At 43.8% G+C, this 125,505-nt stretch overlaps 2 protein-coding genes, 4 long non-coding RNA genes and 2 pseudogenes across 7 annotated transcripts; 5 read left to right on the top strand and 3 right to left on the bottom strand.

Moving 5' to 3' along the window:
* The first annotated feature begins 4,287 nt into the window (after positions 1-4,287).
* LOC137849015 (ubiquitin carboxyl-terminal hydrolase 42-like) lies at positions 4,288-15,848 on the top strand. Its single transcript, XM_068668500.1, is given in 19 exon segments — positions 4,288-4,516; positions 5,260-5,418; positions 5,421-5,459; positions 6,052-6,162; positions 6,322-6,424; positions 6,629-6,696; positions 6,853-6,923; positions 7,458-7,540; positions 8,458-8,569; positions 8,947-9,087; positions 9,282-9,382; positions 9,846-9,987; positions 10,668-10,949; positions 11,749-11,837; positions 12,372-13,401; positions 13,403-13,473; positions 14,027-14,337; positions 15,484-15,638; positions 15,720-15,848. Coding segments are annotated over 19 exon segments (3,387 nt in total). The 3' UTR covers positions 15,810-15,848.
* A 244-nt stretch (positions 15,849-16,092) lies between these two features.
* On the top strand, positions 16,093-18,353 carry LOC137849017 (uncharacterized). Its single transcript, XR_011091635.1, has 3 exons — positions 16,093-16,225; positions 17,097-17,187; positions 17,615-18,353. It is a non-coding gene; the product is annotated as an uncharacterized lncRNA (long non-coding RNA).
* A 13,864-nt stretch (positions 18,354-32,217) lies between these two features.
* On the top strand, positions 32,218-34,005 carry LOC137849014 (uncharacterized). The gene is made up of 3 exons (XR_011091634.1): positions 32,218-32,300; positions 33,369-33,644; positions 33,917-34,005. It is a non-coding gene; the product is annotated as an uncharacterized lncRNA (long non-coding RNA).
* Positions 34,006-37,233: 3,228 nt separating this feature from the next.
* Positions 37,234-61,587, top strand: LOC137849013 (uncharacterized). Of its 2 annotated transcripts, XR_011091633.1 has the most exons (5): positions 37,234-37,476; positions 58,889-58,968; positions 60,037-60,312; positions 60,585-60,705; positions 61,408-61,587. It is a non-coding gene; the product is annotated as an uncharacterized lncRNA (long non-coding RNA). The 2 variants fall into 2 exon arrangements; XR_011091632.1 differs by lacking the exon at positions 61,408-61,587 and having other exon boundaries at positions 37,236-37,476; positions 60,585-60,757.
* LOC137849011 (cysteine protease ATG4A-like) lies at positions 40,420-49,343 on the bottom strand. Its single transcript, XM_068668499.1, has 10 exons — positions 49,236-49,343; positions 48,341-48,442; positions 47,713-47,785; positions 46,299-46,378; positions 45,573-45,760; positions 45,385-45,463; positions 44,359-44,504; positions 43,237-43,293; positions 41,976-42,087; positions 40,420-41,703 (listed from the first exon to the last, which is right to left on the bottom strand). The coding sequence occupies exons 1-10, from the start codon at positions 49,294-49,296 to the stop codon at positions 41,639-41,641; spliced, it is 963 nt and encodes a 320-aa protein (XP_068524600.1). The 5' UTR covers positions 49,297-49,343; the 3' UTR covers positions 40,420-41,638.
* Positions 61,588-67,456: 5,869 nt separating the features above from the next.
* On the bottom strand, positions 67,457-93,610 carry LOC137849010 (ubiquitin carboxyl-terminal hydrolase 42-like; annotated as a pseudogene).
* Positions 93,611-97,824: 4,214 nt separating this feature from the next.
* Positions 97,825-100,424, bottom strand: LOC137849009 (uncharacterized). Its single transcript, XR_011091631.1, has 2 exons — positions 100,083-100,424; positions 97,825-99,353 (listed from the first exon to the last, which is right to left on the bottom strand). It is a non-coding gene; the product is annotated as an uncharacterized lncRNA (long non-coding RNA).
* A 118-nt stretch (positions 100,425-100,542) lies between these two features.
* Positions 100,543-106,537, top strand: LOC137849016 (zinc finger CCCH domain-containing protein 11A-like; annotated as a pseudogene).
* Positions 106,538-125,505: the final 18,968 nt, after the last annotated feature.

Below are 125,505 nucleotides of genomic sequence, written 5' to 3'. Positions count from 1 at the left end.
TCCGGCGGCGCTGGTGAAGTGAAAGATGCCAAAAGTGAAGTTTGACAGTGAGCTCGGGGGCTTGTGCTGGCCCGGTGGCTCTCTAAGCCCCCGTGTCTGAGCAGCGGGAGCATCCGAGCAGCACAGGACGGAGCTCAGCAAGAGGCTGGGGTCAGGGCACTGCTGCAAATAGCAATGCTTTGCTGGCTGCAGAAGTTAACCAGGTACACAGCGCTGTTTTACTACATGGTGGAGACCTACAGAGAGTGTTTCTGCCCTCCTTTTTAGCTGAAACATCCCCAGATTCTAAGGGGAAAAGGAATAGAAGGGACTTGCGGAGTAATGTTCTAGTGAAACCCAGCCTTCCTAAAGAAGCCTGCCTGAATAATTCCTGTGAATAACAGACTGTTCAGCTATTTCCTAACATAGAAACGGTGCTGACTTCTTCTTCAGAGTAACATAAGTTAGTGATGCTACTGAAATAGTTGTGGTTCAGACGTAGATCTGATTTCTCCTAAGCACGCTCAATTCACAGCTGTTGATCCTCCAGCGGAGGCTTTGCAATTGAACACCTGTGGATAGGTAAGTTTCCCGCTGTTCTCCTTTCCTCTTGTTTTTTTTTTTTTTTTTGTTTTTGTTTTTTTTTGTTTTTTTTTGTTTTTTTCTTAGTAGCATAGGCTTAAGACTCTGAAGAAACGGGCTGCTTTTTTTCATTTCCAACACTGGCTGTTCCTTTTGAGCCCCGCCTTCTATTTTTGCAGTCACAGGATACGTGAATGTAAATTCCTGGGAGAGAGGTAGAAAACTCTGTTTCAACTGGTGTCTTTTTCGGCTATGTGGGGAGACCAAATAGGGTGGTTTTGAATCTTCTGGCTCTTATTCAGAGCAGCAGCATGTGGAGGGAGACAGATGCGTGTGCTTTTTTAGTGCAATGGCTTCAGAAGCAAGAGGGGAAAAAACACTTTCTCTGGGAGCTGGAGAAGGTGTCCTAATCACAGGAGAGGTTTCTAAATGGCATATCTTTGCGAGTGTTCCTGTAGTCCGGAGGTTTTTGTTTGTTTGTTTGCCTTTGGAAGGTTTTACTCTTAATCTTCACGTCCTTCAGCAGAAGTGAGAAATGTGATTTTATTTTGTGCAGTGTCGCGGACCCTCCGAAATCTACTGGGAAGGATGAATACCTCGCACAGTACCAATGTGATGACGGTGGAGACAAGGAGAAACCAAGAAGATCAAAAGAACGTGACCTCATTTCAAAAGAAAACGTTTTGTACGGCAAAGAGACTTCTGAGCCTGGTGAGAAATTGCGGCAAACTTCCTCTCGCAAGTGTGGCACTGAATGTAGCTCTAAAGAGCTTTCCTCCTCAGCTATTGCAGAGAGAGTCCAAGGTAGAAAGGACAAGACTAAAAACACTGAGAAAGAGCATTACCAAAGCAAGAGGGAACATGCTCCTAGTGAAGAGAAGGAGAGTCAAAAAGCAGGTCCTTCCAGCGGCCAGGTTCACAAGGCGTCACGCTGGAGCTCCGAGTTCGGCAGCATTCCGAGTCCGTTTTGGCGGTTGTGGAGACGGCCCTGGCTGAGGTGGCTGCTGCTGTTGCTGCTGTCCCCTCTGTCCTCGCTGTTGCCGCTGTTGCCACTGTTCCCGGACCTTGGAGACCTCCGGCGGCTCCCTGTGACAGGCCCTGTGGCCCCGGGGAGCTGCCCGCCGACTCGTCGGCCAGCCCGGCAGCAATCCTGCCAGCACAGAATAGCTTACTGCGTTTCAGGGTAAAGTGACGATTAATTTCTATTTCCTGGCCTGGGTGCTGCTTCCTTCTTTAAGGTAGCTTCAAGGTTAAAGGTTAAGCTCAGTTATGTCAGGGCCCAAGTCCGTTTCGTGAAGGGGCTCTTGTACGAAAGCTTAAGCTGGGATTGACTCTCTGCTAAGCGGAGGCCAAACGTGTACCTACTGAGAAGCAGGTCCTAAGTGATAACGTTTTCTAAAGAGACTGCTAAACACATCTGAACAGTGCTGCTGCAGAACTCTGAATGGGGGGATAGCAACTGTCTTAACTGATCTGGAATCTTGAGTTTACTTTTCAGTGGACAAGAGGTGTGTCTCTCAAGGCAAACAAAGAGAGGAGTAACACCCGATACTCATGTCAACATAAATTTATGCTCAGAGCGTAGGTGTAGGAACAGCATCGGTATGTATATGGAACATCGGGAGAGGAAGCTCTGTCGGTATTTACAGTTTTTCTACTACCTTGTCAGAGAGACGTTATCTCCACATTAGAAATGGATGTATTTTGAAACAGTGGTGGTGGATCGGATTTCTTCTTTCCAGTGTTAATATTTGCTCTTGAATCGTACTTAATACCTGGTAGCGCCTCAATCAGTTGTCAAAAATAAACTTAAAAATGTGTAAGGCTTATCTCGTTGGTCAGTATAAAGATCAAGGCTTTTTTCCTTTTTCCTTTTTCCTTTTTCCTTTACCTTTTCCTTTCTTCCCCAGTATTGTTTTTCTTTTCTCCTTCTCACTACAGTCTTAATTTTGTTTCTTGTCCCTTAAGTGTGTTTTCAGTGTGTTGCTGAAACATTTTCTCTTTCAATCCGAAAAAAGGAGCTGTCACTGGTGAAGATCGGAGCTTATCTGAAAATCCCTGAGCCCAGGAGCTGTCACCTTAGTCTTCCAGTCGGACAAGGACGACTTCATTTCTCGTGTAAATGCATTTTTCAGGTTTGCGTATTGTTTTTTCAGGAACGGAAAGTGTGTATAGAATGGATTTAAAATCAATCTTAAATGTAAAATGTCAAGGGAAAAAAGTTCTAGTTACAACCTCTGCACATAATTTGCCAGCTGTGGGACTAGGAGTTTTCTTATTTACTGTGTTTTGTTTAACGTGTCTGAAGTTTAATGGATAGCAATCAAGGCGTGCTAGAAATCTGAAAGCACTTTATGCTTTGTTCTCTCAGTCATTTTGGTATAACAAACTAGCTTATGTTTTAAACGCTCCATTAGGTTAGTGGTTTCCCTATAGGTAACAAGTCCCTGTGTGCTACAGTAAGACAGTAACAAAACATGAAGTATAGAAGTTCATCCTGTCATGGATGCTTCTGCCTACGGACACACAATTATGCTTATTTAAAGCAGTATCACCTTGAAACCTAATCAGCATTTTAAAAAGGACTTTGTAGCAGTTATTGGCTTTTGTCCTGGAGGGCTGAGGTTTGTTTTGTTTTGTTTTACATTCAGCATTTCCGTTTCTAGCTTACATTGCCCTGTTGTTTTGCATGAGGAAAACGTGCAACTTTACAAAGCAGAATGGAAAGAGCTGCTTTTTAGTCTAACGTTTCAGTTTTTTGTAGGGGTTTTAAATGTGGTAGGAGTAAAACACCAGAAGTACTGCTGCCAAAGTTCTATTCAAACTCGTATTTCTTGGAGAAGCAGAAGAAGCCCAGGGAGAAATAAATTTGCAAACGTGCTCTTCATGCTCTCCTTTCCCAAGATTTCTCTGAGATATAGGCCATCCTCTGTGGGTTTTGAGGTATATGGTTCCCAGGAGTGAGAAGGAGGGCCAAACATCTCTCTTCTTGGATCTCAACATGCCAGGGCTTTAGTGTACTGCCACTTATGGCTCCGCTTTTTCACCTGGAAAAAGCGACCACATGATGTAGACTGAGGAGCCCTCACAAATTAACTTGCTATCACAAAGTGACGCCCAGAAAAGGTGTATTTAAAAGCTAGGCTCATTATAGAATAACAACAACCCCCTCATGATTGGTGCAGTAGACAGTGAGGTAGAGGGCGATCCCTGGAAAGACAGAAGAAAAGGAGCAGTGAGTTCTGGGTACCTTTGTGCACACGAAACAGAAAAACGCAGGCAGTGAAGTAATAGTGTTCCATTACTAACGCCAGCAATAGATAATTGCAACAATTATCTATTAGATCATAGGTAATAATTAACAGATAATTGTGCAACTCTGGAAATCAATAAATAACTGATTCCCCTCAGAGAATGTCTTCTACATTTTTATATTAAAAAGACTCCGGAGTTGTAATGGATTAAAATCCTACGGAAGTGAAAGAAATGGCATCAGCCACTAGTTCTGCAGAAGCTAAAAGTAATACCGATAGAGTTTAGATGGAAATTTTCACTTTGTGTGTTTAGTTTGGGGATTCTTTTTAAATCATTCATACCAGCGATTTAGTTCTTAAGGCTGTTTCTTTGAGATTAAGTGACAGGACTTCTGCTATTCTTTTCTTCTTGGAATGCTTCTTGATATTCTTACATCAACCAGAACTTCTGTCTCTGTCGCAGATGTCAACGATGACCGTAGTTAAGAAGCCCAAATCTTCAAAGTCTAAAAAGCCCTCTTCAAGGCGGTCTGGCAAATCCAAGAAACCAAGTACTAAAATACTGATGTCACGCACCGCAAACTGGGGCCAGATACCGCCTGCAGAAGATTCAAGCCAAGTCTCTGTGGCCCAAGGACGTGGAGGTGCTATTTACTGTAGATCATCTGAAAAATCTAAGGCTTTTGCCCCAAGAGATCTAAGTAAGTGTGAGCTTTATCCCGACTCCATTTTCTTCAAAGCAAAAGTAGAAAATGCAGTTCTTACTTGTTGCACTGATAGAGAAGGGGACTAGTGTGAACAAAGACTTCAAAAGCGAATCCCCTAAGGCAACTGAAGTGACTGATGTTACAGAAATTAATTTTGATATATTTACAGTCAACAGAGAAATATGGGGAGCTTTTTGTAATGCACAGATTTATCCATGTCTTTTCCGTTTTGCAAAGAAAAGTGTTTGATTGTTGCTATTCACAGCTTCCATTTTTCACACGTTTTTTGAATGATAACATTGCTCAGGAAAAGATCTGGTATCTGTAGGGGTACCGTCATTCCTAGTTACTAGTTTTTACCTTTTTTCCGTATAATTTCAAGTCTAAGCTTGTGGTTTAAGTTATAATAAGGAAAAAAACGGTAGTTGAGTTAATCAGGTTAAAGATTATAGATGGAGAGGAACTTGGCATTAGGTACTACAAACAGAATGGCAGTTAGCCTTGCCTTAGAAAAATTAAAATGGTTGACGAAAGCTGTTTTTTGTTTTTTTTTTCCCCGAAACATTGTGTTGACCAGCCAATTTGAATTTGGCGGTATTAAAGCTGTCTGCAATAATTTTTTTCTGGCTTGGATTGTAGCTAGCTCCTCTAGGTGCTCCTGCAGAATAGTATTTTTTTAAATACCTTCCTTAGAAACAAACAAACAAAATCTCTTTTTAAATTTAACTTTCTTGCAGTCGTTAATGATGGAATTGCTCCGCCACAGAGCATTCTTTTTCCACCTGAGAAGATTTGTATGGATTGGCGAGAAACACAAAGTGTTGGAGTTGGCCTGTACAATCTTGGCAACACATGTTTTCTTAATGCTGCTCTACAGTGTTTGACCTACACACCCCCACTGCCAATTACATGCTTTCTCTCGAGCACGGCCAGTCATGTGAGTACTTTCTAAGAGTATTTCGAATCTGTTGGACAGCTCTGAAGGTGAAAGAACAGCAGTGATTCTGAGACAAGCTTATTTGCCTGATTTTACCTGTAGAAGCTGGCTTTGAGCACTGTATTAGCAGTGGGCTCCGAATAGCATATGGAGTGCAATTAATGCACTGTTTGTTTAATGAATGAATTTATTTATTTATTTATTTATTTATTTATTAAAGGATCATTTATTGCTTCGTGGGAATAATGAAGTGCATTGGACAGTAATGCATTTAGTAGTAATTTTAGAGAGTAATACGTTTTTCAGCCTGTGGAGTTCATATTCCTGTCAGCCTTTACAAATGTGACTTTGCAGTAGTCTTTTAGATTTCTCATCACAAAATGCATTTGAATACAGGCTTAGTGGATATTTTTATTCTGTAAAGTTGTGTGAAATGAAATGTTACAAGACTGTTGGGACATTGGCATCTTGGGAGAATAGAATGTAGCAAGGAGAGTGGATATCGTATCTACAGTTTAAATTTTACTTAGATGTTTGTTTGTAGTTATGGATATTTTGCTGGACTGGGATGCTTTCTTCTTTCACTCTTCAGGTCGTGAACAAGATTTTTGCATGATGTGCACAATGGAGACTCACATTAACCAGGCCCTGTGTTGCACTGTTGATGCCATCGAGCCTACGCATGTTATCAGTAATCTCAGTCGTAAGTGGCTTCAGATGTGTTTCTTTTCGATAGCTTGTAATCTTCAAATACTTATTTGATGTGTATAAGTGGTTTTAACACTAGAAAGAAGAGAGATTTTAGAAATAGAAGAATGATTTCATTTTTAAATGAGGTGAATACTATCATCTTCTTCTTTAGGAATAGGACAACATTTCCGTTTTGGCAGTCAAGAAGACGCACACGAGTTCTTGCGCTATACTGTTGATGCTATGCAGGAAGCGTGCTTGAATGGAAGCACCGAGTAAGCATAAACAAGTTCACTTTCATACATTCTCTAGCACCTTCTAGTCCTTTATTTACTATCAAAAATGATCTCTAGCACCTTTTAGTGCCTTATTTACAATCAGCAACGAAAGTCTACATCATCCTTAGTTTTCATAAAACTCTTTGAAGAGTTAACTGTGCGCCTTAAATCTTCTGAGGTCTGATTATAATTTATTTCCAGATTGGACAGATCTTCTCAAGCTACCACCATCATTCATCAAATATTTGGAGGATTTCTAAGATCGAGAGGTACTTTAAAAAATATTCCTGTCCTTAGAACTGATCTGTGTCTTTTGTCGGTAGTAAAGCAGTCTGTAGTTTGTCTAAAGTAGTATCTGGCAACAACTTGAATTTGGACAGTTAGTCTCCTTCACATAAGGTTAAGCATTTATATTTTGCTTCCAGTGAAGTGCTTGAATTGCAAAGCAGTTTCGGATACGTATGAGGCATTTCTTGATATCACTTTGGATATAAAGGTAAGATGTTTTCTAAATATAATTCATGATGTTTAAGTACATGCATAACTTTCTAAATTAAACTTGTTTACCTTAAAAAACCAAACCACATATAATGTTAAAACGTAAGAGCTTGGTGGTGCTAAGGAAGTGGATTGGACTTTGTCCTTCTGTGGAACCCATGTAAATAGTCTCCACGTTTGCATTGGGTTTAAGGGGAAAGGATTCTCTTTCTGCAAAAATTATAATGCTGTCATACTTCTCTGTTGTTCTACCCCAATGTACATCTAATTGTTAGACCGATGAATTTGTCCCCAGTATTGATGACAAAGCACACTATAGATGCTGTCTAGGCTACTGGAAAAGTATTTGTTCCGAAGTCAAATGACTTCCAGGTGAGGTCAATGCTGAGCATGCTCTTTCTGCCTCCTTCTTCACAGTGCTCATAGTAGATCGCTTGAGTATGTTAGTAAGATTCTCTTATAAACCACTAGTACGTCTCTGTGGAATTTTGAATTTACGGTGACTTTACGCTCTTCTTTCTCGCTCCTCTAGGCGGTTTCATCTGTTACCAGAGCTCTGGAACTCTTTGTGAAACCTGAAGAGCTGGGTGGAGAGAATTGCTATAAATGTAGCGAGTAAGATTTTGACGAATTAGGTCTTAATCCTAGATGTCAGTTTTATATGTTGCATGACTCTGTTGGACTACCTCTAAACTTTGGATCTACTTACGAGTTTTGTGAAAGTTTATAAAACACTTGGATTTTTGTTTCTTTGGAGGGGGGAAGTCTTGTTCAGAGGCATTCCCTATGGGTTTGCAATTCTCTGGCTCGTATTTTGCCATCAGAATTCAAAAAGAGATACTTTTGTTCTTTCTATTTATTAGCTCTCGACAGTACTTTTCTTGATGTAAACTGCCCAGTTTCCGTTGTTCTCTGGGCTAGCGGCTAATTTTCACTGCTTACGCTGTAGGTCCTACCTTGGAGCGGGCAATGTATCAAACTGAACTATTGTGTTTCAAAGGATGGCAGACAGTTTCAGTGTCTTTCCAGACAAGCTCAGTACATGAAGACTTCCTACTGTTAAATGTCTCCCTCCTGTAGAATGACCATGTGCTTCTGTTGTATTTTTGATGTTGATAGACGACCTATGTTGGAGATTATTTGCAATTTCTAGTCCTGGGGACCAAGGCTCTCTCGTTCCACTTTCATTATTTGTATTTCTCTTGAAAGCTGAAAGAATGTATCCAGGATTGGAGTTCAAATAGCCACTTTTGTAGACCAAGAAATGGTACCTTGCCATCCAACCTGGTAATACCCTTTCGTGAGAGATTCCTGTTCCTGCTATGCCCGGGGTTTTGGGAGAATTTACCTTCTTCACTGTATTAACAAACCTGACACGCAGTGCATGGGTTTATGAAAAGAAAAAAGACCAACCTATTATGCAAGTAAATGTCATTCAAATAGCATAGGCATGCGTGAGACATTAAAACGAGTTTGTTTTGGGGGCGAAAAAAGAAGATGCCTTCAAACACTTATCTCTGCTTGTTTTTAAGGTGTAAAAAGATGGTTCCTGCATCCAAGAGATTTACCATACACCGTTCTTCCAAGGTTCTCACAATATCACTGAAAAGATTTGCAGATTTCACAGGTGGAAAGATCAACAAGGTATATTTACCACTGTAATGCAACTATATCATCGTGTAATGGGACATCCCCCAAAGCTGAAAGTTGTTTATATTTTCAGACAATAATTGTAGACTAACGACTATGGCTTATTCTTTCTCTTACTATCAATAAAGTTCCCGCTTGACAAGAAGCATATGCTTTCCTCTGAGAAGGCTGATTCATCAGGAAACAGTTCTCTGCAACTTCTAGTCTTAAACATTGTTTATGGGAAGACTTATTTGTAGTGAATCAAGAAATATCTTCTAGAAATATATTCTAGAAATAAATTCTAGTCTGTGTTTTTTGGAAGTGTTTTTCTCTGGCTAGTCCACGAAGTACTCTGGGATAATTTTTCTATCTTCTTGGTCTCTCTTTAGGAGGTGAAATATCCGGAGTATTTGGACCTGAGAGCCTACATGTCACAGTCAATGGGAGAACCAGTGCTCTATGCCTTATACGCGGTGCTGGTACATCACGGTGTCAGCTGTCACTCAGGACACTATATATGCTATGTAAAGGTAGAAGTCAACAGCATTTCTAACAGGGTAAAGGTTGTGCTGGCAAACCAGTGAAAGCGTGACTAGCAGCTACTGTTTCTAGGGAAAAAGATTTCATTATATTTTTATTTGACACGTGTGTATTTTGTTCCTATCCGTGATTTCATTTGGAACACGTGCAATTCACCTAAAGAAATGGTTGTCTTTATTTGCAGGCTGGTAATGGACTTTGGTATCAGATGAATGATGCTAAAGTAGTCCGTACTGACATTAAGAGAGTTCTTGGTCAGCAAGCTTACATACTTTTTTATATCAGGTAATAACAAATCTTAACATGTGTTCAGAAGAGATTTACTTTCCTGTTATTGATATTTTTCTGTTTTGCAAGTGTTTTTCTTGCTATCCCAGGGAAAGATTATTATTTGTCTAATTCAGTTCTGTCTAACCTGAAATTCTCTGTGTCATTTATTATCTTTTGTTGCTTGGCCTGAAACTGCAGCACTTGTGTAAATTGCTATCTATGTGTTACCTGTAGCTGGCTAATTTAGAGAAGGAGAGAAATGAAGGTCATCTGTCGTGTAAGAATAAATTATTGTTCTGAAAGTGATAGTCTTAGTAGCAAGACTGTTCTCTCCTTTTCAGTTTGTAGTCTTGGCGAAGCCTTCTGTAGAGAAGGCTTCCATATCGTATGAACTGTTCCTCTAAAATTATAGGATGGGATTTAATCCAAGAGTAGGCTGAAAGAAAAACTAAACTACGATCACTGCTCTTTTCTGAAGGCGCTATGATTTGACACTTGGAGAACGTGCGTTTTACTTGCCAGCACCATCTTATCCCTGTTCATTCCCTCCTGGTCAGCAGGGGGCTAATAGTAAGCAGGCTGGATTTATGGGACCACGACTTCTTCCTCATATGATTAAGGTAATTCAGGGAAGTGGGAGGGCAGGTAACGGCACCAAACTGCTAGTGGGTTTGGGGTTTGGTGTGGGGTTTTTTGTTTGGTTTTCAGCATCTTAGTTTTGTTTTCCTTCCCATGCTGCAGCTTTCTTCACAGCCTTCATGCGACAGCCAGAGTCATTCAAACAGTGGTTACTGCTAAATTGTGCAGCCATGCGACTCCATTTCTTTATACCTCCAAGACAGCTTTCTAAAGCACAGAGAGCTACGCTCTTTGACAATTTAAGCAGAGTGTACTAATCCTCGAATCATTTAAAAGAGGACTTGTTTTTCCTATCGTCGTCACTTTAGCTAAGACAGGGAAAACTAAGTGTCTTATTCCTGAGCACCAGAACAATTACTTCAGGCTTTTCAGGGTATGTTTAAAGGGGAAAATAAATATATTTGGGAATAGCAGCAGGTAATGTTAAGTTGTTTGGCTGGTTTTCAAAGATGATGTTAATTTGATTCCAATCGGCTGTAAACCAAAAGCAGGAATTGAATACGCTTATTGGACTTGCATTTATCTTTAAAGGGCAGTGTGTTTTTCTTTGTAGGTGTTAAGACCATTTGTAGAAATACTCAGTAGGAGAGTTTTGTGTTTCAAAATGTTAAATGCAGTGTTTGCGTTAATCCATCTTGCCATTTCTTCTTTTTAAATACAGAATTCAAGCCGTTTAAATGGAAATGGATCCATAAAAGAGGACGCAAAGACCACTGGTGTCACCCTAAAAAGGCCATCTTCAGCACCACCGATGGCCTGTGTTCAAAACCAGACAATTACCAGGCCTTCAATTACTGATCCGTCAAGAAAACAGAAGATCACCACCAGTATTCACAATAAATTGCCTGCTCGTCGGACTGTGTCACAGCCTGACTGTCTTAGCAGTGCTGCGGAGGATGAAGATCTCTACCAGGCTGTTCCTTCATCCACAATTACAAATTCGGTAATGCAAATGAAGCAAATGCAAACAAGCAAAAAAGTTTCTGATGAGATTTTTGTGGAGCCAACAGTGAATGAAAATCCTAAACTCAGCTCTGATAACACAGTCCCTTACGGTGCAGAATCTTCAGGAAAATCTGAGGAGGAGTCAAAGGGCTTATTTAAAAGGAATTGCAATGCAATGTCCTCTAATGGAATTTTGGTTGGAAAGGTAGTCCGTACATTGCAGCATTCCGGTTCTTCCTGTCAGAATGCTGACGAAGGAAGATCCCAGCATGAGCTGCCAAAAACCGATTCACTAAATGGTGCTATTAGGTTAGTTAATGAATCGAAAGAAAACGCACTGAAACTTGATGATTCCACTTGCCGAGTTGAACCTGTTAAACCTTCTGAGATGTTCTTTTCTAAAACAAATGGATTGCTTGAAACATAGATTTGCTCCATCGAGAATTTCTCACCTATGATGTATTCGGGAGTGTTTATTGTGTTCCTAATTCAGGTGAAATACTGAGAAAACACAGCACAAATGTGATTGTAAGACTTTGTGGTATTATCCCATTAGAATTTGCAGACCTGAGCTTACATTAGAACTTGTCAACTTAAGCTCAGCTGAGATAAAAATTCCTAAGTTTCATAAAGTAGATTTTGGGAGGTGAGTTGGGGTTATCTTTGAAGTGTAGATAATGCATACAACTCAAAACGGTCTTGCTTACCATTTAATGGAGAAATTCTGACAAGACTAGTCCTCAGTACTACTACAAATAGTATTGTTTTGTCTGCTGACTTGTGCGTTTTGATTGCAGATGCCTGGAGCTATGCCTTCAGTCAATCGAGAAGTCATCACGGAGTCCCTCACAGCCAGCCAGCTGAACAGCTTGTCAGAGGAAACGAGGTAAAATGAGCACAGTCTGATTAAGACAAGACCTTATGGAAGTTCGTTATGGCTTTATCTTTCTGCTAATAGTATTTAATGGAAGGATTTAAATTAGTACAATTCCATGCTGTATGTCCAGCATTACGAACAGAACTAATGATCAGCACTGAGCATATCACTCTGATGCAGGTTGGTGCCTCAAGGAGAACTTGTGTTCCTTCATAGAATGTTTTTCCATTTTTCTCCACTGTCTGGAGAAACACTGGCTGTTCCCCGCTCGCCCCTATGCCTTTTTTCTCAGAGCAGCAGGTGGAAGGAGACGGATGCATTTGCTTTTTTAGTGCAATGGCTTCAGAAGCAAGAGGGGAGAAAGCACTTTCTCAGGGAGCTGAAGAAGGTGTCCTAATCACAGGAGAGGTTTCTAAATGGCATATCTCTGCGAGTGTTCCTGTAGTCTGGAGGTTTTTGTTTGTTTGTTTGCCTTTGGAAGGTTTTACTGTTAATCTTCACGTCCTTCAGCAGAAGTGAGAAATGTGATTTTATTTTGTGCAGTGTCGCGGACCCTGCGAAATCTACTGGGAAGGATGAATACCTCGCACAGTACCAATGTGATGACGGTGGAGACAAGGAGAAACCAAGAAGATCAAAAGAACGTGACCTCATTTCTAATGAAAATGTTTTGTACAGCAAAGAGACTTCTGAGCCTGGTGAGAAATTGCGGCAAACTTCCTCTCTCAAGTGTGGCACTGAATGTAGCTCTAAAAAGCTTTCCTCCTCAGCTATTGCAGAGAGATGCCAAGGTAGAAAGGACAAGACTAAAAACACTGAGAAAGAGCATTACCAAAGCAAGAGGGAACATGCTCCTAGTGAAGAGAAGGAGAGTCAAAAAGCAGGTCCTTCCAGCAAGAGGAGGTGTTCTCAGAGCGTGGAAGTTGTTGAGCAAAAGCGTCACAAGCAGGAGCACTGGGAGGGAAGCAGGTGCAGATCTTTCCCTGGTGAAAGAAGCAGCCCTGAGAATGGCAGAAGAGCAGTCAAATATTCAAAGTACAGATCTGGCAGCGGAGGAAGATCAGAACAAGGTAGCAATAGATATTACCGATCCAAAGGGGAAAGAAGTTGGAGCAGAGAAAGATACTATCGAGATGAAGCACGGAGGTGGGAAAGATGTAGCTATTACAATGATTACTATTCACCTCATGCGACAGGAGACAGTAGAGAGAGAAAGTTCTCTCACGGCGATGCAGCCTTTGACAAATGGACTGCAACTTACTACGGCAGGTCACATAAGCATTATCATTACAAAAGTGGATGGCCTCACGGTTCCCTCTTGAGAGATGAAGATGGACGTCGCTTTAGCACACCCGGAGCAGACTTGCATCGTTGCTCGGTATCTCAGCAACATTCTGGAAGACATTCTCGTGAAAGACATGCGCTTCCACCTGTGTCAGCTCATTTGGAGAACTGTCGCCAGAAAAATGAAACAGAAGGAAACAGAAAAAGAAAATCTACCCGTGCAGAAGGTAGTGAAAGTGAAATAGAAAGGAAAGACAGAAAGATAGAAAAGGAGCTTTTAGGTGGTGAAAAAAATGCAAAAATATCACAAGTTCTAGAAGAAAAAGAAGTCTAAGGATAAACATGGAGAGAAGGATTCCAAGTAAGCAAGGATTCCAGCATACTCCGCATTTTTTATCCTAATTCTTTTCTGGGTGCTTCTCATGTATTCCTTCTTTTTTTTTTTTTTCTCCTTTTTTTTTTTATTCTCTTTTTTTCTTCTTCTTTTTTTTTTTTTTTTTTTTTTTCTGGTAGTTTCTAAGTTACTTAGATAGCATCAGCTGGCTGGGGATCATGTTGTTAGGTTGATCAGTGAAGACAGGAAAGCTATTGCTGAATTGTGTCAGAGCACTAGCTTTGGACCACATAGTTGGAAACACATCCGTACACCATTCTGGATTAGGTTAAAAGTTTTTTTCTGCTTGCACGTATTCCAGAGCTAGCCATTGTTAATGATCTGTGTACAAACCAGGACCTATGGTCCTCCAATCTGAGGGCTTAAGTTTGCTACATCTAAAGTAAGTTGCGTGTGCACAAAGCACCACAAAATAGCTGACATGCTGCAAATCATCACCTGTGGTAAAATAAATAAAGTTTCATATAGGCAACAAGTGCCACATCTTTTTTTCTCTTTTAAACTTGCATGTTTCTTTCAGACTTCACGATTTGTGTTTCTGTGTGCTCCACTTTGACAATGCCAATCGCAAGCGTAAAACAAGAAGAAAAAGGAGAAGAAAAAGAAGAAAAAAGAGAAACAGCAGGAAAGTGAAAGGCTCCTTGGAACACTTAGATCCTCGTTTCCAGAAGATAACGCGGGAGAAGAAGGAAGAATCCCATCCTCCAGATGGCTCTTCATGTGAGCAATGCAGAAGTGAGAGCAGTAAACAACCTTACAAGGAAGGGAAGCCTTCCAGTGCAGGCGAAAGCAAGAAATACAGCTCCGTCTCATCCAACGAGTGTATTAAAGGTAAGCGGCCGCAGTGTGTCTGAGGAATTCCTTTTCTATTAATGTAGAGATTATTTCAAACAGTCTTGAAGTGCTTGATGACTTAAGAGTCTGCTGGATATTAAAAAAAAAAGCGTATGGACTTTTTCTTTCCGTTTTTAAATGACCACTAGGAAAGAATGCCTGAAATAAAGAGGTGAAAGGCAAATAGTTTTCATTTGGTGTGATGATTAAGTGGCAAACAAGAGGAAGAGTTGCAAGATCCCTTCTTAAATTCAGTCCAGCCAAGTAGGAAAAGTAAACGTGGACAGCTGTATCTTGGCAAAGAAGATAGTAGGGAGCAAGGAGGTTTAGCAGTCAAGATGGAAGGTGATGCCATGAGGCTTACAGGCTAGTAATGTTCTAGTGAAACCCAGCCTTCCTAAAGAAGCCTGCCTGAATAATTCCTGTGAATAACAGACTCTGTTCAGCTATTTCCTAACATAGAAAGGGTGCTGACTGCTTCTTCAGAGTAACATAAGTTAGTGATACTACTGAAATAGTTGTGGTTCAGACGTAGATCTGATTTCTCCTAAGCACGCTCAATTCACAGCTGTTGATCCTCCAGCGGAGGCTTTGCAATTGAACACCTGGAGAATAGGTAAATTTCCCTCTGTTGTTCTCCTCTCCTCTTGTTTTGTTTTGTTTTGTTTTCCTAGTAGAATAGGCTTAAGACTCTGAAGAAAGAGGCTGCTTTTTTTCATTTCCAACACTGGCTGTTCCTCCTGAGCCCCGCCTTCTATTTTTGCAGTCACAGGATACGTGAATGTAAATTCTTGGGAGAGAGGTAGAAAACTCTGTTTCAACTGGTGTTTTTTTCGGCTATGTGGGGAGACCAAATAGGGTGGTTTTGAATCTTCTGGCTCTTATTCAGAGCAGCAGCATGTGGAGGGAGACAGATGCGTGTGCTTTTTTAGTGCAATGGCTTCAGAAGCAAGAGGGGAAAAAACACTTTCTCTGGGAGCTGAAGAAGGTGTCCTTATCGCAGGAGAGGTTTCTAAATGGCATATCTTTGCGAGTGTTCCTGTAGTCTGGAGGTTTTTGTTTGTTTGTTTGCCTTTGGAAGGTTTTACTCTTAATCTTCACGTCCTTCAGCAGAAGTGAGAAATGTGATTTTATTTTGTGCAGTGTCGCGGACCCTGCGAAATCTACTGGGAAGGATGAATACCTCGCACAGTACCAATGTGATGACGGTGGAGACAAGGAGAAACCAAGAAGATCAAAAGAACGTGACCTCATTTCTAATGAAAATGTTTTGTACGGCAAAGAGACTTCTGAGCCTGGTGAGAAATTGCGGCAAACTTCCTCTCTCAAGTGTGGCACTGAATGGAGCTCTAAAAAGCTTTCCTCCTCAGCTATTGCAGAGAGATGCCAAGGTAGAAAGGACAAGACTAAAAACACTGAGAAAGAGCATTACCAAAGCAAGAGGGAACATCACGGAACATTTTCCGTGATTTTCTTCCTGAGCAGAAGTGTGCAGTACTCCTTTTCCATTAATGTAGAGATTATTTCAAACAGTCTTGAAGTGCTTGATGACTTACCAGTCTGCAGATGTATTATCAAACCAAAAAAAAACCCCGACTTGGTAGACTATTTTTTTCCCACTTTTGAATGACTACTAGGAAGAAGGTTGTTCCGGCATCAAGAAAGTCATGTGGAATGTAACAAAATTTACTGAACCAGTAAATAAAAACTATATTTTTCTATTAGTTCCATTGTTTCAACTCTTCTGATGCTTATGGATGGCACAGATATCAGAGGGGAGATCGTGGTAATCGGAGCTACCAACAGACTGGATTCTACAGATCCTGCTTTACGAAGACCAGGACGCTTTGGCAGAGAGTTCCTCTTCAACTTGCCAAATAAAGAGGTGAGAACTTAAATTCAACGTTAGTTCTACCATGGCAAAGTCCAACTTTATAGGAAAAAAAAATAATTGACAACTTGAAAAAAGAGTGATATGTGGAGACACTGCGTTGTTCCATGGAGGGCAAATCTGGTACTGGATATATATGGTCAGGATGATACCACCAAGTAGTTAGTTCTATAATCAAACCTTTCATTCCCAAAGTTGTACCTGTTTGCTTAATTATTTAGTCCACTTGGGCGTTTTCATCATGAAGTTGTGTTTTTGGTCTCAATCCTTCACTTCTGAATGAATAGGGGACGTGTTTGCATTTGATTGTGCCCCGGATCGGTGGTAGTAGTTTGAGTCATAATTATTTTCTTCTTTATAGTAATTGTAGCAATTTGAAGCATTGTGCCGGAAGTGCTTTCTGTGAATTTACTGCCTGAAAAGCAAATGTGATGAAGTAATGAGACTGTCACAATGAAAGCTTGCTAAGTTTTAGAGAAGTTTTTTGGACAACAAAGAAATGTTTCTGGATAAATTTTTCATTACAGTATTTTCCTCTGGGTCATTAGGTCTCGTAGTTTGGAAACTTGTTATTGAAACTATAAATGCCTTTTCTTTCATTGTAGGTTCCTAGAAAAAGTTCAGTATAACAAATAAGAAATATTCAATTTCCTGGTTGAAAATGCAGAGTGTATAGTAAATAACTGTAAAATACTTGAAAGTTGAGCAAGTAAGAAAAGCGTATTAATAGATGAGGGGTTTTGAGGGAGGACTGGGTTTTTTTTGTTTGTTTGTTTGTTTGCTTGCTTTTTGTTTTTTTTTGTTTCTTGTTGGTATTTTTAAGGAAAACTTGGGACAAGCTAAAATGCAATGATTTTGCTTCCAGGCTAGAAAAGAAATTTTCAAGATTCATACTCGTGACTGGACCCCTAAGCCACCGGACATGTTGCTTGATGAACTAGCTGAGAAATGCATTGGTAAGACTGAAACCAAAATGGATTCTTGCTTGTGAGCAAGTTGTAAAGAACCTTAGCTTGTACCAGGCAGTACCCAAGCTCTTGTGCCTTGCTGCACAACTAGTCAACGAGGCAGCTGGCACGCCTTCATAGCAATCAGAGTTAGATGCTTTCATCTATTTACTCTTTGTTGTCGTTCTTTTTGTTGTCTGAAAACGTTAAATGGTTCTGGGGCATCTTCCTCAAGAGTATAGTTTTTGATGAGGAGTCTGCTTCAGCTGCATAAGCGCAGGATATCAGACAGTGCACAACATGAAACTTCCCTGCAGAGCGGTAGCACTTTGAATTCCCTGTTAACCTGTTTGGTTTTGGCATTACAAATTCTTTAAATGTTGCATGTTGTAAACCTGGGCCTTGACTGATATAATGTTTGATTTTTGTTTGTTAGGATACTGTGGTGCAGATATCAAATCTTTATGTACTGAAGCTGCGCTGTGCTCTCTACGCCGATGCTATCCTCAGATTTATGCAAGTAGGGAGAGGTTGCTACTATTAAAATAAAAGCAAAAAAAAAGCATTATAAAAAAAAAAAAAAAAAGCATTGTATTATGCAAGTAGGGAGAGGTTGCTTCTATTAAAATAAAAGCAAAGGACTTTTTCATGGCTCTGAAGAAGGTTGTTCTGGCATCAAACAGGATCGTGGCTTCACCCGGACAAGCACTATCACCCATTTTCAAGCCACTTTTTAAAAGATCAGGAGCGAATATTTTACAAGTTGTGCAGAAGATCTTCCCGCATGCACAGCTCGCACTAAAGGAGGACCGACAGCAAGGTATAACCACAGCATCCACTTCTTTATAATTCTGCTAAAGCAAAAACTTGTGGTTTGTGCAATCAACTTAAACCTTTCAGACACAATGATGGTAGAATTTTATTATTTGCATGTGCATGTCTTTCTTTTGGGCATGTCTGGAAGATAACGCATAGGTTTTATTCTGGATTCGAAACTGAAATGCCAAATGGAAGCCCTGAATGACTCAATACACAGTAAAGGACGATGCATTCTCTACTGAAGCATCCTGCTTCTGACGGCAGCTAAGATAATTAGCATTTGTAGAGGTTGACTTGAGGTTTGAAGTATAAGGCACCTATTTTTCTTTAAAAAATCAAAACTCAGATATTTGGAGGGGAAGCATTTCTAGGTCAATGTTTCTAATTCCTTTCTGAAGAATGTCGGGACCAGGATACAAGTATAACTGGTCTAAGCTAAATACTGTTTTAGCTATCATCATTTTTAACCAGTCTCCTAATTTAAATGTTTGTGGATCGTACTATACATGTGCACGTGAGATCAATTAGCGCTGATATTTACTAGATGAATGGAATTCTGTGGCCATCACATCCTTAATCCCCGTGCTTTCATTGTGGGAACCTCCTCCAGAAAGAAATGGTCTTGTTTTTTTTTTTGTTTGTTTGTTTGTTTGTTTGTTTGTTTTAGCTATTTAGCAACTGCGGAAATTGTTTGTAATCTCCTTTATTCTAAGGGGGAGAAAAAAATCACCAAGAGTAGCGTACCTTATACGTACACATCAGTGGGACTTAGTACAGCTTTGTAGGGCCTTGTGCCATCTCCTTAGATCTGTGGTGGGATGAACTCTAGGAAATAGCTTTCAGTGTGTGCTCTCAAATGAAGAAAGGGTTTTGGCACTGATTTAGAAGCTGTATTCATGTAAGAGAACGAGACAAAGGCTATTCAGGAAAGTTAACAAACCTCTTTTGTCTTTCAGACCATTTAAATCCTATTTTACAAGATGATACATTCGACAGTGATGACGATGCATCCTTGGTTTCTGGAGATGAATTAAAAGAGGGAATGCCTGACAGACCAGAGAAAAAACGCCTCTGTTTCAGCAGGTAAAGAAAGATAGATCCGTGTTATGTTTAAATTCTCAGGACTGCTGAGTCTTTGTAAACAGTTCCAGCTGTTAAAAGTGTGAGGGGTGGTAGACGAAGGGGTAACATCAAGTTTGTGTGTTGAAGGGGTGCTTAGTAATCACAAGAAGAAAGGGTGAAGGGACTAAAGTGGTAATGAAGTTGCTCTGAATGACCAAATTGAAAAGCCCAGGCTTGTCTTCCTAAGCCAAAGTGATCCGTAGACTACCAGAACACGTTGACTTAATCCATGGCATTCTTTGAAAGACTCAAGACCACATAAATGTCCTGTCTGTCCTTTTAGCTAAAAATACCCCAACTTTATGGGTTTGTGTTGCCACCTTTTGCCCTTCTGTTTTCCAGGATTCTTAAACCAATGGTGAATTATGTAGCAGAAAGAAAACTGAGAAATGGCTTGTTAAAACACCTTGAGAAAAATCTGAATGGTGTCTTTATTTGTTAAGCCACCAAGTTGTGTTAATCTTGTGGTATTTTAGTATGGAAGTCATGCAAGCCCACTGTTGGAAAGTTAGATCATGTTGTCACAGCTGGATCAGTTATTTTTCTCAGTTTCTATTGCTGTGCTGTCCAGAAGATTTTCTGTCCTCTAGAGCAAGGCTAAGTCTCTAGAATCTTTGATTTAAGCCAGCAAAGGTACAGCCTGATTGAAGTGGGGAAACAAATGCTCCTCACAAATTTATTTCCTAGTAGTAAAGCAAGATTGCAGGGATATTAATTTGCAGTCTTGGTTCAGTACAGAATAGGCAACACAAGGGAAGAAGATGAAACAATTGGAATGACTGAATAACTTAACTGGAAATCTTACATGTATTTAATGTACCGCTGCCATTTGGATTATTTGGATTATTCCACCTCGCACTCCGCCACCTCCTCGTCCGCCACATCCTCCTCCGCCACCTCCTCCTCCTCCTCCGCCTCCACCTCCTCCTCCGCCTCCTCCTCCTCTGCCACCTCCTCCTCCGCCATGTCCTCCTCCGCCTCCACCTCCTCCTCCGCCACCACCTCCTCCGCCGCCACCTCCTCCTCCTCCTCCACTGCCTCCACCTCCGCCACCTCCTCCTCCGCCTCCTCCTCATCCTCCGCCACTTCCTCCTCCTCCTCCACCGCCTCCTCCTCCTCCGCCGCCTCCTCCTCCGCTGCCTCCTGCTCCGCCGCCTCCTCCTCCGCCACCGCCTCCTCCTCCGCCGCCGCCTCCTCCTCCGCCGCCGCCTCCACCTCCGCCTCCACCTCCTCCTCCTCCACCGCCTCCTCCTCCTCTACCGCCTCCTCCTCCTCCTCCACCTCCTCCTCCTCCTCCTCCGCCTCCACCTCCTCCTCCGCCACCTCCTCCTCATCCACCGCCTCCTCCTCCGCCGCCTCCTGCTCCGCCGCCTCCTCCTCCGCCACCGCCTCCTCCTCCGCCGCCGCCTCCTCATCCTCCGCCACCGCCTCCTCCTCCTCCACCGCCTCCTCCTCCTCCTCCACCTCCTCCTCCGCCACCTCCTCCTCCGCCACCTCCTCCGCCGCCACCTCCTCATCCTCCGCCACCTCCTCATCCTCCGCCACCGCCTCCTCCTCCTCCTCCGCCACCTCCTCCTCCGCCACCTCCTCCTCCGCCACCACCGCCTCCTCCGCCACCTCCTCCTCCGCCACCTCCTCCTCCGCCACCTCCTCCTCCGCCACCTCCTCCTCCGCCACCTCCTCCTCCGCCACTTCCTCCTCCACCACCTCCTCCTCCTCCGCCACTGCCACCACCACCTCCTCCACCACCACCACCACCTCCTCCTCCTCCGCCGCCACCTCCTCCACTGCCCTCTTCTTCTCTTACTCCCCCTTTTCCACCTATGCCTCTTCCTCATCCTCCTCCTTTTCTTTTTCCACCTTCTCCCATCTCCACTCTCCAATACTCTGGCTCCCACTGCCCCCCTTTGGCCCTTTTATAGGGAGGAGCAGCCACACCCTTGATTGATGACAAGCCATTTGTATAATAGCTAACAATCGCTACCCAGGCAACAAGCAACGCATCACAGAGCGTCATCAAGATGATAGGAGCCGCCAGCTGCTACCTTACAGGGTCACAGTGCCATGGTCCTGTGGGGTGACACATGGAACTAGAATTAGGAGCGGTGGGCAGCGCTCACAGCCATTGCCTCCCAGAGAAGCCGCCTTGGCACACCTGGTTCCTGGCAACTCCTCCTGCCATTTCTGGGCTCACGATCATTGCTACCAGCATGCCTTAGCAAGGAGCATGCAGAGGAAGTTGGCCAGGAAGCTTCTGCCGAGGTGGAGGAGGCTGTGGAGGAGGAATAGTCAGTGGGGCTGGAGAAGGAGAAGGAGGAAGAGGCAGTAGAGGTGGAGGAGGTGTTGGAGGTGCAAGAGGCAGGGAAGGAGGAGAAGGAGGAGGAAAATGAGAAATAGGATTAGCAGGCGGGGGGCGAGGAGGATGCGGTAGACAAGGAGGAGGCAGTGGACAAGAAAAAGGCCGTGGACGATGAGGAGGAAGTGGAGGAGGAGGACGTGGTGGAGGTATCATAGAATCATTATTGTTGGAGGAGACCTTCACATTTGTCCGGTCTAGTAATCACTGTACTACCAATGTCACCCAATAAACCATGTTCCTAAGCACCAGCTCCAACCTTTCCTTGAACACCCTGCTCCTCTGGGGCCTCCTCCACAGGTCGCAGCCTCCTCTAGGGCAGATCCACCTGTTCCAACGTGGGCTCCTCCACGGGGGGGCTGCAGCGTGGGGATCTGCTCCACGGGGGACCCATGGGCTGCAGGGGGACAGCCTGCTCCACCAGGGGCCTCTCCCTGCACAGGCCGCAGGGGAACTGCTGCTGTGAGCCTGGAGCACCTCCTGCCTCCTGCTGCACGGCCCTTGGGGGCTGCACAGAGCTTTCCCACTCCTCCCTGACCCAGACGCTGCTGGGCAGCAGCTTTTGTTCCCTTTCTTAGATGGGCTCTCCCCCAGGCGCAAACATCATCCTTTTGCTCTGCGTTCTGGGCAGCAGCGGGTGGGTCCCTCCTGGAAGGAGCTTCCTGGAAGCGGCCCTGAGCTCCCATGGGGCAGCTGCTGCATTCTTCTCACAGAGGACATCCCTGCAGCCCCCCGCTCCCACAGCCTGGCCACGCAAACTGTGGTGTAAATACCTGAAGTAACTAGGAAAAGAAAACTAACATTCACGTTTTTAAGGAAAAGGTACAGCTTTGAAGAGGCTTTCAGGGTAGGGCATAACTGCATTATCTGAGCGTTCGCTAGGCTCCCAACCTTAGATGCTATCGCGCTGGGGAAACTTGGTGTGCTAGCTCTATGGAACACCACGGAGCGTGGAGTGGAGTGGAGACACCACGGCTAGGCTCTGTAATCAGGTGGGACCTCGATTGTTCTTGTGCACAAAGCAGCACTTTTTGCCACCCTAAGCCAAAGACCTGTCATGTTTTGACAAATGCTGTACCCTAGTGTTCTTTTTGCTCATTATAATATCATTATAATACCAAAACACACCTCCATCCCAAAAGCTACCCGCCTCCAAGGTGCGACCACCCCTCACTGAGCATGCGCTCTGAATTTCTCGGAGCCTATTACTTTAAACGGAGACGGGAAAACTTTACACAAATCATAACTAAGATATGCTTGACTAGAGCCACTCAAGCTCCACCTAAAAGATAGAAAGTAATATAAATTGGCCCAAGAGAGAGGGGATGTTAGGGAAGATACCACCGTCAGGGGAGATACCATCCCGAGGACATACAGCATCCTTAGGACCTCCTGACTCCTGGGATCAGTCGACGGGCTGAGCCTCTCTTCCCCCCCCATTGGGACGCCTTTGGGTGAGATCTGAATATTTGCTTATAAATCTCTATATAGAGTCTTCGATCCTTTTAACGCGTTTATTTCTAGGCTGTGCACCCATAACACCTATAACACCTATAACATCTGCAACACCTATAACACCTGTCACATCTGTAACACCTATAACGCCTGTGTATTTCATACATACTAACTTGCTTTTGCAGACAGTCACTATCGCCGGCAATCCAAAAGAACCTGATTATCTGTTGCTGTAATAAACCATACTTGATTGCATTGTGATAGCTCTCATTAATGCGACTAGGGTGAGGGTGGTTATCCGTGATAGTTCAGTGTTCTGAATCTAACCAGACCCCCAGACGGTTAATGCATTGTTGGTGAATGTCTGAACGGACCCCCAGGTGGTTAATACGTTTTTGGTGAATGTCTGAGTGGACCCCCAGGCGGTTATTACGTTTTTGGTGAATGTCCGAACGGACCCCCAGTTTTGGTGAATGTCCGACTGGTTCAGTACTCTGAATCCAAACGGGCCCGTGACGGTTAATCAGCTACACCCCTTTAACGCGACACAAACCCAAGCCAAGACACTGAGCGAGCCTCCCTGATTGCCAGCCAGCAGCTGGCTCAGCCTGGGACCCCAGGCCAGTGCCCACAAGACTCTCCTGGGCCTTCCAAAGCAAGCCTTGTGGGGACGGAGCACCCACAAAGAACGGACTCACACAACAGGACTCCTTGCCAACACCGCCTCACAGACACCTGGGCCTTGAGCAGGTAGCTCCCCTTGAGCGAGCTCATTTCCTTCCCAGGAGCTGAAATGTGCCGTTTCGGGGGCATTTGGGGGCTACAGCGTGCTGCTAAGAGGGATGTTGGAGCTCCTGCAGGGCAGTGCTTCCACTAAGGCAAGGCCTTTTCTGCATCTTCTACTGCCCTGCAAGCGAGGATGCTTGGGGCACACAAGAAGCTGGCAGGGGACACAGCTGCAGGGATTGCAGGGATTCCTAAAGTCATAGCCAAATCCAAGAAAGAGAGGAGGACGTGATGCTTTTGATAGAAAGGAGCTGGGTTTTGGGGCAAAATCCGTCCCTTTTTCTATCCCAGAGACACCCAAGGGCGTAGGACAGCAGCACTGCAGGGCAGCAAGAGATGCTGTGCATTTCTCTCGTCGCCCTGAGACAGCCACTGGGTGACGATGGTGCCAAGCGTCTTGAAAGAGACCTTGCTTTCTCAGGCCCAGGTGTCCAGCTGCACACCAAGGCCGTCCCTGGCTTCCAGGCGCAGTTGCCAGGCCCAAGGCCGAGCTCCTCTGCGAACCCCCAGCCCAGCAGACCTTGCTCCTGGCGTTGTGGAGCAGCCATTTCACGGGAGCCTTTTCTCCTGGCAGTCAGCTTAGCGCCATAAGCTCTGCCAGCGGGACGCCTGAGAGCCGTGGGAGCTCAGCAGAGAGTCACTGTCAGCCTTGGAGCTCACAAAGGTGGGTGGCCACAAGTACCCTGAGCGTCCAGCTTGCATTGAGGACTGCTGCTGGCACTCGAGGCGTGGAGGTCGGCATGGTGCAATGGGAGATGCCACTGTCCTGCTGGTGGGACAAGAGACACTGATGTGCTGCTCCTGCAGGAGGAGACTTGAAGGTGCTGCTGCTTCGAGGTGCTGAGGAGCGGGCAGCCTTCATGCCGGTGGCTGAGCTGAGCATGCTCCTGTTCATTAGCGCTCTCCCCTTCCTCTCTTTTTCCGGAGGTGGAGAGAGAGAAACACACAGATCTCTTTCTTTCCCGGTAGGAAATGGAAGAGCCTCGTATCTACATATTGGCCAGATTCTGCCTGGCGCCCTTGGGACTGGGGGTCTGTGCTGATCTGTAAGAAAGAGCAATCGTCAGCACAGCAAATCCCTGTGACCTCGTGTCTATCAGCATCGTCCAAATCCCTCTCTAGAGCTGTGGGCTGGCTAAGCTGTGTGTTGGATGGTGAAAGTGGGAAATGGGAATGGGTTGGGAAAGGATGTGTGAGCCGAGAAATCCTTGCTGGGATGGGAAGACTTCCTTGGGGTGGAAAGGCATTGGGCTCGGAAATGAAAGAGATGGGAAATGTTCTCTGGGTTTGAAAGCATTGGGAAGCAAAAGCATTGGGATGGGCAGTCACTCCTGGGATGGGAAAGTACTGGGATGGGAAATCTTTAATGGGGTGGGTAACATTTATTGAAGTAGGAAAACCATGGGAAAGTCCTCCAAGAGAGGGGAATTCTTTGGGAAGAGATCTCTTTGGATGAAGGGAAAAATCTGTTTGTGTTGATGGGAAATCTTTTGTATGGGAATCTGTTCTCATGTGAACTTGTCAGGATGGGAAATGACCATGAGGATGAAAGCTGGTCCTGGGCTGGGAAATGCTCAGGACGGGCAAGAGGCGGTGTGGAAGCGTCGTGGGCATGGCAAGTGCTGCGTGGGAGGGCAAGCCTGCTGGGGATGGCCAAGTCTTGCGCTGGGCAGCCTGCTTGGCTCCAAAGCCTGCAGTCCTCCCCAAGATGTCGGCGAGGGGCTGGTCAGCCGTTGGGACAGAACCCCCGTTGCCCGCGTTCCCCAAGCAACCGCCCCACTCTCCAGCCACCATGGCAGGTCCAGCAGTCGGCTCCCGCTCCTCCCGGGGCTGCGGCCCTGCTGGCGAGCCCAGCGCCCCAGAGCTCAGCCCAGCGCCCTTTTTCCCACAGAGGGTTTCCCCAGACGGCTTCCGCGGCTTCCGCAGACGCAAAACTCCCCCTTCGTCGTCCCAGCCGTGCCGCCAACGGTGGCTGCCTGGCTGCTTCCCTCCCTCCCCGGAGCGATGGCGCTGCCCTTGCAGCCCCCGCAGGTACCCACCCTCCCCTCCGCACTGCCCCAGGCCACCGTCTGGCACGTGGTGCCGGGGGTCCAGGGGCAGGTGCTGCAGCTCCCTGCCAGGGTGCAGCTGCCACCTGGGGGGCACCTCCCAGCCCAGGGGCACCACCTGCAGCTTGGGCAGCTCCCCGCCGCCGCCGTGGGGCAGCTCCCTGCTGTGGGGCAGCTCCCCCACAGCGCTCCTGTGGGTGCCCCCAGTGTCTCCCAGCCCCTGCTGATGTGGACGGGGACGCTGGTGCCCCAGGATGGTGCTCCCCTCTGCTTGGGGCCCAGGGCCGTGCTCCATGGGGAGCTCCTGCACCCCGCAGGCACCTGCCTGCTGCAGGCCCCTGCCTACCCCGGCCCCCCACCACTCCTCGTGCCGGGGCCTCCGCTGCGGGGGCAGGCGCTCCCCGTGCCCCGCACCCTCAGCAGCAGCCGGGGGCAGCTGCCGGAGCCCTGCTTGCATGCTGTGGGGCTCAGCGAGGACCAGGGCCCCCCGCTGCCCGGCCCCACTCCCCCCGAGCCTGCCCAGGCTCCAGCGACCGCCAGCACCCAGACGGCGACGCCCGACGGTGAGTTTGGGGCTGGCCCAGCCGGCCGCTGGGCGCCCCACACCCAGGAGCCATGGCAAAGCTGGCAGCGGGGGATGCTTGGGGGATTGCATTGGCTTGCTTTTTCCTCAGCGGCGACACTTGCAGAGGTGCCTGAGGAGCCCCTGGAGCTGCTGGAGCTGGGCCCCGATGCCTTCGCTGAGGCCTTTCCCCAGCTGGCAGGGGACAGCCAGCAGCTGCAGCACCTGCAGGACCAGCTCCCGGCCGACCTGGACAGCTCCGGCTTGGAGGAGCTGCTCAGCTGCCTGGATGCCGTGGAGCCCCAGGACGCCTTCGCCGCTGTCCCCAGCAGTCCTGTCCTCAAGCGCTTCCTCTCGCAGCTGCCCGACCTCTGCGAGGACATCGAGGAGCCCAGCACACAGGGACTGGCAGCCACCAGAGCGCTGGGTGAGGTCCCCTCAAGCCCTGGGCTGCACCCCGACAAGGTGCAGGCTGGGCGGGCGCTGCAGCCCCCTGCAGCTGCTGTGCCGCCACTCAGCTCCCCCCTCAAGCCTGCAGCCCGGCCCCAGCTCAGGAGAGCCCTGCCCAAAAGGCCCCCCCTGCAGGAATTCATCCCTGCCCGCAGGAGAACCCTGCCCCAGCCTCCCTTGGCTCCCCTCAAGAGGCGCCCCGACCCTGACTGCCTCCCTGCCCGCAAGAGACCCCTGCCCCAGCCTCTCCCCAAAAGGCCCCCCCAGCAGGAATTCATCCCTGCCCACAAGAGAACCCTGCCCCAGCCTCCCTTGGCTCCCCTCAAGAGGCCTCAACTTCTCCCAGCCCTCAGGAGAGCCCTGCCCAGTCCCCCTCGCAGTCCCCTCCAGAGCCCCCCGCTCTGGAGGGGACTGCCCACGGCTCTGCCCACGCAGCCGCGCACGCTGCAGCGTCCGGCGCAGCCCCGCGGGGACTACGTGCCCTGCGTGGGGCCCTGGGCGGGCGGCGACGCAGCGCCCACACCGCTGGAGGAGCAGGAGTCGTCGGTGCCCATCACGCCGCAGCAGCGTCCCGAGCGGGAGCGCCTCAAGAAGCTGGCCCAAGAGGAGCGGCAGCGGGCGGCCCACCACATGAAGATCGGCCCCGGGCAATTCTTCGAGCAGCGGCAGAAGGACCACGCCAGAGCCTACTCTTACGGCTACCCGTGACCGACATCGGGCTTCTCCTCGACGGCCCCCGCAGCACCATCATCAGATCAGGGGATCAGAACTGGGACGTTGTTGGGATAGGAAATGATCAGTGGGATGGGAAGTGATGATGGGGATAGGAACTCATTGGCACGGGAAAAATGGGTTTTATTTGTATTAAATTTATATTTTTAAATTTTATTTAATTTACTGAGTTTTATTTTTATTAAATTTAAATTTTTAAATTTTATTTGATGTACTGGTTGTATTATTTATTTCATTAAATCCACTTTATTGACTGTGTTGTACAGTATGGCATTGTTTCATTATTAGAAATTGATAAGTATTTACTATTATTAATTAAACAATATTTACATATTTTATACATTATAAATTATCAATATTCTCATTTCAAATTTTGTTTGTTTTTATTCCTTTTCTACCCTATTAAACTCTCTTTATCCCAGTGCACTGCTTTGGACTTTAGTTTTCCTTCCGAGTCGTTGTGGATTCACTCTGGATGGGGGGACATTAGTGAACGCCTGTGTGCTTCAGATCCAAGGTCACCTTTGCCCTCAACTCAAGATCCATGTTTGCATCTGTTGTCATGAAGCAATGTTAACAACAGCAACAATTAAGTTACCTTATTTATTATTTCATGTTATTTCATAATTTCATGTTCAGTTATTTCATGCAGCCCGCTCCCGCTGCCCATGCTCAGGCCGGGCATGGATGTGGGCATGGCCAGCAGGGACGGCAGAAAATGGGTGCATGGCTGGATGGATGGCTGGGTGGGAGTTGGGAATTCAGCCTTGGGATCAGAACTGGGAGGTTATTGGGATAGGAAATGATCAGTGGGATGGGAAGTGATGATGGGGATAGGAACTCATTGGGATGGGAAAAATGGGTTTTATTTGTATTAAATTTACATTTTAAAATTTTATTTAATTTCCTGGGATTTATTATTTATTTAATTAAATCCACTTGATTGACTGTGTTGTACAGTATGGCATTGTTTCATTATTATAAAATGATAAGTATTTAATATTATTAATTAAACAATATTTCTATATTTTATACTCGTAAGGGGGTGTCGAGAGGCAGGAGACCTTTTCTCCATGAACACCAGCGACAGGACCCACGGCAACGGGGTTAAGCTGAGGCAGGGGAAATTTAGGCTTGACATAAGGAGGGGGTTCTTCACAGAGAGGGTGGTTGCACACTGGAACGGGCTCCCCAGGGAAGTGGTCACTGCACCGAGCCTGTCTGAATTTAAGAAGAGATTGGACTGTGCACTTAGTCACATGCTCTGAACTTTTGGGTAGACCTGTGCGGTGTCAAGAGTTGGACTTGATGATCCTTAAGGGTCCCTTCCAACTCAGGATATTCTATGCTTCTATGATTCTATGATACATTATAAATTATCAATATTCTCATTTCTTATTTTGTTTGTTTTTATTCCTTTTGTACCCTATTAAACTCTCTTTATCACAGTGCACTGGTTTGTTCTTATACTTTTTCTTATACTGTGGAGCCCAAAACTGCACTCAGTACTCAGTACATGGAATACCAAGAGAGACTGCCTGGCATTTTCTCTTCTCTGCAGAAGCTCTGTTGCTAACACTGTCCAGAAATCACCACTGTCACAGACAGTAGTAGCATTCCCTCCTCCCACAGTTGGTTCTTCCCCCCCAAGACTTAGACACCATCCAGAAAAATAAGAAGAATAATACTAATAAAGTAAATAAAATAAAATAAAATAAAATAAAATAAAATAAAATAAAATAAAATAAAATAAAATAAAATAAAATAATAAAATAAAATAAAATAAAATAAAATAAAATAAAATAAAATAATTAATTAAAATAGTCAAAAGCCGTCAGGAAGGCAGTGGTGCAGACTGTGGAGAGCCTGGGTTCAAATCCTTCTTCTGTGAGGCTCTGAACCTATATCCCACCACAATCTCTCTGCTAATGTATGGCAGGGAAAGGAGGAAGAAAGAACATATCTCCTGCACTTTCCATTTATTGTTGACTGACAAATCTGTAGAGTTATAAAGCCTCGATCAGTGAGATACAGGGTTCTTCTCACATTGTCTCACTGTGCCCTAAGCGGAACAGCTCTCATTTAATAGATGCTTCACCACAAAATCATGAGTCATCTGCAGTTTTGAACTTTTCTGGGATCAAGTCCCTTCAGATGGTTGAGGAATCTGCTCCAGCACCTATGTAAACTGGTGCTCTACTAAGCTAGTGAGTGAACAAGAGAGAAATCCTCTGCTAGATGACTTGACAAATTGGGTCTGAAAATAGTGTTGAGGCAGAATAGTCCACGATTTTTGCCTTGGGTGCACAGAGGGATTGGGTGTTGTAGACTTCTTTTATTCTTCATTAAGATAAACATTTTCAAAAATGTGCTTGTTCAAGCTTGCTCCCGCTGTGTGCATGGGAGGGAGATAACTGAAAGTGGGGAGCGTTGCTTGGATCCTGCAAGTGGCTGAGGTCCAGTGGGGTTGGAGGCTTTCTTCCTCCTTTTGGAAATGCAAAGCAACCCTGCACCTCCCCTGCACTTGCAGGAGGATCGTGACAGCCCAAAGCACAGCGGCTTTGTAATTGCTGCATACACTTCGATCGGATTTACGTGGCAAGGGTTTGGTAGCAGGGGCCTGCAGGGATGGCGTCTGTGAGAACAGTCCAGACAACAGCCAGCTCCAGATAGCTCCAAAAGGGCCCCGGCGCTTGCTGAGCCAATAAGCGATGTTGTTTGCACCTCTGGGAGAGCAGATGGAAGAAGGGGGAAATACTGCTGCACAACAGAAGATGGAAGAGCAAGGAGTGAGAAGCAGCCCTGCAGCCCCCAAGGTGAGTGCAGCAGGAGGCAGGAGGTGCTCCAGGCTCACAGCAGCAGTTCCCCTGCGGCCTGTGCAGGCTTTCCCCCTGCACCCATGGGTCCCCCATGGAGCAGATCTCCACGCTGCAGCGCCCCTGTGGGTGGAGGAGCCCCCGGTGGAGCAGGTGGCTGTGGCCTGGAGGAGGCTGCGGCCTGTGGAGAGCCCCCGCAGGAGCAGGCCCCGGGCCGCAGCTGCACCCCCCCCGTGGAGAGGAGCCCCCGCAGGAGCAGGGGGGCTGGGGGGAGCTGCCGCCCAGCCGTGGGGGACCCGTGCTGGAGCAGTTTGCTCCTGGGGGATGGATGGATGGAGCCCGTGGGACGGAGCCGTGTGGGAGCAGTGCTTGAGGAGCTGCTGCCTGTGGGCAGCCTGTGTGGGATCAGCTGGGGAAGGACGGCATCCCGTGGGAGGGACCCCACGGGGAGCAGGGGCAGGGAGGGACCCTGAGGGTCACTCTGCTGAGTCTGCTTTGCCCGTCACGATACTTGTTGAGCCATCGCCCTGTCCTTATCTCAGCCCTGGAGCCCTTTGCATCGTATTTTCTCCCCCTTTCCCTTTGAGGAGGGGGAGTGAGAGAGCGGCCGTGGTGGAACTCGGCTGCCCACCCGCTTTGAACCACCGCAGTTGCAAAGTCCTGGGAAAGATTTCTTTCAAGAAATTAAACAAGGTGTTTAACAAAGAAATGCAGAGTTTCCTTTTGAAGGCTTCCTGGAGAATTGGGCTTCTTTCCTATTCCCAGCTCAGAGGAAGGGAATTGTTGATTTCACCTTCTTTTTTCTTACATGGAAATCAAAGGTGAACTGCTCTACAAGGACGGGCAACGTCTCAGAATCAAGCTCTTTTGCTCTGTAGTCCTTTCTCAAGGAAAAGATTGATCACCCACCTTCCACAGATGTAGGGGAGCAGAGAATAATTTGGGAACTACTCTAATTCAAGTCAGTTTGGGCATAGTGGTACTTCCCTAGCTGTTTCTGAGACAGACGCATTAGCAACAGAGAGTGTTGTGCCGTCGCTGGGAGGCGCCTGCGGTGATGACTTCAGAAACAGAACTGAATTGTGTCACCACAGCACTTTGGCAACAGCTGCCTCTGTGCACGTTTAGCTGGGAGGTACAGAGAAGGGTGCTGCATGCGATGAAACCACGTGAGGAGTTGTGGATCTCCCCTTGAGGTGCACAGAGAGGGACCATGCCCTTCTGTAAGTGTTTTGATGCTTGGCTGAGGAAAAAAATGTGGTTTTGTTGTGAATGCTTCATTGTAGTATTCTGTAGTTTGTGTCAAGTCCTTACAGAAGCCTCAAGGTTGGTACTTTGCTCAATGATGGAGCTGCACAGAGTGAGAACAGACCCAATGTACGGGTGAGGGCCTCTGCACGTTCTCTTCTTCCTACAGACGATCAACAAATAAGGGGAGACAGAGAAGAGTGTGCTGTGGTCCTCCCATAGACCGCAAGTACTAAAGCATAAACAAGAGGCTTAAGAGTCCCCCTGTCATGTTAAAATTCAGGACAGCAATGGACTTCCTCACACGGGCTGGCCTGTCGACTAGTGTCTCAGGCTGTGGCGTATGAAGATGCACTCCATCTGCTTTCAGGGTAGCAATGGCAGTGGGCAAGCTGCCTGACCTTAACATTTGTCATTTCATTTCTCACCTGAGTTTTGGTGGTTCTCCACGATTCATTCTTGGTCTAGAAAAAAAAAAAAAAAAAAAAAAAAAAAAAAAAAAAAAAAGTGAATTTGGATCAAAATAAAAGGATAAAAGGATTTCCTTTCCATTCATTACATGTTCTTAACTTAACTAAAAAAAGTGAACTGTGATGAAAATAAAAGGATTTCCTTTCCATTCATTACATGTTCTTACCTTTGTAACAGATTTGGTTATTGACTTAGAAGGCAAATATCTGGCCAGACTGCAAGACTTGTGCTCGCAGCGTGGGACAGCTCTCGTAAAGGTGATTCAGGGCAGTTTCTGGAAAACAAGACATCAGATCTCCAAAACACTTTCTTTGTGCTAATGTAGGAAGGGTGAGTAAGTGTAAAGGTAAGAGCCCAGATACCGTAAGAAGCAGAAAGTGTGAAGGAAACTTCCTTCTGGCTGATACAGCTCCATATCTAGTTGTCAAGTATGAAGAGAGCAGTGCTAAGTTTCTTGGGGAGAGGAAAACAAAGAGGCTGGGAGAGTGTACAAAGAAAAAAATGGGATGAGCTATTTCAGGAAATCCTAGTAACTGGAAATAGAGATTGGAAGAGTGCTTTAATCCAAGACAGACATGTTTTAAAACTAAAACCTAGGAGTTGAATGAACCAAGAAATGAATCCCTTTTGATTATGCAGTTGTGTCCAGCGTTATCTTGGGAAATATGGTTTCCACATAAAACGTATCTGGGGCTTGAAGTTCTGCTACGGCCCTTCTCTGTGTATTCCCTACTGTTTGGTAAGCGCTGAGGTCACACTGCAGACAGCAGCACGTCCTCTCCCCACTACTTAGCTGTCTGTTCTCACAACACGTCTAGGAACAGAATGGCTTGGACACAACTGCGCCTAGGACCGAGTTCATTCAAGCTGCTGGACGAGGTAAAAGCTCTGGACAAGCGAAGGGGAGGGAGGGATGGGTGGACATACAATATGATCACTTTAATCTCATTTCTCTAAGAATCCTGGCTGAGAAAACAAAACAAAACAGAATCAAAAAGAACAGAACAGAACAGAACAAATGAAGCAAGCAGCTAGCTTGCTGGAGACATTGTCTGGGAAGCAGTGAAAACACTTGCAAACAAAAACACGTCAAAGGACTAACTCTTTGAGCTTAATTCTAATCCAACAGCATAACCTCAAAGTCCTGTTTCTGTTCGTAACAGGCTGCTACAGTAACATGTCCCATTGGATGACTTTGCAGCATAGATGTCAGGAATGCAGCTTGGGATCCCCTCCTTCTACTCAGAGTTCACTTTGAAGGGATGAGCAAGTAATTCTTCCTGGGTTGACGGAAATCTAAAGTCTGTTTTCTAACACTCTTCCAGACGCTTCTCTGTCCATCGGCCTGTCCTGCCAACTCTGGTGTGAGTGTGAAGTTGTGGCAAGAGGGATTTCCCATTCCTATTTGACCTGATGGACACCAGCTTTCCTCGGAAATGGCTGATGTTGCTGAGGAGGCAGCAGTATCAAAGCCCTTGCTGATGAAGGTACAACAAGCTGGGGAGGCTTTGGCATTTCTGCACAACGCTGCTCCCTGACTGTCACTCCAGACTCAGATTCGGAAAGAAGCAAAGCAAGCTAGAGGAAAACTGGATGTCCTGGTAATTTTCTTTTCCTTTTATTTCTTCATTCTTCACTTGTAAGAAAATCTAAATCTTAACCCTTTGTTTGAAAACACGGCTTTACGGAAATGCTTATGGGTGTGCTCCTTCACCTTGTGTGGAACCTGCTTCACCTCGCTTCAGCTATAGGACACCTATGCTCCAATTTATGCTTCCCATGATAAAGCGGTGTTCTTTCGGTATTCTTTTCTGTGATGCTTGCAGGCGAGGTTGAAAAGAGTTGTCAGTAGGATTCTTCGTTTCCTTTGCAGTATCCAAAGCTCCGTATTACCGTGGATCTTCTCCTCTGATCTGGAAAGCTTCACAGGCCAAAAGAGAATTGAGATGAAGAAGGAAATAGTGAATGCTGACCAATATTGCCAAGTACCACCCGTAAGTTTTGTGAAAGAATCCGGTGCATTTCTGTAGTGGTAGAAAGTTCATAAAATCATCGTCGTGCACTTGAAGGCAAGCAATGCTGTAAAAATGAAGAATGCAAGGCCCTGCTTAAGGACAATCTTCAGGCTGCTTCTAGATCAACAGCTTATTTGCTTTTTCCACAACCTCATCTCCGCTTGCTTAGAAGTTGTGAAGGTCGGAAGCACACTCCGTCTTTTTCATCCCCTCTGTGTATCTTTTCCCTGACAGCAACTTCTGTCTTGGCTCTTCACATCCAGCCAGAGCAGTTGCTTTGCCTCCGCAACCTGCAGGCTGACCTCCCATGTGTACCTGTGCTGGACTGAGGGTAATGCTTGTAACGCACACAGATGCTGCATTCACTGTGACTTTTAGAAAAGAGAGCAAGAAGCTAACCTGCACAGCAGACTCTTAGGTTTCTGTCTCTCTCTCTCTCTCTCTCTCTCTCTCTCTCTCTCTCTCTCTGCATATATATTTCAGTACTTATTTACTTCTTTAAAGATACCTTAAATAGAATAGATACTTTAAGAAAGCTTACTTGTTCTTCCCCTTTCCTTGTTTTTAACGTTTGCTTTTCTAACCAATCCTTAATGTTACAACATTGGATTGATGCAGTACTCAGTCCTTAGAAGTTCTCAAAGCACATCAGTGATTTCTCTATTTCTCAACCTTTCCATCTTCATTGAGATCTCTCATCTGAATTTAGGTATGAGGTGAAGAAGAACACTGCAACCAGCTGAAGCCGTATCAGACACATGCTTCTGCTAGGAAGTCATTCCGAGTGATTCCACGGTGTACTTTAGACAGGTTTGCTCTGGTCCTCTGGACTCAGCATCCCCAAGGGATATTTCAAAGCTCTCGGAAGGACCCGTCATTATCTCTGACACTGCAGTCTCCATTAGGAAGGGGTAAATATTCCTTGCCCTTGTGCAAAGGAACTACTCAGTTAGCTGTTTCTAACCCAAATCTCGGTGTTGTCTTCTATTGACAGACACCACCCGGCTAGCCAAGCTAAACCACTGAAAATGGAAGGAGTGGGACATCTTCCAAAGCCTGCTGCTGCTTCTAAGCAGAACTGCGCTGTAGGTGGGGACACAGCAAGAGGAAACGTCCAGGCCACGGTGGAACTGCAAGGCACCTGTCTGAGCCACACAACGAAGTCAGCGATTCCCAGTTGGAGACTGTTGCTCGACCAGTGACACAGCAGCTGGAGCGCTTCTGGTTGCTGCTGATGGGTTCCCGTGAATCAGCCAGGCATAGGAGCTATGAGAACGACTGAAGCGATTTGAAGTTACCCGAAAGAAAGAAGAGAGGAGAGAAGAAGACAAGAGGGGAGGGAAGGGGAGGGAATAAAAGGAAGGGATTGGAGGGGAGGGGAGGGGAGGGGAGGGGAGGGGAGGGGAGGGGAGGGGAGGGGAGGGGAGGGGAGGGGAGGGGAGGGGAGCATAGGATAGGATAGGATAGGATAGGATAGGATAGGATAGGATAGGATAGGATAGGATAGGATAGGGTAGGGTAGGGTAGGGTAGGGTAGGGTAGGGTAGGGTAGGGTAGGGTAGGGTAGGGTAGGGTAGGGTAGGGTAGGGTAGGGTAGGGTAGGGTAGGGTAGGGTAGGGTAGGGTAGGGTAGGGTAGGGTAGCATAGCGTAGTGTAGCGTGTTAGAGGGGAGGGGAGCATAGGAGAGTATAGGGTAGTGTAGGGGATCGGAGTTTAGGGGAGTGTAGGGTAGGATACGGGAGGGGAGTGTAGGAGAGTGTAGGGGAGGGGGGCATAGGGTAATGTAGGGTAGTGTAGCGAACGGGAGTTTAGGGTAGGATAGGGGAGGGGAGTGTAGGAGTGTGTAGGGTAGTATAGGGGAGGGGAGTGTAGCAGAGTATAGGGACAGGGAGCATAGGGGAGGGGATGGTAGGGGAGGGGAGGAGACGGGAGGGGAGGGGATGGGGGGGAGGAGAGTGGAGGGGAGGCAAAAGTGGGGAGAGGAGGCAAAAGAGGGGAAGAGACGGGAGGGGAGGGGAGGGGAGGGGAGGGGAGAGGAGGGGAGGGGAGGGGAGGGGAGGGGAGTGCTACCATGAATAAAATTGCCAAATACATGACATTTTGGATCTGGAGCCAAATCTTTGTGTACATGTCCTCTCCCCATAGCCCCACGTGCTGACCACCCACCCGAATCTCCGAATCTATCATACTGTTGGTCAGAAAGAACAGGGAGCATAGGGGAGGGCAGGGGAGTGGAGGGAAGGGAAAAGAGGGGATGGGAGGGGTGGGGAGCGCTACCATCAATAAAATTGCCAAATACAATGAAGGAGCAGCAGAGCCTGCAACCTCCATTCCCCAACATCCTCCAACCACCCCCCACTGCTCTGTGGGAAATAGGTAGAAGAATCAAGACTGAGGTTTAGCCTGGGATGGAGATAGTGTGGCGAGGTGGTTTTCTGTTTGGTTGGTTGGTTGGTTGGTTGGTTGGTTTGTTTTAAAGTTTTTAAATTCTCACTGTCCTACTTTGTGATCAGAAGAGGCTTTCACTCTTCTGCCACCACACCCCCTATACACATGCAATTTCACACATGCAAAGAGACACCATGGATTGGGGAGTTGCACAGAGAGGAGACCACACCCGTTTGCCTGCCTGCAGTTTGACACCAGTAGGGAGGTAATTCCCGTCAGGAGTTTCCATAGAGATGACAGAATATGGCCCTAGGCTCCTGCTGCTTCTTTCAGCCCTAATTCTTCAAATCCATAGGAACGTAAGAAACCTTCCCAGCCAAGTGCTGCATATCTTGAAGGCTGGAGAACCCACAGCCTTCTGCTTCATTTCATTTTAAAGATCAATCCCAATGTCACTCCCATAGAAGTAGTGGAAGCCATCTGTCTGGCTTGGCTTTCTCTCCAAAGAAGACCAAATGAGAGTTGGTCACGGGTGAGGATGAGCCCTGACAGTTCCTGCATTTTGGTTCTCCTGCAGCCCACAAAGCTCTCACTGCCTTGCCTGAATTTTAACCCCTTTGGAACCAAATCTACAGATTATCTCTGTAAATCCAAAACAGCACTTATTCACCATGTGAACAACAAATGCCTGGGATGGTTAACAGCACTTAGGTGCAAAGGTCAGATATATGTAGCTGCATGTTACACATTTTTAGTCTGAATAGCACAATTTATCCTTTGACTCCATTTTGCTGTCACGTGGATATCAATTTGCAATCATTTGGTCTGTCCTCCCTTTGGTGGCTTCCGTGAGAAGAATCTAGAAGCTGCCCCCCGTTAGATAACGGCTCCACTGCTGGCCAGAGCCAAGCCAAGAAACGATGTCGCTTGTTCCTCTGGGAGAGCATATTGAAGAAAGGAGAACAAAAATAACAACAAAAAGCTGTTTCACAGGGAGAAAGAGAGGAGAAGCAGCCCTGCAGCCCCCCAGGTGAGTGCAGCAGGAGGGCAGGAGGCAGCAGCAGTTCCCCTGCGGGCTGTGCAGGGAGAGGCCCCTGGTGGAGCAGGCTGTCCCCCTGCACCCATGGGTCCCCCATGGAGCAGATCTCCACGCTGCAGCGCCCCTGTGGGTGGAGGAGCCCCTGGTGGAGCAGGTGGCTGTGGCCTGGAGGAGGCTGCGGCCTGTGGAGAGCCCCCGCAGGAGCAGGCCCCGGGCCGCAGCTGCAGCCATGGAGAGGAGCCCACGGGGAGCAGGGGCAGAGAGGGACCTTGGAGGAGGGAACTGTATCCTCTTTTTTCATCGGTGCTGAGATTGAGGATCAGGATTTCGTGGTAGGAATTTGTTTAGATGAACCAATTTACATCCATATGGGCTTTGTATGTTTGTTTCACCTTGTCTTGCAGGACCATCTTGGCTGGGTCTGCAGTGTTGTGCAAAAGTGAAGTTTTTCACAATAAAGAGCAGCTTTTTTTTCGGGGAAAAGGCTGAGGTGGCCTTCATCAGAGTCTTGTGACCTGAAAATGCAGAAAATGGGTGCATGGCTGGCTGGATGGGTGGGTGGGAGTTGGGAATTCAGCCTTGGGATCAGAACTGGGACGTTGTTGGGATAGGAAATGATCAGTGGGATGGGAAGTGATGATGGGGATAGGAACTCATTGGGATGGGAAAAATGGGTTTTATTTTTATTGCATTCAATCCACTTTATTGACTGTGTTGTACAGTATGGCGTTGTTTTATTACTATAAAATTATGATGATTATTATTTAATCTTATTAATTAAACAATTTTTATACGTTATTATATTATAAATTATAAATATTAATATTTATTGTATTGTTTTTATTCCTTTTCTACCCTATTAAACTCTCTTTATCCCAGTGCACTGCTTTGGACTTTAGTTTTCCTTCCGAGTCGTTGTGGATTCACTCCGGATGGGGGGACATTAGCGAACGCCTGTGTGCTTCAGATCCAAGGTCACCTTTGCCCTCAACTCAAGATACATGTTTGCATCTGTTGTCGTGAAACAATGTTAACAACATCAACAAAAAAGTTCCCTACTTGCCAGCAGCATCCCTACGTTTGCTGGGGTCTGCTCTGTGCATTTTGAAGACCGTTCCATGCTATTCAGCCCCTTCAGGAGGAAATGGATGGTTCTAGGAAAATGCGTCTTGGCCTGATGCAAAGCTGTGACTCAGCACCCTGCAGCCCCCGCAACCCCTGGCATTTTACCTGCAGCCCCTCCAACAACTCTGATGTTCCCTGCATCGACTTCAACCACTGCGGTGGGACCTGAGGCCCCTCAAGCCCGTGTCACTCGCCCTGCAGCCCCTCCAGCCCCTGGCATGTTCCCTGCAGCACCTCGAGCCCCTGGCATGTTCCCTGCAGCCACTCCAAGCCTGGCACAGGCCCTACAGCTGGCTGCGGGGACTATCCAGAAATCCGCTCCAGAAATACAGTGATGGCAAGGAGCCCTCCACTTCATTCTTCCTTTTTTTTCTAGCTGGAAGCATTCAGAGTTGTCAACGGAATTGGTTTGGAGGAGTAGGAAAGACAGAATTGCTGGGTTTCTGCTTTCTCCTACATCCTATCAGACCACAACATGACAGTTGTCTTTCTTTTACGTTCTTTTACACCTGGATCTTTCTCAGTTTTATGAGTGTGGGGTATTCCTTCTTTCTCCCTTTACCTTCCTCCCTCCCTCCCTCCCTCCCTCCCTCCCTCCCTCCCTCCCTCCCTCCCTCCCTCCCTCCCTCCCTCCCTCCCTTCCTTCCTTCCTTCCTTCCTTCCTTCCTTCCTTCCTTCCTTCCTTCCTTCCTTCCTTCCTTCCTTCCTTCCCTCCTTTCGTTCTGTCTGTCTGTCTGTCTGTCTCTCTTTCTCTGTTTCTGTCCAGCACTGATTTTATGGCTACGTGTGCATATCCACAGTGTACAGTTTTCTCCGTTCCGTTTCTTCCCTGAGTCTTGCCCCTCTTCCCTGCAACTGAACAGCATTGCCTTGATCAAGGAAGTGGCAACATGCGGCTTACACAGTAAATTGCTGAAATTACAGCTATAACCATGGAGCACAGCTGCCGATCAACACAAGACCACCAATCGCTCACATTTCTAAACTGCTCGTCACAATTCTTCCGTATGTAGGCTGTGATGCTGCTCATTTCTTAAGCACCCATCCATTTCTTCTCTTCCCAGACCCTCAAGGTGTCCTGGTCAAACCACCTCCCTTCCTCTTGCCCCATCCGGCTCTCCCACCTTCCTTTTCCCTCAAGGCTCAACTTTTTTTTTTTTTTTTTTTCAGCATAGGAGCTCCATAGAAGCTGCTGCTGCCCACCTCCGAGTTGACTAGGGCTGAACTACTGAAAAAGAAAAGAAAATCTATAAATAAGAGTGAGAGATGGTGAATACCTAACCATCTCTTAAAAGCAGGATTTTAAGAGAATAAGTAATTGATAAATGGAGTTAAGATCGGAGGGAAAAAAATCCACTGTTGCAATCAATAGAGTTAAGAAGTTTTTCAAGTACATTAGGAACAAAAATTAGAGTAATGACACAGATCTGATACGGGATGGGTATTGCTTCAGTGAGAAATGATGGAAACAAACACAACACAACACATGTGTATGTGTTGTTGGGTATTTGTAAAAAAAAAAAGAAACAAAAAAACGGGTTAATGAAAACTGCATGCTCAATTAGATGATTTTTTTGTTGTCATTGGTAGGGAATTGTGTGCTTTACAACACAATATGTGTTATATATATATATTATATATGTTTTATATATGTTTTAATAAAATAAGGAAATGATATTTTTTTTCTACGTTTGTGGTTTCCAAACTGTAGTTAATAAACATTAAACAAGATGCAATAGGATCTCGTTAACTCTTTTGTTTGAAAAAACAGTGGCCCTGATGGAGAGGTGCAAGTGAGAGGAGACAATATTCAGTATTTCTCTATGTTGTCATTTATTGGTGAAGATGAAAGTCTGCAGTTCATGTTCATTACACTAGCATGACAAAATGACCACAAGGGGGACTGTCTGGTAGTGAAAAGGAACTTCAGCATGGATTAAAAATCTTTGCCTTTCTTTATTCTGAACTGTTTTTCTTATGGCTGCTAGAGAGAGATTCTCTGCCTTAGAAATAAAACTGCCCAGGCTGTTCTGATAAACCTGTAGGGTTAAGGCACTTCTACCAAAACAGATTTCAAAAGGCAAGAAGTCAAAAAGCAACAATTCAGTAATCTGTGTACGCTTCTATATTAAGTTTTAAGATAACCTGGTTTATATTTAGTTCACACAAATTAACCAAACATAGCAGCATACAACCTAAGAAAAGCTTAAGAAATTTATTAGATGCACAGATAAAGTGCTGTAACAGAGAAACTTGTGTAAATCTATTCTAAAATAAATAAGGTACAGTTAAACCACCTTTGACTCGTTTTAACTCGGAAAGAAATAACCTAAGTTTTAATCATTTGAATTTTAAGGTCAAGGTGAAATATACCATAACTATAACAGTGGTTGTGATCTGTATCAACTATTGAGTCTCCTGTTCCTCTTGAGGTCTCCCAGAAACAGGAAGGCTATTGCAAAATGTATACATTAGACATAGTTCCTTTTACAGAAACATTTTTGTAATAAAGTCTGGTTGCTCAAATACATGTTAAAATATTTAACAAGGAAACAATTTTCTCCTGATCCAGTCGATCTTTTAAACAAGACAATGTATTTTTCCTATGACGCAGCCCACAGGAGGGAACAGAAGTAAACATCCTCCTTAACTGAAGACTGTTTTGCTTGAAGAACTAAACTATTGCATTATTATATGAGAGCAAGAAATATCCATTTGGGTTATCCCTTTCTCCAAACATGGTGCCCAGTGATACATGTATTTTTGCCTTAATCTCAAAGGCCCGTTTGTCTCCAGGTAAGGTACGTTAAAAAGAGATTCCCTTTAAGCATCTTATCACAAGAGCTCTTACTGCCTTTCCATCCGGGGAAGCTTGTGTGTTAAACTGCCCTTGGAGTTTTGGATGCTACTAGATTTCTGTGCTCTGTTATCCATAATTTCAGGCACTTCGGGGCTAACATGGCTGTTTAAGTCAATGCAATAATATTACCAATATATTCAACACTCAGAAGAGTCACCACAGTTTCCTTCACACACTCAGGATTTCAAATTCTTCTTCCAATTCAAATAGCTTGTCAGTAGATTCAATGAGTTCTGTAAAAAAAGATAAAGAAAAAAATGCTTCTAAAGACATGCCTGATTTTGTTCACTTAAAAAAAAAACTTTGAAAGACGCATTCCAGAAAAGTACTTTGTAAGAGTGAAAAAAAAAAAATCTGTGCTAGCAATTGTATGGCTTGTTTGGATACATGCCTGCTATATATTGCTTGACACTCACAAAGGATAGTTATTCTACCTGTGATTATTCTTTTATTTGCTAACGAGGAACATAACATTGCACAATTAGGCTTTTAATCGGTGCCTTACCTGCTCCTGTGGTTGTCACTTCTGGTTTTGTTGGAGGTATGAAAGGAGGCCAGTGTGGCGGGTGCTTCTGGACCAGCTCCAACATCCGTAGACTCTGCTGCTTTAGAATCTCCTGAGGACAGAATGCTTTCATTTTAAAAGCTGGCTCGGGAGACGCTTCAAACACAAAACGTGTCTGCTTAATTGAAAGTGTTTTTTAATTACGCATGTCCATCAGGAAAAAAAGTCTTTATACAGACATACTGTGAAATCCAAGCACCATGGTCTCTGTAATACATCCCTAGTTCAAACACATCTGGAAGACAGATCTCTTGAACTGTACTACAAATTATCAGTCTTATCATCTTTTGATATCAGCTTTGATATCTGCAAACCTGTAATTTTGTTTACATGTAGCAAGCACACTAGGAATGTACAATATTTCCTGCTTTTTAAAAGAAAGTTGCTTGCATAGAACTCTCCTCAAGTTTTCTGTTGATCAATAGCACAAAAGACAGATCTATCAGCTCCTCCAAAGGGGAAAAAAAAAAAAAAAAACGCATCAGATTTTGAAGGACAGGTTTTGGTCAGGAAAAAAGGTGTTCCTGAAGCCAAACGCTATTCCTCTTCAAAGAGAAGTTGCCTTCTGTCCTGTATTTCATTTATTTACAAACTGTTTTCCTTAGATGTATTTTTTTTTTTTAAATAGATGCCTTTAGTGGTTGATGGTACTTTACATTCAGACGTCTGGTGCTTAGCTTAACAGCTGCATGCAGAAACATCCTCAAGTCTGTTTCCTGTGGCAGCCAGCACCTTCTGTTCTCCCTAGATCAGCAGGAGCTAGAGGCCTGCAGCACTTACAGAATCAGATCTTTAAGATAGCAGGGACTAACAGTCATAATTAGAACACGCAATCTATTATGTCAAACAATAAAAAAGGATCAGGAAGCAAATCATTGACACATCACTACAATATGGCAGTTAAACCTTAGTCATTTAGTGAGAATTAGAAGTTAAAAGCAAGTGTCACCCAGTAACACCTTCAAGTGTGTATGTTTACACCCATTTTCCAACTGGCAGGGTTTGTGGCTGGTAAAGTGCTGAACAATTTCCAATTAGCAATTCAGTAGTATTGCCTTACCCTGATGCTTTAATGCATTCTTCTCCATGGCTCATACAATTTGTATACAAAGGAAAATGCAAAGGAAAATTTTACAAAAAACAGACAATAAAAACCAGACTTTATAAAGAACAAATCGAGATGCTAAGTTCCCACTCTTACCTTTTGTACAAGACTACACCAGTTATCAAAATCACATTCTTCTTTGCAAAAGAAGCCCTTAGGGGAAAAAACAAACACACAGAGTTTTACCTTTGCAGATGGTAGGTATGTGGTACCAGCAGGTAAGGCGGTTTGACCTCTGATACAGTAATGCCCTGTACAATCAGTAGATATAAGACTCCATATATGTGGCAGCTCTAGGGAGAGAACCCACGGGGAGAACAAGGCCCTGCAAACCCCTAACGAAATAGTCAAGCAAAAAATAGCAGCAGCTCCTGTGTGCTCCTCCATGGAGCGCCACCCAGTTCCTACAGTCCAGGTATCAGCAGAAGCTGAAAACTTGTAGATGATGGACCACCTAAGGAACATTTCCATTCTGGTATCTATACTGAAAATATTTGCTCTTCATTATGATTTTGTCTGTCTCGTTGCATCATGCCACATTTTGCACAGTTACGTAGTTAAGTATTAAAACAAAACAAAACAAAACATAACAAAACAAAAAAACTTTCTAAAAAGCAGCAGTATTAAAAAACAGGTATGTGAATGAATGACAGATACCGGTATCTTTACAGATTGTTTAAAGCTTTAGAAACACATCCCACTGGTGACAACTGCCAATCACCCAATCACAGGATACTGGCATGGGATCAGATCCAATTTTTTCAAATACCACAGTACCCCCATGACATTTTGGGTGAATTACAAATAATACATTTGTATTTGTAATTTGGGGTGAAATACAATAATTCCACTTAAACATTTTTAACTTATGATAGAAAGTAAGTTTAAGTAACTTGTCTAGAGGTGACCAAACATAAAGTAGTGATAGAATAAAACACGTAAACCTGTTTCAGTTCCTTGCTCTGACCATTATAATGCCTCTTGAAAGAAGTAAAAGCTGCTCAGTAAAGAAAACAAAGCGAGCTCCCTACAGTACAGACAGCTCCCCACTTGCCCTAAGATTCTCCATGTAGTTATGTACAAACTACTATGTGTTGATCACAGAAGACAGCTTTGTGATCTTGGTTCTGTTCAAGGAGATGCATTGCTGCCCTTACCAATGTAGAGAGACATTACTTTGAGATAAAGTATATGCATTCAAGATTTCCTGACACTTACTAAAGCTACTGAAGGGTCCAAATTCATGATCTTCATTCTATGTGGGGCTTCCTGGCAGTGGAAACTCTCATCGTCAACCGGGCCATTTTCTTCTGAATCTACAAAGCTTTGAGTGGTGTGAGGGTCCAGATAGATCAGCTCATTGCCTGGATGGGTAAAAGCCGTATGTTAAAAATAAGCAAGTGACATTAATAAGCACTTGGTCCAGAACTGTAAAATAGAAATTAGATTGCCATCGCAGTCAGTATAATCTAGACTTTCCAGCTAGGGATTCTTTAAGAGAATCGGAAGGTTTAGACACAACGTTTCCCACAGGGTATTTAGTATAACTTCCTATTGTGACCTATTACTTTAATTTTTTGGTTGGATATGTTCTATCTTTGTCACATACTTTTATTTTTCCATGTGAGATCCAGTACTTTTTTTTTTTTTTTTTAAATCTCAAGTGCTGTAAACACTAACATTTGACAGATTAAAAGGTACAGGATGTTCACAGATGCAATCTGTAATCCCATTAGGCATTCATTCAGAAATTGGAACAAAAAAGCCTAACTAAAACAGGTTAGGTTTTACAAAAGGACAAAATAGGGTTGCAAAATTTTGGCCCAAAGTGGGGTGAAATCTGAAGGAATGCATTTTAAATTAATTAGAGCAATACTTAATAACAGAAGGTATGCAAAAGGTGAAAAAGATACTGCCATCAGAAACAGTTTTGAAATACAAGAAAATAAAAGTGACATTTGACCAATACACTTGTCAAATGCTATCAGCTATTCTTAGTATGTTGCTCTTGTTGACGTCATCACTTATTTTTACACCTAGCTTTGGTGTTAACTTTCTGCTCCTGTTAAGGATCATCTCATACTGTTTCTAAACTCTTTTAGATATGCTTCTTCATTTATTTTATTCTATTCTCATCTTTCTTTACTTCTAGAGGTTCACGCTTAGACTCCTTACTATTTCCCCTTCAAAAAATGTTCTCTTTGGATCATCTGCACATTTGGAATAAGTTTCTTTTTTCCTTACCTAAAAATCCTATGAAATAATAGGCATTATTTGGTTTCCCTCCTAATGCTCCCAAAGACTGTGGCATCTTAAAGCATTCCTAGGAGTTCAAAAGGAATAAAGGAAATTGTAATTCATTTCATTACTGACATCACAGATACCCAAACTTATTTGACAGTAACGAGCAATGAATTGAAAGAAAACCTTACTTCAAATGCATCAATATATACGGGATTTATGTGATTTATCCCTAGTCGTAGAGGTATAATAAGCAAGAGGGGTTTCCAGCCTGTGCAGAGTCCTCCTGCGTTCTTGCTTCGGCCAAGAGCACTTCTGTGCAAATGTGCACTGCTGTGGGACGCGCTGCTGCTCTGAGGAGGGGACCGGCACATTTTTTCTGCGGGAATAAAACTAGAAATCAGTCAACGCACAGAGGAACACAAAGCAGATCTTCCTCTCAGTAGTGAATTAAGCTAGTTTGCCAGGGATCTTTATAGGGCACCCAAGACAAAACGAGCCGGGCATGGCAATTACAGCTATTTAGTAGAAGTAATTCTAGCAGACAGTATGTGCTGGCACGTCCAAGTGAGACGTTAGATAAATGATTGGGGGATGACAATTTAAGAGTGCAGTGACATGTACTATTAATGTTATTAATACTGTCAAGCTTTGCCTATAAAACGCCAGAGAAATGAAATGGCAGAAATGATGACAGTAGAAATTCTTCAAGGAGCTCTTCACATCCAGTGATGTGAGCACGAAGTTGGCATCAGGGATCAAAAAAACACAACTGAGTTTGTATGTCCTTCTTCCCTCTTCTTACCCTTGCAAGACAAAGCCATGGCCCCCCAAGTATTTGTTCATGTTTAGATACATGCTGGCAAATGGAGTCAAATCAGAAACTGTTACCAGAAAACTGATGAGGTGTCACTTACTGATGTCTTCAATGACCACCGTATTGCCCATAGATACATAAACTGCTAATGAATTCCATTCATCAAATAAAGCAAGCTTCCTAGAAAACATTAAGGTACTAATTAATATAAACTAGTTGGATCAAAAGGGTAGCTTTACACTCAGAACCATTTATTTATTTTTTTTTTTCTTAAGAAAAAACATCCTTTCTGCATTTTTTAAAGTCTCCATGTAAGAAAAAGAAAACTTTAAACATTAAATGTTTAATATCTTTAGAAAAATAGGTACTGAGTGGTACCAGGAAAAACATATGCGCTGCACCATGTGCAAACTGTTTTGTCTTACTGCTAAGTGCAGTGACAGTAACAGTCCAACTACATCAAGTTTATTACTTTTTATTGCACTCGACAGTCTCTGCAATGGGTTCTTGCCCAATTGTGTCTTTTCTCATCTGGAAAAGAAAAAAATTCCTATGCCAGTTTTGCAGATTACTTTTTGCTTAAGAAATTCCACTGAATTCAGTGGAATTACTTCTGCCTGAGCCTGCGTGCACAGCAGAAATGGGGCATTAAAAGCTAAATCAGCTGAGGGTTTGGGGCACCAAAAGTTCAGTGGGAGACAGCAGCACACAGTTTTATGTCCACTTCTGCAAAATCCAAACCTTTGGGGAAGGGAGCTAAGCTCTTAAGCTGCACTGGCAGAATTAGCTGTTTCAAATAAGCCAGAAAGAAATGGGGGTGAGCGTTTCACCATGAAAAACTTGGCCATGAAAGATCTGGAGTCCAGGGCATGCTTCAGCTCCCCTCCCTCTTCAGATCATGTGCCTGTTCCAGGGTGTCAAAGACTTGCTGCTGAGCTCGCAGGACCTGTAGCCTAGCCCCTGCCTGAGGTAAGACACCTCCACGTACCCCTGGAGAACTGAGCAGCCTCAGTTCCTTTCAGTGTGGCTCCCAGACTATGAGGAGCTGCCCATCTTTATCCAGTAGCCTTGCTGGCAGAACTGCTGCTCAGAAAGGGAGGAATTGCAGCTCAGTTCCCTCCTCAGCCGAGATGGCTTCTCTCTGATGTTTCACGCCACCACTCCGACCTACACGGTGGCACTCTCGACCTGCCAGAGCTGTGCCACTGTGCAGAAAGGAATATACATCTGTGGTGTGACTGGTGAGGGCATGCAGACAGCATAGCAGGAGACTTTCCTGCAGTTTCTTCTCCTCAGGCTCTTCCTTTATTAAAATTTAGAGGTCACCCATTCCCAACTCAGTACCTGCACACCGAGCTGTGGCATGACATTCCATGCTGCACTTGTAAAGAGATGGCAAGTACATTCCTGACTGTGGGACAGGGGGAGATGCAGCCTTCAAAACTCTGCCTGGGCCTTGTCTTGGCTGCCTCAGGGGAGTACGTTCTGAATGAGACTGGTATGATCTCACTTACTTTAGTACTTGAGCAACTGTATTTGGTCCAAACCATTCTCCAATTGACTTCCCCTCTCCAACACCCACCTGTGCTGTTTTCATAGTGAAAAAAAGACACACGTACACAAAATCAAAGAAAAATGAGACCATAAAGAATGTGGGAACAATATACAGTAAATACCGTGACTGTCAAACATTCTAGAGTAACTGCAATCTGTATTTAGCAATAACAATTATTTTCTCAATCTATGCTCTTTTCAAAACTTAGGGAGTGCCAGTTTCTTTAATAAACAAAAGGCTTCTAAACTATAATGAGAATTACAAGTTAACAAATGTTAGTGCCCCTTATTACAAATTACAGCAATAAGCTACAAGACTGTCTATTCTAACATTACTGACTCTGGTACCCAAGGCTTACAGAGTTTATCAAGAGCTAGATTCTAGTACATGGCTTTATTTAGGTCTCAGGGAATGTTTCTGTACTACTAGTCTTTGCGCCCATCTGCATACCTTTTTATTTTTGTATAAGCATACACATTGTCTTCACATCCACTTTTTAAAATTATGAATTAACATACTGCAAATTAGTGATTCAACACAGTAGAAATTTCAGTGGAAAAAACCTGAAAGTTTATATTTGTTCTTACCCATCTGGTGGATTGAATAACAGCAAGCCTTCCTGTCGAGAAAGCATCGTAGGATTCTGTGATATTCTTCTGGTTGTTTTTTGTGTTTTTCCCATTGCCAATCTGAAAGGAAAAATTGATATAGAATAAAAAATGGTGACGTTTTCATTACACTGATCAAATGTCTAGACAGCAGAAAGCTTTATAATGAGATGTTAAAAGACATTTCAATTCATCTCGAATATTTACATTTTGTGTAGAGCTCCTAGAATTCCAAGCTTGTTATTTATCATCAAGCTGCCCTTTATCATCATAGGCTAGATTGTAAAAACAGGGAAAATAAAACAAAACAAAAACATCAACTGCAAACATATTCTGACGGATCATGCTGCGTGTTGATAGCCATTCCAGTATCTATGAGCTTCCAAGATTATTTAAAAGTACAGGCTGTGTTTAGACCTTGTTGGATTTCTAAGCACCCATTAAATAACAACATAAGATCCATACAGAAAGTCCAAACACTCCACTGGCAGCATCCTGGGATGTGACATGCATGCTTAAGAGCTTGCACCAGGGGGGTTTGGACCTCGTGCTGCTGACAAGCGAGTAGTGAAGAGAAGGGTAAGAGCACTGTCCCACGGTGGCAGGTTTTCCCTTGGCCTCAACTTGGGTGTTACACTAAAAGGTTTATAAAATAATGGCGACAGGATTCCCCATTTGTTCTCCTTCTATGCCTATTTCTCTGCTTCAGGCTGGGATGATTTCACCCAGCTGAATATGAATTGATTCATTAGGAACTGTTACCAGGGCATCAAAGAAAGTCTCACTAATAAATTCAGGGTTTGTGCTTTTAATGGAGTACTTACGAAGAAGCGTCTGCAGACAATACCGAAGTTCCCTCAGGACCAGCACTCACCTCTCCCTAAGTGTCTGCAGATCAGTGCTTGGGCCAGCATCATCTGCCCGCATCGCAGCATACATCCCCAGCCAGCGTCCGACGAAGGACCCGTGCCTCCTGTTAGGAAAGTTCATCACAATCAGTGCAGGCTTTCAACTGGGTGCAGCACCACAGAGGACATTTCAGAGTGCTAGAAAACAGATAGGGCTGCTGAAGCCTCCATGAACTGTCCTACAGATAAAAGGCACAGAGCAAGACTTTGGTTCCATGCTGTTGGTCTAATTCTAATCTCTGCATTGCACAAATAAACAAAATTCATTTATTCCTTGTGGAGCTGACTTACTCTTTTCATTCTTCAAGCAGCATTCACAAACCATTTACTGCATGCTATACAACATGATCACCTGTTTACATACAGACATAAATAAACACTGATTTTAATAATCTTCATGTTTGCATAAACAGTTAAAATGATGCTCAAAATGCGCTAATACTCTAGAAATATTTTCCCAGCCTACGATGCCATCACTTATCTTGCTATTTAATTTAGAACAATACAGCAAATCTGCAGTATACTCACCAATAGGTGAAAACTTTCTTCTATACGTAAACCACACGTAAACCACAGTAAACCACACGTGAACACACCTTGGCTTATTGTCTGACTTTGGCTTATGGTGCGTCTGTTGCTGTGTCCAGCACAGTGCAGCCCCTAAATTGCTACCAAAACCTTGCCACAAACCTCAATCCCCCTGTTAAAAGAGACCCTCTTGTTTGTTGCCCTTCTTTCGACACTCTCTAACAGGTTTATGTCTTCATACATATATATACAACAAAACATCAAAGAGCTCAGCAAGGTCCACCAAGGAAAGGAAGCAATGCAGGAGAAAGAAGACAGGACAACAGGGAGAATGGGCAGCATAAGGGAGGAGGCAGCCAGTGGCCTTAAAAACAAAGCCTAAAAAAAAACTTCCACTAGTGGGACATAGTGAATTGGAGCTCTGGGGTCTGCATCTAGAGATGTCTTTTCTATTTATCGTGTTGTTGTGGAGATGGGTCCTCTGGCTTTGGTTGTGTTTTTTCATGTTGGGCAATTATCTCCCAAGAAGAACCCCCTGTTGGACAGAAAGGTAGAGGTGTGCTCCAGAAACACAGTGATGGCAAGGAGTCCTCCACTTCATTCTGGCATTTTTTTCCAGCTGGAAGCATTCCCAGTTGTCAACGGAATTGGTTTTGAGGAGTAGGAAAGACAGCATTGCTGGATTTCTGCTTTCTCCTCCATCCTATCAGACCACATCATGAGAGTTGTCTTTGTTTGATGTTCTTATGTCGCGTTCTGTTATTCTACATTTTTTTCTCTCTGATGTGATTTTATGTTCTTCTGTTACGTTATGTTCTTATGTTCACAACAGGACTCCTTGCCAACACCGCCTCACAGACACCTGGGCCAAAGAGCAGGGCCTTGAGCGGCTAGCTCACCATGACAGAGCTCATTTCCTTCCCAGTAGCTGCCAGGTGCCCTCTGGGGGCATTTCGGGGCTACAGCATGGGAAGACTTCTTTGGGGTGGGAAGCCATTGGGCTAGGAAATGGGCAATGTTCCCTAGGAAGGAAATCCCTGGGAAGCAAAAGCCTTGGGATGGGAAGTCTTGAATGGGGTGGGTACCATTCCCTGGGGAAGGAAGTGCTTGGAGAAGTCCTCCAAGAGAGGGGAATTCTTTGGGACGAGGTCTCTTTGGCTGAAGAAACGCTTCGTGTTGATGGGGCAGATTTCGTCTGGGTTGCTGGGAATGTGCCATGCGGTGAAATGGCAAGGATGGGCACTGCCGCTGAGGCCGAGAAGCTGGTCCTGGGCTGGGCAAGCCTTGGGCCGGGCAAGTGGTGGTGTGGAAGCGTCCTGGGCATGGCAAGTGCTGCGTGGGAGGGAAAGCCTGCTGGGGATGGCCAAGTCTTGCGCTGGGCAGCCTGCTTGGCTCCAAAGCCTGCAGTCCTCCCCAAGATGTCGGCGAGGGGCTGGTCAGCCGTTGGGACGGAACCCCCGTTGCCCGCGTTCCCCAAGCAACCGCCCCACTCTCCAGCCACCATGGCAGGTCCAGCAGCCGGCTCCCGCTCCTCCCGGGGCTGCGGCCCTGCTGGCGAGCCCAGCGCCCCAGAGCTCAGCCCAGCGCCCTTTTTCCCACAGAGGGTTTCCCCAGACGGCTTCCGCGGCTTCCGCAGACGCAAAACTCCCCCTTCGTCGTCCCAGCCGTGCCGCCAACGGTGGCTGCCTGGCTGCTTCCCTCCCTCCCCGGAGCGATGGCGCTGCCCTTGCAGCCCCCGCAGGTACCCACCCTCCCCTCCGCACTGCCCCAGGCCACCGTCTGGCACGTGGTGCCGGGGGTCCAGGGGCAGGTGCTGCAGCTCCCCGCCGGGGTGCAGCTGCCACCTGGGGGGCACCTCCCAGCCCAGGGGCACCACCTGCAGCTTGGGCAGCTCCCCGCCGCCACCGTGGGGCCGCTCCCTGCTGTGGGGCAGCTCCCCCACAGCGCTCCTGTAGGTGCCCCCAGTGTCTCCCAGCCCCTGCTGATGTGGACGGGGACGCTGGTGCCCCAGGATGGTGCTCCCCTCTGCTTGGGGCCCAGGGCCGTGCTCCATGGGGAGCTCCTGCACCCCGCAGGCACCTGCCTGCTGCAGGCCCCTGCCTACCCCGGCCCCCCACCACTCCTCGTGCCGGGGCTTCCGCTGCGGGGGCAGGCGCTCCCCGCGCCCCGCACCCTCAGCAGCAGCCGGGGGCAGCTGCCGGAGCCCCGCTTGCATGCTGTGGGGCTCAGCGAGGACCAGGGGCCCCCGCTGCCCGGCCCCACTCCCCCCGAGCCTGCCCAGGCTCCAGCGACCGCCAGCACCCAGATGGCGACGCCCGACGGTGAGTTTGGGGCTGGCCCAGCCGGCCGCTGGGCGCCCCACACCCAGGAGCCATGGCAAAGCTGGCAGCGGGGGATGCTTGGGGGATTGCATTGGCTTGCTTTTTCCTCAGCGGCGACACTTGCAGAGGTGCCTGAGGAGCCCCTGGAGCTGCTGGAGCTGGGCCCCGATGCCTTCGCCGAGGCCTTTCCCCAGCTGGCAGGGGACAGCCAGCAGCTGCAGCACCTGCAGGACCAGCTCCCGGCCGACCTGGACAGCTCCGGCTTGGAGGAGCTGCTCAGCTGCCTGGATGCCGTGGAGCCCCAGGACGCCTTCGCCGCTGTCCCCAGCAGTCCTGTCCTCAAGCGCTTCCTCTCGCAGCTGCCCGACCTCTGCGAGGACATCGAGGAGCCCAGCACACAGGGACTGGCAGCCACCAGAGCGCTGGGTGAGGTCCCCTCAAGCCCTGGGCTGCACCCCGACAAGGTGCAGGCTGGGCGGGCGCTGCAGCCCCCTGCAGCTGCTGTGCCGCCACTCAGCTCCCCCCTCAAGCCTGCAGCCCGGCCCCAGCTCAGGAGAGCCCTGCCCAAAAGGCCCCCCCTGCAGGAATTCATCCCTGCCCGCAGGAGAACCCTGCCCCAGCCTCCCTTGGCTCCCCTCAAGAGGCGCCCCGACCCTGACTGCCTCCCTGCCCGCAAGAGATCCCTGCCCCAGCCTCCCCAGGCTCCCGTCCAGAGCCCCCCCGACCCTGACTTCCTCACTGCCCTCAGGAGAGCCCTGCCCAAGCCTCGCCTGAGTCCCCTCCAGAGACCCTCCGACCCTGCCCGCAGGAGACCCATGCCCAAGCCTCTCCCCAAAAGGCCCCCCCTGCAGGAATTCATCCCTGCCCACAAGAGAATCCTGCCCCAGCCTCCCTTGGCTCCCCTCAAGAGGCGCCCCGACCCTGACTGCCTCCCTGCCCGCAAGAGATCCCTGCCCCAGCCTCCCCAGGCTCCCGTCCAGAGCCCCCCCGACCCTGACTTCCTCACTGCCCTCAGGAGAGCCCTGCCCAAGCCTCGCCTGAGTCCCCTCCAGAGACCCTCCGACCCTGCCCGCAGGAGACCCATGCCCAAGCCTCTCCCCAAAAGGCCCCCCCTGCAGGAATTCATCCCTGCCCACAAGAGAACCCTGCCTCAGCCTCCCTTGGCTCCCCTCAAGAGGCCTCAACTTCTCCCAGCCCTCAGGAGAGCCCTGCCCAGTCCCCCTTGCAGTCCCCTCCAGAGCCCCCCGCTCTGGAGGGGACTGCCCACGGCTCTGCCCACGCAGCCGCGCACGCTGCAGAATCCGGCGCAGCCCCGCGGGGACTACGTGCCCTGCGTGGGGCCCTGGGCGGGCGGCGACGCAGCGCCCACACCGCTGGAGGAGCAGGAGTCGTCGGTGCCCATCACGCCGCAGCAGCGTCCCGAGCGGGAGCACCTCAAGAAGCTGGCCCAAGAGGAGCGGCAGCGGGCGGCCCACCACATGAAGATCGGCCCCGGGCAATTCTTCGAGCAGCGGCAGAAGGACCACGCCAGAGCCTACTCTTACGGCTACCCGTGACCGACATCGGGCTTCTCCTCGACGGCCCCCGCAGCACCCAGGCCCGCTCAGCACGCAGGCAGGCACAGAGACCTCTGCAGGCACCTGCTCCAGCTTCAGCCACGCTCCTCAGCCCTTGCCCCTCTCGCTTGCCCTCTCCCCTCTCTCGTGCTGGACCTACGCACTGCTTGCCACTCTCAGGGATGGGCAACGGCAAATGCCAATGGCAAATGCGCGCGCGCCTCACCCAGGAAGGTGGCAATGGCATGCTGGGGGGATGCTGGCAGCAGCTGGGCTGGGAAAGCTTGCCCATGGCAACTGCTGCTTGGGACACCAAAGGGCTGAGAGACAAGACTTAGCTCTTCTTTCGGGGCATTGCTCTTCTTTGCTGCCTTCTGGATTACATTCCTCTCCTTAGGTGCTCACTCAGCAAGGCCTCTGCCTGCAGCTCTTCTTGCACTGGGACACCGAGGGGATCAGAACTGGGACGTTGTTGGGATAGGAAATGATCAGTGGGATGGGAAGTGATGATGGGGATAGGAACTCATTGGGATGGGAAAAATGGGTTTTATTTGTATTAAATTTACATTTTTAAATTTTATTTAATTTACTGGGTTATATTTTTATTAAATTTACATTTTTAAATTTTATTTAAATTTCTGAGTTTTATTTTTATTAAATTTAAATTTTTAAATTTTATTTAATGTACTGGTTGTATTATTTATTTCATTAAATCCACTTTATTGACTGTGTTGTACAGTATGGCATTGTTTCATTATTAGAAATTGATAAGTATTTACTATTATTAATTAAACAATATTTACATATTTTATACATTATAAATTATCAATATTCTCATTTCTAATTTTGTTTGTTTTTATTCCTTTTCTACCCTATTAAACTCTCTTTATCCCAGTGCACTGCTTTGGACTTTAGTTTTCCTTCCGAGTCATTGTGGATTCACTCCGGATGGGGGGACATTAGCGAACGCCTGTGTGCTTCAGATCCAAGGTCACCTTTGCCCTCAACTCAAGATCCATGTTTGCATCTGTTGTCATGAAGCAATGTTAACAACAGCAACAATTAAGTTACCTTATTTATTATTTCATGTTATTTCATAATTTCATGTTCAGTTATTTCATGCAGCCCGCTCCCGCTGCCCATGCTCAGGCCGGGCATGGATGTGGGCATGGCCAGCACGGACGGCAGAAAATGGGTGCATGGCTGGATGGATGGCTGGGTGGGAGTTGGGAATTCAGCCTTGGGATCAGAACTGGGAGGTTATTGGGATAGGAAATGATCAGTGGGATGGGAAGTGATGATAGGGATAGGAACTCATTGGGATGGGAAAAATGGGTTTTATTTGTATTAAATTTACATTTTAAAATTTTATTTAATTTCCTGGGATTTATTATTTATTTAATTAAATCCACTTGATTGACTGTGTTGTACAGTATGGCATTGTTTCATTATTATAAAATGATAAGTATTTAATATTATTAATTAAACAATATTTCTATATTTTATACTCGTAAGGGGGTGTCGAGAGGCAGGAGACCTTTTCTCCATGAACACCAGCGACAGGACCCACGGGAACGGGGTTAAGCTGAGGCAGGGGAAATTTAGGCTTGACATAAGGAGGGGGTTCTTCACAGAGAGGGTGGTTGCACACTGGAACGGGCTCCCCAGGGAAGTGGTCACTGCACCGAGCCTGTCTGAATTTAAGAAGAGATTGGACTGTGCACTTAGTCACATGCTCTGAACTTTTGGGTAGACCTGTGCGGTGTCAAGAGTTGGACTTGATGATCCTTAAGGGTCCCTTCCAACTCAGGATATTCTATGCTTCTATGATTCTATGATACATTATAAATTATCAATATTCTCATTTCTTATTTTGTTTGTTTTTATTCCTTTTGTACCCTATTAAACTCTCTTTATCACAGTGCACTGGTTTGTTCTTATACTTTTTCTTATACTGTGGAGCCCAAAACTGCACTCAGTACTCAGTACATGGAATACCAAGAGAGACTGCCTGGCATTTTCTCTTCTCTGCAGAAGCTCTGTTGCTAACACTGTCCAGAAATCACCACTGTCACAGACAGTAGTAGCATTCCCTCCTCCCACAGTTGGTTCTTCCCCCCCAAGACTTAGACACCATCCAGAAAAATAAGAAGAATAATACTAATAAAGTAAATAAAATAAAATAAAATAAAATAAAATAAAATAAAATAATAAAATAAAATAAAATAAAATAAAATAAAATAAAATAAAATAAAATAAAATAAAATAAAATAAAATAAAATAAAATAAAATAAAATAAAATAAAATAAAAAAATTAATTAAAATAGTCAAAAGCCGTCAGGAAGGCAGTGGTGCAGACTGTGGAGAGCCTGGGTTCAAATCCTTCTTCTGTGAGGCTCTGAACCTATATCCCACCACAATCTCTCTGCTAATGTATGGCAGGGAAAGGAGGAAGAAAGAACATATCTCCTGCACTTTCCATTTATTGTTTACTGACAAATCTGTAGAGTTATAAAGCCTCGATCAGTGAGATACAGGGTTCTTCTCACATTGTCTCACTGTGCCCTAAGCGGAACAGCTCTCATTTAATAGATGCTTCACCACAAAATCATGAGTCATCTGCAGTTTTGAACTTTTCTGGGATCAAGTCCCTTCAGATGGTTGAGGAATCTGCTCCAGCACCTATGTAAACTGGTGCTCTACTAAGCTAGTGAGTGAACAAGAGAGAAATCCTCTGCTAGATGACTTGACAAATTGGGTCTGAAAATAGTGTTGAGGCAGAATAGTCCACGATTTTTGCCTTGGGTGCACAGAGGGATTGGGTGTTGTAGACTTCTTTTATTCTTCATTAAGATAAACATTTTCAAAAATGTGCTTGTTCAAGCTTGCTCCCGCTGTGTGCATGGGAGGGAGATAACTGAAAGTGGGGAGCGTTGCTTGGATCCTGCAAGTGGCTGAGGTCCAGTGGGGTTGGAGGCTTTCTTCCTCCTTTTGGAAATGCAAAGCAACCCTGCACCTCCCCTGCACTTGCAGGAGGATCGTGACAGCCCAAAGCACAGCGGCTTTGTAATTGCTGCATACACTTCGATCGGATTTACGTGGCAAGGGTTTGGTAGCAGGGGCCTGCAGGGATGGCGTCTGTGAGAACAGTCCAGACAACAGCCAGCTCCAGATAGCTCCAAAAGGGCCCCGGCGCTTGCTGAGCCAATAAGCGATGTTGTTTGCACCTCTGGGAGAGCAGATGGAAGAAGGGGGAAATACTGCTGCACAACAGAAGATGGAAGAGCAAGGAGTGAGAAGCAGCCCTGCAGCCCCCAAGGTGAGTGCAGCAGGAGGCAGGAGGTGCTCCAGGCTCACAGCAGCAGTTCCCCTGCGGCCTGTGCAGGCTTTCCCCCTGCACCCATGGGTCCCCCATGGAGCAGATCTCCACGCTGCAGCGCCCCTGTGGGTGGAGGAGCCCCCGGTGGAGCAGGTGGCTGTGGCCTGGAGGAGGCTGCGGCCTGTGGAGAGCCCCCGCAGGAGCAGGCCCCGGGCCGCAGCTGCACCCCCCCCGTGGAGAGGAGCCCCCGCAGGAGCAGGGGGGCTGGGGGGAGCTGCCGCCCAGCCGTGGGGGACCCGTGCTGGAGCAGTTTGCTCCTGGGGGATGGATGGATGGAGCCCGTGGGACGGAGCCGTGTGGGAGCAGTGCTTGAGGAGCTGCTGCCTGTGGGCAGCCCGTGTGGGATCAGCTGGGGAAGGACGGCATCCCGTGGGAGGGACCCCACGGGGAGCAGGGGCAGGGAGGGACCCTGAGGGTCACTCTGCTGAGTCTGCTTTGCCCGTCACGATACTTGTTGAGCCATCGCCCTGTCCTTATCTCAGCCCTGGAGCCCTTTGCATCGTATTTTCTCCCCCTTTCCCTTTGAGGAGGGGGAGTGAGAGAGCGGCCGTGGTGGAACTCGGCTGCCCACCCGCTTTGAACCACCGCAGTTGCAAAGTCCTGGGAAAGATTTCTTTCAAGAAATTAAACAAGGTGTTTAACAAAGAAATGCAGAGTTTCCTTTTGAAGGCTTCCTGGAGAATTGGGCTTCTTTCCTATTCCCAGCTCAGAGGAAGGGAATTGTTGATTTCACCTTCTTTTTTCTTACATGGAAATCAAAGGTGAACTGCTCTACAAGGACGGGCAACGTCTCAGAATCAAGCTCTTTTGCTCTGTAGTCCTTTCTCAAGGAAAAGATTGATCACCCACCTTCCACAGATGTAGGGGAGCAGAGAATAATTTGGGAACTACTCTAATTCAAGTCAGTTTGGGCATAGTGGTACTTCCCTAGCTGTTTCTGAGACAGACGCATTAGCAACAGAGAGTGTTGTGCCGTCGCTGGGAGGCGCCTGCGGTGATGACTTCAGAAACAGAACTGAATTGTGTCACCACAGCACTTTGGCAACAGCTGCCTCTGTGCACGTTTAGCTGGGAGGCACAGAGAAGGGTGCTGGATGCGATGAAACCACGTGAGGAGTTGTGGATCTCCCCTTGAGGTGCACAGAGAGGGACCATGCCCTTCTGTAAGTGTTTTGATGCTTGGCTGAGGAAAAAAATGTGGTTTTGTTGTGAATGCTTCATTGTAGTATTCTGTAGTTTGTGTCAAGTCCTTACAGAAGCCTCAAGGTTGGTACTTTGCTCAATGATGGAGCTGCACAGAGTGAGAACAGACCCAATGTACGGGTGAGGGCCTCTGCACGTTCTCTTCTTCCTACAGACGATCAACAAATAAGGGGAGACAGAGAAGAGTGTGCTGTGGTCCTCCCATAGACCGCAAGTACTAAAGCATAAACAAGAGGCTTAAGAGTCCCCCTGTCATGTTAAAATTCAGGACAGCAATGGACTTCCTCACACGGGCTGGCCTGTCGACTAGTGTCTCAGGCTGTGGCGTATGAAGATGCACTCCATCTGCTTTCAGGGTAGCAATGGCAGTGGGCAAGCTGCCTGACCTTAACATTTGTCATTTCATTTCTCACCTGAGTTTTGGTGGTTCTCCACGATTCATTCTTGGTCTAGAAAAAAAAAAAAAAAAAAAAAAAAAAAAAAAAAAAAAAGTGAATTTGGATCAAAATAAAAGGATAAAAGGATTTCCTTTCCATTCATTACATGTTCTTAACTTAACTAAAAAAAGTGAACTGTGATGAAAATAAAAGGATTTCCTTTCCATTCATTACATGTTCTTACCTTTGTAACAGATTTGGTTATTGACTTAGAAGGCAAATATCTGGCCAGACTGCAAGACTTGTGCTCGCAGCGTGGGACAGCTCTCGTAAAGGTGATTCAGGGCAGTTTCTGGAAAACAAGACATCAGATCTCCAAAACACTTTCTTTGTGCTAATGTAGGAAGGGTGAGTAAGTGTAAAGGTAAGAGCCCAGATACCGTAAGAAGCAGAAAGTGTGAAGGAAACTTCCTTCTGGCTGATACAGCTCCATATCTAGTTGTCAAGTATGAAGAGAGCAGTGCTAAGTTTCTTGGGGAGAGGAAAACAAAGAGGCTGGGAGAGTGTACAAAGAAAAAAATGGGATGAGCTATTTCAGGAAATCCTAGTAACTGGAAATAGAGATTGGAAGAGTGCTTTAAACCAAGACAGACATGTTTTAAAACTAAAACCTAGGAGTTGAATGAACCAAGAAATGAATCCCTTTTGATTATGCAGTTGTGTCCAGCGTTATCTTGGGAAATATGGTTTCCACATAAAACGTATCTGGGGCTTGAAGTTCTGCTACGGCCCTTCTCTGTGTATTCCCTACTGTTTGGTAAGCGCTGAGGTCACACTGCAGACAGCAGCACGTCCTCTCCCCACTACTTAGCTGTCTGTTCTCACAACACGTCTAGGAACAGAATGGCTTGGACACAACTGCGCCTAGGACCGAGTTCATTCAAGCTGCTGGACGAGGTAAAAGCTCTGGACAAGCGAAGGGGAGGGAGGGATGGGTGGACATACAATATGATCACTTTAATCTCATTTCTCTAAGAATCCTGGCTGAGAAAACAAAACAAAACAGAATCAAAAAGAACAGAACAGAACAGAACAAATGAAGCAAGCAGCTAGCTTGCTGGAGACATTGTCTGGGAAGCAGTGAAAACACTTGCAAACAAAAACACGTCAAAGGACTAACTCTTTGAGCTTAATTCTAATCCAACAGCATAACCTCAAAGTCCTGTTTCTGTTCGTAACAGGCTGCTACAGTAACATGTCCCATTGGATGACTTTGCAGCATAGATGTCAGGAATGCAGCTTGGGATCCCCTCCTTCTACTCAGAGTTCACTTTGAAGGGATGAGCAAGTAATTCTTCCTGGGTTGACGGAAATCTAAAGTCTGTTTTCTAACACTCTTCCAGACGCTTCTCTGTCCATCGGCCTGTCCTGCCAACTCTGGTGTGAGTGTGAAGTTGTGGCAAGAGGGATTTCCCATTCCTATTTGACCTGATGGACACCAGCTTTCCTCGGAAATGGCTGATGTTGCTGAGGAGGCAGCAGTATCAAAGCCCTTGCTGATGAAGGTACAACAAGCTGGGGAGGCTTTGGCATTTCTGCACAACGCTGCTCCCTGACTGTCACTCCAGACTCAGATTCAGAAAGAAGCAAAGCAAGCTAGAGGAAAACTGGATGTCCTGGTAATTTTCTTTTCCTTTTATTTCTTCATTCTTCACTTGTAAGAAAATCTAAATCTTAACCCTTTGTTTGAAAACACGGCTTTACGGAAATGCTTATGGGTGTGCTCCTTCACCTTGTGTGGAACCTGCTTCACCTCGCTTCAGCTATAGGACACCTATGCTCCAATTTATGCTTCCCATGATAAAGCGGTGTTCTTTCGGTATTCTTTTCTGTGATGCTTGCAGGCGAGGTTGAAAAGAGTTGTCAGTAGGATTCTTCGTTTCCTTTGCAGTATCCAAAGCTCCGTATTACCGTGGATCTTCTCCTCTGATCTGGAAAGCTTCACAGGCCAAAAGAGAATTGAGATGAAGAAGGAAATAGAGAATGCTGACCAATATTGCCAAGTACCACCCGTAAGTTTTGTGAAAGAATCCGGTGCATTTCTGTAGTGGTAGAAAGTTCATAAAATCATCGTCGTGCACTTGAAGGCAAGCAATGCTGTAAAAATGAAGAATGCAAGGCCCTGCTTAAGGACAATCTTCAGGCTGCTTCTAGATCAACAGCTTATTTGCTTCTTCCACAACCTCATCTCCGCTTGCTTAGAAGTTGTGAAGGTCGGAAGCACACTCTGTCTTTTTCATCCCCTCTGTGTATCTTTTCCCTGACAGCAACTTCTGTCTTGGCTCTTCACATCCAGCCAGAGCAGTTGCTTTGCCTCCGCAACCTGCAGGCTGACCTCTCTTGTGTACCTGTGCTGGACTGAGGGTAATGCTTGTAACGCACACAGATGCTGCATTCACTGTGACTTTTAGAAAAGAGAGCAAGAAGCTAACCTGCACAGCAGACTCTTAGGTTTCTCTCTCTCTCTCTCTCTGCATATATATTTCAGTACTTATTTACTTCTTTAAAGATACCTTAAATAGAATAGATACTTTAAGAAAGCTTACTTGTTCTTCCCCTTTCCTTGTTTTTAACGTTTGCTTTTCTAACCAATCCTTAATGTTACAACATTGGATTGATGCAGTACTCAGTCCTTAGAAGTTCTCAAAGCACATCAGTGATTTCTCTATTTCTCAACCTTTCCATCTTCATTGAGATCTCTCATCTGAATTTAGGTATGAGGTGAAGAAGAACACTGCAACCAGCTGAAGCCGTATCAGACACATGCTTCTGCTAGGAAGTCATTCCGAGTGATTCCACGGTGTACTTTAGACAGGTTTGCTCTGGTCCTCTGGACTCAGCATCCCCAAGGGATATTTCAAAGCTCTCGGAAGGACCCGTCATTATCTCTGACACTGCAGTCTCCATTAGGAAGGGGTAAATATTCCTTGCCCTTGTGCAAAGGAACTACTCAGTTAGCTGTTTCTAACCCAAATCTCGGTGTTGTCTTCTATTGACAGACACCACCCGGCTAGCCAAGCTAAACCACTGAAAATGGAAGGAGTGGGACATCTTCCAAAGCCTGCTGCTGCTTCTAAGCAGAACTGCGCTGTAGGTGGGGACACAGCAAGAGGAAACGTCCAGGCCACGGTGGAACTGCAAGGCACCTGTCTGAGCCACACAACGAAGTCAGCGATTCCCAGTTGGAGACTGTTGCTCGACCAGTGACACAGCAGCTGGAGCGCTTCTGGTTGCTGCTGATGGGTTCCCGTGAATCAGCCAGGCATAGGAGCTATGAGAACGACTGAAGCGATTTGAAGTTACCCGAAAGAAAGAAGAGAGGAGAGAAGAAGACAAGAGGGGAGGGAAGGGGAGGGAATAAAAGGAAGGGAGGGGAGGGGAGGGCAGGGGGAGGGTAGGATAGGATAGGATAGGATAGGATAGGATAGGATAGGATAGGATAGGATAGGGTAGGGTAGGGTAGGGTAGGGTAGGGTAGGGTAGGGTAGGGTAGGGTAGGGTAGGGTAGGGTAGGGTAGGGTAGGGTAGCATAGCGTAGTGTAGCGTGTTAGAGGGGAGGGGAGCATAGGAGAGTATAGGGTAGTGTAGGGGATCGGAGTTTAGGGGAGTGTATGGTAGGATACGGGAGGGGAGTGTAGGAGAGTGTAGGGGAGGGGGGCATAGGGTAATGTAGGGTAGTGTAGCGAACGGGAGTTTAGGGTAGGATAGGGGAGGGGAGTGTAGGAGTGTGTAGGGTAGTATAGGGGAGGGGAGTGTAGCAGAGTATAGGGACAGGGAGCATAGGGGAGGGGATGGTAGGGGAGGGGAGGAGACGGGAGGGGAGGGGATGGGGGGGAGGAGAGTGGAGGGGAGGCAAAAGTGGGGAGAGGAGGCAAAAGAGGGGAAGAGACGGGAGGGGAGGGGAGGGGAGGGGAGAGGAGGGGAGGGGAGGGGAGGGGAGGGGAGTGCTACCATGAATAAAATTGCCAAATACATGACATTTTGGATCTGGAGCCAAATCTTTGTGTACATGTCCTCTCCCCATAGCCCCACGTGCTGACCACCCACCCGAATCTCCGAATCTATCATACTGTTGGTCAGAAAGAACAGGGAGCATAGGGGAGGGCAGGGGAGTGGAGGGAAGGGAAAAGAGGGGATGGGAGGGGTGGGGAGCGCTACCATCAATAAAATTGCCAAATACAATGAAGGAGCAGCAGAGCCTGCAACCTCCATTCCCCAACATCCTCCAACCACCCCCCACTGCTCTGTGGGAAATAGGTAGAAGAATCAAGACTGAGGTTTAGCCTGGGATGGAGGTAGTGTGGCGAGGTGGTTTTCTGTTTGGTTGGTTGGTTGGTTGGTTGGTTGGTTTGTTTTAAAGTTTTTAAATTCTCACTGTCCTACTTTGTGATCAGTTGGCAATAAATTCAATTACTCTTCCCCAAGCCAAGTCTGTTTTGTCCATGAAGCCATCTTCCAGTCCTGAAATAAGAAAGGAAACAGACCTGCAAGCAACTGTTACACAAGTGCAGGAAGAGTGACAAAGGAGGGTTTTGAGGCATGAAGTTACTGCAAGGATGCTCTGCTCTTTCCTCACTTCAGGATGAAAAGCACGGCACTAGTGGGTGGTCTGTGGTGGTAGTTGTTTTTTTGTTGTTTGTTTGTTTGTTTGTTGTTTTGTCAGCTCCACCCCACAGTATTTTGCTTGTTCTACTTGTTTTGGTGTGCCCCCATTCCCTCCCTCAAGGTAAAACATCCCTAGGGGCCATAACTTGCTGTTAGCAAACAAGACCTTGCAAAAGAGTGAAGTTAACATGGCACCACCTGCACTGATGTATAAATAGTTCAAATATTTTCCCTCACTTTCCTGTAACTTTCCTGTAAATTGCTGGTCAGGAGATAACAAGTGGAGAAGTTTAGGATAAGAGAGAGAAAGTTGTGTTTACTATTGCCCTGGAGTTTCTGTTGGTCTGGCCACGGAAATGGAGTACTCAAAATCCTCAGGACACTCAGTTTATGCCAGATTTATCCTAAAACTGCAGTATTTCTAGGCCCTTGGGATTCTTATCAATTAAAACATACTTTTTCACGCACAGAAGATGCAAAAAAGTGCGTCTACTGCAGTATGCAGACAGAGCCAGTCCTGTCTCTTGATTCCTTCTGCCTTCTGCCTGAAGAGCAGCAGACAATCGAGTTCTTGTCTTCAGTAGCTACGGCCTTAACCAACTGTGCAGTCTGTCCATTCATACAAAGAGGAGGAAAAATAGCGTGGAATAACTCCTCTCCTTTGTGCTAACAGAGGAGGGTACAGCTTCCTCACTCCAACCCCACTGAGGCAAACCAGTCAGCAGTGCACGCCAGAGCCTCCGTCTCTTCCCCGTCTCATGATGTGCAGCTGGATCACTCTCCCTTCTATCCCCAGGATCGCTTTCAGCACAGTCCCAGAAGGGTCAGACTCACAGCTTTAGGACCCATCAGAAGAGGCTTTCAGTCTTCTGCCACCACACCCCCTATACACATGCAATTTCACACATGCAAAGAGACACCATGGACTGGGGAGTTGCACAGAGAGGAGACCACACCCGTTTGCCTGCCTGCAGTTTGACACCAGTAGGGAGGTAATTCCCGTCAGGAGTTTCCATAGAGATGACAGAATATGGCCCTAGGCTCCTGCTGCTTCTTTCAGCCCTAATTCTTCAAATCCATAGGAACGTAAGAAACCTTCCCAGCCAAGTGCTGCATATCTTGAAGGTTGGAGAACCCACAGCCTTCTGCTTCATTTCATTTTAAAGATCAATCCCAATGTCACTCCCATAGAAGTAGTGGAAGCCATCTGTCTGGCTTGGCTTTCTCTCCAAAGAAGACCAAATGAGAGTTGGTCACGGGTGAGGATGAGCCCTGACAGTTCCTGCATTTTGGTTCTCCTGCAGCCCACAAAGCTCTCACTGCCTTGCCTGAATTTTAACCCCTTTGGAACCAAATCTACAGATTGTCTCTGTAAATCCAAAACAGCACTTATTCACCATGTGAACAACAAATGCCTGGGATGGTTAACAGCACTTAGGTGCAAAGGTCAGATATATGTAGCTGCATGTTACACATTTTTAGTCTGAATAGCACAATTTATCCTTTGACTCCATTTTGCTGTCACGTGGATATCAATTTGCAATCATTTGGTCTGTCCTCCCTTTGGTGGCTTCCGTGAGAAGAATCTAGAAGCTGCCCCCCGTTAGATAACGGCTCCACTGCTGGCCAGAGCCAAGCCAAGAAACGATGTCGCTTGTTCCTCTGGGAGAGCATATTGAAGAAAGGAGAACAAAAATAACAACAAAAAGCTGTTTCACAGGGCGAAAGAGAGGAGAAGCAGCCCTGCAGCCCCCCAGGTGAGTGCAGCAGGAGGGCAGGAGGCAGCAGCAGTTCCCCTGCGGGCTGTGCAGGGAGAGGCCCCTGGTGGAGCAGGCTGTCCCCCTGCACCCATGGGTCCCCCATGGAGCAGATCTCCACGCTGCAGCGCCCCTGTGGGTGGAGGAGCCCCCGGTGGAGCAGGTGGCTGTGGCCTGGAGGAGGCTGCGGCCTGTGGAGAGCCCCCGCAGGAGCAGGCCCCGGGCCGCAGCTGCAGCCATGGAGAGGAGCCCACGGGGAGCAGGGGCAGAGAGGGACCTTGGAGGAGGGAACTGTATCCTCTTTTTTCATCGGTGCTGAGATTGAGGATCAGGATTTCGTGGTAGGAATTTGTTTAGATGAACCAATTTACATCCATATGGGCTTTGTATGTTTGTTTCACCTTGTCTTGCAGGACCATCTTGGCTGGGTCTGCAGTGTTGTGCAAAAGTGAAGTTTTTCACAATAAAGAGCAGCTTTTTTTTCGGGGAAAAGGCTGAGGTGGCCTTCATCAGAGTCTTGTGACCTGAAAATGCAGAAAATGGGTGCATGGCTGGCTGGATGGGTGGGTGGGAGTTGGGAATTCAGCCTTGGGATCAGAACTGGGACGTTGTTGGGATAGGAAATGATCAGTGGGATGGGAAGTGATGATGGGGATAGGAACTCATTGGAATGGGATAAATGGGTTTTATTTTTATTGCATTAAATCTACTTTATTGACTGTGTTGTACAGTATGGCGTTGTTTTATTACTATAAAATTATGATGATTATTATTTAATCTTATTAATTAAACATTTTTATACGTTATTATATTATAAATTATAAATATTAATATTTATTATATTGTTTTTATTCCTTTTCTACCCTATTAAACTCTCTTTATCCCAGTGCACTGGTTTGGACTTTAGTTTTCCTTCCGAGTCGTTGTGGATTCACTCCGGATGGGGGGACATTAGCGAACGCCTGTGTGCTTCAGATCCAAGGTCACCTTTGCCCTCAACTCAAGATACATGTTTGCATCTGTTGTCGTGAAACAATGTTAACAACATCAACAAAAAGGTTCCCTACTTGCCAGCAGCATCCCTACGTTTGCTGGGGTCTGCTCTGTGCATTTTGAAGACCGTTCCATGCTATTCAGCCCCTTCAGGGGGAAATTGATGGTTCTAGGAAAATGCGTCTTGACCTGATGCAAAGCTGTGACTCAGCACCCTGCAGCCCCCGCAACCCCTGGCATTTTACCTGCAGCCCCTCCAACAACTCTGATGTTCCCTGCATCGACTTCAACCACTGCGGTGGGACCTGAGGCCCCTCAAACCCGTGTCACTCGCCCTGCAGCCCCTCCAGCCCCTGGCATGTTCCCTGCAGCACCTCGAGCCCCTGGCATGTTCCCTGCAGCCACTCCAAGCCTGGCACAGGCCCTACAGCTGGCTGCGGGGACTATCCAGAAATCCGCTCCAGAAATACAGTGATGGCAAGGAGCCCTCCACTTCATTCTTCCTTTTTTTTCTAGCTGGAAGCATTCAGAGTTGTCAACGGAATTGGTTTGGAGGAGTAGGAAAGACAGAATTGCTGGGTTTCTGCTTTCTCCTACATCCTATCAGACCACAACATGACAGTTGTCTTTCTTTTACATACTTTTACACCTGGATCTTTCTCAGTTTTATGAGTGTGGGGTATTCCTTCTTTCTCCCTTTACCTTCCTCCCTCCCGCCCTCCCTCCCTCCCGCCCTTCCTTCCTTCATTCCTTTTGTTCTGTCTGTCTGTCTGTCTGTCTCTCTTTCTCTGGGAGAAAAGCTCTTTTTTCTTTAGGAAGGCTGGGTTTCACTAGAACATTACTAGCCTGTAAGCCTCATGGCATCACCTTCCATCTTGACTGCTAAAACTCCTTGCTCCCTACTATCTTCTTTGCCAAGATACAGCTGTCCACGTTTACTTTTCCTACTTGGCTGGACTGAATTTAAGAAGCTATCTTGCAACTCTTCCTCTTGTTGGACACTTAATCATCACACCAAATGAAAACTATTTGCCTTTCACCTCTTTATTTCAGGCCTTCTTTCCTAGTGGTCATGTAAAACCGGGAAAAAAATAGTCTACCAAGTCGGTTTTTTTTTGGATTTGATGATAAACCTGCAGACTGTTAAGTCATCAAGCACTTCAAGACTGTTTGAAATAATCTCTACATTAATGGAAAAGGAGTACTCCAAACTTCTGCTCGGGAAGAAAATCACGGAAAATGTAAACTTTGATTTTAGATGTTGAATTTGTTGCAGTGAGATCTTCCTCATCGCATGATTCTATTTGGATTTAAACCATAGTATGTATGGACAGACCAAGAGTAGGACAAGAACAGCACAGAGTTCAGCATGAAGCCCATCAGGAGCTCAAGTTTGTATTCTTTGTATTCAAGTTGATCCTTCTCTTGATGGAAGGACCTGCTTTTTGACTCTCCTTCTCTTCACTAGGAGCATGTTCCCTCTTGCTTTGGTAATGCTCTTTCTCAGTGTTTTTAGTCTTGTCCTTTCTACCTTGGCATCTCTCTGCAATAGATGAGGAGGAAAGCTTTTTAGAGCTACATTCAGTGTCACACTTGAGAGAGGAAGTTTGCCGCAATTTCTCACCACGCTCTTTGCCGTACAAAACGTTTTCTTTTGAAATGAGGTCACGTTCTTTTGATCTTCTTGGTTTCGCCATGTCTCCACTGTCATCAAATCGGTACTCTGCGAGGTATTCATCCTTCCCAGTAGATTTCGGAGGGTCCGTGACACTGCACAAAATAAAATCACATTTCTCACTTCTGCTGAAGGACGTGAAGATTAAGAGTAAAACCTTCCAAAGGCAAACAAACAAACAGAAACCTCCGGACTACAGGAACACTCGTAAAGATATGCCATTTAGAAACCTCTCCTGCGATTAGGACACCTTCTCCAGCTCCCAGAGAAAGTGTTTTTTCCCCTCGTGCTTCTGAAGCCATTGCACTAAAAAAGCAAACGCATCTGTCTCCCTCCACATGCTGCTGCTCTGAATAAGAGCCAGAAGGTTCAAAACCACTCGATTTGGTCTCCCAACATAGCCGAAAAAGACACCAGTTGAAACAGAGTTTTCTACCTCTCTCCCAAGAATTTACATTCACATATCCTATGACTGCAAAAATAGAAGGCAGGGCTCAGGAGGAACAGCCAGTGTTGGAAATGAAAAAAAGCAGCCTCTTTCTTCAGAGTCTTAAGCCTATGCTACTAAGAAAAACAAAACAAAACAAGAGGAGAGGAGAACAACAGCGGGAAATTTACCTATTCTCCAGGTGTTCAATTGCAAAGCCTCCGCTGGAGGATCAACAGCTGTGAATTGAGCGTGCTTAGGAGAAATCAGATCTACGTCTGAACCACAACTATTTCAGTAGTATCACTAACTTATGTTACTCTGAAGAAGCAGTCAGCACCCTTTCTATGTTAGGAAATAGCTGAACAGAGTCTGTTATTCACAGGAATTATTCAGGCAGGTTTCTTTAGGAAGGCTGGGTTTCACTAGAACATTACTAGCCTGTAAGCCTCATGGCATCACCTTCCATCTTGACTGCTAAACCTCCTTGCTCCCTACTATCTTCTTTGCCAAGATACAGCTGTCCACGTTTACTTTTCCTACTTGGCTGGACTGAATTTAAGAAGGGATCTTGCAACTCTTCCTCTTGTTTGCCACTTAATCATCACACCAAATGAAAACTATTTGCCTTTCACCTCTTTATTTCAGGCCTTCTTTCCTAGTGGTCATTTAAAAACGGAAAGAAAAAGTCCATCAACTTTTTTTTTTAATATTCAGCAGACTCTTAAGTCATCAAGCACTTCAAGACTGTTGGAAATAATCTCTACATTAATAGAAAAGGAATTCCTCAGACACACTGCGGCCGCTTACCTTTAATACACTCGTTGGATGAGACGGAGCTGTATTTCTTGCTTTCGCCTGCACTGGAAGGCTTCCCTTCCTTGTAAGGTTGTTTACTGCTCTCACTTCTGCATTGCTCACATGAAGAGCCATCTGGAGGATGGGATTCTTCCTTCTTCTCCCGCGTTATCTTCTGGAAACGAGGATCTAAGTGTTCCAAGGAGCCTTTCACTTTCCTGGTGTTTCTCTTTTTTCTTCTTTTTCTTCTCCTTTTTCTGTTTTTTTTACGCTTGCGATTGGCATTGTCAAAGTGGAGTGCACAGAAACACAAATCGTGAAGTCTGAAAGAAACATGCAAGTTTAAAAGAGAAAAAAAGATGTGGCACTTGTTGCCTATATGAAACTTTATTTATTTTACCACAGGTGATGATTTGCAGCATGTCAGCTATTTTGTGGTGCTTTGTGCACACGCAACTTACTTTAGATGTAGCAAACTTAAGCCCTCAGATTGAAGGACCATAGGTCCTGGTTTGTACACAGATCATTAACAATGGCTAGCTCTGGAATACGTGCAAGCAGAAAAAAACTTTTAACCTAATCCAGAATGGTGTACGGATGTGTTTCCAACTATGTGGTCCAAAGCTAGTGCTCTGACACAATTCAGCAATAGCTTTCCTATCTTCACCGATCAACCTAACAACATGATCCCCAGCCAGCTGATGCTATCTAAGTAACTTAGAAACTACCAGAACAAAAAAAAAAAAAAAAAAAAAAAAAAAAGAAGAAAATAGAGAAGAAAAAAAAAGGAGAAAAAAAAAAAGGAGAAAAAAAATAAAGGAGAAAAAAAAAAGGAATACATGAGAAGCACCCAGAAAAGAATTAGGATAAAAAATGCGGAGTATGCTGGAATCCTTGCTTACTTGGAATCCTTCTCTCCATGTTTATCCTTAGACTTCTTTTTCTTCTAGAACTTGTGATATTTTTGCATTTTTTTCACCACCTAAAAGCTCCTTTTCTATCTTTCTGTCTTTCCTTTCTATTTCACTTTCACTACCTTCTGCACGGGTAGATTTTCTTTTTCTGTTTCCTTCTGTTTCATTTTTCTGGCGACAGTTCTCCAAATGAGCTGACACAGGTGGAAGCGCATGTCTTTCACGAGAATGTCTTCCAGAATGTTGCTGAGATACCGAGCAACGATGCAAGTCTGCTCGGGGTGTGCTAAAGCGACGTCCATCTTCATCTCTCAAGAGGGAACCGTGAGGCCATCCACTTTTGTAATGATAATGCTTATGTGACCTGCTGTAGTAAGTTGCAGTCCATTTGTCAAAGGCTGCATCGCCGTGAGAGAACTTTCTCTCTCTACTGTCTCCTGTCGCATGAGGTGAATAGTAATCATTGGAATAGCTACATTTTTCCCATCTCCGTGCTTCATCTCGATAGTATCTTTCTCTGCTCCAACTTCTTTCCCCTTTGGATCGGTAATATCTATTGCTACCTTGTTTTGATCTTCCTCCGCTGCCAGATCTGTACTTTGAATATTTGACTGCTCTTCTGCCATTCTCAGGGCTGCTACTTTCACCAGGGAAAGATCTGCACCTGCTTCCCTCCCAGTGCTCCTGCTTGTGACACTTTTGCTCAACAACTTCCACGCTCTGAGAACACCTCCTCTTGCTGGAAGGACCTGCTTTTTGACTCTCCTTCTCTTCACTAGGAGCATGTTCCCTCTTGCTTTGGTAATGCTCTTTCTCAGTGTTTATAGTCTTGTCCTTTCTACCTTGGCATCTCTCTGCAACAGATGAGGAGGAAAGCTTTTTAGAGCTACATTCAGTGTCACACTTGAGAGAGGAAGTTTGCCGCAATTTCTCACCATGCTCTTTGCCGTACAAAACGTTTTCTTTTGAAATGAGGTCACGTTCTTTTGATCTTCTTGGTTTCTCCTTGTCTCCACCGTCATCACATTGGTACTGTGCGAGGTATTCATCCTTCCCAGCAGATTTCGTAGGGTCCGCGACACTGCACAAAATAAAATCACATTTCTCACTTCTGCTGAAGGACGTGAAGATTAAGAGTAAAACCTTCCAAAGGCAAACAAACAAACAGAAACCTCCGGACTACAGGAACACTCGTAAAGATATGCCATTTAGAAACCTCTCCTGCGATTAGGACACCTTCTCCAGCTCCCAGAGAAAGTGTTTTTTCCCCTCGTGCTTCTGAAGCCATTGCACTAAAAAAGCAAACGCATCTGTCTCCCTCCACATGCTGCTGCTCTGAATAAGAGCCAGAAGGTTCAAAACCACTCGATTTGGTCTCCCAACATAGCCGAAAAAGACACCAGTTGAAACAGAGTTTTCTACCTCTCTCCCAAGAATTTACATTCACATATCCTATGACTGCAAAAATAGAAGGCAGGGCTCAGGAGGAACAGCCAGTGTTGGAAATGAAAAAAAGCAGCCTCTTTCTTCAGAGTCTTAAGCCTATGCTACTAAGAAAAACAAAACAAAACAAGAGGAGAGGAGAACAACAGCGGGAAATTTACCTATTCTCCAGGTGTTCAATTGCAAAGCCTCCGCTGGAGGATCAACAGCTGTGAATTGAGCGTGCTTAGGAGAAATCAGATCTACGTCTGAACCACAACTATTTCAGTAGTATCACTAACTTATGTTACTCTGAAGAAGCAGTCAGCACCCTTTCTATGTTAGGAAATAGCTGAACAGAGTCTGTTATTCACAGGAATTATTCAGGCAGGTTTCTTTAGGAAGGCTGGGTTTCACTAGAACATTACTAGCCTGTAAGCCTCATGGCATCACCTTCCATCTTGACTGCTAAACCTCCTTGCTCCCTACTATCTTCTTTGCCAAGATACAGCTGTCCACGTTTACTTTTCCTACTTGGCTGGACTGAATTTAAGAAGGGATCTTGCAACTCTTCCTCTTGTTTGCCACTTAATCATCACACCAAATGAAAACTATTTGCCTTTCACCTCTTTATTTCAGGCCTTCTTTCCTAGTGGTCATTTAAAAACGGAAAGAAAAAGTCCATCAACTTTTTTTTTTAATATTCAGCAGACTCTTAAGTCATCAAGCACTTCAAGACTGTTGGAAATAATCTCTACATTAATAGAAAAGGAATTCCTCAGACACACTGCGGCCGCTTACCTTTAATACACTCGTTGGATGAGACGGAGCTGTATTTCTTGCTTTCGCCTGCACTGGAAGGCTTCCCTTCCTTGTAAGGTTGTTTACTGCTCTCACTTCTGCATTGCTCACATGAAGAGCCATCTGGAGGATGGGATTCTTCCTTCTTCTCCCGCGTTATCTTCTGGAAACGAGGATCTAAGTGTTCCAAGGAGCCTTTCACTTTCCTGGTGTTTCTCTTTTTTCTTCTTTTTCTTCTCCTTTTTCTGTTTTTTTTACGCTTGCGATTGGCATTGTCAAAGTGGAGTGCACAGAAACACAAATCGTGAAGTCTGAAAGAAACATGCAAGTTTAAAAGAGAAAAAAAGATGTGGCACTTGTTGCCTATATGAAACTTTATTTATTTTACCACAGGTGATGATTTGCAGCATGTCAGCTATTTTGTGGTGCTTTGTGCACACGCAACTTACTTTAGATGTAGCAAACTTAAGCCCTCAGATTGAAGGACCATAGGTCCTGGTTTGTACACAGATCATTAACAATGGCTAGCTCTGGAATACGTGCAAGCAGAAAAAAACTTTTAACCTAATCCAGAATGGTGTACGGATGTGTTTCCAACTATGTGGTCCAAAGCTAGTGCTCTGACACAATTCAGCAATAGCTTTCCTATCTTCACCGATCAACCTAACAACATGATCCCCAGCCAGCTGATGCTATCTAAGTAACTTAGAAACTACCAGAACAAAAAAAAAAAAAAAAAAAAAAAAAAAAGAAGAAAATAGAGAAGAAAAAAAAAGGAGAAAAAAAAAAAGGAGAAAAAAAATAAAGGAGAAAAAAAAAAGGAATACATGAGAAGCACCCAGAAAAGAATTAGGATAAAAAATGCGGAGTATGCTGGAATCCTTGCTTACTTGGAATCCTTCTCTCCATGTTTATCCTTAGACTTCTTTTTCTTCTAGAACTTGTGATATTTTTGCATTTTTTTCACCACCTAAAAGCTCCTTTTCTATCTTTCTGTCTTTCCTTTCTATTTCACTTTCACTACCTTCTGCACGGGTAGATTTTCTTTTTCTGTTTCCTTCTGTTTCATTTTTCTGGCGACAGTTCTCCAAATGAGCTGACACAGGTGGAAGCGCATGTCTTTCACGAGAATGTCTTCCAGAATGTTGCTGAGATACCGAGCAACGATGCAAGTCTGCTCGGGGTGTGCTAAAGCGACGTCCATCTTCATCTCTCAAGAGGGAACCGTGAGGCCATCCACTTTTGTAATGATAATGCTTATGTGACCTGCTGTAGTAAGTTGCAGTCCATTTGTCAAAGGCTGCATCGCCGTGAGAGAACTTTCTCTCTCTACTGTCTCCTGTCGCATGAGGTGAATAGTAATCATTGGAATAGCTACATTTTTCCCATCTCCGTGCTTCATCTCGATAGTATCTTTCTCTGCTCCAACTTCTTTCCCCTTTGGATCGGTAATATCTATTGCTACCTTGTTCTGATCTTCCTCCGCTGCCAGATCTGTACTTTGAATATTTGACTGCTCTTCTGCCATTCTCAGGGCTGCTACTTTCACCAGGGAAAGATCTGCACCTGCTTCCCTCCCAGTGCTCCTGCTTGTGACACTTTTGCTCAACAACTTCCACGCTCTGAGAACACCTCCTCTTGCTGGAAGGACCTGCTTTTTGACTCTCCTTCTCTTCACTAGGAGCATGTTCCCTCTTGCTTTGGTAATGCTCTTTCTCAGTGTTTATAGTCTTGTCCTTTCTACCTTGGCATCTCTCTGCAATAGATGAGGAGGAAAGCTTTTTAGAGCTACATTCAGTGTCACACTTGAGAGAGGAAGTTTGCCGCAATTTCTCACCATGCTCTTTGCCGTACAAAACGTTTTCTTTTGAAATGAGGTCACGTTCTTTTGATCTTCTTGGTTTCTCCTTGTCTCCACCGTCATCACATTGGTACTGTGCGAGGTATTCATCCTTCCCAGCAGATTTCGTAGGGTCCGCGACACTGCACAAAATAAAATCACATTTCTCACTTCTGCTGAAGGACGTGAAGATTAAGAGTAAAACCTTCCAAAGGCAAACAAACAAACAGAAACCTCCGGACTACAGGAACACTCGTAAAGATATGCCATTTAGAAACCTCTCCTGCGATTAGGACACCTTCTCCAGCTCCCAGAGAAAGTGTTTTTTCCCCTCGTGCTTCTGAAGCCATTGCACTAAAAAAGCAAACGCATCTGTCTCCCTCCACATGCTGCTGCTCTGAATAAGAGCCAGAAGGTTCAAAACCACTCGATTTGGTCTCCCAACATAGCCGAAAAAGACACCAGTTGAAACAGAGTTTTCTACCTCTCTCCCAAGAATTTACATTCACATATCCTATGACTGCAAAAATAGAAGGCAGGGCTCAGGAGGAACAGCCAGTGTTGGAAATGAAAAAAAGCAGCCTCTTTCTTCAGAGTCTTAAGCCTATGCTACTAAGAAAAACAAAACAAAACAAGAGGAGAGGAGAACAACAGCGGGAAATTTACCTATTCTCCAGGTGTTCAATTGCAAAGCCTCCGCTGGAGGATCAACAGCTGTGAATTGAGCGTGCTTAGGAGAAATCAGATCTACGTCTGAACCACAACTATTTCAGTAGTATCACTAACTTATGTTACTCTGAAGAAGCAGTCAGCACCCTTTCTATGTTAGGAAATAGCTGAACAGAGTCTGTTATTCACAGGAATTATTTACATTCACATATCCTATGACTGCAAAAATAGAAGGCGGAGCTCCGGAAGAACAGCCAGTGTTGGAAATGAAAAAAAGCAGCCTCTTTCTTGAGAGTCTTAAGCCCTCGCAAAGATATGCCATTTAGAAACCTCTCCTGCGATTAGGACACCTTCTCCAGCTCCCAGAGATAGTGCTTTTTCCCCTCTTGCTTCTGAAGCCATTGCACTAAAAAAGCAAATGCATCCGTCTCCTTATACCTGCTGCTCTGAGAAAAAAGGCATAGGGGCGAGCGGGGAACAGCCAGTGTTTCTCCAGACAGTGGAGAAAAATGGAAAAACATTCTATGAAGGAACACAAGTTCTCCTTGAGGCACCAACCTGCATTAGAGTGATATGCTCAGTGCTGATCATTAGTTCTGTTCGTAACGCTGGACATACAGTATGGAATTGTACTAATTTAAATCCTTCCATTAAATACTATTAGTAGACAGATAAAACCGTAACGAACTTCCAAAATGTCTTGTCTTAATCAGACTGTGCTCATTTTACCTCGTTTCCTCTGACAAGCTGTTCAGCTGGCTGGCTGTGAGGGACTCCATGATGACTTCTCGATTGACTGAAGGCATAGCTCCAGGCATCTGCAATCAAAACGCACAAGTCAGCAGACAAAACAATACTATTTGTAGTAGTACTGAGGACTAGTCTTGTCAGAATTTCTCCATTAAATGGTAAGCAAGACCGTTTTGAGTTGTATGCATTATCTACACTTCAAAGATAACCCCAACTCACCTCCCAAAATCTACTTTATGAAACTTAGGAATTTTTATCTCAGCTGAGCTTAAGTTGACAAGTTCTAATGTAAGCTCAGGTCTGCAAATTCTAATGGGATAATACCACAAAGTCTTACAATCACATTTGTGCTGTGTTTTCTCAGTATTTCACCTGAATTAGGAACACACTAAACACTCCCGAATACATCATAGGTGAGAAATTCTCGATGGAGCGAATCTATGTTTCAAGCAATCCATTTGTTTTAGAAAAGAACATCTCAGAAGGTTTAACAGGTTCAACTTGGCAAGTGGAATCATCAAGTTTCAGTGCGTTTTCTTTCGATTCATTAACTAACCTAATAGCACCATTTAGTGAATTGGTTTTTGGCAGCTCATGCTGGGATCTTCCTTCGTCAGCATTCTGACAGGAAGAACTGGAATGCTGCAATGTATGGACTACCTTTCCAACCAAAATTCCATTAGAGGACATTGCATTGCAATTCCTTTTAAATAAGCCCTTTGACTCCTCCTCAGATTTTCCTGAAGATTCTGCACCGTAAGGGACTGTGTTATCAGAGCTGAGTTTAGGATTTTCATTCACTGTTGGCTCCACAAAAATCTCATCAGAAACTTTTTTGCTTGTTTGCATTTGCTTCATTTGCATTACCGAATTTGTAATTGTGGATGAAGGAACAGCCTGGTAGAGATCTTCATCCTCCGCAGCACTGCTAAGACAGTCAGGCTGTGACACAGTCCGACGAGCAGGCAATTTATTGTGAATACTGGTGGTGATCTTCTGTTTTCTTGACGGATCAGTAATTGAAGGCCTGGTAATTGTCTGGTTTTGAACACAGGCCATCGGTGGCGCTGAAGATGGCCTTTTTAGGTGACACCAGTGGTCTTTGCGTCCTCTTTTATGGATCCATTTCCATTTAAACGGCTTGAATTCTGTATTTATAAAGAAGAAATGGCAAGATGGATTAACGCAAACACTGCATTTAACATTTTGAAACACAAAACTCTCCTACTGAGTATTTCTACAAATGGTCTTAACACCTACAAAGAAAAACACACTGCCCTTTAAAGATAAATGCAAGTCCAATAAGCGTATTCAATTCCTGCTTTTGGTTTACAGCCGATTGGAATCAAATTAACATCATCTTTGAAAACCAGCCAAACAACTTAACATTACCTGCTGCTGTTCCCAAATATATTTATTTTCCCCTTTAAACATACCCTGAAAAGCCTGAAGTAATTGTTCTGGTGCTCAGGAATAAGACACTTAGTTTTCCCTGTCTTAGCTAAAGTGACGACGATAGGAAAAGCAAGTCCTCTTTTAAATGATTTGAGGATTAGTACACTCTGCTTAAATTGTCAGAGCGTAGCTCTCTGTGCTTTAGAAAGCTGTCTTGGAGGTATAAAGTAATGGAGTCGCATGGCTGCACAATTTAGCAGTAACCACTGTTTGAATGACTCTGGCTGTAGCATGAGGGCTGTGGAGAAAGCTGCAGCATGGGAAGGAAAACAAAACTAAGATGCCGAAAACCAAACAAAAAACCCCACACCAAACCCCAAACCCACTAGCAGTTTGGTGCCGTTACCTGCCCTCCCACTTCCCTGAATTACCTTAATCATATGAGAAAGAAGTCGTGGTCCCATAAATCCAGCCTGCTTACTATTAGCCCCCTGCTGACCAGGAGGGAATGAACAGGGATAAGATGGTGCTGGCAAGTAAAACGCACGTTCTCCAAGTGTCAAATCATAGCGCCTTCAGAAAAGAGCAGTGATCGTAGTTTAGTTTTTCTTTCAGCCTACTCTTGGATTAAATCCCATCCTATAATTTTAGAGGAACAGTTCATACGATATGGAAGCCTTCTCTACAGAAGGCTTCGCCAAGACTACAAACTGAAAAGGAGAGAACAGTCTTGCTACTAAGACTATCACTTTCAGAACAATAATTTATTCTTACACGACAGATGACCTTCATTTCTCTCCTTCTCTAAATTAGCCAGCTACAGGTAACACATAGATAGCAATTTACACAAGTGCTGCAGTTTCAGGCCAAGCAACAAAAGATAATAAATGACACAGAGAATTTCAGGTTAGACAGAACTGAATTAGACAAATAATAATCTTTCCCTGGGATAGCAAGAAAAACACTTGCAAAACAGAAAAATATCAATAACAGGAAAGTAAATCTCTTCTGAACACATGTTAAGATTTGTTATTACCTGATATAAAAAAGTATGTAAGCTTGCTGACCAAGAACTCTCTTAATGTCAGTACGGACTACTTTAGCATCATTCATCTGATACCAAAGTCCATTACCAGCCTGCAAATAAAGACAACCATTTCTTTAGGTGAATTGCACGTGTTCCAAATGAAATCACGGATAGGAACAAAATACACACGTGTCAAATAAAAATATAATGAAATCTTTTTCCCTAGAAACAGTAGCTGCTAGTCACGCTTTCATTGGTTTGCCAGCACAACCTTTACCCTGTTAGAAATGCTGTTGACTTCTACCTTTACATAGCATATATAGTGTCCTGAGTGACAGCTGACACCGTGATGTACCAGCACCGCGTATAAGGCATAGAGCAGTGGTTCTCCCATTGACTGTGACATGTAGGCTCTCAGGTCCAAATACTCTGGATATTTCACCTCCTAAAGAGAGACCAAGAAGATAGAAAAATTATCCCAGAGTACTTCGTGGACTAGCCAGAGAAAAACACTTCCAAAAAACACAGACTAGAATTTATTTCTAGAATATATTTCTAGAAGATATTTCTTGATTCACTACAAATAAGTCTTCCCATAAACAATGTTTAAGACTAGAAGTTGCAGAGAACTGTTTCCTGATGAATCAGCCTTCTCAGAGGAAAGCATATGCTTCTTGTCAAGCGGGAACTTTATTGATAGTAAGAGAAAGAATAAGCCATAGTCGTTAGTCTACAATTATTGTCTGAAAATATAAACAACTTTCAGCTTTGGGGGATGTCCCATTACACGATGATATAGTTGCATTACAGTGGTAAATATACCTTGTTGATCTTTCCACCTGTGAAATCTGCAAATCTTTTCAGTGATATTGTGAGAACCTTGGAAGAACGGTGTATGGTAAATCTCTTGGATGCAGGAACCATCTTTTTACACCTTAAAAACAAGCAGAGATAAGTGTTTGAAGGCATCTTCTTTTTTCGCCCCCAAAACAAACTCGTTTTAATGTCTCACGCATGCCTATGCTATTTGAATGACATTTACTTGCATAATAGGTTGGTCTTTTTTCTTTTCATAAACCCATGCACTGCGTGTCAGGTTTGTTAATACAGTGAAGAAGGTAAATTCTCCCAAAACCCCGGGCATAGCAGGAACAGGAATCTCTCACGAAAGGGTATTACCAGGTTGGATGGCAAGGTACCATTTCTTGGTCTACAAAAGTGGCTATTTGAACTCCAATCCTGAATACATTCTTTCAGCTTTCAAGGGAAATACAAATAATGAAAGTGGAACAAGAAAGCCTTGGTCCCCAGGACTAGAAATTGCAAATAATCTCCAACATAGGTCGTCTATCAACATCAAAAATACAACAGAAGCACATGGTCATTCTACAGGAGGGAGACATTTAACAGTAGGAAGTCTTCATGTACTGAGCTTGTCTGGAAAGACACTGAAACTGTCTGCCATCCTTTGAAACACAATAGTTCAGTTTGATACATTGCCCGCTCCAAGGTAGGACCTACAGCGTAAGCAGTGAAAATTAGCCGCTAGCCCAGAGAACAACGGAAACTGGGCAGTTTACATCAAGAAAAGTACTGTCGAGAGCTAATAAATAGAAAGAACAAAAGTATCTCTTTTTGAATTCTGATGGCAAAATACGAGCCAGAGAATTGCAAACCCATAGGGAATGCCTCTGAACAAGACTTCCCCCCTCCAAAGAAACAAAAATCCAAGTGTTTTATAAACTTCCACAAAACTCGTAAGTAGATCCAAAGTTTAGAGGTAGTCCAACAGAGTCATGCAACATATAAAACTGACATCTAGGATTAAGACCTAATTCGTCAAAATCTTACTCGCTACATTTATAGCAATTCTCTCCACCCAGCTCTTCAGGTTTCACAAAGAGTTCCAGAGCTCTGGTAACAGATGAAACCGCCTAGAGGAGCGAGAAAGAAGAGCGTAAAGTCACCGTAAATTCGAAATTCCAGAGACGTACTAGTGGTTTATAAGAGAATCTTACTAACATACTCAAGCGATCTACTATGAGCACTGTGAAGAAGGAGGCAGAAAGAGCATGCTCAGCATTGACCTCACCTGGAAGTCATTTGACTTCGGAACAAATACTTTTCCAGTAGCCTAGACAGCATCTATAGTGTGCTTTGTCATCAATACTGGGGACAAATTCATCAGTCTAACAATTAGATGTACATTGGGGTAGAACAACAGAGAAGTATGACAGCATTATAATTTTTGCAGAAAGAGAATTCTTTCCCCTTAAACCCAATGCAAATGTGGAGACTATTTACATGGGTTCCACAGACGGACAAAGTCCAATCCACTTCCTTAGCACCACCAAGCTCTTACGTTTTAACATTATATGTGGTTTGGTTTTTTAAGGTAAACAAGTTTAATTTAGAAAGTTATGCATGTACTTAAACATCATGAATTATATTTAGAAAACATCTTACCTTTATATCCAAAGCGATATCAAGAAATGCCTCATACGTATCCGAAACTGCTTTGCAATTCAAGCACTTCACTGGAAGCAAAATATAAATGCTTAACCTTATGTGAAGGAGACTAACTGTCCAAATTCAAGTTGTTGCCAGATACTACTTTAGACAAACTACAGACTGCTTTACTACCGACAAAAGACACAGATCAGTTCTAAGGACAGGAATATTTTTTAAAGTACCTCTCGATCTTAGAAATCCTCCAAATATTTGATGAATGATGGTGGTAGCTTGAGAAGATCTGTCCAATCTGGAAATAAATTATAATCAGACCTCAGAAGATTTAAGGCGCACAGTTAACTCTTCAAAGAGTTTTATGAAAACTAAGGATGATGTAGACTTTCGTTGCTGATAGTAAATAAGGCACTAAAAGGTGCTAGAGATCATTTTTGATAGTAAATAAAGGACTAGAAGGTGCTAGAGAATGTATGAAAGTGAACTTGTTTATGCTTACTCGGTGCTTCCATTCAAGCACGCTTCCTGTATAGCATCAACAGTATAGCGCAAGAACTCGTGTGCGTCTTCTTGACTGCCAAAACGGAAATGTTGTCCTATTCCTAAAGAAGAAGATGATAGTATTCACCTCATTTAAAAATGAAATCATTCTTCTATTTCTAAAATCTCTCTTCTTTCTAGTGTTAAAACCACTTATACACATCAAATAAGTATTTGAAGATTACAAGCTATCGAAAAGAAACACATCTGAAGCCACTTACGACTGAGATTACTGATAACATGCGTAGGCTCGATGGCATCAACAGTGCAACACAGGGCCTGGTTAATGTGAGTCTCCATTGTGCACATCATGCAAAAATCTTGTTCACGACCTGAAGAGTGAAAGAAGAAAGCATCCCAGTCCAGCAAAATATCCATAACTACAAACAAACATCTAAGTAAAATTTAAACTATAGATACGATATCCACTCTCCTTGCTACATTCTATTCTCCCAAGATGCCAATGTCCCAACAGTCTTGTAACATTTCATTTCACACAACTTTACAGAATAAAAATATCCACTAAGCCTGTATTCAAATGCATTTTGTGATGAGAAATCTAAAAGACTACTGCAAAGTCACATTTGTAAAGGCTGACAGGAATGTGAACTCCACAGGCTGAAAAATGTATTACTCTCTAAAATTACTACTAAATGCATTACTGTCCAATGCACTTCATTATTCCCACGAAGCAATAAATGATCCTTTAATAAATACATAAATACATAAATACATAAATAAAGAAATAAATAAATAAATTCATTAAACAAACATAGTGCATTAATTGCACTCCATATGCTATTCGGAGCCCACTGCTAATACAGTGCTCAAAGCCAGCTTCTACAGGTAAAATCAGGCAAATAAGTTTGTCTCAGAATCACTGCTGTTCTTTCACCTTCAGAGCTGTCCAACAGATTCGAAATACTCTTAGAAAGTACTCACATGACTGGCCGTGCTCGAGAGAAAGCATGTAATTGGCAAGTGGGGGTGTGTAGGTCAAACACTGTAGAGTAGCATTAAGAAAACATGTGTTGCCAAGATTGTACAGGCCAACTCCAACACTTTGTGTTTCTCACCAATCCATACAAATCTTCTCAGGTAGAAAAAGAATGCTCTGTGGTGGAGCAATTCCATCATTAACGACTGCAAGAAAGTTAAATTTAAAAAGAGATTTTGTTTGTTTGTTTCTAAGGAAGGTATTTAAAAAAATACTATTCTGCAGGAGCACCTAGAGGAGCTAGCTACAATCGCAGCCAGAAAAACTTATTGCAGACAGCTTTAATACCGCCAAATTCAAATTGGCTGGTCAACACAATGTTTTGGGGGAAAAAAAAAAAAAAAAAAAAACTTTCGTCAACCATTTTAATTTTTCTAAGGCAAGGCTAACTGCCATTCTGTTTGTAGTACCTAATGCCAAGTTCCTCTCCATCTATAATCTTTAACCTGATTAACTCAACTACTGTTTTTTTCCTTATTATAACTTAAACCACAAGCTTAGACTTGAAATTATACGGAAAAAAGGTAAAAAGTAGTAACGAGGAATGATGGTATCCCTACAGATACCAGATCTTTTCCTGAGCAATGTTATCATTCAAAAAACGTGTGAAAAATGGAAGCTGTGAATAGCAACAATCAAACACTTTTCTTTGCAAAACGGAAAAGACATGGATGAATCTGTGCATTACAAAAAGCTCCCCATATTTCTCTGTTGACTGTAAATATATCAAAATTAATTTCTGTAACATCAGTCACTTCAGCTGCCTTAGGGGATTTGCTTTTGAAGTCTTTGTTCACGCTAGTCCCCTTCTCTATCAGTGCAACAAGTAAGAACTGCATTTTCTACTTTTGCTTTGAAGAAAATGGAGTCAGGATAAAGCTCACGCTTACTTAGATCTCTTGGGGCAAAAGCCTTAGATTTTTCAGATGATCTACAGTAAAAAGCACCTCCACGTCCTTGGGCCACAGAGACTTGGCTTGAATCTTCTGCAGGCGGTATCTGGCCCCAGTTTGTGGTGCGTGACATCAGTATTTTAGTACTTGGTTTCTTGGATTTGCCAGACCGCCTTGAAGAGGGCTTTTTAGACTTTGAAGATTTGGGCTTCTTAACTACGGTCATTGTTGACATCTGCGACAGAGACAGAAGTTCTGGTTGACGTAAGAATATCAAGAAGCATTCCAAGAAGAAAAGAGTAGCAGAAGTCCTGTCACTTAATCTCAAAGAAACAGCCTTAAGAACTAAATCGCTGGTATGAATGATTTAAAAAGAATCCCCAAACTAAACACACAAAGTGAAAATTTCCATCTAAACTCTATCGGTATTACTTTTAGCTTCTGCAGAACTAGTGGCTGATGCCATTTCTTTCACTTCCGTAGGATTTTAATCCATTACAACTCTGGAGTCTTTTTAATATAAAAATGTAGAAGACATTCTCTGAGGGGAATCAGTTATTTATTGATTTCCAGAGTTGCACAATTATCCGTTAATTATTACCTATGATCTAATAGATAATTGTTGCAATTATCTATTGCTGGCGTTAGTAATGGAACACTATTACTTCACTGCCTGCGTTTTTCTGTTTCGTGTGCACAAAGGTACCCAGAACTCACTGCTCCTTTTCTTCTGTCTTTCCAGGGATCGCCCTCTACCTCACTGTCTACTGCACCAATCATGAGGGGGTTGTTGTTATTCTATAATGAGCCTAGCTTTTAAATACACCTTTTCTGGGCGTCACTTTGTGATAGCAAATTAATTTGTGAGGGCTCCTCAGTCTACATCATGTGGTCGCTTTTTCCAGGTGAAAAAGCGGAGCCGTAAGTGGCAGTACACTAAAGCCCTGGCATGTTGAGATCCAAGAAGAGAGATGTTTGGCCCTCCTTCTCACTCCTGGGAACCATATACCTCAAAACCCACAGAGGATGGCCTATATCTCAGAGAAATCTTGGGAAAGGAGAGCATGAAGAGCACGTTTGCAAATTTATTTCTCCCTGGGCTTCTTCTGCTTCTCCAAGAAATACAAGTTTGAATAGAACTTTGGCAGCAGTACTTCTGGTGTTTTACTCCTACCACATTTAAAACTCCTACAAAAAACTGAAACGTTAGACTAAAAAGCAGCTCTTTCCGTTCTGCTTTGTAAAGTTGCACGTTTTCCTCATGCAAAACAACAGGGCAATGTAAGCTAGAAACGGAAATGCTGAATGTAAAACAAAACAAAACAAACCTCAGCCCTCCAGGACAAAAGCCAATAACTGCTACAAAGTCCCTTTTAAAATGCTGATTAGGTTTCAAGGTGATACCGCTTTAAATAAGCATAATTGTGTGTCCGTAGGCAGAAGCTGAATAATGACAGGATGAACTTCTATACTTCATGTTTTGTTACTGTCTTACTGTAGCACACAGGGACTTGTTACCTATAGGGAAACCACTAACCTAATGGAGGGTTTAAAACATAAGCTAGTTTGTTATACCAAAATGACTGAGAGAACAAAGCATAAAGTGCTTTCAGATTTCTAGCACGCCTTGATTGCTATCCATTAAACTTCAGACACGTTAAACAAAACACAGTAAATAAGAAAACTCCTAGTCCCACAGCTGGCAAATTATGTGCAGAGGTTGTAACTAGAACTTTTTTCCCTTGACATTTTACATTTAAGATTGATTTTAAATCCATTCTATACACACTTTCCGTTCCTGAAAAAACAATACGCAAACCTGAAAAATGCATTTACACGAGAAATGAAGTCGTCCTTGTCCGATTGGAAGACTAAGGTGACAGCTCCTGGGCTCAGGGATTTTCAGATAAGCTCTGATCTTCACCAGTGACAGCTCCTTTTTTCGGATTGAAAGAGAAAATGTTTCAGCAACACATTGAAAACACATTTAAGGGACAAGAAACAAAATCAAGACTGCAGTGAGAAGGAGAACAGAAAAACAATACTGGGGAAGAATAAAGGAAAAGGAAAAGGAAAAGGAAAAGGAAAAGGAAAAGGAAAAGGAAAAGGAAAAAAGGAAAGGCCTTGATCTTTATACTGACCAATGAGATAAGCCTTACACATTTTTAAGTTTATTTTTGACAACTGATTGAGGCGTTACCAGGTATTAAGTACGATTCAAGAGCAAATATTAACACTATAAAGAAGAAATCCGATCCACCACCACTTTTTCAAAATACATCCATTTCTAACATGGAGATAACGTCTCTCTGACAAGGTAGTAGAAAAACTGTAAATACCGACAGAGCTTCCTCTCCCGATGTTCCATATACATACCGATGCTGTTCCTACACCTACGCTCTGAGCATAAATTTATGTTGACATGAGTATCGGGTGTTACTCCTCTCTTTGTTTGCCTTGAGAGACACACCTCTTGTCCACTGAAAAGTAAACTCAAGATTCCAGATCAGTTAAGACAGTTGCTATCCCCCCATTCAGAGTTCTGCAGCAGCACTGTTCAGATGTGTTTAGCAGTCTCTTTAGAAAACGTTATCACTTAGGACCTGCTTCTCAGTAGGTACACGTTTGGCCTCCGCTTAGCGGAGAGTCAATCCCAGCTTAAGCTTTCGTACAAGAGCCCCTTCACGAAACGGACTTGGGCCCTGACATAACTGAGCTTAACCTTTAACCTTGAAGCTTCCTTAAAGAAGGAAGCAGCACCCAGGCCAGGAAATAGAAATTAATTGTCACTTTACCCTGAAACGCAGTGAGCTATTCTGTGCTGGCAGGATTGCTGCCGGGCTGGCCGACGAGGCAGCGGGCAGCTCCCCGGGGCCACAGGGCCTGTCACAGGGAGCCGCTGGGGGTCTCCAAGGTCCGGGAACAGCAGCAACAGCGGCAACAGCGGGGACAGAGGGGACAGCAGCGACAGCAGCAGCCACCTCAGCCAGGGCCGTCTCCACAACCGCCACAACGGCCTCGGAACGCCGCCGAACTCGGAGCTCCAGCGTGACGCCTTTTGAACCTGGCTGCTGGAAGGACCTGCTTTTTGACCCTCCTTCTCTTCACTAGGAGCATGTTCCCTCTTGCTTTGGTAATGCTCTTTCTCAGTGTTTATAGTCTTGTCCTTTCTACCTTGGCATCTCTCTGCAATAGATGAGGAGGAAAGCTTTTTAGAGCTACATTCAGTGTCACACTTGAGAGAGGAAGTTTGCCGCAAGTTCTCACCAGGCTCAGAAGACTCTTTGCCGTACAAAACGTTTTCTTTTGAAATGAGGTCACATTCTTTTGATCTTCTTGGTTTCTCCTTGTCTCCACCGTCATCAAATCGGTACTCTGCAAGGTATTCATCATTCCCAGTAGATTTCGGAGGGTCCGCGACACTGCACAAAATAAAATCACATTTCTCACTTCTGCTGAAGGACGTTAAGATTAAGAGTAAAACCTTCCAAAGGCAAACAAACAAACAGAAACCTCCGGACTACAGGAACACTCGCAAAGATATACCATTTAGAAACCTCTCCTGCGATTAGGACACCTTCTCCAGCTCCCAGAGAAAGTGTTTTTTCCCCTCTTGCTTCTGAAGCCATTGCACTAAAAAAGCAAACGCATCTGTCTCCCTCCACATGCTGCTGCTCTGAATAAGAGCCAGAAGATTCAAAACCACTCGATTTGGTCTCCCCACATAGCCGAAAAAAACACCAGTTGAAACAGAGTTTTCTACCTCTCTCCCACAGATTTACATTCACATATCCTGTGACTGCAAAAATAGAAGGTGGGGCTCAGGAGGAACAGCCAGTGTTGGAAATGAAAAAAAGCAGCCTCTTTCTTCAGAGTCTTAAGCCTATGATACTAAGAAAAACAAAACAAAACAAGAGGAGAGGAGAACAACAGCGGGAAATTTACCTATTCTCCAGGTGTTCAATTGCAAAGCCTCCTCTGGAGGATCAACAGCTGTGAATTCAGCGTGCTTAGGAGATATCAGATCTACGTCTGAACCACAACTATTTCAGTAGCATCACTAAATTATATTACTCTGAAGAAGCAGTCAGCACCGTTTCTATGTTAGGAAATAGCTGAACAGAGTCTGTTATTCACAGGAATTATTCAGGCAGGCTTCTTTAGGAAGGCTGGGTTTCACTAGAACATTACTCCGCAAGTCCCTTCTATTCCTTTTCCCCTTAGAATCTGGGGTTGTTTCAGCTAAAAAGGAGGGCAGAAACACTCTCCGTAGGTCTCCACCATGTAGTAAAACAGCGCTGCGTACCTGGTTAACCTCTGCAGCCACCAAAGCATTTCTATTTGCAGCAGTGTCCTGACCCCAGCCTCTTGCTGAGCTCCGTCCTGTGCTGCTCGGATGCTCCCGCTGCTCAGACACGGGGGCTTAGAGAGCCACCGGGCCAGCACAAGCCCCCGAGCTCACTGTCAAACTTCACTTTTGGCATCTTTCACTTCACCAGCGCCGCCGGACGAGGAGCCCAGCAATGCCTGACGCCGCTCCGGGCTCACCTAAACGCGGGGCAGGAAATTCAGATTCAAAGCTGCGAAGGTTTTTCTTAGTGAAAGCATGGAATGAGTGGCCATCGGTGACTAACCTTACAGGAAGGCATTCACTTTGTGAATGCTGCAGTGAGTGAAGACTGAAGGCGTTTTCTGAGTGACCTAAGGAGAGCCCTCCCCGAAAAGCAGGACGTTTTATTGTCTATGTAACATCTCCTTTGAAGGCTCGAGCACGAGATCCACCAGGTTTAAAGTCTCAAGACACGGATCTGCCACCACAGAAGCAATACATTTCATCTACTAAGCCTAAATACCGTATTTTGCCTCCTCTGTAGGTTTAAAAAAACACGGCCACGCTTGAAGGAATGCATTCTCAGATATTCTACGTATTTACAGTGCTTTAATTAATACCACAGACATGTTGTGCTGTTGAGGGGAATTTGCAATTACATTTTCATTTCCAACCAAACGCAGCCTGACACAAATTGGGAGCAACAGGAACTAATCATCTGGAAGCCGGGATATGCATCATTCGCCATTTTCTAAGAAAATGACAAAAATATAAAACCCCAGCAGTCTGAGAACGTGAGCACTGAGGTAAAGGCCTGATCAAACAAACGCGCACAACTATGATTTGTCCTTTTAACTCAGCAAAAGTCTGCAAACTGCCATGGTAGCAAATGAGGAGAAGGAGCTGGTACTTACAGAAGTTGCAGCTGAAGATTCAGATAAACCATTCGGGTCGATGCTCCCTTCCTGCAGGTTTAAGCTGCGGTCACATCGCCTATTTCAAACCCTTTTGATTTCTACCAGTCACCCCAGATCCCACCTATTCTGCACGTTTTCCAATCAATGAATTCACTACATGATTTCTGGGGCACAAGAGCAGGCCTGGTGAAGAGGAGCATGCCTGGTGCCATCATTCAATCAAATCAAAAGCGTCCAGGAGAAGCCCGGGGTGTGGTACTCACAGGGAATGTTTGCGAGCGGCCAAGTTCAGCAGAAGAGAATAGGCAGGACTGGAAGCCCAGGGGAACGAGATGCATCTGTTGTTGCAGGCAGCCCCAGCAAAATGTTACAGCTTCACTAGCCTGGGGCATGATTCCCCCCTTCCCTTTTCACAGCCAAGTACAATATTAGCTTGCCTTTTCTTTTTTTTTTTTATTATTATTATTATTTTTATTTCTTTTTGCCATCGTCAGGCTGAGGCCGGCTGAGAATATTTTGTGTCTAGACTAATAAATGTTTGTGAGGATTTTGCAAGAGCGGCTTATGGGAACAGAATCCACTTTTTGTTTTCTGCTGGAGGAAAAAAAATAAAATAAAAATAAAGGAGGAGCATTAAAAGCAACCAAGCACCCCCGTGCATTTGTTTGAAATTGCATATTACGGTGCTTCTATTTTATGTGCAATCAATACATAATTTGGAAGAAAAAATGCTTTTAAAATTCAGAGCTATCCCTGAGCAGCTAAGGTTCTCTTGGAAACTGAAGGAGGAGTCTGAAATTATCACAGAATCACAGAATCACAGAATTTTCTAGGTTGGAAGAGACCTCAAGATCATCGAGTCCAACCTCTGACCTAAAACTAACAGTCCCCACTAAACCATATCCCTAAGCTCTACATCTAAACGTCTTTTGAAGACTTCCAGGGATGGTGACTCCACCACCTCCCTGGGCAGCCCGTTCCAATGCCTCACAACCCTTTCAGTAAAGAAATTCTTCCTAACATCTAACCTAAAACTCCCCTGGCGTAACTTTAGCCCATTCCCCCTCGTCCTGTCACCAGGCACATGGGAGAACAGGCCAACCCCCACCTCGCTACAGCCTCCTTTAATGTACTTATACAGAGCAATAAGGTCACCCCTGAGCCTCCTCTTCTCTAGGCTGAACAAGCCCAGCTCCTTCAGCCGCTCCTCGTAGGACTTGCTCTCCAGGCCCCTCACCAGCTTCGTCGCCCTTCTCTGGACCCGCTCAAGCACCTCGATGTCCTTCTTGTAGCGAGGGGCCCAAAACTGGACACAGTACTCGAGGTGCGGCCTCACCAGAGCCGAGTACAGGGGGACGATCACCTCCCTAGCCCTGCTGGTCACAGTGTTTCTGATACAAGCCAGGATGCCGTTGGCCTTCTTGGCCACCAGAGCACACTGCTGGCTCATATTCAGCCGACTGTCCACCATCACTCCCAGGTCCTTCTCTGCCTGGCAGCTCTCCAACCATTCCTCTCCCAGCCTGTAGTTCTGCTTGGGGTTATTGCGCCCCAGGTGCAGGACCCGGCACTTGGCCTTGTTGAACTTCATACAGTTGACCTCAGCCCATCGGTGCAGCCTATCCAGATCCTCCTGCAGAGCCTTCCTACCCTCGAGCAGATCGACACACGCACCTAGCTTGGTGTCATCTGCAAACTTACTGAGGGTGCACTCAATGCCGTCATCCAGATCATTGATGAAGATGTTAAAGAGGACCGGCCCCAGCACCGAGCCCTGGGGGCTCATTATTGTTCTTTTGTTTGCCTCCCCCAGTGGGAAAGGCAGCACACAAGTAGAAACCACTGTGCTTTGAGGCGGCATGAATCATTAAGAATAAAGATCCCCCCCCATTTAAACATGAGATATTAAAACTGAATCTAGGACAAAGGTAAACTAAACAGACTCCTTCCTTCCCGGGCAGTCAGTGGGTTAAATCAAATATCAAAGGGGCAACATCAACCTTATAATTTCCTCTGCCGAAATTAAAAAAAAAAATAAAGGTAACTTCTATTTTGCCTGCCCCGACCCCAATCGCATCGCCCGAATGGGTGCAAACTGCTGGGATATGTGAGGGCCCAAGCCTACATTTTCCCTTTTTCGTATTTGTTGGAGGAGGGCGGGGTATCTCCAGATGAAATGGCTGACCGAGCTTTTTATTTCCTCGCTTTGGGTGGAAATGACTGAATCTTTCCAGGCAGCGGAGCAGTGCTCGACCGACTCCCTCGGCCTCCCCGCGTGGGAAGAGCTCTGCCGGGAGCAGCCCGCGTAACCCTCAGATGCCAGCCCCATCAGGATTAGGTCCAGCAATGGGATGTTGGCTCCTCTAAGTGAGGACGCATCCTCTCGAAACACATACACAGAGATTTAAATGAGATATTCCCAAGAACACCTGCCTATTCTTTCAGCACGTGTGCAAAGAGTAAATTCATTTTACTTCGTTCCTCTTTTTCTCAACTCTCCCCTCCTTCCTCCGGAAGGAAACAGCCAAGCAATATTAGCAGGGCCTTCCTTTTCCCCTGGTGGAGTCCAAGAACGCGAGAATTGAGAAAAGTGACTTGTCAGGAATCAAGTTTAAAAAGAGTGTTTGTGGACTGCGAGGTAAAATACCGGAAGCTGTAATCAGAAACACAACTTTGAACTAAAAAAAGCTTCTTTCCATTGTAAATTATTCCAGTTAGTGAAATAACAAATTAGTTCTCTGCTCAGCCACAGCCTCCTCCACCAAATTTAAGTAGAACCTGCAAAGAAGTTGAAGTTGTAAAACATTTGTCAGATGCAAGGGGCAGCGGCTTCAAGCTGTGGGTCAAGAAGGCCAAGACACCCAACGAGAACCTGCAACACCAAGTGGCTTTCTGGAACGGCTCCAAACACAACTGGAAGCCTGTTGGTTTTTTTGGAAGTGAGCTCTTCTGGACCTGTTAGGTGCAAGCAGAAGTCAAACTTTCAAAGCATGTTTGCATCGTTAAGCTCTCCATGATCCATCTCCAAGGTCTTCTAAGAGCTAGTAGCAACGTGGTCAGAGTTCTTGCCTGTTTTTCCCTTCACGTTCTCCCACGTCAGCAGCCGTGTGCTCCCTTTGGGCTGACTTCCAGAGCTGGGTAGAAAGGATCCCCTGGAAGCAGAGATGCTGCTTTATGCAACACCTTGCAGCTCACTGCACTCTGAAGGGTACACGAAAAGAGGTGAGTGGTCCTGGTGTGGTTCCTTCCAGCTCTCAGAAAGGCAAGAGAACTGGAAATGAACCATCAGCCAAAGGGAGGCACGGCGCAGCCTTACGAAATGCCATCTGGCTGCTACAGGATAAGGAAAGGAGGCATTTTTGGTGGCTCCCATCTCCACAGAAAAAGAAACAACTATTTATGCAGCAGAGTGGTTGGAGTATTTCAGGAGGTCCTGAGCTACCCCAAAAACCAACAATGAAACCACAAACCAAACCGAAACCAAACCAAACTAACGTGATGGACTGCAATAAAAGATGAACATCAGAATTAATACTACCAATGACAATAAAGATGTTGAAAACTTGAGTCATCACATCCCTTGTGTAGACTGCAGGAGGAAGCACCTTTAGTGCCTGATGTGACAGTGTCAGAAAGTTAATTAATAACACCACAAAACTGGATTCCTGTGAGCACACACTCGGCAAAGGTGATACAACCGACAGCCGGACTTGAACACTGATACTGGTACCTGACTGGGAAATAGCGAGGAAACAAAGGGAGGAGGGGAAACCGTGCTATCCTGAAAATTGCATCACTTGTTTACAAGTCACCGGCAACTCCGAGGCAAACCATCTCGGGCATTTATGGATCAGTGACCTCACGTCTCTGGCACAGGACGGAGAGGGAATACCGACTGTGAGTTCACAGAAGGGAACAGCGTGTCCAGGCCCTCCTGCACTGCGCCAAATGTGGTCAGAATGTCCCCTCCCCTCATCACCCCAAAACTTATCACGTAGGACTTCTATTAAACAGACCCCAAAGAGCTCGTTCTGTCAATTTTGCAACAGGCTCAGCATTTCTCAGAATTAGAGAGGCTAATTTCATAATATACAAAAATACTGCATCTGGCACAGGGGAATTCTCAGCTAGACTTCAGCCTTGAGACACAAAGCGAAACTGACCATAGAAATAGAGATTGGCCAGAGCTCAGCCACAAGCGAGTATGCCTCGGTTATATTTATTATGTGCAAACAGAACTAGAAAAACAGTTTACACTGACTTGCTGCTTTAGAAGTTAGTTCCATAAAGATGGAAGAAATTCTCAACTCAAACTTGAAGAAAGCATCAGACTTCAAAACCAGTTGTAGATCTTTGAAGTAAGACTGTTATGAATTCAGAAGTCACATCCAAACAAAAAGATCATTTATATTAATGGTAACTAGATTAAAAAAAAATTAATCCTGTCCCTCAGGCTTTGTAAGTGACTGGGGAAAAAACAGCGCAAGGATAGTAATAAGCCTAAGTGAAACACCACAAACTGCTAAGGGAAGCAAAAGACCCAAGGAAACAGCCTTTTTGGTACATTAGGAACAAAAAGAATCCTAACAACAGCACAAAGTCCATCACTCGACAGAAATTCTTCAGCGTAGAGAAATTTACAAAAGGCAGAACCATTCAAAAGCCAGCTCTAACAGGCTCCAGGGACGCGTGGACACGCAGCGATAAACATCAGTTTTCCCAGTAATAACCAGCAGAGATAAATGACGACAATTACGACTAGCAAACGGAGCGCTGGATGCAGCTGAAGCAGGCACAGGTCATCGAGGGCTTGGCAAGAGAAGAGAGAGCCCAGGAGAGCCACAAGAAGCATTCAAGGAGTAGGAAAGCCTCACAAAGAGAATGCGTGCCCTACCTCCAAGTGTTATGTCTCAAACTTGTCTTTGTTAAACAAGCACAGTGCACAGGTGCTTTACGGAAATGCAGAGGGCTTTTTGGCTTAGGAAAGCTAGTAGGACTGCCAGCCTGAAGTTAGCAGTCACCTCGTTTAGAAAAAATGGCACCTCCTTCTAACGAGCTCCGGGGAACCCAATTAACAGCGTAACTGGAAGAGGCTGCCTTGCCGGCAATGTTTCAAGACGGTAACAAATGGGTTTTCTACTTAATGTCTGCTTGTTCGGGGAGGTTTGGACTTACAGCCTATGGCATTTGGGTCCTGGGGTTTGCCTCATACAGGTTGTTCTCCACAGCTGGACCAGGTTCCTCAGAGCACCCACCAGCTCCTGGTGCGTGAAACCCCTCTGAGCAAACACCAACGCAGCACAGGCTGCTGCTTAACACCAGCAGCGCAGCTTTCCAAACTCCCCTCTCCTTTCCCCCTCCAGCGGGCTGCTCGTGTTCACCTCAGGCCTTCCACAACAAAGCCCCCTTTGCACGGATCGCCGTGCACTTTGACAGCCCCAAGGCGCTCTCTGGGGCGCCTGTCCCGGCTGGGACCGCCACCTCAGCCTTGACTCACCCTTCAACGAAGCCAAACTCCTCCGTCAAGCCTGACGGGGAGCCCCAGCACCTACCGGGCAGCGCTGACAGCCGCAGCCTCTCCGCTCCCTCAGCGCCCCGCCGCCGCCTCCATTAGGCGCCTCGCCCCGCCGGCTGCCGATCTCCAGTGCCGCGCAGCACCTGGGGGACAGCCGGGCGTCAGGGCGGCCCCCGGCACCGCAAAAACCCCTGGCAGGGCTGGGGACATGGCCCCGCTCCCCTCCCACCGCCACACCGAGCGCGTGTGTGTATATATAGAGGGGGGGGGAGCCCGGTCTCGGCTGGCTCCGTCCCGTTTCAAGGCATGGAAAGCGAAGTTGCTCGCCCTGCCCGTGTGCCCCCCATACCCCCGGCTCTGTCACAGCCCAACCGCGCCCCGTTCCCCCCTCACAGAGCCAGGGAAGGGGTGCTCGCAGCCGCCCCTCTCCTCAGGGCCGGCCGGGGGAGCGCCTCGCCTTCTCCCCGGGGGTCTCCCGTGGCCGCTTGGGGTCGCCTCCCGCAGCCACCTCGCCCCCCTCTCCTCTCAGCCCCGCCGCCTGCCTCCTCCTCCGCCGCCGCCGTTTTGCGTCTCCGGGAGTCGTCCGCTGCCGGCGGGGTGGGCGCTGAGCCGTCGCTGAGTCCCAGCTCCGCCGGCCGCCCGGGCCCTCGCCTCGCAGCACGCGGCGCCCACTCGCATCCTCCCGGCGCCTCGCAGCCTCCCCCCCCTGTCCCCGGGAGGGTTTGAGAGCCGGGCAGGGCCAGGCAGCGGCGGGCCGCGGTGCCTCAGCCTCCCCCGGCAGGGAGCGGGGCGGAGCCGCTCCGCCCGGCAGGCGGCGGCCGGCCCGGCCCGGCTCGGCTCGCCTCGGCTCAGGGCATAAAGGCGCTGAGGGCGCCCGGCTCCCCGACCTCGGCTTCTTCTCCAGCCCCGAGTTCCCCTCAGGTGCCCGCTGCTGAGGGAGGAATGCCCTCCGGGGCTGGCTGGGACACCCCCAAAACCTTTGGAGAAAAAACAAACAAACAGCGAACAAACAAAAAACCCACCCCCAACCCCCTTTTTTTCCACCTCCAAGTTGAATAAAGAGGAGCTCTTCCTTCAGTACGTGTCCAGATATCTTAGTCTACGTTTTGCTTTAACTCCCACTACGTACTTCTCTTCAATACGCTGTGTTTCCACATACCGCTGCTTTTAGCAATGTTTTTACCTCAGACGCTAAAAGTTGATCTTTTCCCCAAGTCAGAAAAACCAGAATGGGGCTTCTGGGAACCCTTAGCTGTGACAGCTGTTCATGTCCAACCGAGATTTACGCCTTTATATATATTTAACTGTGAAGGTCTTCTTCTCTCCAGACTAATAACGGGGAGAAGTTTGCCCAAAACTTTGAAGAGCAAAAGTTTTGATGCCAGGAACGCTCCTGCTTCCTCGTTGCCTGTCATTCCCTTTTAAGTATGAAATTTTCCAGTTGCAAAGCAATGAGCTGACTGTGGTTCCATAGGTAAAGATGCATTTAGGATACCAGGTTTTCAACATCGTCTTGAAGTGGATAAGAAGAAACACATTTTTGCCTCAGTGATATTTTTTTTCCTCTCCTTTGCCTGGAGATGCAATGAAAGCTTCCTGTTGTCCGCTCAACACAGGCATCTTCTTCACGGTAGCTTTTTAAATACAGTGCTAACAACACAGCTCTTTGTTCCCTTCTGTACATCTACTGAAACGCAGATTAGGTGCCAGGCGTAGGTCAGTCTTGGAAAAAGCTGCCACCCCTAACACACTGACGGAAACGTCGGCATTGAGTTGCACCTGGCTCACGATTTGCCAGTGTTTGCCTAGAAAGCTCCATGGTTTATATAGCATAGATAGATCCTGAAACAATTGAGAAAAGTTAGACTTGGAGCACTGTGTCCAGCAGTTCTGGGCTCCCCAGTACAAAAAAGACAGGGGTCTCCTGGAAAGAGTCCAGCGGAGGGCAACAAAGACGATAATGGGGCCTGGAGCATCTCCCCTGTGAGGAAAGGCTGAGAGACCCGGGGCTGTTCAGCCTGGAGAAAAGACTGAGAGGGGATCTCCTCAATGTGTATAAATATCTGAGATGTGGTGGACAGAGGGATTTGGCCAACCTCTTTTCAGTGGTTTGTGGGGACAGGACAAGGGGCAATGGCCACAAAATGGAGCCCAGGAAGCTCCGCACCAACATGTGAAAGAACTTCTTCACGGTGAGGGTGACGGAGCACTGGGACAGGCAGCCCAGGGAGGTTGTGGAGTCTCCTTCTCTGGAGATATTCAAGGCCCATCTGGATGCCTACCTGGGCAACCTGCTCTAAGGAACCTGCTTTGGCAGGGGAGTTGGACCCGATGATCTCTGGAGGTCCCTTCCAACCCCTACAATTCTAACAAAAAGGACTGGTTCATATTCATACTGGTGCCACAGTGGTGGAAGACGCTTATTAGACTGGCCTAGAAACCTGAAGTAATGTGCTCAGGAGTGCTAGCTAGTATCCCAAAAACTCAGCCCTGTAGAATGCAGTCACGGGAGAAAGATGACAATGCACTTACAACAGATTAGGAAAAAAGCTAGGAAGTAGAAATGGATATTTTTATGGTGTACTCTTTTGAGCACCTCAGAAGTTCTTGTCACCTGTCTTGTCTGTGATTCCTCAACTTCATGTTCATTATATAAAGGATTTCTCAAAAAGTCATTTTAGAGAACAAGAAAAGCAAACCATATACACAATCCCATTAAAAATGTCAAGCATAGATAAAAAACATCATACGATGGGTGAGCAATGTCTGACGGGTAGGGCTCAGAGGCTTATGGTAAATGGGGCTACATCAGGCTGGTGGCTGGTCACCAGTGGGGTCCCCCAGGGCTCCGTTTTAGGGCCAGTTCTTTTCAATGCTTTTATAAACAATTTGGATGTAGGACTAGAAGGTGTTTTGAGCAAATTTGCTGATGACACTAAACTTGAAGTTGTTGACTGTTGAGGGTGGAAAGGCCTTGCAGAGAGATCTGGACAGATTGGAGAGCTGGGCGATCACCAACCGCATGAAGTTTTACAAGAGCAAGTGCCGGGTCCTGCACCGGGGACGGGGCAACCCTGGTTATATGTACAGACTGGGCGATGAGATGCTGGAGAGCAGCTCTGCAGAGACGGATCTAGGGGGGTCGTGGTTGACAGCAAGTTGAGTATGAGCCAGCAGTGTGCCCTGGCAGCCAGGAGGGCCAACCATACCCTGGGGTGCATCAAGCACAGCACTGCTAATCGGTTGAGGGAGGTGATTGTCCTGCACTGCTCCGCGCTGTGCGGCCTCACCTCGAGCACTGTGTGCAGTTCTGGGCACCACAGTACAAAAAGAACATTAAACTGTTGGAGAGTGTCCAGAGAAGAGCTACGAAGATGGTGAAGGGCCTTGAGGGGAAGACATATGAGGAGCGGCTGAGGGCACTGGGCCCGTGCGGCCTGGAAAGGAGCAGGCTGAGGGGAGACCTCATCGCGGTCTATAGCTTCCTCATGAAAGAATCATAGAAACACAAGGTTGGAAAGGACCCACAAGATCATCTAGTCCAACCATCCTTCTATTACCATTACTACCTATTACTAAAATAGCAGTAAGCACAAATGAAAGCTTAAGAACACTTTCTATTACTATAAAAATAAATAATTTGTAATACATGGTTAGTAATATTTAGCAAACAGTGTGCTACCACCATCACAACGGCCTATTACCCCGTCTAGCTTCAGAGGCATCCTTATACATCCAAAATAGAGAGGAGGATATAAACTATATGGATCTCTCTCAGCAGTGGTTTCACAACAATTAGAAGGAAGAAACAGTTGCTGAGAAGCCACAACAAGCTCAAGTTAATTTCTGGACTTTGAATAATTACTCCTTAAGTTCTCTCTCTCTCCATACAGTAGAGCACGCTCCTGACTAACTTGTACAGTGCACTCTGAATAGGAGAGATTTGTTTGCCTAAGCTAAAGGAAGAAATAGAAAACCAAGAAAGCTACTTAACTTTTAACACTTAAATTAAATGTTAAGTTACAAAAGTTCACAGGCCATGAGATAACATAAATAAATCCCTTCTCGAGCTAAAAGATCTCATTTTTTTTTTCAGGAGCAGCCTCCCTGAATCTAAATAATCCTCTCACAGGCAGAACAGAGTGTCCGTTCTAACTCTTTATCAGATGTGGAAGAAGAGATCGAGATGACCAGTGCCTAAAAAAAAGAGGCACTCTCTTTTCGAGGCAGACTGATCGGCACAACAAATTTCATCTGTTCTCAAGCACAAGCAACTCTAAGATAAATGGGTTCAAGGATCTTCAATGTGAAGAGTGAATATCCAAGCGTATACTGGGAACACCTGACTTGGACCACGGACGCCTCACACAGATTTCTGAGGAGTTCGGACAACTCCGAAATCATCTTTTACAGGAAGAGACCAGAGAATTTGACTCAGTGTAAAACTGGCACAGGCAGAAATCTCCCCAATTACAGATGCTCAAGCGCATTAGTTAAAAAGAGATTAGAGTGTGACTAGAGAGAAGTCTCAAACTCTTGTTATATACTTAAATTTCTCTCCAAGGATGGAACAACTGCTATCACCGTGCATGACTGGCTGTAGAGGGAGAGAGCGAGTGAAAGACTTAGAAAAGCACCTTCCCTTCGTAGTCCTCCCGCTCCCAAAATGGTTCCCAAGGAAAACTACTGACAGACTAAGGTTAACTGCTTTGAAAGGGCTGTGTGGGTGGACCCATTGTCTTCAAGTTCAAGCTTTTTCCTGCAGAAACTGCCAACAGTTATGCCAAATATAACAATTGTTTTGCAAGGTGGATAAACGTCTTCCAGACTGAAAGGGAGAAGTCGTACTGTTGTTGTCTGTGCACAGACAGCTAAGCAGTGAAGAGCAATGCTAAACAACCACGATACTCCAGAACACACAAATACTGCGTAACAGTGACAGAAAGTGCTAGAATTCAAAACAAAAATTACCTCCACCAAATCGGTTTTGTCGTAGTCTTCTCTCTGGTTGTAAATACACTGATTAATGACGCCATATACTTTTTCCAGGTGATAAATGTCAAATCCCTTCGTTATCTCAGTGACAAAGCATAACAATTTCTGAAGACAACAATGGAGCAAAACAACAACTTTAGAATAGTACCAGATCCTTTGAATACGCTCTATATGTTTTCAGAGGTTGAACAGTAACAATACAAGTGAGAGCCTACTTTTTCTTACGCTATTAAATAAAATGTGACACTTCAGAGAACAGATTAAATATCCCATGAGATTTCAGCAGGGAAAATGAGTTAATTTTTCATATTTCAGAGAAAGGAAAGGCTGAAATTTCGGACAATCTTTTACTACTAACCAATCTATCACATCAATGGTTGTAATTGCAAGTCGACTGCTCCCAAAGCAGCAGGGAATGACACGATCCTCTTTGTAGGACAGCTGCTGCCACAGCAAAGCCACTGTTGCATTTCATTAGAGAAGCGTTGCAGCAGCGCGGGGCACTGTAAAAAGGCTGCAGATCTTGTAGATACAGCTGTGCCAGCTGGAAAAGGAAGCACCCTTAGGTGATTACCTTTACCCACGTGTGCCATGCCTACAACTCTGCTGGCAGAACAGATTGCTCAAACGCCCAGAGCAAAGGTGGATTAGTTTGCTCAATCCTACCTTTAAATTCAGGGGTGGGTAAATAGCAAAGCGACTGCTTGTAGCAATCACCTCTCTCTCACACAGTCATTTCTATTACCAAAGATGCAGAGATGATAATCTCTGGCACAGCAACAGTGACAAGCTAGTGGCAGTACCTTCTTCCACTGCCACAGCTGTCCATTACCTGTGTGAGCCTGCAAGCATGTAGCTTTAGGGAGCAGCCATACCAAATGGAAATACTACTGCCCCCTGGAAATAATGCTGCTTATCATCTTATCAGCAAACTCTGCCTCCTTCATGTATATATATATATATATATATACACACACACACAATATAAGAAATTCTAATACTGCACTTTCAAGGAATTTCAGAAAAGTAGTCACTTCTCCATGGCTAGCTAGTTTACGTCAACCTGCTAACTTCAGGTTTAATATCATCACTGCAAGAAATAAAGATCCTTTTCAGGTTCTTAATACATCAAAGCATGAAAAAAAATCCCCAAATAAAAGCCCTCAAACCCATCATAAGAATTATGAATCATTAAAATGATATCCATAATAGTACTAGCAGGTTGTCAGTGTGGTATTTTAAAATTCAGCAAGGCCTTTTGTCTTAAAAATTAGGCAAAGAATCTGTCTCCTAAACTACAGATGACCAGAAGCAAATGGTAGCCTACAGAAATCTCCATGAGGTGTGGAAACTAAACAGTCACAGTGCATTACAGGCTGAATTATTTCACTATCTGTATGTCCTTCCAATTAATTGTTTTAATTGGCATTGGTTAACAATGGGCTTAATTTGCAATTTTACATGACGCAGGAATATGTCCTATTTGAGCATTAAAAAAAAGCTGAAATTAGACATACTTTGAGCTCATAGCGATCCACAATAACTATGTAGTCTGTCTCCGTAGGGACTTGTACAGTGTTCTCATCACTTATCTGTTGTTGGTCTTCTTCCCAAGAACGTTCAGGAGTCACCGCTTGAAATGCCCAGGAATCTGGAAGGACACAGATTTCTTCAGTCAGGTTTTCTGTTTATCTAGAATACAGTCTCAGTGAAGTATCCTGTACCTGCCAAACAGTCTCTTTCTACAAATACAGAGACAGAATTGTTATCGTCTTCACTGAGAAATACTTGGCTTCTCCCTTCTTTCCAGCTAAAGTCACTGCTCCACAAAAATTAGAAACTAAGACAAAAAAAGCAAACAAAAATACCCACAAACAAACCAAAAGCACTAATGAAAAGCTTAATAGTGGAAAAAAATAGTCATGTTGCCAATTCAGGGCTCAGAGTCTCAGAGCGCGTGGTGAAAGGTGACCCCCAGCTGGCTGCTGGAGGAAGCTGAGGCAGCTTTCAGCTCTAACCTTTGCCTTCTTGGCTGGCATCTTTGCACTCCTGCTGTCAGTGGGTGTTGAGTGTCCTTTCCCCCAGCCTCAGCACGTGCCCTCAGATGTAGGCAGTGTTTAGCAGCTAGAATTCACTCCAATATAAAGAGTACAAATCATGCGTTTTCTGCTTTTGCTTTGGAACTCTTAGCTTGAGGTTTTCCTGCAGGCCATGAGGTTTCTTGCAGCAGCAGGGATGAGTTCTGTTAGCAAGAGGCTGTTCTGTGCTTCGACTGTGGGAAGATGAATGGTTACCTGTGCACCGTGAAATAGAACTTGACACCTAGGACACCGCACTTGCAGCCTGTGGGGTGCTTTAACAAGCAGGTAAATCAGCAGAGGCTGTTTTGCAGCCGGGGTGATGCTGGGTGATTAAAAAGCAGGGGCAGAACAAGGAGTTTCTGGTGTTTGTTCTTGCTTGTCATCCGACTCTCCACTTCCACTGTTCGTTAGAAAAAAAAAAAAACAAAAAAACAAAAAACAAGGGGTAAGCATCTTAATATCTTTATTGTAAATGGAAGGCACAAAACAGACCAGCAACAGAGACTGTCCAAGAGAAATACTTGGTGCTTTATAAACAAACAAGGAAGTACCCTTAGGTGGGTGTGATAATCCTCCTCTAACGCGTTTTTGGAGTGCAAAAATAGATTTGTTCCTTTCTTGCTCTTCTCTCCAGGACAAAGGCAAAATAGCCAACTGCAAAGTTAGACCAGGGAGGTCAGTTTGTTCCATACTGAGAAAGACAACCCTGTAAAACAAACTAGACAGATTTTCTTTGTGTTATTTGTCTTCCTTCAGCAAAGGCAAAGCTTATGCCACTTGTTGGTGTGCATTTCCAGAATTTGGGAAAAAGGCTTTGCTCTCTTTGAGAGACTGATAACTTGATTTGATGAACTGAAGAAAGCTGGAAAACTGTTCGTTCCTCATTATTTTTCACTTGTTACTTTCTTTAGGGTTACTTTTCAAAAGAAGATTTCCCTGCTCACAAGCCAGTAGAAGACTTTCAGCCCAAGCAAGGGTGAAGACAGCTCTCTCCAAGAGCAGAGGAAGGCCCTGTGGAGAGAAGCCGAGCTTGTTAGCAGAACTCGTCGGCATGTCTAAACAAGGAGACGATTGCTACTTCTATTTCTATTCTACCTGTACCAAGGTATGGCTGGCTTTCCTTTGCTTTGCTTTTTTTTCCCATTTTTTTTCAGGAAGGAATAGATTAGGAGGAGGAAGCACGCTGGTCTTTGGTTAACTTGAGAACCAGATAGATTCTGAATTCAGTTGTAGCAACATTAGGCAGCAGCATGGCCATTTTTGAGGCTGTACTCTATTTTCCTCGTTGGTTTCCTTTTGGTTCCAGGGAGACAAATGTGCCTACCGCCACTGCGAAGCTGCTCTGGGCAATGAGACGGTCTGCAAGCTGTGGCAGGAGGGTCGTTGTTTCAGGAACGTCTGCCGATTCAGACACATGGAAATTGACGTGAGTGCCTAACGATGTGTTCTCAAAATCAATCAACAAAAGCATTTTTCAGTGCCGTAGGTGTACTGATTGTGCTTTTGCAGGATAGATTTGTTTGCTTCAAAATCATACTGGTTTCTGTTACCAAGAGAGGGGGTGGGAGGAAGCAGAGGAAAATAAAATCAATGCCTTAGGTATGTCTTAGCAATATATATATATATTTTTATTAGATGCTGACAGTTTTCTCAACAGATGCAGAATAGCTGTTAAATAGATTGCTAAAACCTGCTGGAGCAGGGGGGTAATAAACAGGCTGTTCTATCGTCATGGGAGCAGGCTTGATAATGAACTCTCAGGTCTCTTCTGACCCACAGTCCTTCTGATAACGCTGTTCTAGCTGCCTGGGGTAGGAAGTGGGGAAAGTTAAAGGTGCAGAAGAACTAAGTCTCCAAGAAGTAGTTCTAGACAGGGTTAACCTAGGCAATTTCAGATGTTCTTTTTCCCTCTGAATAATGTTAGTATAATCCTAGGTGTATTAGTTTAACCCACCCTCAACTGGTGTCTGAGAGTGCCTGTCTTCTCTAACTGAATGATGACAAATCTAAATGTGCATAGTGGTTCCAGCTTATGCAAACTTTGTGAATATGCCCAGAAATACTCCACTGAACTGAGAAACTGACCTTTGGAATGATGTTTCAGCACTGTGTTGTGACAGCTGTCATGATCTGGAGCTGCGCATCTCTTTGCAAGCCTCAGGTGCATGTTATCACGAGCTTTTCTTTCTTTCTGTCTTCAGAAAAAGTGCAGTGAGATTCCTTGCTACTGGGAGAACCAGACGGGAGGCTGTCAGAAAGCCAACTGTGCTTTTCATCATGCAAAGGGATGTTACATCGATGGACAATTCTTCCCACCAAGCAAGAGTGAGTTTAGGTCCTTTTTCTTTAAGCGCTGAAGACTTAATTTGGAGTATTACTTAGTGGGTGCCAATCCTGTAGGGGGCATCAGGTAACTGTTCATTTGTGAGTACAGGAAAAGGTCTGCAGTCATAGGTGTACTGCACCGAGTGTACTGCTGGTGTTTGTTTTCTGCTTTCGTGCTCAGCTTCTCTTGGCTTTGTGTGATGTTTGCCTTGCAGTTTGCTTCCTGTTGTTTCATCTTTTGCTGGGTGGTAGGGAGATGTGTTGTTGTTCGAAGGGAAGTCATTGTTGACGGTGTAAACAGTGATGGGATGGGCAAAAGGAGATGCTGAATTCGTTGTCTGTGCGGGTTATCTGCCTTTCCTACCACCTCTTTGCTAAATTGTGGTCAAAGTTTTAAACTGTCATATTACCGATGATCCTCCTCTTCCTCTAGCTACACTGCCAAGTCCGCCTGAGTCCACGGACGATGCTTTGAAAGTGGCTCAGATGTCACTGCAGCAAAACAAACTTTCTGTCCAGTCAAATCCCTCTCCACAGCTAAGGGGGTGATGAAAGTGGAAAACTCTGAAAATGTCCCAAGCCCTACACACCCTCCAGTTGTAATCAATGCTGCAGATGATGATGAAGATGATGATGGTGAGCATGTTTTGGTTCTTGGAAGGAATTTGTGCTGTAAATGATTGTGTAAATCTTTGTTTCTTGAAGGAATCTGTGCTGTAAAGGAATGTAGAAATCACAGATGACCTGAGGTCTGACTAGCGATAGGGCAGGCAGTGTGGCCAGGTCACTGGTGGCTTTGTCCGGCAGTCAGTGGACAGAACCTGAAACGTTGGAGGAAAGCTTGGAACCACTCCTGGCTTTAGCTGGTCTGTTGTGTAAAGTTCTATGTGAAACTAGGAAGGAAATTTCTTTTTTCTGTCTGAAGAGCAATGTGTTGTGTAGTAGTTAAAGCTGCAGAGAGAATCTAGAGTCCTAGATGTTTTGTCCTAGTGTATTCTACTTAGGAGTTCATCAGGTCAGTGTAGCTCTTTAAAAAACAAAACAAAACAAAAGAGCAACAAAGTTTTTTATATGAAGCATGGGCTGAAGTGTCACTGCATGAGCTACGTAATCATGAACAATCTGGTCTATGCATAACTGAATAGATTTTTCCCCTTCAGACCAACTTTCTGAGGAAGAAGAAACTAGAACTCCCGTCCAGCAACCAGCTGTGGAAGGCAAAAATGGATTACGGGTGATTTCCACTCGCAAAGGCAGTTCTACTACTACTAAACAAGGTATTCCAGCACCTTAGTAGGATAAATCAGAAGAACTTGACAGTTAACTCAAAAGCAGTGTGGTGTAAAAACACAACAAAATGTAGGGGTGCTAAATGGACTCGGTTATTTCCATGATCTCATTTCTGCCATTCATACCATCACGTGCCCATTGGGTCAGAAAGGTGAACTCCTTTTCTTTACTTTTGGAGAACAAAACAGGGCCACAGCGTGGAGTTGAAATGGCTGCACGTGCAGCCTTGCAACCACTGTTGATAAACCATATCTAACGATAGAGGGATCTAATATCGTGTAAATGGATTAAAATTAAAACTACATTTTTAAGCCTGAAGGATGATAGGGGGGGCAAAATGCCCTTGGTTCTAGGGCTCTTTCACTTGTGAGGAGTGTTGCCAGGCTTTATTCTAAATACTTCAGAAAGTTGCTGAGCGCTAAGAAGCCTGAGGACCTGTGGTCCCTCAGTTAGTGCCTCTAAGCCAGTCTCATGAACTGTTTCCTGTTTTCAGAGGGCAATCTGAATTTTGGAATAAAAACACTTGAGGAAATCAAATCTCAGAAGATGAAGGAAAAAAATAAGAGACACGGTGGTGAGTTAATATTCCCTACTTTCTTATCCTGTTCACGGCAGGTGATGGTGCCTGGGAGCTGCTTGAGGGACAGACTTCCATTTTTAGCTGGGGGCATCAAGCAACCTGATTGATGGTATTCTAAATGGGAGTTCAAAGGGCAACCAGAGGCAAATTAGTCACCTCTCTTATTTACATGCTCTGCTTGCTGTATTTTGGACAGTAACAAATAATTTAAAGTTTTTTGTTTTTTTGTGATAGTTTTTTATGTTGGGTAAACTTCCTTATGTTTTGGTTGCTCTGAACAGAAGGTTCTTCAAGATCTTCTCTTCGTCCCGTTGATTCTATGATTTTTCCTGCTCCAGAAAAGGAAAACGTCCGGACAGTGGTGAGAACTGTGACACTGTCTTCCAGGAAAGGTAATAGTGAATGCTTTTGTTTTGATTTCATTACTCCCAAACTGGAGGGTTAAGCAATAATTAAAACAATTCACCCATGTTAGCCTTCTGGTGCTGCCTTCTGTTCAAAACGTGCTTTTATGCTTAAAGTCCCTGGTTGTACTGGCAAGATTTGGTGCTCAGGTTAAGTGCAATGGCAGGAGAAAAAAAAAAGTGTCAGTATGCAAATAGGGGGGTAACTGAAAAACAGAAGAGTAAGGAGAAGAAAGAGCTGTAGAAGACAGTGCTATATAAGAAGCAATTTCTGAAGCATTAAAGAGGCTGACAGTGGCAGGTGTGGACACAGTATGACAGGAGCTTGTGTATACATTGTTTAGAGCTGTGCAAATGCCTTTGAAAGGGAAAAAAGTGTGGAAGTACTTTTACTCGTAGACATTCACCTTAGAAAGGACTATTTCTCAGCATTTGTACCTAATAATATTCTGCTTGCTTATGCAGCTTTGTTCTGCACAAAGTATAGCTGTCAAGCAGACTCAGATTCACTCTCTACTATCTCAGCTGGAATTTGAAGCAAGCACTGAGACTATTAATATTTTTTTTTCTATGTTAATTATAGTTAAAATATGAGTTTATGTGGTTTAGCTGTCAAAACAGCGTCTGACATGGTGGAGATGGGCTAACAGGATAATATTTCTGTTGGCTACTGGTTTCTGTGAAATAGAAAAAAAAAATCCCTTTTGTTTTAGGGGAGGAACCTGTGGTTCGACTAGATCTTGCTGCTAGACAAGGAAAACGGAAAGCCTCCACGGGTAAGAACTTTTTATGAGCTGTTACGTAGGTGCTGCCTTCTATATATGACTGCATTAAAGAGTATTTTTGATGTATGAAAGGAAAATACGTTGCAGTGGAGATCTGTGTTGACTGCAGAAATGGCCAAAAAAAAAAAATCATTTATCAGCTGAAAGGCAATACTATGAAAATATGCTTGAAAAATAGAAGCTTATTGTTGACTGTTCTCAAAGCTTCCTGCAAAGAAAAGTTCTTACAATATTCCTTGTTTTCTCTGAAGACGATGTAAGCACCCTTCCAGTGAAGCGCCACCTTGCTGAAAGGCTGGGGAAGAAGGTAGAGGCTCCGGGAAATGCTGACAAAGCACCCAAGAGAGATCCAGGTACTAAACAGGCATCTAGATTGGATTCCTGGGTTTTGTATTTAGTCTTTCTGTTTGTCCTTTTCCAGTGATGTTTCTTTTTGCATGTTGGCTGAGGTGGTAATCACTGGGATTCAAAGTTCCCTTTCCTGTCTTGTTTTGCAATGTGAACCTGAAGTTGACATTCTGCAGCCTCCCTAATTTGTTCTTGAATTGAACTGTTTTGCAGTTCAAGTTGCCAAGTCTCTGAAGGACAGGCTGGGATTACCTCTGAAACAGACCAGTACTGAGAGAGGTAACAGCTAGATATTAAATATGCTTTCTCCTCCTTCCTTTCCATGAACTTGGACTGCTTTCATCCATCCCTAAAAACTAATTGAAACGAAAACAAAGAACTGATGCCTCTTGCTTGAGTGCTGAAGCTCTTCTGACAGCCACTATCAGAAATCTGGCTCTAGGTGTGTGTTTCTTTTCTACTTGTGCCTTGTCAAGGTTTTTAGCTGCTTCTGTGAACCGTTCCGTACAATTAGAATAGAACCACTGCCAGGAGCAGGAATTTGAAATGCAGTCTGAAAAAGTACTAAAGTAAAGTAGCATTTCTGTGTAGCAGTTCTCTCTGGATAGGGCTGGTCTTCAAAATACAAGTGGCTCAGAGGAGGATGTTGTGACCCTGTCAGACATACAACCACTAGGTCAGGTAGGACCTGATTCCTAGCACCTTTATGTGGCAGCATTAGACTGCAGTCATGAGGTCTTCATGCAGAACCAAATTCTCCATTATTTGTCTTTTCCTACACTCTAAATCCTGTCTTTCCTCATGTTTTTCCTTATAATGAATAAAGACAACAGGAATAGACAGAGAATTTGGAAATTTTCTCTTGCTCAGCCAAGACTTCAGCACTTATGTGAGAAAGAAGAGGAAATGAGAGGCAGATAGTAAACAGGCTGGGGAAGCTGCAGTGGAACACATTCAGAAGAAAGAATGATGGATTAAGTCTTAGCATGGTACTCTACAAGTCATTCTTATAGTGTCACAAGTCTATCCGTTGATAGTTACATAGCAGATCCTAACAGGATTTATAATACGTGGAAATTCCAAATTCAAATACATCATTTGTCCAATAAATTGAATTATAGTCTATTGGTGCTGCAGAATGATAGCTAGCAGAACAACTCATGCTTTTTTAAGCTTCTTAATGCAAGGGCAGAATGTTTGCCTACCCAGATTTTTAATATTTTCTGTATATGTTAAAAAAATGGAAAAAAAAAAAAAAAAAAAGACAAATTTATGTGTACCTTGGTTCCTTTTATTTACTGCTTCAATTTTCAGCTCCTTAACTGGGTTTTTGCTGTCACTGTCGCTCTACAGGTTTAAATCAACTGTCCCAGGTATGTGTAGTGGCAAGGCTTTTGTAGTGGGGGGCATAGGGGTGGCTTCTGTGAGAAGAATCCTGAAGCTGCCCCATGTTAGATAAGGGGCCAACCGCTGGCCAGAGCCAAGACAATAAGCGATGTCATTTGCATTTCTGTGAGAACAGATTTAAGAAATAAAAAAAAAGAAGTGATGAGAAACAAAAAGAGGTGATGGGCACATCACCAGAAAAAGAGGTAATGGGCACAAACGGGAACACAGGAACACAGGGGCTTCTCTCTGAGCATCAGGAAGCACTTCTCTACTGTGAGGGTGATAAAGCACTGGCATAGGTTCTCCACAGAGGTTGGGGGGTCTCTTTCCTTGGAGACCTTCAAAAGCCTTCTGGATGTGGTCCTAAGCAACCATCTTGAGCAGAGGTTTAGACCAGATCACTTCTAGAGGTCCCTTCCAACCTCAGCCATTCAGTGATTTTGTGAGATAAAAATGAGACACTTTGCCCAGTGATTTTGTGCCTTCATTGGTGAAAACATGTAATTTTGAGAGAAATATAAGTTCTGTTCCAGGCTCTGGGAATAATACAATTAGAATCTAATTAGAGACAAGAATCTAATTAGAAAAATGAAATGGAAATAAATGGAAATTTAAAATATTATTCTATATTGTTTTTCAACATTAACTAATCTCTTTCTTGAGACGAGCCACACATGACAAAGAACTTGTCACAATTAGTGGCTTAAAACTCGTCTGATTTGACTTAAGTTGTTCTGCATCATTCACACTACCTCAGAACCTAAGCAGAAGAAATTTATGAATCTGAAGCTTTCCTGTTGTAAGACACTTTCTTACAGTTGAGATGCAACAACTAACAGTATGATGCTCTTGCCTCCTTTTTATCAGACCACAGCCCCAGTTCACACCCAGCACAGTTGGGTAATCAGTTAAAGAAGTGATTTCTGGTTCTTTATTGGACTACATTACTGTGTTACCTGATATACAGATGAATTTGAATTAACCATGTGCTATATTGTATAGGACAGTTTAAAATCTTTAGTGTCTCTAGGCAATGGAGTAAGACAAAAATGAGAAAACCCCTCACAGTTCTGATTCAGGTTTCCAGTAAAAGTTCCAGTCCCCTTTTCCGAAACTCCTCTTTGAATGTCATCACATTTCAATTCAATTCTTAATATTATCCCAGTGTCATGGGTGCACTTGGTTTCCTGCTGACCTTGTATCTGACTCCTAGTCTTACTGTAAGTTTATATTGCAGGAGTACATTTTTTTTTTCTTTAGAACTTTTTTTAAATCCTTTACTATTTTCGCTGAAATACTTCAGATCTCCAAGTCAGATCTACAGCATGAAAAACTTTAGTCTAAAAAAGATAAAAGCTCCTAACTGTCACAAATAGGATTTTATTGCAGAAACTCTTGGGCAACTTAAATAGACAATACGACGAGACCAGGATGAAATACTGTAAAGTATTTATTGTAAAGTATTGTAGACGCACTTAGAAAGAGTAATCTTTTATTTTTTTAAGGTGACAGCAGTTTCTCTTCTGAGGGCTAAATGTTTCTTTGACATCTTAAAGCATTATACTTTCTAAAAATATTTTTTAATTAGTCCTCTTGCCTACTGTCTGTAGGATCTCAGAGAATAGAATGTATATATATTAGAAGGAGGAAAATAAATCATTGTCTCCTGTGATTTTGATATCACTTTTATTAACGTGTAGTCTTAATCTCTCTCTCACGAAAGCCTTTGAATCACAGTTTGTAATGATGGCCTGATGACTCTTGTGATGAATGATTCTCACTGAGTTCCTCTATTCTAACAATCATGTAGTGTGCTTCAAGACATGTTCTTTGTTTTAATATACTTCCTAAATGTACTTGATTTCATAGAGCTATCTAGAATGAGTGCTTGGTTTAAAACAAACCACCCAGTACATCATGAAGTACAGACAAAAATCAGAACAGTCGCACACATGATAGAGACCTTCAGCCATCATGAGGTTTTGGTCTGCAGTGTGTTCCATGAGTGGTAGCACATTTTCAACGAAGCATTGTGGCTTTTCTCCAGTTCCCTAAAATGTGAATATACTGACTAGTAGAGAACTTCCATGTGGAACTAAAAAATCTGGATGATATCACCAGCAGTAAAAGGTAAGGAGTTATGAGAAGATTAAAATATCTTTATGAGTTTATGGTATTTAACCTCAGTCAGTGTTTTATGGGTATCCAACCTTTTTGGTTTTTGCTTTTATCTAAGGTAGTTGGCTCAGAAATTGCAGAGTCCAAGAAATAGTTTAGCAATAAATAAATCCTGTTAAAATTCTTAGACCTCATTTACTTCATTAACTGACAACCATTCTTTATTTCCTCTTCATCCAAAGCAGCCTGAATGCAATAAAATTCCATGCATTCTACAACTAAAAACAAATTTAAAGATAACAAAAATAAAAACAAACAAACAAAAAATGAAACCAAACCAACAACAACAACAAAAAATACAAACAAAAGGCAATGAAAAAACAACCCCCATTTTTTCCATTTTTCAGAGATTTTTGAAGAGGATAAGGAACTTTCATGAAAGGACAGAAAACCCTGAAAAGACTCTCTGGGAGTCCTTTCAATTATTATCTTTTTTTCATTGATGATTTCATTAATGGAAGAATTAGCTGTGTTTGAAGGTATGCAACATTTGTTCTTTTTTTTTCCTTTTTTTTCCAGATCTGTAGAGAATGGTTTACCAAGCTCTGCTGCAAGTGACAAGTTGATCGAGCTAGGAAAAAGAACATTTCATCAAGTCTTGGCAAAATAATTTTACAGTCATTTCTACAGTACTAAATTTCTTCCAGTACGAGAGAACAACAGTTTTCCCTGCACTGAGGTAACTTATGTTTGTGTATGAGTTTCAGCATTGGTTCATTTTGATTTATACAATAATTTAATTTCCCTGCTATGAGAATAAACAAGGAAAAATATTAGATCATGGCAATGGACCTTTTGGTAGGAATGAATATAATACTTATATAGAACAAAATCACTTTTTACAAGTTCTCAAAAGAGAACTGTTTTTGTGGTTGGTTTTCTGCTTGGGTCTTTTTCCTTAGGCAAGTATCAAAAAATCAGTTAGTCTGATTATATAGAAGTCAGAATGTGTGCTTCTGAGGAATGGAAGGAATACTTATAACTACAGCACCCCTACCATCATGGTAGAAAAATCTGCTTACTTAATCAGTGTGCAAATTCTGCTGACAACTATGCTGACAGCTTTTTAAGTTGTTAACATACTTCCCAGAAGCGCATCCTGTGGTCCCAAACTGAAAGGAACTGGTCTTGAAAAAGAACATAATGAAACTGCATTATTGTTTCAAATATTACACTTAAAGTCATTTTTCCTTCTTTCCTTCATCTTTTTTCTTTCTTCTCAGATTCAACCTGTTGACCTCAGAGTCCCTCCAATCACATCTATTCTACTCACACTGACATGGAAGAATTTGAAGAAACAGAAAGGTAAGAAAAACAGTCACTTGGGCATGTCTTTTTGCTGAAATCCTGGGGATATACCAAACTAAGTGACATCATGCACCAACATTTCTGAGAGGTGAAACTAAAGGTGAATGACCTGTTGATAAACTCAATCACAAGCAGTTGACAGATTTAATTATCTTGTCACCAGTTCAAGTGCTGCCTTATTGTACGTTTCACTGAAGCACAGGCTGACAGTAGCCAGAGGAACTGTGTCCCCACTTCTCCCATTCATCCATCATTAGTATTCATTCTGAGTTAAAAAAAAAAATAAAAAAATGTTTCTGGCACATTTATCCAAGTTGTCAGCAGAATTCCTAACATCTCTGTTACCTTCCAGGTGTCATGACTGCTCATTTCAAGTCAAGAAGCACTCATCTCCCTTAGTCATTTTTAAAAGTAGAGCAGATTACATGCCCTGACTTTAATTTTTTCCCTCACGGCACACAAAGTAATTTCTCTTAGGTTCACAGTAGTTCTTCTTGTCTTCAATACTTATTACTAAGAGATCAGACTAAAAAGAGGAGAAAAAGAGTGTTTCTGACAGAGGCTTTGATACAAAGCCCTAAATTCTTAGATGTTCCCAGCTTCTCAAGATAAAGTACAATATCTGCACTTACTTGCTAAGCAGTAGTAGATGCACAAGCCCAGACATCAGAGATAACAAAAGCATCTAGAAGAGCTGTGAAAACAAACACCAATACAAAAACAAGGCATATTTGTTGTTGGTTCATAAAAACAGGTGGATGTTCTGTGTTGGCCAATAACGAAAAGTCCAATTACATTAAGTATCTAGGTGTAAGCAAGAACTGGAACTTGACAAACCTTCCCCTGAACCTGTTCTTTCCCACAGAAGGACATGCCACTGTGCACCAACTACACCTTCTTTAAGGTTCACATGGTACACGATATGCATCCATAATGATGCATCAGCAATATTCTGTTATGACTAAGTAGAGAAGAAGCTATTGTTTCAAACTAAGTTACAAAAAAAGAAGATAGAGCAAGAGTAGCTTGGGAACAGAGAGAAGGCTAGTTTGAAGAACTGAAATTTTTAAGTAAAACAGAGAAAAGCTGGTCAAAAAGAGAACAACTACTCCAAGTGAGGAAAAGTCTGCCACTTTCATAATTTTTATCAGTGTAATAATTGTGAAGACTTAAAATTCAATTTATTCCATATGAAATGAGCCTATTTTCTACACATACTTAATGTTAGTTTGTAGAATTTGGCTGGTGTAGCCAGAAATCCACTGAAGATTATGAAAACTATTTTTAAGATTCCAGCTGCTTATGTATGCAAGAAATTAATCCGAAGCAGAATATCCTGAGCTTCATCCTTTTGAACTAGTTTTCAGAGCCAAATGAACAGGTCTTGGAAAACACTATAGAAGCTGATTGTGCCCATTAAGTTTTTCATGGACAATGCTGCATATTCCTGAGCACAATGAACTGTTACTTTATCTATGGAGATGTTCCTCCAGAAGAGTATTCCTGTATTCTCATGTCTGAATAGAAACATGAGGACAGCATTGTGGCGCTTTCAGGGGCTGTATGACAGAAGGATAGCTGTTCTTCAACTGTACATGCTGTATCTCTGGAGCTGCAAAATCCATTCTGAATACTTTTTTTTTTTTTTTTAATAGAGTTTGTCCCATTCGAAATACATTTTTTAAAATAGTGTTTGCTTAGTCTTCATTCTTAAAATCTTGTGTTACCATTTTGCATATGTATACTAGCTATATCCAGTAACCTCATGAAACCCGTATGTATGTCATAGAAATTAAATTAAATCAAACAGAATACCTGGGCTTAAATTTCATTATTACCACAATGAAATAGAACATTGCCAGAGTTAACCCTCTGCTTAGAATACTTAGAGACATGACACAGCTCTAAAGAAAGGGAGACAGTGGTTAGGATACTTTGGAAGCCAGTCAGAGACAGTTGATGATAATCCAACCACAAAGCAATCTGTTGGGTCTGACATTAACTACCCCAACATCTAATAAATCCCAGTACCATTAAAGTACCCAACAGAAATCATGCAATAAGACTACATTTATGCTACATCTCCAGGGAGTGAACCAATGTCTGAGTGGTAGGGTGATATATAGGCCCAATTTCATTTCTCTGTATGGAGACTTGGCATTTTTTCTAGAGTAGTTTGCTTGTGGTTTGGGTTTGATACCTACTCTGTAGTCTCTATGTGGACATTCCCATGTAGTTCTTAGTTTCACAATCTGTAAGTCCACACTGGCCTGTTCACAAGTTTATCTGATACCCAAAGTAAGCTGCAATGATCTGCTTCAGTAACTTGCCCCGTATGTTTTCTATGTAGATATCTCATCGCTCTTCTTCCATAAATACAACAACAGTAATATGTGACCATAGAGTCTTGATACAGCAAAGAAGGAAGCAAATATTTAATCATTACTGTTGCCAAAGTCTTTGGTAATGGTGGTTTTTTGTTTGTTTGTTTGTTTTAATAATAAAAAGAAAAAATTCAAGTGTTGAGGCACTTTCGAATGTAATCTCTCTCTTTTTATTAGAGACCACAGTGTTAACTAGCTCTAATGATTGAGATCACATGACAAAAAATTTTGCCATTTGACCCATTTTAGAAAAACTTTCTATTGAGATCCATTACATCATTTTATGCAAGAGTAGCATTTAATAAACAAATAAAATTACTAGAATGGTCTTTTTTTTTTCTTCTTCTAAAACAACAGTATTTAAGCTAATTCAGTATTGATAAGCTTACATCATGCCATATCACAAGTGAAAGCAGATACACACGTGTAGATTCCCTTCTCTGACACCCAATATAAAGTGGCATTACATTGAGAAAAGCAAATGCAACATTAAAACTGTAGAATCTTTTCTTTGTCAAGGATTCTGGAGAATTTCAGGGAAAGTAATATGATTTTCTTGATTCTCAGCTGACAACTGGGGTTACGAAAGAAGACAGACCTTAGTCATGCAGTAAAGATGAACAGAATTACACTAACAAAGGTGAGTTCTAATGCTGCCCACTAGTAGAAATGAATGGATTTCTATTTCACTTGACTATATTTTTATACTTCCTTGGACTATGAAGTAGCTTATTGTCAAGAAGCATGTTCACTGAAAACTATCCAGGGAAAGCACAAATAATACTAAAAGCAAACAACAAAGCAAAAACAACCCTAACAATAAAAAGGAGCTCTGTCCTGTTACATCTCCAGCTTAGTTCTCTTGAAAAGCAAAATTCTCATTCTTTTAGTGAAAACCACACCCTGGTTTCTGAAAGGTTGATTGCAGTCTAACTGCTTTCTGGTACATATGGTCAGCATCTGCCTTAGTAAACAATGACTAAAGAACTTTTTTTCTGTTAATCTTTAAATAAGTCTGTCCTCTTAATCTCAGTTAGCCAAATAGAGAATAACCTTACCTAACCTTATGGATATGAGAACAGTTGTAGTGCCAGGTGTTACTCTGTAAACTTCAAATGTAATCACTCTTTGAACAAAACTACAAAAATTTCAACTATGGTCTTAAAAAAAAAAAAAAAAAAAAGATGTTATACGTGCCCTAGCATACCAAAAAGATGGTCTGTATTGAAATTAATAAAATATTGATTCCTCAATAAATTGCAGAGTTACGCTGTAGGAAGCTTTTAAATAAATATATAAATAGTTTTCAATATGCCAACTCATTAAGCTTAATTTGAACAAATCTCTTTGTGTCATAGCAGTGCATCAGTGATACAGCAGCACTTATCAATTAAATTACTTCTCATTAAATTTTTAAAAAGAAATGAAAACACAAGAGTTAAAAACTTCAGTACACCTAAATAACTAAACTTAATAGATACAACTTTAAGACAGTGCATAATTTATATATATAGGGAGAAAAACAACAGGAGAATACTTCCCATTTTTAATCAAATGGTATTGAAAGAGGAGGTGAGGCTGAGTACATCGATGACAGTAGAGAGGAGAGGGGGCAGATCCTCCTTTGGCATTGTATCTGAAAACAGTTTCTGCTCTAGTTTAGTTTCTAGACAGCCCTCTGTCTCCACTGACCGCACAAGGATCCTGGGGAGAATTGAAGTGCTGTATAACCTTTATGGCATTGTCCCATTATCAGACCATGGGCAATCATAGGTGAATTTCTGATTAAAGGAAAGGGAAATTCTATGTTCCCCTAAGTGGTATCAAGTGCTCAGTACTGAAGCCCAAACCCATAAAGTCCATTCTTCCTCCAGATGATAACAACATCATTTGTTTTTTATAAGCAGGTTCTTGCTGATATTTGATTTAAACAAAGAATAGAAAAGCACAGGATAAAAGTGTGTCACTTCCTTGCAAACCTAATTCTATTACTCTGCTTTCTCACTGTTGTTTTGACCAACATGTTTATTATTTCATAGAAGAGGAGTACTCATAGTAAAAATCTGAAGGAAAATGACATTTTTTCATTGTTTTTGTAATTGAAGTTATTGTTTTGCTACAAACTTGCAGTCTTCATTATTCTTATTTTTTGTCCTTGTGTGTTTACATCCCTCAGGTTTGGGGTGGAATAAATCATCAGGTGGAATAGCAGGTGAGGAGGAGAATATTGGCAGACAGATGATAATGCTGCTTAGCTTTCTGCACAGGAGATGCTTTTCTGGGCAGCACATTGCCACCTACCAGCAGCTTGGCTGAGCAGCACATTCCCCTTTATGGCTGAAGCATTTCCAACTGCACTGAAATGCAACGGGAACGGTGGAAATAACATGCAACACTGCAAGCTGCACTTAGCAAGTGCAGATGGAGATCTCCCTGGGCTCATGCAAAATAAGAAACTAAGGGCATGAGACTACCACATGAACTAGAGAAAGCCCAAATTTCAGCATCAACACTAAAAGGAAATTCAGTCTACCTTCATGGTGGTTTTGTAGCTTTACTTTTAACACCTTTCCATGCACAATCACTGAGTGCATTTGAGAGACCAGTAGCATTAGGGTTTTTAAGTAGTTGACCATGTTGCAAGGAGTAGTCTGATGCTTAGCAATTGTTTAGAAATTCAGACATAATTAGGCAGTTCCTCCAAATATACTGTTGTGCAGCAAATTGTTTAGGAGAATGCAGCTACAACAAAGAAGCTTCCAGAAAAATCTGAAAAATCTACCTGGCCATGTGATGAGAAATTCTAAACTGCGTGAGTCTTTAAAACGTGATCAACTTCTATTCCTTTCTTGCAGGGAAATAAGAAACTTTTTCAGTGTGCTCAGTGACCAAGGTGTATCTAGTTAAGCACATGGTTTCATAAATCCAAGCTCTTGACGTGCTAGCTATTCTGAGAAAATAAGTCTTTGGAAATTTCTTTATGAAGTCTTCAATCTGAAAATATTTTATCTAAAAAATGCTACTTTTTAAAGTCTTCTGTGCATGAGCAGATTGACTATGAATCTCTTTTGTCACACCTGTAGAACTCTATTTACCATATATAAGCTAACAGTGACAAGCACTCCTTTGCTCTGCTCTGGGCTAAGAGCCAGCTGAAGTCAGCTGCAAGCAGCTGGCTTGGCTCCAGTGCACCTTACACTCTTTCCCACCATTGAATTATTACCAAATTCATCTTCTTAACAAGTCATCAATCCTTCATTCTGCTGCCCTGTGCTGCCCTGAGAAGCTGTCATCAGCCCAAGCTTTTCCTGTTGGTCTCTGCACATTCCCTAGTCTTTCCATTTTTTTTCCCAGCTGTGGATAACATATTGAAGAAGGATCCTGTAAACATCTGTGTCAGGTTTATCATTCATTTTAAATGAAGATACTGTTTTAGTATAATATCCAAGCTGGTAAACTCCTGACAGACTCTCTGAGATGCAGTTTCAGCACTAAAGCAAATAGGGAAACCAGAAGCTTCCTTATCAATTGCATTCTATAACAAAGAGAGAGAAAAGAAAAAAAATGTTTTAACAGAGGGGAGCTTGCAGAATGACAGGCAAATGGAAGAGAATCTACTAGGAAATGCTACTACGGGAGTGTCTAAAAATAAGTATTTCTATTTTAAGATTGAAAGAAAGCACAAAGTACTGCACGACTACGTCCTTTTGTGCAACAAACGTGCCAAAGATCTATTTTTTGATGTTTGTTTTTTAAAGCAATTATTTATACAAATAAGAAAAATTGAAATATTGAAGTGAAATCTGCAGCTTAGGGGTTGAACAAGAGCAATTCAGTCCCTTATCCATAAGGACTGATTCACTGTCCTGGAACCGCCTCAAAATCCCAGTACATCCTACGCCTTCTTCCTCTTAATCAAGTAGCAGCAATAGTTCAGACCCATGGGCCATCTAGGTCGCAGCCAGAGAAAGGGATATCCAGTGCTATCCAACAGTCATTTGCAATATTCCACAAAGGAAAGGGCAGCCAGCCAACAGACAGTAGCCTGGATTTGGTCTGTAATTCACACTGATTAAGGGTACAACAATGATGACCTCTGTCTGATATCAACTACAGAACACTGACATCACTGTTCTATGCCTTAGCTTTCAGTTTGAGATGGCTAGACAATAGCTGTTGAGAAATACTATCAGCTAAGATAGTATATCTTAACATACAAAATAACTTTAACTAAGAAGCAGAAAGATTTCTTGGATTTTGGCAGTCCTGGCTACCAACTTGAAAGGAAATTGTAAATATAACAAACACTCAGGATAAGACCTGAGTTTCGTAAGAGGACTGTAGATTCCAGCCAGATATTTGATTGAAACAAGGAGCATCCTTCTATCACTAAGTTTCGTTAGCTAATAAATTTTCAAACTCCTATCGAGCTGATGAAAGTCACAAACAAAACACTGTTTTTGGTGGCCTTCCTTAAGCACAACGGCGGTTTCCCAGATAATATTCCTCACAGCCTCCTCATCGTCTAGCACTTATCTTCTGTTTGACTTTGACTATGCTATTATAATAAAATGCATTGCAGAGCACTTTACCATTAAGCTTTAAGTCTGTGAAGCATATTGCAATGATCTTTTTTGCTTGTGTTAAAGGACCATGCCAGATTTAAGAACATGACATCTCATGGCATACAACTTGTCATTTGGAACACAAATGCATGTTGCAGTATGTCTGGTCCAGAAGACAGAAGTTTCACACGGTGAAACTAGTAAATTAACCGATATTGCAAGATGACCTCAGATAGCTTCACTGCAAAACACTCCCTTTCAGTAGACTGATTTAAGTAGTCAGAAACAACTTTCGGAGAATGAACCACCAAAATAAATAAAAGCCTTTTGTGTCCCATATAACTTTAAAGAACCAAGAGCCATATCAAACAGGTTGCACATTTTTTATCTCAGGTGTTCCTTGGTAAAGAAAATATACCAAGTTTATATTATTTCCATAAAAGGTCAGCTTAAGTGAAATTTCATTTCTCAAAGGCTAAAGAAAAGAAAAAAAAAAAAAAAAAAAAGACAACAGAAAAAGAAAAATTAATCCAGGCAAAGTTTAGTTACAGTTGCATATTGTACACAAAAACTACTCTCCGCCTCCCACCCCTACATCCACCTTTTAAAAATCAGCTTGCCAGTTGCTATCTCCAACTCATTCCTTGAGAGTTGAGGCATATCTTCTAATTTTTGCTATTTTCTGAAGCACCGGACATGTGCCATTTGCAAGCACCTTTTAAAATAGAGTTCTCCAAGGACAGCTTATACAGCATGCATCCAAAGTTTTAATAGAAGTAAAGGCAAAGACAGCTATTTGAGAACAAGATACGGGTATTGATCCATTAATAGAGTTTTAATCTTCACATAGATTATGATTAGACATTTTTCCTGTTTTAATAATATATTACATGAAGGATGGAATAACATTATACTGAAAAAGTACATTTGCTTCCAATTTGATTAAACGTAGTCTGTCAAAAATACTTTATCTCCTCCAGTATTCTTCCCCTTAAATTTTTGTTTCTTTTGTTCTTAATAAGCACAAAGCCAAACGTTAGTGCCCTGAAATCCTTTAAGAAATGGAAATTCAATCCTCAGCACACATGCTTTTGTCACATGTTTCTGGTTTTATTTTATTACAAGCCACAGCACCAACACAAAGCTTGAGTACAAGCACAATATTTCATGAATGCTGCAAAGTAAGCAACAAAATATAAAAATCTGTTTAGTAAAAAACTCGAGCAGTGTCTGCCTAGCTATAGTGGTGCTTCAAATATCTTCGGATTAGTGCCAAAGTAGTGCAGTATATGATTTAACAAGCACTTCAAATGAAGTGTTTATTTCATTGGTTATTTTATTTCATACACCATTCCCCCTAGATCTGCTAAAACATTTGAGAAACAGTAAAATGTAGTGGCAGACACACTAAGCCATACAACAATCTACTGAGGACTTTCTCAGACAGAAACAGATGCTAAGCTTTCCAACAAAATTTACTCAAAGAAAACAACCTTTTTGTTTTGAAAATTAATTTATTAAATGCTCTTTTAAGGTTTTAGAAAATAAATACTTAGTGATCAACAACATATTTCCAACATATGGCTTAATTAAATCAAATTGATTTGTAATCTTACAAAGATACTAAGGAATAAAACTAGCTCCTTAGCATTTAGGAAGGTCGTTCTTTTTTCCCCTGATTAAAACTCATAATTAAATTACAGCAGCTATGTTTTTCATCAAGGAAGTAGTTAAATTACTAATTTTATATAAATACATTACATGCTAGCTCAATAAATTAGAAAGAACAAGGATAATCTGGTTAGAATCCAATTCAGAGGAAACTGTGGGCGGATGGCCATTTACATGAGAAAGCACAGGATAAATAAGGTTCATAAATTATTCACAGCTCACCAACAAAATTTAGGGCATCAAATCTTTTTAGAAATTAAATGAGAACTGCTGGCAGAGTGATTCAATTTATTCCCCCTGAAGGGAGAGAAAAAATAATTTCCAATCTTCTAATAATTCTGATTTCTTTATTTTGTCAAAATTACCCTAAAAAGGAACCAGTGACACATCACACTGTCACCAGTACTGGTATTAACCGTCTTGCTACAGTTCCGATGTTTCAAGGCAGATAACATAAGATTTTTTTGATTAAGTCTTTCATTTAATTAATGAATAAAAATGGCTGGTATTCCATTTTCTGTGTGAGTTACTCACATTAAATGGAATTTGGCCAATTCAAAAGCCAAATTTTTTTTGCAGCTTTAGAAAACTGCTGGTAGTGAAGTAACAGTCTGCAACCCTGTCAGAAAAGCAGTCTGTGGTGTGCATCAGAACATTCTAACAAGCTGGTTTTTAAGCTGTTCCTAAATCTTCCTCTGTTCAGGATCTGAATCTACCACTATTATACTATGTGAAAAGTTCCAAATTTAGGTGTTATCTTAAAACAGAGTAGGGCTTTTCACCTCCAGAATCTTTTTTTTTTCCTCTTTCAAAAGAAGAAGAGCAAGACTTTGCTCTCCCTCCTTCCAGCTAAGCTAAGGTTCTTTCTTCTTGTGCCGCAATAAAAGTTATGATGTAATCCTTATTTTTCCACATATACTATCAAGGCTTTATTAAATTAAATCTTATGATTAATATGGCAGTTACAGAAAGGAAGCTGCTGTCATCATACAAGGAAGCATTTCCAGAACCATTACTCTCTTCCTCCCTGCCCTGCCTTCTTTAAGCCCTTTCCTTCTTCATGCCCACACTGTTTACAGAATCTTTCTTCAATAGCTAGTTAAAGCCAAGAAATATCTAAAAGGGAACGAATTGTACCTGCTTCTTCAATGCCTGAAGAGGGTGCAAAGTTCTGCAAAATCTGTGAAGTGTGAAGTATAGGAAGGTATTTGAAGCACAAAATCTGTCATGAAAATGAAACAGGCTGAAAAGGCTTTGCTATTTTGAGGCACCTCACAGGACTAGTCAGATTAGTCAGTTAGTTCTGCACAGATTTGTTTAGAATTTGTTGATTTGTTTAGAATGTAGTAATTTCTTACCGTATTTACAGTACCCCCAAACCATGTATCTCTTCTCTTTATTTTAGGAGGTAAATAATGGACAGAGAAAAATGGCTTCTCCTTTCCCATACAAACTAAGCCTGGGCCATAAAAACAAAAACAACCACAGATTTTACAAGTTTCTGAAGTTGTGTATTTTTTAATGTATTTGTTGTATCTGCACATACGGATTCAGTATTTATGTACTTGCAGACTGCAATGGTTTAATTTGACACCTCATCTTTCAAGTGGAAAATTTTTAATGATGTTTAAAAGTCAAACATAAAATTGTGAACAGGATGGGTTTTTTGTTGTTTGCTTTTTTGTTGTTGTTTGTTTGTTTTTGCAATCATTTTTAAGCATGTTTCTTGAAAGAATCTTCCCTTAGTCCTACCCATACTTAAAAAGGTTTTTCTATTTGTCAGTGTTTGCTTCATTTAAACAAGCTGGTACCTCGATTTTCTAGTGCACTTCAGCACACTGAAGTCATTCTGACTTCAAAAATTAATCTACCTGCCTGTCTATTTCATGAGTAATTAGTTACCAACTACTTTTATTAAGAAGCAAAACAAAACAAAACAAAATGTAATGTGTGCAATGAAGTGACCTGGATTGTTTTCTGATAGATAATCTATGCAAGTAGATTGAGGACAGTATCTACCCTAGACCTCCACTGTAGAAGAGCAAACTTGGCTAAGATACAGGCCTATGGCACCAGGTTTCATATTGGTCTATGCAGATTATGAGGTATTTTATCCTACAGAAATAAATTACTGTTCTAAATCTTCAGAGTACAGAAGAACAGATTGGAGTGCAGTTTTGTTACATTCAACAATAAGCAGCCCCATATCATTTTAGAGCATCTAACAAGTTTTTCCACCCTCAGCCTTTGACAAAGATTTCATTTTACAGACTTTTTACCTGTTGAAATCTTTTGGATACAGAACCAATGACTTGATTGATTCTTCTACTGATTTCTTGTGTAAGTTCATCCTTTGTATAACAGGAATAAAAAAAGATGAAGCACATAAGAATTCAGCCTCACCTTCACAACCAAAGTAGATTGTTTGCTGACTCTCAATGTCCAATATGGACTGTGTGGATATTTGCCAGGCTAGACTTAAACAGCAGAATATGAAACGTCATAAACTCATGTTCTGTTTCAATTTTTCCTCTTCTCAAAAGACTGACAGCAGAAGGTGGTCAAAATAATGGTATTTAACATGATCAAATGATTGCATCTGAACTTCCCAGCTAACCTTCTAAAGGGGCTAGTGCAATCTTTGGTTTGGGGCAGAATACAGAAAAAATAAATAAATTTTATTGAAAATTATCAGTGCACTTATGCTGCAGTCACTAACCTTTCAGATAACTGAAAACCCTTTCCAAATTGTGGAAACTACGTTAAAATACTTGAAGTCTTCACGGATTCTTGCCTGCTAGCTGTCTTAATCTCTGCTAATACAACTGTATACTTCTATACTACTAGCCCTGCTATGGAATGTGACAAATTAGTATTTTAATTTGGGACAGTCACAATAGCAGCTTCCACTGGCTATATGTATATTTGGTAATCATCATTTTCAACTCAGATAACAAGAACTGGAAAAAGAGTCAACCGCTCTGAGCAACCATATATTCATGATATGTCCATCCCTGGAGATATTAAAACTTGACTGGACAATTCACTTAACAAGCCAATCTAAACTGATCTGGCTTTGAATATGACAGTTAACAAGATGTCTTTCAGAGACCAAATTATATAATTCTGATTTCTGTTTTGTACAAGTCCAAGCAAACATTCCCAGCAAAGACATAATTTTTTCCACTTACAGGTTTGGTACTATAGAAATGGACTGTAGGAGCACACATATTGATGTGATGGAAATATAGAAGTTCCTGTATTGTGCCTTGAATTGGTGTTACAGCAAGACCACAGGGACAGACTCTGAAGAGTTGAAGACTTCTAACAGTATATAAAGGCAGTTCTCAGTGCTTTTGTATTCTAACATATGATGTTTGGATAGATATTATTTCCTCTCTTCATTTTCAAAATGCATCATTTTTCTCTACTCCTGCACAGAATTTGATACAACATGGATTTTAAGATATTTTATCTGCTGTATCCCAAACAAAAATTAATTTATTCTTTTCCATGGGTAGAGAAGGAAGGAGATGACATTGGCCTAAAGCACTTGACTTTGCCCTGCATCATGTAATATTTCAAAATGATGCAATAGGAATTTTCTTCAGATGGAATCATTCTGTCATCAATGGTCTTAGCCTCAGATGTATCATAGCATCTATCTTCAGTTCTCAAAAATGTCCATGTAATCTCAATGGAACAATGATCCTTGAATCACAGAATAGCAGGTGAGACTGGATACAAAAGAGCCTTTCAGCTTGTGCTCACCAAAAATGTTATGACTATATTTCACAAAGCCATCTTCATCACTTCTTTCCTATTATGTCCATCTCTAGCCTCTACCACGCCCACAACTCTTCCTCTTACTACCACAAACTCCGTTTTGAAGCCAGCCTATTCTATCTGATCACAACTGATAAGCACTGGCTGTTGATACTTGTCTCAGCTCAGCACAATGAGAAGCCAATGACAAGATAAAAAAAGATCTGTTCGAGAAGCAACTCAGATGATCTTCCAGTGGTACAAACTACAACTAAATATACACTCTTCCTTCAGCTGGAAAGACAAAATATATGAGCCAACCCTTGACAATCATAAACATGAGCTTTGAACTCGGCAACCAACACTACCCTATTAGCTTGCATATCAAACACATTTCCAGGGGTTCATAGACAGAGATCAGAAAGCCAGTCTAATAAATATAGTTCTTGCCTTTGAAGTTAGAAGTGTTGAGGCCTACTTTGATTTATTTTTGCTAACAGAAACTGCACACGTAGTTGAAAGGAAATAGTTAAAAAAAAAAAATCAAAACAACAACAACAAAAAAAACCCTGCTGAACTGCTGCTGGAAGGAAAACACAAGATTACATGTATATGATTGATTACTAGCCAGCTACAGTACATTGCAGAGCAGCCATAACAATTGTAAAACAAAATAAAATCAAGTGCTACACATGCATAAAAAAAAAAAAAAGAACAGACACTGTCAGAAAATAGAAGTGATGGGCATCAAGGGTTCAGTTATTCCTTGATGTTACAAGTGATACTGATGCACAGCATCTGGAGCATGCGCTGCCAAGTTCCTGCTATAGTTTGAGTAGAGAAGATGAAGGTTCCCCTCAGCTGCATTCACTTCCAAAAATGTATTTATATATCTCTCAAAACACTACGGAAAAATAGAGCCAATTATTCTGAAACAGAAAGGCCATGTCCTGGCTTAGTACCCATACAAACATAATGGATTATCCAGTTGATTTTAAAAGGGCTTTAAAATTTATGCCGCTGTTCTCCCTCTATTTTCTACAAAATTTTCTCTGCAAAGGTTTGCACTCAGCTTCAGGGTGGATATAAAATTCACACCACCTTATCTCCTTCCCTCAGCTACATCTGAAGCTGTGCTTAAAACCATAAATAATCCCATCAAGATGGCTATTTTACTGCAAGCTTTCAAACCTTCATACACATTTTAGAAAACATGGACAACCTGTGTATTGATTACTGTTTTGAGGTTCCATTTTGCATGGACCTAGCCAATTTTTTGGAAGGGTCCTCAAACCAGCTGCCCAGGTATACAGAAAAAAATCTGCATGGAAAATTCTTTGTACACTGTCCTCCCAGTTTCCTGCATTATCTGCTCCCTTGTGAGACTGACATAACACCTACATGCTGTTGCTTCTTTACTTTCTGTTCAGCATCACATGTTCTCTATCTACTGACTGTCACTGTAAATGAAGCAAGTTATATATTTTTGAATGACACACTAATTTTCAGAGCAAAACAGTCAAACTTAGGGACAAGGCTGGTGCAGGCCAAAAGTAATATTCCCCCTCTGCTGTACAGGTGACAGAGCACTGGCACAGGTTGTCCTGAGAGGTTGTGGGGTCTCCTTCCTTGGAGATCTTCAAAAGCTGACTGGGCATGGTCCTGGGCAGCCTGCTGTGGCCGGCACTGCTTGAACAGCAGGTTGGACAAGATGACTGCTAGAGGTCACTTCCAAACTAAAATAGTCTGCAACTCTATGAGATGTGAGATAAAGTAGAGAAGAAAAAAATAAGTTCAATTTGGCAGGAATTTTGGATAATCTTCTATCTGTGAGAGAGATCAAAGTAACTGTTTACTATAAGTGATCAACTGTGCACTAAGGCAACAGACAATAGCTTGTAGGTGTTGGCTTTGTAGGTGTTTTTGTGGCTTTCTCCTATCACTGTCTATGACCAGAATAAGCATTTGCATGACTATATGAAAGAGGATTTTTTTGGTTTTCATCTTCATCAT

This window comes from Anas acuta, unplaced genomic scaffold (genome assembly GCF_963932015.1).
Source record: "Anas acuta unplaced genomic scaffold, bAnaAcu1.1 SCAFFOLD_114, whole genome shotgun sequence".
Lineage (NCBI taxonomy): Eukaryota > Metazoa > Chordata > Aves > Anseriformes > Anatidae > Anas > Anas acuta.
This window is presented reverse-complemented; position numbering and strand designations above follow the sequence as displayed.

Bases quoted from the DNA above. Each gene is read 5' to 3' on its own strand.
- LOC137849011 (XM_068668499.1), bottom strand. From the start codon at position 49,296: ATGCTGCGATGCGGGCAGATGATGCTGGCCCAAGCACTGATCTGCAGA. The intron at 47,786-48,340 runs GTAAGAACAAAT...CTATGAAAACAG, and splicing joins TTATTCAATCCACCAGATGG to CACAGGTGGGTGTTGGAGAG. The intron at 45,761-46,298 runs GTAAGTGACACC...TTATTCCCGCAG, and splicing joins GGTGGTCATTGAAGACATCA to AAAAAATGTGCCGGTCCCCT.